At 36.6% G+C, this 144,179-nt stretch overlaps 1 protein-coding gene across 1 annotated transcript in view; it reads left to right on the top strand.

Annotated features, from left to right (window-relative positions):
* Positions 1-143,545: 143,545 nt before the first annotated feature.
* The window catches only part of LOC143631978 (MYB-like transcription factor ODO1), a 2,332-nt gene continuing 1,698 nt past the window's right edge, over positions 143,546-144,179 (top strand). Inside the window, exon 1 of the mRNA XM_077100584.1 lies at positions 143,546-143,950. Within this exon, the coding sequence (XP_076956699.1) occupies positions 143,688-143,950 (263 nt within the window). The 5' untranslated portion in view covers positions 143,546-143,687. The remainder of the gene's footprint in view (positions 143,951-144,179) is intronic.

The following is a 144,179-nucleotide window of genomic DNA, read 5'->3' as shown; positions in this document are numbered from 1 at the left end:
ATCTAGGGTATGACTCAAGAAAACTAGCCGCTCATCTTCATTAATTGATCTTCAATTCTGATTATAAACGCCATTAGGGATGATCCCCCGATAATTGGAATGGTAGAAAATCGCCTCTTGGCTCCTGGAAACTTTTCTGGAATGTGATAGATGTTTTGGGTTAATCAAAAATGATATTATATGCAAAATCCTAATTTCCCTTTTTTTACACTCATCGCGATCGCACTCAACTTCACCAGAGTCCATCGCGTAGTGCGATGGAACAAAAAGTCAACATTTTATATAATTGGCCCGCCACGCTCGTGATGGACCTCTTACAGTCCCGTCGTGACCAGCCAACTTGATTTCTTGTATCGTTTCGCATGCTGGTTATCCCAGGGCTTCATCCATATTCTTTCAGGCCCAAATTAAATGCATTAGCGCTCTGTAACCTGAAACACAATAAACATGTATGAAGTATCGAAGTTCGTGTAATAACCAATAAAAATATACAATTAACGTACTAATATATATACACATAATACGCGACCATCAGGTACCAAATTATAAGTAAACTGATAGTCCACGACATTCGTCTTCTTTGTCCAAACAATATGAACTGTGAAATAAATGATCAAATTTATATTGTAAATCTCTTGAACCTGCTTGGCCGCTACAAATTCGAATTACTTCTAACAAAGGTCAACCTGGAAAAAAGATATATAATTAGGAAATTACCATGTTGAAAAAAAAATAACTTTAAATTAAAGGTCTAACATTTAACTTTAAAAGGTCATATTTTGAGTTCAAAACGTCAATATAATACATGTATTTTTTAAATCCAAAATGTGTCCAACGTCTTTTCTTTTGCTTGAAGCAAACTTAAAATGAGTTGTAGATCCATGACATTTATTTTGATAGTACTTACACTGCTTAAAAATTGGTTGTCTACAAGGCTGAGTTTAAGACAAAGAAATCTCCCTCCGTTTTTTAGTACCCTGATTAAAAGAAAATAACATGAGATTGATTTCTCATGTAAAATTGTAAATATCGATGTCGTGTAAGATATAACTTTAAACCAAAACTTAGTACATAATTTTAATCAAAATACATGTATGCTTCAGCAAAAACTTTTTCAATGTATGTAGTATTTCTAATACCAAGAGAAACAATATAAACATCTATTGAATTATCGTTTAAAATTTTTTAAAAAAAGTATATATATATATATATATATTAACTATTAAAAGTTTTTTTTCTCGTTTTATTAACTATTAAAAATTTTGAAATATAATTTATTATTATGGAAAAACTTTTGTAATCATAATTTGTGAATGGAAATCTTAAATCTTAAAATTAAAACTATTTAAATCATGTTAATGTATTTCCAGTAAGTTAGATATTTTTTGAATAATTTAACAAAGTATTTTTTAGGTATTTCAAAATATATAATATAGAAGTTATCCTAAACCACAGATAAAAATATGTAACGATTGATGGATTTTTAACGGAATACTTTATTTGAATTTTGGCAAGTATTTAGAGTTTTAAAGTTCATAAATTATGCATAGATTAAGGGCTAGTTAAAATTACACAAATATTATTTGAAGCACTAACAATAACATATTAATGGATTGTAATAGAATATTGAATTGCAATTAGTCAAAATATGTAGGTTACATTTGTATCGTCATAATTTTTTAAGAAAAATCTTAAAACTAAAAGTATTTAAATCATGCTGATACTAAAATAGAATTTTACTATATTTTAATATTCAATGTATTTTCTTTAGGTTGCCTAAGTGAAGACTTCCCAGGAGGTCACCCGAAGGACCAAATACAACCCTCAATTTAAGTGGTTCTCGCTTCACCAAGGTTTTCAGTAAGCGTTACTTCTATAAGAAGTAATGTTATACAAAATTATATTTTGACAGGCATGTAGTAACCGGCAGGGGGACATCACTAGCAATGAGTTTCTTGCCTAAGGAAAGTAATTCGTACAATCCCAATCAACCGTGGGACCCGTTTACTTACCTGAAGAAACTCACCAACGTGATAGAACCTATTAGGCCAAAGCATGCTATATCAAACATCACACAAAAACATATGTGATTTCAAATGCAAACATTCAGAAACCTAATCTAGGTTAAAACCAGACTTAAGGTCTGCAGTCTAATCAAAAAAATACCATCAAGGTAATCATACAATAGCTGTTTTTACATGATATTGATTCCTCCACACAACAATTTGCTTCTCGTATTGACGAATTATAAGAGATGTCAACTAGCAACCGTATCTGGAAACAATGATTAATGGATATTGGTACTGTCACTACACATCAAGCAAAGGATTGGGGATTCAGTGGCGTCATGTTAAGAGGTCGTGCGGCATGAAGACATGGATAGCAATATGGGGGAAGTTCCCATCAAGCAACAACGGTTCTGCTTATCTGTCAGTCACATTCAAGATGGTTTATCAACAAACACACGACGGTACAGGTTAATACGTTAAACCTTTACAAACAGTCTAAACAAATTTATACTTTATAAGATAAATGATGTGTGTCTAATAACCCTATAATAATGACCCTCACAACTAAGCTTTAATATTAAAACGAAAATCCTAAAACCACACACAACCGGCAAGTGTACCGATCGCAAGTAGTATAGACTTAGGAAGTCCGAGTATCGAAAACGTGGACACGTAAGAACGCTATAGATCACTAACCCTAGACAAGACCTACCTTAGAATAATATTTAATTAATTTTTGATTTTTAAATACTTAACTGAATTACTTAACTGACTGACAAAACTTACCAAAAATAGAAAACTTAACGGAAAACTAACTGAACTGACTTTGGATGGAGAAAAACGTCTACCTAGGTCTGAATCAAATTGTAGGCCTAACAAGCTAATGGATTGAATAACTTCAAGACACCGGTCCCTAAAGATGACACGACTAAGGATCGCTCGGGCTCACTGGATCACCTCTCGGTCTCACTCAACAAGCCTAAACTACTCAAAATCGCCTAAAACAACCAAACCGGGAAATAATTGCTAACGTGTTCTAATGAAGGATCACCTCTCGGTCTCACCAACACTCGACCCTAATGGTAATGAATACTACACAACCAAGGATAGAGGAAAAATTCAACTTAAACCAAAATAGATCAACTAGTCGCTCAAATACCTAAACCTGACAAGAAACGAACTCGCTCTCGCGCAATCCCTATTCTAGCATGCAAAGGCAATGAGACGACCCTACTTTCTATCACCTCTCGGTCTCAAAAAAGATGTTTAACCGCTGTACTTTAATCACAAATTCACGCAACAAAACCCTACGGTGATACCTACCGCAAACAAACCCTAAACACAAAGTCTAGAATCAAACAATGCACCGATCAATCAATACAAAACTAATCAATCAACACACGGGGTTTATGCAATGAATCACTAAAATTTCCAGCCACTAAACACAACCTATTTCATGTCTAAATCAAACTTTACAATAGCAATCCAAGTCCATTAATCAAACAATCCATTAAACTCATCAAAACTCAACAATTTTCATCTTCCATAGGTAGAACTAACAAGTTTAGCCGAACATAGTTTTTGGACAACAGCTAATGATCAAATAAAACATCATAAAACTCCTACTAATCATCTCAAATATCATTCAACAATCAACAATACTCATAAACAATTCAATCTATCAATCAATTGCAAAAACTAGTAAACAATTGAACAAGATAATCAAAGTAATGAACAATGTGAAAAAATGAAGGATATATGATGAATTCTTGGCCGTTCCTTGCTGTGTAAACTGATGTCGAACCTTCCCGAGGCTAGATTCTTGTGTATTCTTCCTTCCCTAGCCGTCACACGATCAAACCCTAGCCGGACAACACTTTTTTTTCTTTTCTTTTCTTCCTGCTGCTGTTGGTTGCTGCTGTTGCTGCTGCTGTTGTTGCTGCTGTGCTGCTGTTGTGCTGCTGTTGTGCTGCTGTTGGCTGCTGTTGTGCTGCTAAATCCGATCAGCAGCTCTCTAGGCTGATTAGGGTTTTATTTTTTTTATATAATATAATATAATATGGTCTTGGGCCTCCATGATGCATACGGGTCGGGCCTTGAGCTTTGTCTTGAACTTGTATGCGTAAAAGGCTCGTAAAAAGCTCAAAAAGTCCCGGTTTCTTCCTTTCTTTTACCCAAAACCTACAAGGTTATTAATCTTACGTAAAACCTAAATAAATCAAGTAAAAACACACAAAATATAATATATTACGTAGATAAAAGGTACGGAAAATACGAGTGTTTTACAACACATCAATAAACGGCTTGTTTTGTCTTATAAAGTCATTCAAATGTTTACATGAGATTACGTGATCTCTAAAACTTTATAATACAAGTTAGAGAATAAAAGCAACTCAGACCGATTACACATGTGTATGGATCCAGACATAACTGTTTAACCTAACAATCAAAGGCTATGTGGCTACAGGTTGATAGTCATAACTAGTTCTTCAGTATGGGCTACGTGGCTCGGAGAAACTTTTGTGTGTGTAGGGCAGTGTTACAAATACCTGGAATAGAAATATTTCTACTGAGCTTGTCAAGAAAACAATATTTGTATTATGATTGTCGTTTAAATGCTTTTAGAGTCAACGTTTCACCAGCATATAGCTGGCTAATTTTTTACTCCATTGCAGATAACTACGTTCAAGTAGCATAACAAGGATTTGAGTCATCAAAGGAAATAGAAGCTCGTATACAAGTTGGCTTAGTTTGGATGAATGAAATCCTTGTAACATGAAACAATATTTTGTAAACTAATACTTGGGTATTTAAATTCCCAAGTAAATTTTCAATGTAAATTAATATTATATTAACTTAAAGTCTTTCGCTAAAATTAATCCATAATTCTGATATATTTACAAAATAGGTACCAACTGAGAGTCACACGCCTAGGCCCTAAGACGGGGTATGACAGGTTGGTATCAGAGCCTTCAGTTTCAGTGAACTAGGTATTAAGACATTAGTACCTAAGCTTTAACCTTAAGATTATTATTATTTTTTTCTCTAGGGATAAGACAGGATTGGTAATCTTCCTATCCCTAAATCTAATTAAGTGCAGATGTCTTATATAAATTTCCTTGGTCATAAACATCGAGTAGCTAGGCGATCTAATCCAACATCTATCCCTGATATGCCAGACATGGCTAGTAGCAACAGTTATTACATGAACTTTTTCGATCGGGAGCAACCGACAGTTCCAAATTTACCATATGGAACCCAACTGGTGTATTTACCGGGCATTTAGCAGATGCCAATCGAGATATCAGATGATACAACCGAAAACATTCCGCAATATCACCCATCGGAGATTCCACAATATCATCATTTGGAAGAGATTGAGGTTCAACGTAAGTTCAAACAGGAAATTAGTACAGATTCGTCCAGTTGGATGAACTATAATTCACACCAAAGCAAATGGCATTTTAGATCACCACCTCCGAATTATCAAAACCAAGCTTGACAAACAATAGTAGGACCCAGTCACCCTGGAACAACAGAGTATCATATGCTAATCGATGATTCTTCTGACCCTGAGAAGGAAGATATGAATGAAGAATTTACTCCACACTTTCCTCCGTATGTGGGTCCAATACCGACAATCTCCGAACAAGCCAATGAAATTCCAGAAGAGGGTCGGTTGATAGAAGAATTTTACACTAATAATATTCCTGACGAGGAGATACAAGCATATGTTGCCAACCCACATCTATATCCAAGGGAAACAACATATCTTTTCCCAGCCGCATCCGCACCTACTGGATATCAAAACCAATAGTAGGATCCAGTCACCTCCGAATTATCAAAACCAAGCTTGACAAACAATAGTAGGACCCAGTCACCCTGAAACAACAGAGTATCAGATGCTAATCGATGATTCTTCTGACCCTGAGAATGAAGATATGAATGAAGAATTTACTCCACACTTTCCTCCGTATGTGGGTCCAATACCGACAATCTCCGAACAAGCCAATGAAATTCAAGAAGAGGGTCGGTTGATAGAAGAATTTTACACTAATAATATTCATGAAGAGGAGATACAAGCATATGTTGCCAACCCACATCTATATCCAAGGGAAACAACATATCTTTTCCCAGCCGCATCCGCACCTACTGGATATCCAAATCCGCAAAATGTGGTGATGGACGAGCTTAGAAGTGAAAGGGTTGAAAAGAAGAAATAGGAAAGAAAATCATTAAGAAATGTGACAAAATAAAAAACCTTGTTAAAAAGTGGACTAAGGATTAGGACAAAGCTTTTAAGGAACATTACTTGTTGTACTTTCCTTTTCTTGTACTATAAATAATGTAAATATAAATAAAATATTTTTGCTTTCTAACTTCTTGCTGTACTTATTTATGTATGTATGGAAAAGAGAAAGCCAACAACTGTCCTATCATTCAATAAAATAACAAAGTTGAAAAGAGATTCAACTTATTTATGTATGTATGTAACGAATTCGAAAATTTAGCAACTGTATCTCTTTCGTGTGAGTTTTAAACGAATAACCGGTTTAAGTTAACGAATGGGGTCATTCGTTAATTCAAAATTTACGAATCACCTCGATTCGCGTGACATTATTGAAGGGGTTTATAATCCCCAGGTGACGAATGGAAACCTCATTCGTCCATTAACTATTTCATTGATATACAAATAGAACTCTTGCCAATTTTTCTTAGAATTCCTATACTCAATATTAATCAAATTGACTGATCGATTGTTATTATGTAACGTCCGTAATTTTCCGATAAAAAGGTTTAACCTTGTAGTGTTGTGTACACCTTTCGGGCTTGACCCGGCATTCTTCCGAGAGCTCCTTGCCACCCTCGTAAACGTGTTTTACTTAACTTTTCTTACAAGTTTAACCATTTGTAAAGTGGAGGGGCTAGGATGTATTATTATTATAATATTATCCAAAAAAAAATGTAAAACCCTAAACCTAGTTGGTCCGATCGGCGCCCCCCCCCCCCCCCCTCTCATCTCGATTTTCGTGCAAGACAAGCCCATTCCGGCCATCCAAAGTTCAATTCCAGGTCGGTATTAAGTGTCTACAACTCTTTTTCACTTTAATTCATCCATATGGCGCGTTTATTCGTCGAAATTCGGTTGTTTTTAGGCTTGTCGGGTGGCTGTCCAATTGGGCTGTTTCGGCTAAGGTTTTTGCACCACAAACTTCCTAGGTATGTCACTTACAACATACTAAAATTTCATGGTCATTGGAATTGGTTAGGTCGGCCAATTGTTAATAGTTTGAAAACTAGGATTCGGTTGACTAGTTTGTGAGTTGTTGTGTTTTACGCGTTGTTTGATGGAATTGACAACCAATTCGAACGTTGTAGACTCGGCATGATATGTTGGCTGTGAAAAACTAATTTTTTTTAGTATTTGGGGTGCATTGGTTGTCGGTTACTTGAACAGGTCGGTACGGCGCAAATTCGCGTTCATTGGTGATTTGTGCATCGTGCTTTCGAATTACCGACCCATTCAACTCGTGTAGCGTCGTGTGGACTTGTTGGCTGGGACTTTACTAAATTTGGTCCACACGGGGCTGAGTCGGTATCTAAGTGCATAAATAACCCGTTAACGCGCCTATTCGATAAAGTCACCAACTTTCGGGGGTAAATTGGGAACCCTTTGTCCCCGGGATTAACTAAGGGTGGTTTTGGTAAATACATGGCCTCGGGGGCCGATGTAATTGAATTTGGTAATGTCAAAGCTTTAGGTCAATCAAGTCATGTTAGAATGTCTCCTAGGATAAACGAGTCGGTACGTTTACCTAGTAATCTTTGTGTGCAATCCGACAGGCTTGTAAACTGTGGACTTGGCTTTGAGGTTCTCAAACCCTTTGGTATTTGATTGGCTCGTTTCAGGTGAGTTCATGATGCCCCTTTTTAACCTTTTTACGTTTTGGGCTAGCATACACACCTTATTATGATTTTAACCGATTTTATTCGTTTAAACTATTGGGTTGGTATTGTATGATATTGTTTGTGGTTGTGCCTTTATGAAGACATGTGTAAATTATATTTTATGCCTTAGGATATTTTAGACTCGTTATAGGGTCATATATCCATTAAGGTTATACATATTAAGGTTATAGGGTCATATATCCATTAAGGTTGCTATTAGGATTAGTATTGAATGCCTAGATTATCCATTATTTATGGATTGTATGTGGTGATATTATTGGTTGGATGTTTGAATTAGATGTTTGTATGTGTGTATGTGAATGTGTATGTGATGGTAAACTGTGACCGGGTCAAATATATTACTCGGGGAAGACCCGGGGTGAGGAGGCCCGTGTTGCATATTTATAACGCGGCTGGGTCAAATATATTACTCGGGGAAGACCCGGGGTGAGGAGGCCTGCCGTTCTATAAACCGTGGTCGGGTCAAATATATTACTTGGGGAAGACCCGGGGTGAGGAGGCCCGTATCACGTGTTTGGTATGTTAAACCGCGACCGAGTCAAATATATTACTTGGGGATGACCCGGGATAAGGAGGCTCGTGTTGCGTGATTTTGTTTTATTAAACTGTGACCGAATCAAATAAATTACTTGGGGATGACCGGGGTGAGGAGGCTCGTGTTGCATGATTTTAACGGTTTTGTTAAACGGCGGCTGGGTCAAATATATTACTCGGGGAAGACCCGGGGTGAGGAGGCCCGTGCTGCGTGAGAAGATGTTTAATGTTTTATTTACTTATGATTTGATTAAGAAAAGCTATTTATGATTTTATGGACTCTTGATTTTCCCCTACATTCCATACTCATGGAATTTAAATTGTTTAATGAATGTAATTTATGAAAACTTGAACTCACTCAGCTCTAGCTGACTTCGTGTGTATGTTAGATTGATTTTCAGGTTAAGGATTGGAGGTTATCCCTTGGACGTGCTGGGGACTACTCGGAAGGTTGAAGGCATTTCTGGTCGAGGATTTCCAATAAAATGGATTTTATATTTATATTTGATTTTTGGACACTTGTACCCATGTTTGGGATTTTCTTTAAATAATTACACTTTTTCCGCTGTTATTTACTCTGAATTTGTTTTAAATAAAAACAAATCGTTTGGTTTTAAATTTTTGTGAAATTGTGGATGTGATTACCAACTATAGAATTCCCGGGATTCGGGGTCTTACATATTTGTAAGGCCCCATTCCCGGTAACCCTACTTTGGTGTTGGATTTACTCATAAACAAAGTTCTAAAATCAGAGTTAATTAAAACTTTCGCATAAATAATTTAAAACTTCATACATCACATTACAAAACATTCATTCTTGTCTTAACATATAAATCGTATTAATTAAAACAATCTTGACACTTCTTCGTAGATGCCAATCTCTTCTGTCCATGCCATGTGTCCCTCCTCAAGCCAGCTGCCTCAATCTATTTGCCTGCGTGCGTACAAAAAGTCAGCTACGCCGAGTGAGTTCTAGTTAATCATTTAACATACAATACATTCATATCCTTACTCATACGCATCTGAAGATACGTATTCATACCTTATTTACTCTTACTTCTTTCATACAAACTTTATATACATGCACACATGCTTACATACTGTAGGCTCTGGTCCTTGGCCTAGTCTGCTCAGCATGTAGGCTCTGGTCCTTGGCCTAGTCTGCTCAGCATCCTTCTTACCGCTTCCCCCAGCTTCACCTTCATTACACTCTCTTGCCATATGACCCGTCTTGCCACACTTGTAGCAAGTGTGGGAAATTCCATGGCGGTGAGTGTAGGTTGGGATCGAATGCGTGTTACAGATGTGGGAAGGTGGGGCATGGAATTTCAGTACACTCTCACCGCCATGGAATTTCCCACACTTGCGACAACGTCGGCACCCTTCCCCCACTTGCAATCATCACCGTGCATCTTCCCACAAATATTGCATGGCTTCTTCTCCCACACCTTCTGTTTCTTATCCTTGGGGTTCCACATTCGAGTACCAGGATGCTTGGCAGGAGCGACCCACTTCTTCTCCTTCTGCTCCTCCACCACCACATCATCCACAACCAGGTCATCATAAACCGTATCTGCAAGTTCTACAACATAATCAAAAGTAGCGGGTTTACTAGCCCGGACAAAGGTGCGGACAGTTTGTGGTAGTCCCCTCAAATAGCACTTGATCTTTTCGTCTCAGTGTTCACCATGTCAGGGACAAGTCGGGACATGCGATTGAACTCAGTGGTGTACTCACGGTGTGTCATCTTTCCTGCCTTCAGATTCGGAAACTTCATCTCCGTCCGCTCAACCTCAGCATCCGCTGAGAACTTCTTCATGACCATTTCCTTCAGGTCCTCCCACTTCAAGGCCTTAATCTCAGTAACGGTCTTCCTTTGCTCAACCGTCTCCCACCAAAACATAGCTTCTTCCCCAAATGACTGGGTAGAAAAACCCACTGCTTGGTCGGGGCTACACTCGCTAATTCGGATAACCTTGTCCATTGCGGTTATCTATTGGAGGGTAGCGATTGCATCCCCTGTACCAGAAAACTTTGGTGGGTCACAACCCTTAAACAACCTGTAGCTGCACCCACCTCAGCCTTTCCTACCATCATTGGCCTTCACAGACCCACCTTCACTTGATCCCTCTTTCTCAGCCTCTTCGTCCTTTTTACTACCCTCACCAATCTCCTCAACAGTTCCCGCACAACTCCCAGTTGGCTTTTCCTGTTGGAGATGCTGCAGTGCAGCAGCTACTACTTGAGTAATAGCAGCTTGAATCGCCGGGTCAAGCTGATTCCCTTCGTCTCGCACCGTCACGCTTCTGTCTTCGTCAGACTCGATAATCGGTTGCTCGGGGGCTACTTGGGTAGCACGTGGCCTACCACGTCGTCTCAAACTTTCTCCTTGCCCAACATTCTTCTTAGTACCAGCCATTCGTATTCTATAGGAAAACACAAACGTCGTCACTACAGGAAATATTTAGTACAAGGATAGTAGGGCTAACAGGTAATAACAGTGGCCAGTTGTGATTAGCTGATCACGTTACTCTCCATGTCCTTTACACTTCCCATTGTGAGTCCACTTGTGCTAGGTTCTACTTATAACAATTAGACAATCGTACATTTCACATCTTCGTATAACAAGCATTTTTATATCTAGTTATTTAGTTAGCTTTTCTTACTCATTCTTTACCGTACACAAAATCATGATCAACTAACACAAGATGATTACTTTCTAAGCTTTCTTGGTAGACACATGTCACACCCCGTAACCGCAGCGGAAACGTACACGGGATGCAACAGACACATCTGATATCAACAGCATTGCTTATAAAGAAAATACCACTACATTAATTTATAACATATTACATTGTTGCGAGTTGCGTTACTGTCTAGGTGTCACACACATATATTACCAATAAGACATTAATATATATTCATTACAAAACATAGAGCAGCAAGCTTCCAACAGGTAGCACAGATAGTTAAGCACATATCAATCATTCCAACTTGGGCATACCTAGAAAACATGTAAAGAAAACGGGTCAACTACGAATAGTTGGTGAGTTTCACTAATTTAAATAAACACTGACAAATCATTTTAATAATCATTTATTAACAATATAATCATGCTGGGAACTATGTTACCCCAGGACATTTCCATTAACTTTCTGGGAACTATGTTACCCCAGAACAATAATAACCCCTGGGAACTATGTTACCCCAGAACAATAATAACCCCTGGGAACTATGTTACCCCAGAACAATAATAACCCCTGGGAACTATGTTACCCCGGAACAATAATAACCCCTGGGAACTATGTTACCCCGGAACAATAATAACCCCTGGGAACTATGTTACCCCAGAACAATAATAACCCCTGGGAACTATGTTACCCCAGAACAATAACACATGATAAACATTATATATATTCTGTGCATCAGACCATATATATATAAATGTACAAGTATTTCCATACGATCGGTATGTACTTAAATACTTTAAATAAGACATGTTTTCCGCCCCGGGAAAATATAATTAAAACAATTCATTAAAAGGGGCTCGTGAAAACTCACCTTTTTGTGAGTCGGTGAGTAATATAAGGAACAGCTACGTGCCTGGATCTGTAATATAATATCTAGTCGTTACTATATAATTCCCATAACTTAAATACGTATCAATCGGTACATCTGGGAACATTGTTAACCCAGTACTGTACTCGATTCGGGGACAATGTTAACCCCGTGACACTTCTAAGGACTCAGATTGACATTGCTTAGAGTTTGACAGTCAATTTAGTTAAGGTGATGAAATTATAGCTCGGTTTGACACCCCGTTTGGCCGTGGGGCCCGTTTCCGGTATTTCGGTGCCGGAAACGGTAAAATCGGGTAAAATTACCCAAATCATCCGAATTATCTTCGGATGATTTATTTTTACTTAATTTACTTAGATTTATGAAATAGTCCATTTTTAGAGTTTTCATGTACCAGTCAGCTCGCTTATGCGAACTTTGCCGGTTTACACGTTTTAAGCTTTAAAAACTTGTTTTTATGTTCTTTTTAGCACAAATAATTACCCGATTAGTCTCGGGTCTTGAAATTTTGCACAAGACTTAATTTGACAGTAAGGAATTTTTGTAAAAATTTTCCAGATTTATTTTCTTATATTTACATTTATTTATCTATTTTTAAATCTTATTAAAATACTAAATATATCAAAAATACCAAAACACTTTAGAAAAATCCCAAATTTTTCTGGGATGATCTCTATCATCCTCATAACTTTCTGGAATTTTTCCAGATTTATTTTCCTATATTTACATTTATTTATCTATTTTTGAATCTCATTAAAATACTAAATATATCAAAAATACCAAAACACTTTAGAAAAATCCCAAATTTTTCTGGGATGATCTCTATCATCCTCATAACTTCCTGGAATTTTTCCAGAATTAAAAACTTATTTTTCAAGCCATTTTCACCCAAAACCGAGCTAGAAAGCCCTAGAACTCGTTTCACCGAAAAGCCTACTTAGGCTTTTCCAACTGAGCTCAAATTTTGTGGGTGACTTTTATATGTTATAAAGAGCTTATCTTAAATTTTCCGGAATTTTTCATCATGTTTTGCTATTTTTCACTATTTTTGGCCAAAACCGAGCATTAAATTCACCAAATATTCATCTTTTATCCAAAAATTACCAAAAATTCACAGATCTCATATTTTCATGTGTAGATCATCTCTGTGAAATTTCGTGACCCGACTCTAAGCACACGAAAATCTGTCCAAATTTCATAAACACCCGAAAACCGAACTATCTTGTGTTTTCTAGCTTTAGATCGCAAGGATCTCGGTTTCTAGCCTTTGCTAGCCGCTAGATACAACACTTACTAGCACCATAACACTATACCAAGCAAACTATACCAACAATCAAACCATTTCTTTCAAAGTGTCGTTTTTAAGTAAAAACAAAGGTTTTAACCGTAAAAATCCGTTCTCGACTCTTTTTACTCATTTCTTGGACCAAGATCCCTTGTATAACATGTATACATCTCTTGATTATGCAAGAGTCGGTTTCATCTCGGACTTTTACCCGTCTTTCACATGGAAAACTCATTTTACACGATTTCAACCGTAAAACTTCGTTCTAAACACTTTTAACTCAACACTTGGATCAAGATCCTTTGTATAACTTGTATACATCCCTTGATCACACGAGAACCGGTTCCATCTCGGGTTTTCACCCATATTTCACTTGGAACCTCTTGTTCTTGCAAAACAACCCAATATAAAGGAATCAATACTATGATTTAACTAACTAAACCATGTTTTTACCTTCAAAATCTTGTTAGAAATCAAGGAATTGGATGGATGTTTGAAGATTTGAGAGAGTTTGAGAGAGTTTTGTTGTTAGAAAAAGAAAAATGGAATGATAATAATAATAATAATATGGTCCGATCGGTCCATTAAGGTGGATGGGGGTGGGCCCCACAAATCCATTCTAAGCCACATATTCGGATTACGCAATCCGGATAATGTTGTGGATAATCTGGCTCAGTTCGTTTCTCGTTTAAACTCGTAATTCGGCTTAAAACGAGCATAAAATGGTTGTTTTTCGGGTGAAAATAAAATTTACATAAAACTGATTTAAAAACTTTAAAAACTTAACCCATGACATTAAAACATCATATTATCGGTATTTGTGCATCTTTTTCGGTTTGATTGATCGTCTCTTGCTTGGTTTGGTGTTAAAGGTTTCGTTTAGCGTACCGACGTACCATTAAATCGAAATCCTTTTTCTGTGCTATAATTCACCTATCCCGAAGCATTAATACTTCGTAAATATCACTAAACATTATATACTTCGTCTATAATGTAATTCCCGATTCGTTCGGGTTTCAATAATCGTTCATTGGTTAATTGTAATTCCAATACGATTCACTATATAATCGAGTATGATTCATACTATGAATCATATATACTCGTATATACGTACTATAACTCATATAATCAATATTTAAATGACACGTAAATAGTATATACCGGCTAGGGTATACCTGAATTTGCCGGAATCGTTACATTCTCCCCCCGTTATAAAAATTTCGTCCTCGAAATTTTATGCGTCAACTACTTCCTTTTGAGGAAATAGGTGGGGGTATTTCTTCCGAAATTCATCCTTTCGTTCCCAAGTAAATTCTGGGCCTCGTTGCGAACTCCATCTAACTTTGACCAACGAGATCTTATTGTGTCTAAGTTGCTTGATTTTACCGTCCACTATTTCGACGGGCTCCTCTACGAAGTTGAGCCTATCACTTATTTGAACACCCTCTAAGGGTAACACCGATGTCTCATCCGCCAGACATCTTTTTAAATTCGACACATGAAACACGTTATGAACTGCACTTAATTCATCAGGCAGTTCTAATCGGTAAGCTACAGGACCGATTTTTGCAATAATATCGAATGGTCCGATATATCTCGGGGCTAACTTCCCCGCCTTGCCAAATCTAACCACACCCTTCCACGGTGATACTTTTAAATATACCTTTTCGCCCTTCTCAAACGACAACGGTTTTCGACGGGTATCGGCATAACTCTTCTGCCGGTCCCGCGCGGCTTTTAGGTTGTTCTTAATTTCAAGAATCTTGCTGGTCGTCTCCTGGACCAGATCCGATCTAATGACCTGCGAGTCACCCACTTCAGACCAGCAAAGTGGTGATCGGCACTTCCGTCCATACAATGCTTCATAAGGTGCTGCCTTTATACTGCTATGGTAACTGTTATTACAGGAAAATTTAACGAGTGGGAGATGTTGATCCCAATTTCCCTTAAAGTCCAGTACGCAGGCACGAAGTAAATCCTCCAAAGTTTGAATGGTCCTCTCAGACTGACCATCGGTCTGAGGGTGGTAAGCCGTGCTTAGGTCAATACGTGTTCCCAATGTTTCTTGAACAGCTTGCCAAAGTTTGGAGGTGAAATGGCTATCCCTATCGGAGATGATCGAGATGGGGATGCCATGACGAGACACTATTTCATTTATATAAATTTGCGCGAGTCTCTCGGTGTTATAATTGTTTCTAATTGGAATAAAATGTGCCGATTTGGTTAATCTATCCACGATTACCCAAATTGCATCATTTCCCCGGGATGTCTTAGGGAGGTGTGTCACGAAATCCATTGTGATTTGCTCCCATTTCCATTCGGGAATCTCCGGTTGTTGTAACATCCCCGAGGGTTTCTGGTGTTCCGCCTTAACCCTCGCACACGTCGTACACTTGCCGACGTAGGTGGCTATATCCTTTTTCATACCTGGCCACCAGTAAAATTCTTTCACATCCTTGTACATTTTATCCGATCCCGGATGTATGGAATATTTCGATTTATGCGCTTCGTCCATGATTAATTCACGAAGGTCATGGAGGGTCGGAATCCAAATCCGACTTTTGAAATAGAGAATTTCGTCCACACGCTGTTCGAACTTCTTCTCGTTCCCGAAAAGTCCTTCTTTATCCAATTGGTCCTCTTTCAACGCCTCGCGTTGAGCGACTCGAATCAAATCCGAAAGGCTCGATTGGACTACTATTCCCAACGCTCGCACGCGTAGCGGCTTAACTCGATCTTTCCTACTCAAGGCATCGGCTACAACGTTAGCCTTGCCGGGGTGATATCGGATGTCACAGTCATAGTCACTTAGTAACTCGACCCATCTTCGTTGCCTCATATTCAGTTCTTTTTGATCGAATATGTGTTGCAAACTTTTATGATCAGTGAAGATGGTGCACTTTGTACCGTAGAGATAATGTCTCCAGATTTTAAGTGCAAAGATGACTGCTCCCAGTTCCAAGTCATGAGTAGTGTAGTTTTTCTCATGAACTTTCAACTGTCGAGACGCATAGGCTATGACCTTTTTATTTTGCATCAACACACATCCTAACCCTTTACGGGATGCGTCACAATATACAACAAATCCATCGTCTCCGTCGGGGAGACTTAAGATTGGCGCTTGGCACAATCTTTGTTTTAACGTTTGAAACGCCGTTTCCTGCTCTTCACCCCATTCATACTTCCGATCCTTTTGAGTCAGCAGGGTTAAAGGTTGGGCGATGCTGGAAAAGTTCTCAATAAATCGACGATAGTACCCAGCTAAGCCTAAGAATTGGCGGATTTCCTTTGGAGATTTAGGCGCTTGCCAATTCTTAATAGCTTCAACCTTACTCGGATCAACGTGTATTCCTTGGTGGTTTATAACATGACCGAGGAATTGCACCTCTTGTAACCAGAAGTTACACTTGGAGAATTTTGCATATAACTTCTCCTGATCCAGGAGCTCTAAAACTAACTTTAAGTGTTGCTCGTGCTCTTCTTTACTCTTCGAGTATATCAAAATATCGTCAATAAATACAATGACGAATTTGTCGAGATAGGGTTTACAGACTCGGTTCATGAGATCCATGAACACCGCTGGCGCATTTGTTAGTCCAAAAGGCATAACTAAAAATTCATAGTGGCCGTAGCGAGTCCGAAACGCGGTTTTTGGGATATCCTCCTCTTGAATTCTAACTTGGTGGTATCCCGATCTAAGATCAATTTTTGAGAAATAGCTCGCACCTTGTAGTTGGTCGAACAAATCATCGATTCGGGGAAGAGGATACCTATTTTTGATGGTTAACTTATTCAATTCCCTGTAGTCAATGCACATTCGAAGGCTTCCGTCCTTCTTTTTCACAAATAGTACAGGTGCACCCCACGGGGAATAACTGGGACGTATAAACCCCTTATCCAACAATTCCTGCAACTGGTTGGATAGTTCTTGCATCTCGGACGGTGCAAGTCTGTAAGGGGCCTTAGCAACAGGGCCAGCTTGTGGTAACAGATCGATTCTGAATTCGACCTGTCGGGTTGGCGGTAATCCAGGGAGTTCCTCTGGAAAAACTTGTGGGAATTCGCGTACCACGGGAATATCGTCCACCCGTTTTTCCTCAGAATCAGCGGCCGTCAGGCTCGCTAGATACGCCACACATCCCTGACGTATATATTTCAACACCTTGAGGTGGGATATAAATGGTATCATGGTGCCGGATTTTTCTCCCTGCACTAATACCTCCTCGTCATCCGACACCCGGATCTTGACGGTTTTCTTTTCACAGTTTATTTCTACCCTATTACGTGCCAACCAATCCATTCCCACTATCACGTCAAAACTACCCAATTCTACCGGTAACAAGTCAATCAGGAAGGATTGTTCGCTTAGAATAAGAGGGCAATTCCGAACAATCCGATTAACTATCATGGTCTTACCGTTAGCGACCTCTACGGTGTAGGGTTCTATGGTTTCACCAATAGGAAGGTTTGCTATCGAAAGGAATCTAACGGAGACAAAACTTCTATCGGCGCCTGTATCAAATAATACAGAAGCGTAATGATCAGAGACGAGGAAGGTACCTGTCACTACGCTGGGGTCCTGGCGCGCCTCGTTCGCTCCCATCACAAATGCTCGGCCTCGCGCCGGATTGGACGACGATGGCTGACCCGCGAGTTGTCTCCCGTTTCCTCCCTGATTCAGTTTCGGGCAGTTCCTCTTGAAGTGATCCGTGCTGCCGCATTCGTAGCAAGCACGGCTAGTGGTCACCATCTGGTTTCCTTGCGGGTTCTGCTGTCGGGCTGGTTGAGTTCTAAATGGTTGCGCACGAATAGGTTGCGGTTGACGGTTCAGGTTGTTCAGATTTGTCTTACAATTTGGTGCGTAGTGTCCAACCCTGCCACACCGGTGGCACACCACCTCCTTGCACACGCCACTATGGTGGTAACCACATTTCCCACATTTAGGAAACGTTCCCCTCTGCGGTTCTTGCCTTCCGCCCGAACTAGTCATGGCATAGCTCTGGGCAGCGGGCCTAGCTCGTTTACCTTGCTGTTTCTCTCGGACCCTATTGTCATACGTACCTCGCTTTCCCCCAGCCGACTCCCCCGTTGTCTTTATCGATCCGCTCCTTAAGAAATCATACGTGACAATACCAGCCTGTATCACTGCACCCTCATACGTCTGGTGCCCTCCCGCGTTAACTATACTCCTCACTACTGGAGTAAGTCCCCAAATATAACGTTCTACCCTCTTTGACTCTGGGGTGACCAACCACGGCACTAATCGTGACAGTTCATTAAACCGGTTGGTATATCCCAAGTGGTCCGCCCCATGCATCTCTAGGTTCCACAACTCATGTTCCAGTTTCTGCAATTCATTCTTTGGGCAGAAATGTTTCAAAACAAGATCCTTAAGCTCTGCCCAGGTCATGCGGTTTGTCGCCGCCTGACCTCGAGTCTGTACTATGGTGTTCCACCATGTCAAGGCATGGTCTGTGAACGTACAGGTGGCGTACTTAACGACACAATCCTCGGGACAGTTGCTGATATTCACCACTGACTCTATTTTCTCTAACCATTTCACTAACCCATTCGGTCCTTCCGACCCGTTAAACTCTAAAGGCTTGCATAACATAAAGTCCTTGATTGAACAACCCCTGGATGGTCCAGTGCGGTTGGTTTCTACAGTAGGTATAGGACCATTACTGTCGGTAGCGACCACCGTAGGCGGTGCGTCATTACTCGGAATCGTGTTATCGGTAGGTGGAGGATTAGCATTATGTTCCCCGCCATTATTTATGGGCGTTTGATTGCTCGGAGGGGTTGGATTAGATGAATTATTAATACTGGCGGCGATGCGTGATACTATATCCGGTATCGCCGCCTCCAACTGTTGAGCAATCAAACGGCTCACATCTACTTCCGATACTTTCGTTGATCGTTTCGGTGCCATTCTACACAATCATCAAAGAAATATATATAATTAATACCATCTCAAAATATAAAACACAATACATACTTCATTCATTAGTAAACATTGATTCATATTACACAAACATCAATTTACATACTTTCAGTCAACATTACATAACTAGTTTCATTACAAGGGCCCTATGTCGGTATCATCTCGACATAACCCGTAAAGGGGTCAGTGCTTGAATGATACCCAAAAGTATCTATAGTGATATGCCCTACAAGAGACCCACCCTAGGGGCCAGTGGTTGTACTATAACTAAACAAGATTCACTCCGTGTTAGTATCACCACTAACTACTTACACGGAGTATCAAAAAGCGGTTCAAGATTCTACCATCTAACACATCTACACATGGTGGTAAACCAACCCCACCAACACCGCCACCAGCACCACCAACACCGCCACCATAACCCGCATTCGGGTTTCCATCTGGTCGATCAACCAGTGGGAGTATGAGCACTCCCTCTTTAACTGGTTAATAGCATACTGGTGGTCCTGTATGCTGTCCCCGAGGTACGCTCGCCTCTGTACCCCCACGACCAGGGCGGCAGAGTGCTCGTTCACCTGTTCGGTGAGAACACGTAGCCAAGCCGCCAAGTCCCGTTCCTGCCTCGGAAGACCCCACACAGGTAGGGTCGCAGGCTCGGGTTGGGGGCGGGAAGACTCGCCCCGGTGGTATGTGGATCTGGGTGGGGTAACGGTGGGCGGAACATACGGGGCACTGATCCGCGCAGTGAGGCGGGGACCGTGTCTGGGGGGAATCGGGGCGGTCTGTGGTGCGGGCGGGGTAGGAGACCTGGTAACCCTAGCAGGGGAGGGTAAACTAGCACTCCTAGCTGGGGTGGTCTGTCTAGAAGTACTATGACTAGCCTCCGAAGGCTCGGAGCTGGGTGCTACACTTGGGCTTCCAGAGGCCCCGGAACTGACCTTTTCCGGGTCCTCTTCCGTCGACACACTAGGTGTTCTTGCCATTTTTACCTGCACACAAGTTAAAAAACATATAGTCCCTTTCCGTAGTGTAATTCATAATTAAATTAATCATTTAATTTCATGCACTTACTTATACAATTTTGCCACATAGTAATATTATTATACATTTACACATATGTTGCCAATTTTTACCTATTTAAGTCCCCCGTGACTTCCCCTGAATTCCCTCGTGCAGACAAGCCTGTTATTATGTTCCGGACCATAATAACCCACTTGTCCATCCAAGTTCATCCCGATCTCGTCACAATATATTATTTGTTGATATCAGATCCTATAATACTTGAGCTACTGGTTATATTTTAGGTATCTCTTTCAGACATCCTAATTCTTTATAACCAATGCCTCTGATACCAAGTTCTGTCACACCCCGTAACCGCAGCGGAAACGTACACGGGATGCAACAGACACATCTGATATCAACAGCATTGCTTATAAAGAAAATACCACTACATTAATTTATAACATATTACATTGTTGCGAGTTGCGTTACTGTCTAGGTGTCACACACATATATTACCAATAAGACATTAATATATATTCATTACAAAACATAGAGCAGCAAGCTTCCAACAGGTAGCACAGATAGTTAAGCACATATCAATCATTCCAACTTGGGCATACCTAGAAAACATGTAAAGAAAACGGGTCAACTACGAATAGTTGGTGAGTTTCACTAATTTAAATAAACACTGACAAATCATTTTAATAATCATTTATTAACAATATAATCATGCTGGGAACTATGTTACCCCAGGACATTTCCATTAACTTTCTGGGAACTATGTTACCCCAGAACAATAATAACCCCTGGGAACTATGTTACCCCAGAACAATAATAACCCCTGGGAACTATGTTACCCCAGAACAATAATAACCCCTGGGAACTATGTTACCCCGGAACAATAATAACCCCTGGGAACTATGTTACCCCGGAACAATAATAACCCCTGGGAACTATGTTACCCCAGAACAATAATAACCCCTGGGAACTATGTTACCCCAGAACAATAACACATGATAAACATTATATATATTCTGTGCATCAGACCATATATATATAAATGTACAAGTATTTCCATACGATCGGTATGTACTTAAATACTTTAAATAAGACATGTTTTCCGCCCCGGGAAAATATAATTAAAACAATTCATTAAAAGGGGCTCGTGAAAACTCACCTTTTTGTGAGTCGGTGAGTAATATAAGGAACAGCTACGTGCCTGGATCTGTAATATAATATCTAGTCGTTACTATATAATTCCCATAACTTAAATACGTATCAATCGGTACATCTGGGAACATTGTTAACCCAGTACTGTACTCGATTCGGGGACAATGTTAACCCCGTGACACTTCTAAGGACTCAGATTGACATTGCTTAGAGTTTGACAGTCAATTTAGTTAAGGTGATGAAATTATAGCTCGGTTTGACACCCCGTTTGGCCGTGGGGCCCGTTTCCGGTATTTCGGTGCCGGAAACGGTAAAATCGGGTAAAATTACCCAAATCATCCGAATTATCTTCGGATGATTTATTTTTACTTAATTTACTTAGATTTATGAAATAGTCCATTTTTAGAGTTTTCATGTACCAGTCAGCTCGCTTATGCGAACTTTGCCGGTTTACACGTTTTAAGCTTTAAAAACTTGTTTTTATGTTCTTTTTAGCACAAATAATTACCCGATTAGTCTCGGGTCTTGAAATTTTGCACAAGACTTAATTTGACAGTAAGGAATTTTTGTAAAAATTTTCCAGATTTATTTTCTTATATTTACATTTATTTATCTATTTTTAAATCTCATTAAAATACTAAATATATCAAAAATACCAAAACACTTTAGAAAAATCCCAAATTTTTCTGGGATGATCTCTATCATCCTCATAACTTTCTGGAATTTTTCCAGATTTATTTTCCTATATTTACATTTATTTATCTATTTTTGAATCTCATTAAAATACTAAATATATCAAAAATACCAAAACACTTTAGAAAAATCCCAAATTTTTCTGGGATGATCTCTATCATCCTCATAACTTCCTGGAATTTTTCCAGAATTAAAAACTTATTTTTCAAGCCATTTTCACCCAAAACCGAGCTAGAAAGCCCTAGAACTCGTTTCACCGAAAAGCCTACTTAGGCTTTTCCAACTGAGCTCAAATTTTGTGGGTGACTTTTATATGTTATAAAGAGCTTATCTTAAATTTTACGGAATTTTTCATCATGTTTTGCTATTTTTCACTATTTTTGGCCAAAACCGAGCATTAAATTCACCAAATATTCATCTTTTATCCAAAAATTACCAAAAATTCACAGATCTCATATTTTCATGTGTAGATCATCTCTGTGAAATTTCGTGTCCCGACTCTAAGCACACGAAAATCTGTCCAAATTTCATAAACACCCGAAAACCGAACTATCTTGTGTTTTCTAGCTTTAGATCGCAAGGATCTCGGTTTCTAGCCTTTGCTAGCCGCTAGATACAACACTTACTAGCACCATAACACTATACCAAGCAAACTATACCAACAATCAAACCATTTCTTTCAAAGTGTCGGTTTTTAAGTAAAAACAAAGGTTTTAACCGTAAAAATCCGTTCTCGACTCTTTTTACTCATTTCTTGGACCAAGATCCCTTGTATAACATGTATACATCTCTTGATTATGCAAGAGTCGGTTTCATCTCGGACCTTTACCCGTCTTTCACATGGAAAACTCATTTTACACGATTTCAACCGTAAAACTTCGTTCTAAACACTTTTAACTCAACACTTGGATCAAGATCCTTTGTATAACTTGTATACATCCCTTGATCACACGAGAACCGGTTCCATCTCGGGTTTTCACCCATATTTCACTTGGAACCTCTTGTTCTTGCAAAACAACCCAATATAAAGGAATCAATACTATGATTTAACAAACTAAACCATGTTTTTACCTTCAAAATCTTGTTAGAAATCAAGGAATTGGATGGATGTTTGAAGATTTGAGAGAGTTTGAGAGAGTTTTGTTGTTAGAAAAAGAAAAATGGAATGATAATAATAATAATATGGTCCGATCGGTCCATTAAGGTGGATGGGGGTGGGCCCCACAAATCCATTCTAAGCCACATATTCGGATTACGCAATCCGGATAATGTTGTGGATAATCTGGCTCAGTTCGTTTCTCGTTTAAACTCGTAATTCGGCTTAAAACGAGCATAAAATGGTTGTTTTTCGGGTGAAAATAAAATTTACATAAAACTGATTTAAAAACTTTAAAAACTTAACCCATGACATTAAAACATCATATTATCGGTATTTGTGCATCTTTTTCGGTTTGATTGATCGTCTCTTGCTTGGTTTGGTGTTAAAGGTTTCGTTTAGCGTACCGACGTACCATTAAATCGAAATCCTTTTTCTGTGCTATAATTCACCTATCCCGAAGCATTAATACTTCGTAAATATCACTAAACATTATATACTTCGTCTATAATGTAATTCCCGATTCGTTCGGGTTTCAATAATCGTTCATTGGTTAATTGTAATTCCAATACGATTCACTATATAATCGAGTATGATTCGTACTATGAATCATATATACTCGTATATACGTACTATAACTCATATAATCAATATTTAAATGACACGTAAATAGTATATACCGGCTAGGGTATACCTGAATTTGCCGGAATCGTTACAACACATGGCATTCTAGGACTGGCATCTTCTTTCTTTTCTTCCTTAAGTCCCATTCTCTGTTCGAGTCTAAGCATGTAGGATGCTTATTCTCTCGAATTTATGCTCTGATACCAACTTGTAAGGCCTCGTTCCCGGTAACCCTAATTTGGTGTTGGATTTACTCATAAACACAGTTCTAAAATCAGAGTTCATTAAAACTTTCGCGAAATAATTTAAAACTTCATACATCACATTACAAAACATTCATTCTTGTCTTAACATAGAAATCGTGATTAATTAAAACAATATTGACACTTCTTCGTAGATGCCAATTACTTCTGTCCATGCCATATGTCCCTCCTCAAGCCAGCTGCCTCAATCAATTTGCATGCGTGCATACTAAAAGTCAGCTACGCTGAGTGAGTTCTAGTTAATCATTTAACATACAATACATTCATATCCTTACTCATACGCATCCGAAGATACGTATTCATACCTTATTTACTCTTACTTCTTTCATACAAACTTTATATACATGCACACGCGCTTACATTCTTTCTTTCATAAGGCCTTGTAATTTACCATAGGCTATTCTATTTCTACCATCACAGATATTATTAGGGTCTGGTCCCTTCTATCTCAGATATTATTAGGGTCTGGTCCCTTCTGTCTCAGATATTATCTTGTCTCCAATAACCATACCTGTCACGTCACTCGATCATACATTCATTTTCATTCATGCATACTTTACATATCTTCTGGCCATGTATATGCGTATATGTACATATTCATTCATTTAAACATTCCATAATAACATTCAATACTTAGTCATACATATAACATACACATATCATACACTTACCACTTAAGTTAAGTGTATTAACATCTATCACAAAGGAGTATGCACACAGCCTCAAAAACATAATGGATAAAGGGGCTAGAAACTCACCTGAAGTCGGTTTCTCTCGCCGTTAATAGTAATGCCCTTCTTTAGCTGTGCACGGCTAATTGTATTACAAGTGTCAAATATCCATTACTACTACTTTTTATATCTAAGTCAATGACACCCTCAACTAACAGGGGTCCGGGGGCAGCGCCCCTGGTAGCGGGGTCTAGGGGCGGCAGCCCCTAGCAGAGTCCAAGGGGCAGCGCCCCTGACTGGGGTCCAAGTCAATGACACCCTCAATAGTCCTTTAACAAAAAATGTATCAGAAAATGAATTTTATAAAATTTCGCATGGAAGAATTTCGCTTCGCATGCATGGAATTTCGCTTCGCATGAAACTGTTTCGCTTCGCAGGATTGTGCGATGCGAAATTACCTTTTTCGCTTCGCATGGTCATGCGATGCAAAATAGCCTTTTTTGCTTCGCATGGCTTATGCGATGCCAAATTCTTCTCTTTCTTCGTTTTTACCATTTAATGGCCATTTTACTTCGTGGCTCTTCCTCAGGACCTGATTTTTACTCTTTCCCAACTTTTGACACATTCTGACCCTATGCACCTGATCCTAAACCCATCTCTCAATGTCCAAACACCACCTTTTTATCAGAAAGTGCACCCGAGAGGTTATAACTTATCAAGTTTATATCTTTCTTACATTTCATAACCCGATCTATCATTATATCTGTTTGCATGCCCATTATAACCATAAAACTAAACCATTTAAACCTACCTTTGCTGGGGTTCGAGTTCAGATCGGGACAACACGCAGGATCTTCCAAGCGTTTCTTGTTGCTCGATGACGTTGAACACGAGATTCACCTTTCTTTTGCTCGGATTTGGATCCGGGTGTTTGAGAGAAGAAGTGTGTGTGTGTTTCTAGTGTGTGGGGAGGGAGACAAAATGGTGAAATGGTGGGTGGGTTAGGTTTATATAGTGCGGTATCGGTCCCACCACCCACTCTCCATTCCCATTTCAAACATTTAACACACGACTAACTTAACGACACACGGTTAATAACAAAACTTTCCGTCATTTATTATTTAACAAAAAGTTGGATGTTATAAGTCTACCCTCCTTAAAAGAGGTTTCGAGAAAACCATTACTACTAAACGAAAGCGGGTAAAACTTGCGCATCTCTTCTTCAACTTCCCAAATGGCATCCGATCCCTTACGGTGCTTACATATCACTTTCACAAGGGGAATAATCTTACGACGGAGCTGCTTCTCCTTGCGGTCGACTATCTCAATGGGTTGCTCGACATAATTCAATTGCTTGTCCACTTCGATGTCCAGCAGTGGCACATGGGATGTGTCGTCAGCTAGACATTTTCTCAAGTGAGAAACATGAAAGGTAGAGTGGATTCCATCCAGCTCATCGGGTATATCAAGCTTGTAAGCCACTTCACTCACACGGGCCACGATCTTGAACGGTCCTATGTACCTTGGACTCAGCTTTCCTCTTTTTCTAAAAAGAATTATCCCGTTCCAAGGTGAGACTTTAAGCATCACGTGGTCTCCAACATCAAACTCAATGGGCTGTTTCCGCTTATCTGCATATGACTTTTGACGGTCTTGAGCAGCTTTCGTTCTTGCTTTGATCTGATCGAATCTTGAGGAGGTTTCTTGCACAACTTCCAGACTACCAATCTCCTTCTGACCAATTTCCTCCCAACAAACAGGAGTTCTACAACGTCTACCATACAACATCTTGAAAGAAGGCATACCGATACTTGAATGATAGTTGTTGTTGTAAGAAAATACAACATCTGGAACTTTTTCGCTTCGCATGAAACTGTTTCGCTTCGCATGTGACATTTGAGCCAAAACAAGGTACACCTCAGCATGTATTTACCGATTAAACAAATAAACGCCTTTTGCATAACAAACGAATGATTAACCGATCGGGTCGGGTTATGACCCAGATATCTCGGGGGGCCATCTATAAGTGATATACAATCTATACAAACTAAAATATTAGAAATATGGTCTTAGTTGGATAGCAAACAAGTTAAACGAAAACATGCTCGTTTAACTACCCGCTATAGATTTAAACGCAAAAGATAGTTACAACCCAACCATTGTATCATCCGTTAAGCCGAAAAAGACTTACCAAACACTTATTTGAAATGTTTTAAGCGATCCATGAAAATATTTTTGATTTTTACAAATATAGTATAGTATGTTTTTATAATTTTACACAATACTAGCCGAAAAACACTCGTTTTCGCGCTGTTTAACGCACCCGATAAGTTTTTCGCGCCAAAAACCGAACCCGAACTAAATTTGGACCTGGGCTTTCGCATTTGGACCTTTAGAATCAGATTAATGGGCCAAATTGGGCCCAAGGCAGCCCAACAAAACTCCCGGCCGCAATAGTTGAATGACACCCCTATTTATATATATTTTTTTCTAACTTAATTCACAAGTTTTCTATTACAAAAGATCTGGCCATTTTCAGCTGCTTGCTTGCTTCTTCAAGTGATTTAACAAAAACCCTAGGTAAGTAGCTTATTTAATCAATTCTTCATATGTTTAATTAAGTTTAATATTATATAAACAAAGTTTGATTACTAAAAATCATTCCTAACCGTGTAAAAATCCTAAAAATGGTCCATAAACATTTTTTGATCATACACATGGTAAGGAACCTGTTTTGATAGTTTTTTTGGCCATAAACACGGATTAAAGGGTTGAAACGACGTTTTTACGGTTCAAAAGTTCGTTTTCGTGGACTAGCCGAAACCCTAACTTAAGGGCTGTTATGTTGATGAAATATTGCTTGGTTTGTGATATAGGACTTGTACCTAGCTTTCTTAGAAGCACAAGAACCAGAAAACTTGATTAAAAAGTCGGAAACGAGCCAAACCCGCTAAGGTAATGCCGAAACACTCACTTACGGGCTATTTAGGTTAAGGTTGTTATGTGCATATTTTTAGGACTTGAAATTTTGCAAAGACATCAGGGACCATGTCAATGAGTCCCTGTTCAAATTTGGTAATTTTTTGACTATCCTAGAATATTTGGCGAATTTATTACCGAATTGGGACGTTTATTTGGGAAAAATAGTTAAAGTACTTCAAAAATTTTGAAATTTTTCTGGGAACTCAGATTTTATGTATTTTGATCACATATGAATTTTCGGATCATTTGGAGAAGTTTAAAGGTGTTTTGTTTATTTGCGTTCGTGTGAATTTTTATGGCCGAATTTGGCCGAAAAGAATATCGCACGAGCTTTTTAAATTCTAGAATTGATACAGGTTAATTTGGGACATGATTTGAGCATTGAGGAATTTTTTTGGAATTTTTGGAAATTTTTTGGGGTAAACAGACGATTTTCAGGCGAAATTTAGCTGATAAAATGAATTTTTATAAATTAATAAATCAGTAAATAAATTCCAGAAATATTTTTATAAAAATCTACATATTTTAATTGATAAGTGGTTAAATTTTCATAATTTAACGATTAACGGTTACTTAATTATGCTAATCTAAATATTAAACAAATTCAGTTTTTATAAAAACCGGCAAGTTCGCGACTAGTGAATCTGCGGGAATATCAAAACACCAAGAGTGATCAAAAATCATATTTTTGGACTAATTAACTAAAAATGAACTTTTCTATGAGAAACCTGGACAATCCGGGTGGATTGTGCGCGTTTCTTCTTAAAACAAACTGAATAAACGGAAACGGGCCCCGTGGCTAATCCGGGACCCCAGTATGTGATCCTTCTTTATAACTTAATCATTTTATTAACCAATACATTTACCCAAGCTTATTTTCCCATAACTGTTTTCTGAACGCCTAAACGAACAACTTGGCCCAGCTGGGAAAACGGGAATCTGAGCCAAGTTCAGTTCTAAGTATTAGACATTGAACAACATCACAACCTAAGCCTATTGCCACTTTCTGGGCGTTCCAGCTATACCCAGATTAGTTATACAGCCTAGCTTAGTATTAAGATTATAATAGTATTAAAATATTAATATTATTATAATATTTATTATATGAACTACTGATAGCGGACCGAACAAACCACGAGCTGATACAGTACCGAATATCTACTAAACCGTGAGTTTCATGACCCCACTTTTAAACTGTTTTACGAACTTTTGGGGTGAAAAGCATGTTTGATTACATATACATACCTGAAACATGTACTGATGTGAATTATCTAAGTGCTAACACACGAAAGTCCCCACGATCACAGTGATTAACTTCGAGCCGGTGGCTTGTGAATAGTACTATTGGTTTGATAAACCCAAACGGAATCGGCCTAGCTGCCGTGTCACATAGCGCCGTTTGCACATGACCATATTTATACAAACAGGCTATGTAGTGTTAGACATAGCTACTGGGGTATGTTGTGGGCGGAAATGGGCCAGAGTGGTTGATTGAGCGTGGGAAATGGAGGCACACAGCACGAACAGTCCAGGCTTCACTGTAACTTAGCATAATTACATCACATACATCATTTACATACATACATACTTATATCATGATTACAAGTGCTGACTTGTGAATACTCATTACTGTTTTCTTGAAACACGTGAAACTCACCAACTCTAGTAGTTGACCCGTTTTAAACTGCTTTTCAGGTGTACCTAAATCGGAATGATTGGGTGATATGTCACTTGCCTGAAGTGTGTGGTTGATGCTATGTGAATAGAAGTAAAGGCGTTAGTAGTAAGAACGTTTAGTTAACGAACTAGTTTTGTTTGTACCACCTAGACTGTAAAACAATGATAGAACGAAGAATGTAGTATAATGTAAATTAGTTGGTAATGTTTCTTTATAAACAATGTGTTGATACCAGAGGTGTCTGTTACATTCTCGTTTTACGCTTCCGCATCGTGCTAGTCGGGGTGTGACATCGCATGACTGTGCGACGCAAAATTACCTTTTTCGCTTCGCATAGTCATGCGATGCGAAATAGCCTTTTTGCCTCGCATGGCTTATGCGATGCGAAATTCTTCTTTTTCTTTGTTTTTACCATTTAATGGCCATTTTACTTCGTGGCTCTTCCTCAGGACCTGATTTTTACTCTTTCCCAACTTTCGACACATTCTGACCCCATGCACCTGATCCTAAACCCATCTCTCAAAGTCCAAACACCACCCTTTTATCACAAAGTGCGCCCGAGAGGTTATAACTTATCATGTTTATATTTTTCTTACATTTCACAACCCGATCTATTATTATATCTGTTTACATGCCGATTCTAACCATAAAACTTAACCATTTAAACCAAAACCTACCTTTGCTTCGGGTTCGAGTTCAGATCGGGACAACATGCAGGATCTTCCAAGCGTTTCTTGTTGCTCGATGACGTTGAACACAAGATTCACCTTTCTTTTGCTCGGATTTGGATCTGGGTGTTTGAGAGAAGAAGTGTGTGTGTGTTTTTAGTGTGTGGGGAAGGAGAAAAAATGGTGAAATGGTGGGTGGGTTGGGTTTATATAGTGGGGTAATGGGTCCCACCACCCTCTCTTCTTTCCCATTTCAAATCCTTATCCAAACATTTAACACACGACTAACTTAATGACACACAGTTAATAACAAAACTTTCCGTCATTTATTATTTAACAAAAAGTTGGATGTTACAATATTATACAGGTAATGGCGAGTTCGGGGATACCAAATTTAAGACATGTAAACATAGTTTTAGGGTTTACTTAATTATTAATCAAACGGCTATGAACTGCATATAAAATGGATCAATTACTTGAAATTCTTGATAGTTTAAGGATGTTTATTCATTCATTGATGCATTAAGATCATTTATGACATGAATGATTAGGGTTAATTGAAATATAAAACTCAGAATCAATGAAGTTTAGATAATTTTTAATCGTCTTTGACTTTTGAGTTTCTGGTTAATTTTGATTTTGACTCTTGATAGTCAATTAACTTGTCCAAGTCATATTCTTTATTACATAATGAATAACCAGGTCATTCGCTAGTTAAGCGAATTTGGTTATTTGTTTGGGTAACGAATGAATCATCTTTCATTAATTGTAACGAATAAGGGTGGTGATTTGTTAAAATTAATGAAACAATTAAGTATATAACGAATAGGCTCATTCGTTAGGATAACGAATAGGATTGTTATTCGTTAAAGTATTGTCATACGAATGTGTTCATTCAGGTAGTTAATTCTAACGAATGAGAGTACATTCGTTAATCAAAAAATATTATTTTTGATTATTTTAATACTAATGTATTTCTTTTTAACAGTATGGATGACGAGAAAGTAACTAATCCCGTTCCTGAACTACAACCCGAATCTGAAGTTCAAGATCAAGTTGAACAAGCCGAACAAGAAGAATAAGCACCTATACTTTTCCCGTGGGACAAGAAGCACAACATTTGTGCATTCTTACATGATAACTTCTTTGGCACTCCTATGTTCGGTGGCATGATCAACTTCTTGATATGATCATGGATTTACATGGCGATATCCAAAGATACTTTGATTTACCAGAGTATTATCCGGGTGTTCTGGGAAACTGCTCGATATGATGAGAGGGAAAACCAGATCGAGGCTATTATTCAGGACAAGAGAGTTGTTGTGGATGTTGGAGTCATTAGAGATGTTTTGGGGTTTAGAGACACTATTGATGACAGAAGTGAATTTAATCGTGGGTTGATACGTGGTTTGTTTAGACGAATCAGGTATAAGGGGGATTTAGATCGTTCCATGTATAACAAGGCAAACTTGTGCGAGTAGTACAAGTATGATGTGTTGTAAAACACACGTATTTTCCGCACCTTTTATCTACGTAATTTATTGTATTTTATGTGTTTTAACTCGTTTTATATAGGTTTTACATAAGTTTAATAACCTTGTAGGTTTTAGGTGAAAGAAAGAAGAAAAACCGAGCTTTTCGAGCATTCTACGAGCATTTTACGCATACAAGTTCAAGACAAAGCTCAAGGCCCGGCCCGTATGCATCATGGAGGCCCAAATCTTACATTATAACATAATATATAAAAAATTAAAGGACCCTAGCTGCTGGGACAGCAGCCGACAGCAGCGAACAGCAGCAGCAGCAGGGGAGAAAAAAAAGAAAAAAAGTTTTTTCGGCTAGGGTTTGAAGATTGTGGCGGCTACGGAAGGAAGAAGACACAAGAACCAAGCCTCGGGATTGAATCCCCATCGTTTTTGACAGCAAGAACTGCCCCGGAAACATCCATATCCTTACATCTTTTTCATTGTTCAAACACTTTGATTTTATTGTTTAATTGTTGATTTGTTTTGCAATTGATTGAGTGATTGAATTTTTGTTGATTATTGTTGATCATTGGATGATTTTTAAGATGTTTGGTATGGGATTAATGATGTGTTTTATTAATTGTTTGCTGCTGTCCAAAAATGATTTTCGGCTAATCTTGTTAGTTCTACCTAGGAATGATGAAAATTGTTAGTGTTTGATAGGTTTCATGGATTGTTTGATTAATAGACCTTAATTGTTATTGTAAAGTTTTATTTAGACATGAAATAGGTTGTGTTTAAGGGCTGGAAATTTTGGTGAATTATTGCATAAACCCCGTGTGTTGATTGATTAGTTTTGTATTGATTGATCGGTGCATTGTTTGATTCTAGACTTTGTGTTTAGGGTTTGTTTGAGGTAGGTACCACCGTAGGGTTTTGTTGCATGATTTATTGGATTAAGTACAGCGGTTAGACACCTTCTTTGAGACCGAGAGGTGATAGGAAGTTAGGGTTGTCTCATTACCTTTGCATGCTTGAATAAGGATTGCGCGAGAGCGAGTTCGTTTCTTGTCAGGTTTAGGTGTTTTGAGCGACTAGTTGATCTATTTTGGTTTAAGTTGAATCGTTCCTCTATCCTTGGTTGTGTAGTATTCATTGCCATTAGGGTCGAGTGTTAGTGAGACCGAGAGGTGATCCTTCATTAGAACACGTTAGCAATTGTTTCCCGGTTTGGTCGTTTTAGGCGATTTTGAGTATTTTAGGCTTGTTGAGTGAGACCGAGAGGTGATCTAGTGAGCCCGAGCGATCCTTAGTCGTGTCATCTTTAGGGACCGGTGTCTTGAAGTCATTCAATCCATTAGCTTGTTAGGCCTACAATTTGATTCAGACCTAGGTAGACGTTTTTCTCCATCCTAAGTTAACAGTTAGTTCCCCGTTAAGTTTTCTATTTTTGGTAAGTTTTGTTAGTTAGTCCAGTTAGTTCAGTTAAGTTAAAAGAAATCAAAAATCAACATAATATTATTCTAAGGTAGGTCTTGTTTAGGGTTAGTGATCGTTAACGTCTTACGTGTCCACGTGTTCAATACTCGGACTTCCTAGGTCTATAGTGCTTACGATCGGTACACTTACCGGTTGTGTGTGGTTTTAGGATTTTCGTTTTAATATTAAAGCTTAGTTTTGAGGGTCATTATTATAGGGTTATTAGACACACATCAAAGTACTTATTACATGATCTTATTCATTGCCTTGGAGGACGAAAGGGAGGATATGACAAATGCCGTGTGATGCTGCAATCGGCTTTCATTGCTTTGGTGTTGAATAAACCATTCAACTTCTCTGAATTGGTTTTCTATCACTTGAAGGAGAATTGTGCCAGCCAGCATAAATTCTTAATGTATCCGAGGTTCCTTCAATTGATTATTAATGATTTGCATCCTAACTTATTCAAGGATCCAACGAATCTTCCCGATTTGATGAAGTTGGAACATATGAATCTGGATACTATGAGGCGTTTACGTACGTACCGGAACCAGAGTTTACAAGATCGGCCGAGGTACACTTCCCATAGATCATTATGGGAAGTGTTTACGACCAGCCAATACTATAATATGTAATTTTTGCAAGAAGAATGGTCACATTGAAGTAGATTACAAGAGAAATACAATAGTTTGTTTTGATTATGGAGAGAAGGGGCACTTTAGTACTGAATGCCCAAAAAGAAAACCAATGGTCACAACAGCAGGTGCAAGTGGAAGTGGTGCAAAGGCAGATTCCAAAAAAGGAAGTGCCTGCGTCTTTTTACTCGACACTCAGAAGGCTGAGGAGATACCGAACGTGATTGCCGATACGTTTCCTATCAATAATGTTTATGCTTGAGTTTTGTTAGACTCAGGTACCAACCAGAGTTTTATAGATTATAAATTTTGTAGTCTATTAAATGAACCTCTAGTTAAATTAGATAATCATAATGAAGTTGAAATTTCTAATGGTGATTTGATTAGAAAAACCGAGGCCTAAGACAATGCGACAATTTCCTTAGCTGATCACGTCATACCTGTTCGATTGTTACCCATGACCTTAGCAGGATTTGATGTAGTCCTAGGTATGAATTGGTTATCAAATAATCAAGCCCATATCTTATGTGATGATAAAGCGATTGAAATCCGAACACCAAATAATAAAATTGTTCGTATAACCGGAGATAAGGAAGCAGGAAAGGTTGGAATAATTTCAAAGATAATAGCCATCCGATGCATAGGTAAGGGATGCCTTGAATTCATGGTCTACGTAACCAAAGAATCTGAACCAAAGAAAATGAAAGAGGTGCTAGTTGTTTCTGAATTTAAGGATGCATTTCCTGTGAGTTACCAGGAATTCCACCAGATAGAGAAGTAGAATTTAGGATTGATCTAATACCGATAACCTCACCGATAGCTAAATCTCCTTATAGATTATCACCCATCGAGATGAAAGAATTAAACAAACAGTTGGAAGATTTGTTAGAAAAAGGATTTATACGACCAAGTTCTTCACCATGAGGAGCTCCAATATTGTTTGTTAAAAAGAAGGATGGTTCGATGAGGATGTGTATATGATATTATGAGCAGAACAAGGTTACAATTAAAAACAGATATCCGCTTCCAATAATCGAGATCAATTCGATCAACTTCAAGAAGCAAGTCATTTTGCCAAAATTGATCTTAGATTCGGATATCATCAAGTGAAGGTACAAGAAGAAGATATACCAAAAACAACATTTACAACAAGGTACGGACATTATGAGTTCACTGTTATGCCTTTTGGACTTACTAATGCTCCGGCAGATTTTATGGATATGATGAACCGAATCTATAAACCCTATCTAGATAAATTTGTTATTGTATTCATCGATGATATTCTCATATATTATAAATCTAAAGAATATCATCAGGTTCCTCTAAAGGTTATGCTAGAAACCTTAAATGAAAGAAAAGTTATATGCAAAATTATCTAAATGTGAATTTTGGTTATTAGAAGTTCAATTTCTCGGTCACATTGTAAATGCAACAGGGATTCAAGTTGATATAACTAAGATAGAAGCCATTACCAAATGGGAGAAACCCAAGACACCTACACCAGTAAGAAGTTTTCTAGGTTAAGCTGGGTACTACCGATGATTTATTAAAAATTTCTCCAGAATAGTTGTCCCTTTAACTTCACTCACTCGAAAATATGTTAAATTTGAATGGGGACCAAATCAAGAGGAAGCATTTGAAACACTAAACCAAAAATTAACAAATGCATCGATCTTGGCTTTACAAGAAGGCCAGGATAACTTAACCATATACTGTGATGCTTTGCACATGGGTATGGGTTGTGTGTTAATGCAAGGAAAAAAAGTCATTGCATATGATTCTAGACAATTAAAAGTCCATGAGAAGAATTACACCACACATAATCTTGAATTAGGCGCTATAATCTTCGCATTAAAGTTATGGCGACACTATTTTTATGGTGTTAAATTTACAATATATACCGATCACAAGAGTCTGAAGCATACTTTTGATCAAAAAGAATTAAACATGAGACAAAGGCATTGGATGGAGACTCTCAATGATTATGACTGTGAAATAGTCTACCATGAAGGAAAAGCCAATGTTGTTGCAGATGCCTTAAGTAGGAAAGAGCATGATAAACCCAAAAGAGTTCGAGCTCTTAGATTAGAGCTTAAAGTAGAATTGATCAATCAAATTAAAAAAGCTCAGAAGTTGACACTAGAAGCAGGAAATGTTAAAGCTGAAAAGAAAATGGAACCATAGATCAATTAGTTAAGGGCGACGATGAAATATTCAGGTTAGGAAAAAGAATCTGGGTACAAATGTTTGGAGAATTAAGAGCTAAAACTCTTGAAGAAGCTCACAAATCAAAATACATGATGCATCCAGGAAGTGATAAGATGCATCATAATTTGAAAAACGATTATTGGTGGATTGGTATGAAAAAGGACATTGCCATATATGTTGCTAAATGCCTGACGTGTTCCAAAGTCAAATCCGAACACCAAAAGCCGTTAGGATTATTACAACAACCAGAAATCCCAATATGGAAATGGGATATGATAACCACGGATTTTATTATGAAGTTACCAAAGACTTCTTGCCAAAATGATACAATCTGGGTTATTGTAGATAGATTGACTAAATATGCCCATTTCATTCCAATGCAAGAATCATTCAGCATGGATAAGTTAACACAACCATATATCGAAAACATTGTATCTTTGCACGGTGTGCCATTGTCTATCATTTCGGATAGAGATAGTCGTTTCACTTCAATTTTTTTAGGCACGTTTTCATAAAGCAATGGGAATGCGATTGAATTTAAATACTGCGTATCACCTCAAACTAATGGACAAAATGAACGTACTATCCAAATGTTGGAGGTATGCTTTATACCTGTGTAATTAGTTGGGATACTCATTTATCTCTAATGGAATTCTCATATAACAATAGTTATCATACGAGTATTCAAATGGCACCATTTGAGGCATTATATGGATGGAAATGTAGAACGCCCATATGTTGGTTAGAGACTGGAAACAGTCAATTATCAGGACCTAAAATCGTTTAGAGAACCACTTATTAAATAATGCAAATTAGAGAACGGTTGAAGACGGCAAAAGATAGACAGAAAAGTTATGCGGATGTTCGCCGCAAACCATTAGAATTTCATGAAGGAGATAAAGTACTACTTAAAGTATCACCTTGGAAATGAGTAGTACGATTTGAAAAGAAAGAAAAATTGAGTCCACGATTTGTAGGACCATTCAAAAAACTTTAAAGAATTGGACCAATTGCATATCGACTAGAGCTGCCTGAGGAAATGAAAGGCATACATGATGTTTTTCATGTATTAATTTTTCACAAGTGTTTAGCAGATGAAACTCTTGCAATGACGTTAAATGATGTTGAATTCAACCAAAAGCCTAGGTTTGTGGAACAACCAATTCAAATCGAAGATAGTATGATCAAGTTCCTCAAACGCAAACGACTCAAGTTAATAAAGGTCCGTCGGGATTCGAGGAGTGGACCTGAATATACATGGAAACTCGAGTAAGAAATGAAAAGAAAATACCCACATTTATTTTAGTAAATCTCAAGGACGAGATTATTCTAAAGGTGGGGAGGATGTAACAACACGAAAATTTCCAACATAAGTTTTAGCCAAAAATGCCAATATTCAGAAGTTTGGGGACTTAGAACCAAAATTTTGATTTTTCATGTCTTCACGCGATGCGAAGTATTAGCTAAGTATCCTTCGCGCGACGCAAAGTTATCAATCACAAAACCCAAGACAAAGCTAGTTCGAGCTATGCGAAGTAGTTCTTCACACTACGCGAAACCATGCTAAGTAATCGGGTACACATGTCCAACCATGTGTCAACATGTGGCACGATTGTACATGCCACGTGGCAAAAGGCGGCTAAGAGTCGGTTCACGCGAAACGAACAAACATGAACTTCGTCCTTCGCCCTATGCAAAGTAGCCTAATTTTAGCTATAAAAGGGGAGTGACAGGTTTGAACCATTTCATCCCATATTTCACTTCCATTTTCACACACTTAGCATAGGGAAGAGTGCCTGATCGCTGTGACGTGCCGATACCCTATTTTCTCGAGATTCATCCAAGTATAAAGTTCTGGCGCATTGTTGATCAGTTAAGCGAGCTAGAAACGAGACCCTGCCAAAAAAGCTATCACTCTTTTCTTGTTATTAGCATTCCTGAGTGTCCGCTAACGTAGGATCTAAGTTTAAGTTATTTCAATTGTATTATGAATAGCTTAGACTCAGTTAAGTCAATGGCTCTTCTTGAAAATATTTTTAAAAGCATTCACCAAGGTTTTCAATAAGCGTTACATCTATAAGAAGTAATGTTATACAAAATTATATTTTGACGGGCATGTAGTAACCGGAAGGGGGACATCACTAGTAGTGAGTTTCATGCCTAAGGAAAGTAATTCGTACAAATCCCAATCAACCACAGGGCCCGTTTACTTACCTGGAGAAACTCACCAATGTGAAAGAACCTATTAGCGCAAAGCATGCTATATCAAATGTCACACGACAACAGATATGATTTCAAATGCAAACATTCACAAACCTAATCAAGATTAAAACCAGACTTAGGGTCTGTAGTCTAATCAAGGTAATAATACAAATCTATTTATTTATAGGTTAACATCAATTCACATTCAAGAAGGTTTATCAACAAATACACCGATGTTACTGGTGAATACATTAAACCTTTACAAACAGCCGAAACAAATTTATACTTTATAAGATAAACGGTTTGTTTTGTGTCAGGGCCGGATCTAGTGCAAAACTAATAGTAGTCGACAAGAGCACACTAGATCTAATTAACTAAAGACCTTCTGATTACCGAATTAGTATAAACAGAAGATGGGAATAAAGATTAGAATAAAAACAGTAAGCAACAGAAGTAGACAAAGATTCACTATATTAGTATATCATTAATGAACAGTGACAAGGTTGCATGGAATGTCTAAGGTTTCGTGAAGGCGATACGAGGTATCATAAATGAGGAATAATCGCTCTGACTGTTATGCGCTCGTATTCCATATATTCTCATCCTTTTGTGTGTGAAACCTAGGATTCTATTTATAGGCCTAGACATTCCTTCTAGAAACCCTAATGATTACATAATGAATGACAAAATAAATACTAGTGTAAAACAGGTCTTCAAGTATGATAAATCCTTGTCGAGCAGACCTTGTAATGCATAGTATGCTCGAACATGTCTTCGAGCAGACTTTACTTAGAATATTTTCACAAGAAAATATTCTTCTCCAGCAGACTTCAATCTTCACAACTTATTCTCGCTTTGCTCGAATAGGTTCCACGAGCAAGCATGCTCTCCTTAATCTCTTCAATCTTTCCTTAGAATTTATTGTGAACAATTCCAGCATGCTTGAGTACTAAACCTTGCTCAATATTGAACCATGCTCGAAGGTTATACTTAGAAAATTTGAGATTTTATTTTATTTTATACATGCTCGATCCACCAAGATGCTCGAAAGGCTTGGTTTAAGATGGATAGATCAAGTTGTTTGCTCGAATAGCAATCCATACTCTATGAAGAACATCCTTGCTTGACAAAATGTAGCTTGCTCGAAGCTTTCAACACTTAGAAGAAATTCCAGAAGATAGTCTTATGAGCATAAGACATCATGCTCGAGGTAGTAAATCCATGCTCGAAGGTCCAAGCTTGCTCGAAGTCCATACTTAACCATTTCTTTGAGGAGGTTGAGAAGATTCCAATCTTCCTTGTAGATTTCTGACTCAACAATCTCCCCCTAAATTGAAACAAGCTCAAATGAACCAAAACATATCTGCATTAAGTTACACACGTGTCAAAATATAATCATAATCCTAAGAAGGAAATAGTCATTACATTACATAATCAAATTCTGCCATTTAGGCATTACACGTCAAATTACAAGCATTATCAAAATACAAATTCAAACAAAAGTACATAAGAAAATAAAACCACAAAAATTCATAAGATTTCCTGTAAAAACAAATCCTTGTAATTCTTTTCATTTTAGCCTCTGAGCCCTAATTAATTTACCCTGCCTAACCGCAGCTGCTCTTTGTTTTGAACATATCAAGTTCAACATCGTCCATTGAGTCTATTGGAACTTCCACTTCCATAATATCTGGTAGGTCCTGGACGTGTTTGAACTGCAACTCAGAATCATTTTCTACTATTGCAATTACTTTTCCCTTAGAGTTTCTGAGTGAGACAGTTTCACTCTTCTTGTTGAAGGTGATGTATACAATTTTTCCATCTTCCTGAACTTGTGAATTTGGCACCAGCATCTCAGTTCTCATGGCTAGGCTCTATCTTAGTGTTCGTCTTGTTGAGCTTGAGCCACTTGTTCTTTGTTAGGTTTGTGAGCTTGAAGGCCTCCTTTTCTTTGATTCAGGGAAGGAGAACTCTGACCATCTGACATCTCTTAAGCGTTTTTCCATTCTGGTCTTTTCTACTTCAGTATATGTCTCCTTTCTCTTTTTGTTGTCTATTTAAATATGAGATGACATGTCTTGTTTGGAGAAAGTAATTTCTTTTAGATTCTCTCTTTCTCCACTCATCAGCTGCCTCCATGATCACTTCTCTGGTCATTTTGTTGATATGTCTCTGCTCATAATCAAGACTCAAGAGATAGTTTTTGTCATCTTCTAACTTATGTTCTCTCTTTTCTCATTCTTTTCCTTGGTTTTCTGTTCAGCCGTTTGATCAATATATGTTTCAGACATCTTCTTGATTATTTCAAAATCAATTCCATACTTCATTAAAAATATGATTCTCGAATCAGTTTTCATCTATTCTTCTTCCTCTTCAATCACAAATTCATCATCAATCCCTTCAAGGGCTTCAATCACAGATTCATCAACTTCAATAATCTTCAACTTTTCTCTTCTTTTATAGACTTTCTTCACTATTGGTCTTTCAAGTTTTTGTCTCTTGGCTTCAGGAATTTCAATATTAATTGTATCATTTCTTTCTTCTGATTCCTTGACTGCTGGTTCTTCTGAGTCTGTGGGTTCTGTAATGATTGGTTCAGTTTCAATCTCCCTGTCTGCTTGATCAGACACCTCTTCAATTATTGGCTCTAAGACATTTTCAATTAGTAGTTGACTCGCCAGTCTTGCCTTCTTTCTATCTTATTCTTGAATTTTCATGGATTCCTCCACCATTTCCTTGGCATATTCATTTGGATTTAATAGTATGTCAATGTAGGTTCTGAGCCATGTCAAATTTGAGGCTAATTTCACATGCTTCTCATAAGTCCATTCTTCTTCCTTATGTTCTGTTTCAGCTTGTGCTCCCAAACTAGATTCACCTTCAGATTTTACATTGAATGCTTTTAGCACAACAACTAAGCTTTCATCAGCTTCCTTCCTCAGTCTTTCCTTCCCATCTTCTTATTTCTTTAAATTTATCAGGGTCTCTAAGACTTCCTGTGGAATGTTATCTTCTTCCTCTTCAAAATCAGGGTTCCTTAGCTCAATGACTTTCTTTACAGACTCAACTTCAATTATATCCGGGTCCACACACACATTCTTATCTAAAATCTTATCACTTGAAACAATTTTTTGGAGTAGCTTTAGGCTGTATGTCTTCTTCAGTGAATGCTATGCCATTCCCTTTGATTTGCTCAGGGGTCTCTTCTTGTTAATCTTCCTTTTCATCCCCCCCCCCCTCAATCTCAACATGTCCCTCTATTTCAGTAGTCTTTTTAGCTTCATCTTCATCATATTCCATACTTATCAGCTTCAAGGCATTTGATGTCTCATCTTCAGTTTTTTCACTACTCTCATCATCATATAACTTTCCAATCATTTCCAAGCCATCTTCATCATTATTATCCCCTTTTTTTGGTACATCTGAGGTCTTCTCAACTTCAGCTTGCTCCAGGGTTTGAATTCTCTTTAGAGCCCTTAGCAATGCCTCTTCTAAGGCTGCATTTTTCTCTTTAAGCAAAATGTTCTCAAATTCAAACTCCATATTCTTTATCAATAAGTCCTCATTTATCTTGGTGGGTGAGGATGACGGTTTATCTTGATTAGGAAAGAGTTCTATCTTAGATTCAGGCTGGTTTGAGAATGATTCAGGTGAGGGTGGTAGATCTGATTGAATTATGGGATGCGTTTCTTGGTTAGCCGGGAGTCAGGACTAATGACCACTTTCCGACAAAGAATCTAATGTTTGTTTCAGCTCAGGATGAGGGTTTTCCATGGTTCGCCGACTTCGCGAACTATTTTGCGAGCGGGTACTACCCGAAGATGCCTTACCAGCAAAAGAAGAAATTCTTTGCTGATGTCAAGTTTTAGCTTTGGGACGACCCGTATCTCTTTCGTACAGGTGCTGACCAGTTGATCAGGAGGTGCGTTGACTTTAAGGAGGGATGGCAAATTCTGAGCCATTGCCATGTTGGACCGAAAGGAGGTCACCATGGTGCGAGTTTGATAGCGAAGAAGGTCTTTGATTGTAGTTTTTATTTGGTCTTTGAGTTTTAAGGATGTGCACGCGTTTGTTAGGAGTTGTGATCGTTACCAACGTGTCGGCAATATTTTGTCATGAAATGAAATTCCCCAGAATGCTATTCTGGTTTGTGAGGTTTTTGATGTATGGGGCATTGATTTCATGGGACCGTTTCCATCTTCGCGTGGGAACAAGTGCATACTCGTGGCTGTGGATTATGTTTCGAAATGGGTTGAGGCCAAGGTCTTACCCACGAATGATGCCCGAGTTGTAATCCGTTTTCTCAAGAGCCTTTTTGCTCGTTTTGGTGTCCCGAAGGCGTTGATAAGTGATAGAGGTACTCACTTCTGCGATGTGCAGATGGAGAAGGCGTTGCGACGCTATGGGGTCACCTATCGGCTTGCGACCGCCTACCACCCACAGACTAGTGGGCAGGTGGAGGTGAGTAATTGGGGGATCAAACGTATTCTTGAGAAAACGGTTGGTTCGAATCGTTGGGATTGGTCTGACAAGTTGGATGATGTGTTGTGGGCCTTCCGTACAGCCTACAAAACTCCGACCGGTTCCACACCGTTTCGGATGATTTATGGGAAGGCCTATGTAACATACAACTTTTTGTTAAATAATAAATGACGGAAAGTTTTGTTATTTAACTGTGTGTCGTTAAGTAGTCTTGTGTTAAGTGTTTGGGAAGTAGGAATTGGGAATGGGTGGTGGGACCCATGAAACCCCCTCTATATATAACCCAACCATTTCTTCCTTTAATTTTCCTTTCTCATCCAAACACACACACACATACTTTCTCTCTAGCACTCGGATTTAAAATCCAAGCCAAAGAAGGGTGGAATCTCATGTTTAACATCGTCAAGCAACAAGAATCACGTCCAAATCTACGTATTGTCCAGATCTGAACTCGAACCCGAAGCAAAAGGTGGGTTTTGGTTTAAATAGTTAAGTTTTATGGTTAGAATCGTCATGCAAACAGATATAATGATAGATTGGGTTGTAAAATGTAAGAAAAATTTAAACTTGGTAAGTTATAACCTCTCGGGTGCACTTTGTGATAAAAAGGTGGTGTTTGGACTTTAAGAGATGGGTTCAGGATCAGGTGCATGGGGTCAGAATGTGCCAAATGTTGGGAAAGAGTAAAAAAAATCAGGTCCTGATGAAGAGCCACGAAGTAAAATGGCTTAAAAATGGTAAAAGCGAAGAAGGCAGGCATTTCGCTTCGCTCAGTGATGAGAAGCGAAACAGGCATTTCGCTTCGCTCAGCCATGAGAAGCGAAACAGGCATTTTGCTTCGCTCAGCGATGAGAAGCGAAACAGTCCTTTCGCTTCGCTCAACGATGAGAAGCGAAACAATCATTTCGCTTCGCTCAGCCATGAGAAGCGAAACAGGCATTTCGCTTCGCTCAGTCATGCGAAGCGAAACAGTTCTATGCGAAGAGAAATTCCATGCATGCGAAGCGAAATTCATCCATGTGAAACTTTTTAAAATTCATTTTCTGATGCCAGGGGCGCTGCCCCTTGGACCCTGCTAGGGGCTGCCGCCCCTAGATCCCGCCACCAAGGGCGCTGCCCCCAGACCCCCGTTAGTTGAGGGTGTCATTAACTTAGATATAAGAAGTAGTAGTAATGGATATTTGACACTCATAATGCGTTATACAGTTAGCCTTGCACAGCTAAAGAAGGGCATTACTTTTAACGGCGAGAAAACCGACTTCAGGTGAGTTTCTAGCCCCTTTATCCATTATGTTTTTGGGGTTGTGTGCATACTCCTTTGTGATAGTTGTTAATACACTTAACTTAAATGGTAAGTGTATGACATGTGTATGTTATATGTACGACTAAGTATTGAATGTTATTATGGAATGTTTATACGAATGAATATGTACATATACGTATATCCATGACCAGAAGATATGTAACGTATGCATGAATGAAAATAAATGTATGAACGAGTGACGTGACAGGTATGAGACAAAGGGACCAGACCCTAAAAATATCTGAGACAGAAGGGACCACACCCTGATAATATCTGAGACAGAAGGGACCAGACCCTGATAATATTTGAGACAGAAGGGACCAGACCCTAATAATATCTGAGACAGAAGGGACCAAACCCTAATAATATCTGTGATGGTAGAGATAGAATAGCCTATGGTAAATTACAATGCTTTATGAAAGAAAGTAGGTAAGCGTGTGTGCATGTATATAAAGTTTGTATGAAAGAAGTAAGAGTAAATAAGGTATGAATACGTATCTTCGGATGCGTATGAGTAAGGATATGAATGTATTGTATGTTAAATGATTAATTAGAACTCACTCAGCGTAGCTGACTTTTAGTATGCACACAGGCAAATAGATTGAGGCAGCTGGCTTGATGAGGGACACATGGCGTGGACGGAAGAGATTGGCATCTACGAAGAAGTGTCAAGACTATTTTAATTAATTATTTTTTGAAAAGACAATTTGTATGTCAAGATAAGAATGAATCTTTTGTAATGTGATGTATGAAGTTTTAAATTATTCCGGGAAAGTTTTAATTAACTCTGATTTTATGACTGTGTTTATAAGTAAATCCAACACCAAAGTAGGGTTACCGGGAACGGGGCCTTACAGCCTGCCACCTGCCTGTTGAGATGGAGCACCGTGCGTCGTGGGCCCTACAAAGGGTCAATTTTGATATGTCCGCCGCGGAGAGCACACGTTTCCCCCAGTTGCACGAGTTAGAGGAGCTGAGGTATCCCGCCTACGCACAGTCGTTTAGGTACAAGGAGCGGACGAAGGAACTGCATGATAGAAAGTTGAAGGGGAACAAGCAGTTCAAGTGTGGGGATTAGGTTTTACTGTATAATTCCCGGTTGAGGTTATTCCCAGGAAAGTTGAAATCCCGATGGTCGGGACCGTTCACGGTCACTGAGGTTTTCCCGTATGGTACTATTGAGATAGAGGATAAAAGTGGAAAATTTAAGGTGAACGGTCATAGACTGAAGCACTACATTGGCGAGCCGATGGCTGATCAGACTGTCGAGGTATTCTACCTTGACTCGCTCTCCGAGACGTAGATGTGCTAGATGCATCACTCTGGAGACTTCCCAAGTTGTAGAGTATGTATCTCTATTATTTGTTTGTGCTATTTGTTTTATATGTGTTTTGTCTATTTCAGGATGTTCCAAAATAAAACCGCTCGTACTCAATCTCCATTCGAGTCGGTCGATTTAAGGGGTGTTCTAGTATTATACAAAAAAAAATCATAAAAACCAAAAACACAAAAATACGTTTATTTCATTATGTTTTTGTTTTTTGTTTTGTACGCCGCTACATGCGAGCGAGTTTGAGTTTTTGCAGGTTATATTATGCGCATGGTAGCTACGATGGCGTTTTGGAACAGGTTCTCCCGAGTTTGCGGCTGCGAATGAAATGCTATACGGTCGGATGGTTGCTACTCAGCTATTGAAGATTCTGCACACAAACCAGGGGAGTAACCCGTTCTTTGTTTTATTCTTGTATATTATATTTTTTTTATTTTTGTTTTATTTTTATTTTATTTTATTTCTTTTCCTTGTTCTCATCGAGGATGATTTTGTTCTAAGTGTGGAGATGAGATTTATTTTACTTAGTTGTAGAAATATTTTGAAAAAAAAAAACAAAACAAAAAAATTTAAAAATTTGAAAAAAATTGTCCCTTGAAATTTGTTTTCTCTACGTTAAACAGGAAATGATATTATTACCGAGTAATATTTGTTTCATAACTTCTTGGTGTTCTCAAAATATATATATAATAAATAAAAACAGTGCTGATGTGTTGTAAAACACACGTATTCTCCGCACCCTTTATCTTCGTATTATATTATATTTCATGTATTTTTACTTGTTTTATATAGGTTTTACATAGTTTTGTTAATCTTGTAGGTTTTTGGTGAAAGAAACTGGACTTTTCAAGCAGTTTACGAGCTTTTAACGCATGCGTTTTCAAGTAACACTCAAAGCCCGGCCCATATGCATCATGGACAAGCCCATTCTCTACATAATATTATCACATAAAAAATAAAAAAAAAAACCTAAGGGCTGGTAGCTAGAGGCCGATCGCAACAGCAGTAGGGAAAGCAAGGAAGAAAAGTCTTTTCGTGCTAGGGTTCGGGTCTTGTGGCGGCTAAGGAAGGAAGAAGGAATCAAGGACAAGCCTCGGGGTCGTTCTCCATCAGTTTTTACAGCCAAGGTGCAGCCCGGAATACCTCATATCCTTATATCTTTTTCATTGTTCATCAAACTTTATTTACCTGTTCAATTGATTACATAGTTTTGCAATTGTGTTAGAGATTGACTTGTTTATGATTGCTATTGATTGTTGGATGATTGTTAAGATGTTTGAGATAAGTTTAATGATGTTTTTAATGAGTATTCATGGCTGTCCAAATATGATTAGAAGCTAAACTTGTTAGTTCTACCTAGGAATGATGATAATTGTTAGTGTTTGATGAGTTTTATGGATTGTTTGATTGATAGACTTTAATTGTTATTGTAAAGTTTGATTTAGACATGAAATAGGTTGTATTTAAGGTATGGAAATTTTGGTCATTCTTTGCTTAAACCACGTGTGTCGGTTAATTAGTTTTGTGTTGATTGATCGGTGCATTGTTTGATTCTAGACATTGTGTTTAGGGTTTGTTTGCGGTAGGAACAACCGTAGGATTTTGTTGCATGATTTATTGAATTAAGTACAGCGGCTAGGTACCTTCTTAGAGACCAAGAGGTGATAAGAAATTAGGGTTGTCTCATTGCCTTTGCATGCTATAATAAGGATTGCGCGAGAGCGAGTTTGTTTCTTGTCAGGTTTAGGTGTTTTGAGTGACTAGTTGATCTATTTTGATTTAAGTTGAATTGTTCCTCTATCCTTGGTTGTGTAGTATTCATTGCCATTAGGGTCGAGTGTTGGTGAGACCGAGAGGTGAGTCAACATTAGAACACGTTAACAATTGTTTCCCGGTTTGGTCGTTTTAGTCGATTTTGAGTAGTTTAGGCTTGTTGAGTGAGACCGAGTGGTAATCCAGTGAGCCTGAGCGATCCTTAGTCGTATCCTCTTTAGGGACCAGTGTCTTGAATTCATTCAATCCATTAGCTTGTTAGGCCTACAGTTTGATTCAAACCTAGGTAGACGTTTTTCTCCATCCGAAGTTAACACAGTTAGTTGTCGTTAAGTTTTCTATTTTTGGTAAGTTTTGTAAGTCAGTTAGGTTAGTTCAGTTAAGTTAAAAGAATTAAAAAATCAATTAAATATTATTCTTAGGTAGGTTTTGTCTAGGGTTTGTGATCGTTAGCGTTTTACGTGTTCACGTGTTCGATACTCGGACTTCCTAGGTCTATACTACTTGCGATCGGTACACTTGCCAGTTCTGTGTGGTTTTAGGATTTTCGTTTTAATATTAAAGTTTAGTTGTGAGGGTTTCTCCGACGCACATCAAGTTTTTGGCGCCGTTGCCGGGGACACGGTTTTAGGCATTTGGAGAGCGACTCGAGTTAGGACTTACCTTGTGTGCTACTTGTAATTATTTTTGTTTTGTTTTGCTTATTTGTTAGAATAGTTTAGTTAAATTTATTTCTAATTATAGTTTTATGCGACAGACTCGATCTCTAGGATCACCCGACACGGAAGCATTTCCCGAGCTAGAGAGAGTTTCGTGAGAGACGTCGCGCCATTTCACCTTCATCCACTTCTTCATCCGTTGACTCCGACGATAGAGATAGGATCATGGGCGACATTCCACCACCGAGGAGGACAGTTGCAGACCGGGCCCGACCGGCTAATGCTGGCGCGAGATCCAGCATCGCACCATCCGCCATTGGAGTTAACGCGAACTGGCAGATTCCTTCGAATATTCTGAACACCATTTCTCATTCTTCTAAGTTCCACGGGTTACTTCACGAAAACCTGCATCATCATCTCACTCGTATCGCGCGTATCTGCGACACTTTCTATCTTGTCGGCGTATCCGAAGACGCCGTGAAACTCCGCGTTTTTCCGTTCTCGCTCATCGATAAAGCGAGTCTGTGGCTCGAGTCCCTCCCATAAGGCTCCATAGCTACTTGGGCTACCATGTAGACCCTCTTTCTTGAAAAATACGATCCTCCGGCTAAGGCCGCTCGTTTGCGTAACCAGATTCATTCTTTTCAGATGGAGGACACCGAGAGTTTCTACGAGGCATGGGAGCGTTTCAAAAATCTTTTAGCGTTGTGCCCGAACCATGGCTTGCAAGATTGGGCGGTTGTCGAGAAGTTTTATAATGGAGTGACGTACGTGACGCAGAACATGCTCGACGCAGCTGCGGGAGGAAATCTGCTGAAGGCAAAGGACCCGGATAAGTGCATTGCTTTGTTTAACGCTTTTGCTATAAGTGGATACTAGAGACCGCCCGCCAGAGGAGGCAAGACCGTCGATTCTATTTCACGCGGCATGCATTCGGTGGACACGACCACCGCACTCATGGCACAGGTAGAGGCGTTAGCGCAGATTGTGAAGGACTTGCAGACGAAGAGCAAGCTATGCGAGACTCGCAGGATGAGGCCGTAGACTTTATAGGAAATCCAAACCGAAATCCTAATTCTTTCAATTCTTATAATTCGGGATGGAGAGGCAACTAGAATTCCAACTAGAGGGGCGGTAATCAGTCCGGTTTTTAGCAGCGTCAGAGTTTATTCCAGGATGCCGGTGAGGGAGCGAGCAGTGGGGAGAAGAAGCCCACTTTGGAGGAGATGATGGCGCATCAGACGCAGATGTTGTCACAGCTTATGACACGAGAAGATTCCCGACATAAGGAGACTCAGGAGAAGTTTCGGGAGCACGAGCAGTTCATGAGGAATCAGGGAGCGTCGATTCAGAATCTCGAGCGGCAGATGGGAGAGATAGCTAGTCGATTGAACTAGAGGCCGTAGGGTACGCTACAGAGTAATACCGAGCAGAACCCGAGAGGATTCGTGCAGGATGTGACGACGAGGAGCAGTGCAGGGGCATGAGATGAGCCCATGATTCAGGTGACGTCTAGAGGGAGAGTCGTCGAGGAGCCTGCAGTAGTTGTAGAGGAGCAAGTGGATGAGGAGATTCAGTAAGAGTCTCCGCCGGCCCAGGTGCATCAAAGGAGCAGCCTAGGGAGTTCAGCACAGGCCGAGAGACAGCAGTTACCGAGTGAGCCACCGAGAGTCTACAAACCTATATTGCCATACCCCGGGAGACTCCGTAGAGATAGAGATGAGGAGCAGAACTCCAAATTCCTTGATCTTTTGAAGCAGCTTTATCTTAATATTCCATTACTTGAGGCACTGAATCAGATGCCTAAACATGCGAAGTTCCTAAAGGATATTCTCTCGAATAAGGAGAAGTTAGTTGAGGTCGCTTCCATCCCTTTGAGTGCTAGTTGTTCTGCTGTCTTACAGAGGAAGTTACCAGAAAAGATGGCGGATCCAGGGAGTTTCACAATTCCTTACATCTTGAGTGATGATACGGTGATTCATGCGCTGGCCGACCTTGGGGCCAGTATTAATCTTATGCTGTATTCTGTGTACAGCAAGCTGGGCTTAGGTGAACCGAGGCCTACCAGGATAAGTATCCAGCTTGCTGATCATTCTGTGAAGTATCCGCGTGGGATTGTTGAGAACATGCTCGTTCGCATTGGTAAGTTCATCTTCCCGGTGGACTTCGTTATTCTTGATATGAACGAGGATGATAATGTTCCACTCATTCTGCGCAGACCTTTTCTAGCCACCGCGCATGCGTTGATCGAGTTTGCGATGGCAAACTGATTCTTCGATTCGGGGATGAGAACGTCACGTTTGATATTCGACAGTCACCTAAGCATCCCAAATCGGCTGATGACTCCCTATACTTCATTGATACGATCATGACTCATGTGGGGGAGTTTTCCAGTAACCTTTGTGGAGGCTCCGCCTCAGACACACAGATTTTAGAGAGGGAGACTCCAGAGGTTGAGATGGTCGCCCTGACTGAAAAACCCCCTGATGTTGACACTAAGTCGTCCTCCCTTGATTCTGAGTTACCTAACGGAGATTATCGTTTTCATCAGTTGTTTGAGTTGGAGGAGTTATGGGACCATACTTAAGCAGCGGGCGAAGGAACTGCAGAATCGTAAGTTGAAGGGGAATAAGCAGTTTAAGTGTGGGGATTCGGTCTTATTGTATAATTCCCAGTCGAGGTTATTCCCGGGAAAGTGGAGATCTCGTTGGTCAGGTCCGTTTACGATTACAGAGGTTTTCCCGTATTGCACTGTTGAGATAAAAGATAAAGGCGGGAAGTTTAAGGTGAACGGTCATAGACTGAAGCACCACATTGGCGAACCGATGACTGATCTGACAGTCGAGGTATTCTACCTTGACTCGCTCTCTGAGACGTAGACGTGTGGATGCATCACTCGGAGACTGTCCGAGTTGTAGAGTTTGTATTTCTGTATGTGTGTGTGATATCTGTTTTATTTGTTTTGTCTATTTCAGGATGTTCCAAGATAAAACCGCTTGTACTCAATCTCCATTCGAGTCGGTCGATTTAAGGGGTGTTCTTTTATTAAAAAAAAAATATAAAAACCAAAACCACAAAAATATGTTTATTTGTTTATGTTTTTGCTTTCCGTGTTGTACGCCGCTACATGCGAGCGAGCTTGAGTTTTGCAGGTTATATTATGCGCATGGTAGCTACGATGGCATCTTGGAACAGGTTCTCCCAAGGTTGCGGCCGCGAATGAAATGCTATACGGTCGTTTGGGTACTACACAGCTGTTGATGATTCTGCACACAAACCTAGGGAGTAACCCGTTCTTTGTTTTAGTCTTGTATATTATCTTTTTAATTTTTGTGTTATTTTTATTTTTATTTTATTTCTTTTCTTTGTTCTCATCGTGGACGATTTCGTTCTAAGTGTTAGAATGGGGTTTATTTCACTTAGTTGTAAAAAAAAATAAAAAATTAAAAAATAATAAAAAATTAAAAATAAAAAATAACATTAATAATAAAATTTAAAAAAATACAAAAAAAAAATTTTGAAAATTTTTGAAAAAAATAGTCCCTTGAAATATGTTTTCTCTACATTAAACAGAAAATGATATTATTACTGAGTAGTGATTATTTTATAATTTCTTGGTGTTTTCAAATATATATATATATATATATATATATAATAAATAAGAACAGTGCCCGTTAGACCCGCACGAAATGTATGGTAACCGAACGGTTTAGACTCAGTAATCGATGTGTCGGTAGGCTCAGCCTTTGAGAATGAAATGGCGGTTTGGTTGTTGACCTAATTGAACCTTTTAAATGGCCTGACTTTAGTGGGAAACATCTTAGGGGTTTTGTTTGTTTAACTAAACTCGTGACAGGACTGGAATGAAAAGCCGGGTCATACTCAAGCCTCTAGTCACATGATCGTCTGTAGATTGGTTGTTTTATCTTTTGTATTTGTTTCTATTCATGCAAAGCTATGTACTATGAGTATCAAAAAAAAATGCGAAAAGCCAAAAGTCAGAAAAAAAAAAAGAAAATGCATTTGTAATTGCGTGCACTTGAAAAAAACTAGAGTTTATAGTTTGTATATGAGTCGAAATGTTTTAATCATGTGGCAATAGGTTTAAGCCAAGTTGGGGTTACTCGGCCCGATAAAACCATAATGGAATTGGTGAAGTGGCAGCAAGGCCTTTAGGTGTGGATTCCACTTAGTCATACAAACTAATAGAATTGTCACGCCTTATTTGCCTCGGTAAGTATTAGGGGCATTTAAAGTGGACAGCAATACCGGCAATCGACCTGATCTAGCTTATTAGGTGAAAGTTGGAAGAAATATTTGGGTAACGTGTCACTTTTTCTAATACTTTAAAAAGAAAATAATAATAATAATAATAATAATAATAATAATAAATAAATAAATAAATAAAACCAAAAGTTGTCGGTTGAACTCGGATATGATCCTGTGTAGTATTCTTTATCAGGGACGAAAAAGTCTTAAGTGTGGGGATATTTGATGTGTTGTAAAACACAGGTATTCTCCGCACCCTTTATCTACGTATTATATTATATTTTATGTATTTTTATTTGTTTTATATAGGTTTTACATAATTTTAATAATCTTGTAAGTTTTTGGTGAAAAAAGAAAGAAACTGGACTTTTCGAGCAGTTTACGAGCTTTTTACGCATACGTTTTCAAGTAACACTCAAAGCCCGGCCCATATGCATCATGGACAAGCCCATTCTCTACATAATATTATCACATAAAAAATTAAAAAAAAAAACCCAAGGGCTGGCAGCTAGAGGCCGATCGCAACAGCGGCAGGGAAAGCAAGGGAGAAAAGTTTTTCGTGCTAGGGTTCGGGTCTTGTGGCGGCTAAGGAAGGAAGAAGGAATCAAGGACAAGCCTCGGGGTCGTTCTCCGTCAGTTTTTACAGCCAAGGAGCAGCCCGGAATACCTCATATCCTTATATCTTTTTCATTGTTCATCAAACTTTATTTACTTGTTCAATTGATTACATAGTTTTGCAATTGTGTTAGAGATTGACTTGTTTATGATTGCTATTGATTGTTGGATGATTGTTAAGATGTTTGAGATGAGTTTAATGATGTTTTTAATGAGTATTCATGGCTGTCCAAATATGATTAGAGGCCAAACTTGTTAGTTCTACCTAGGAATGATGATAATTGTTAGTGTTTGATGAGTTTTATGGATTGTTTGATTGATAGACTTGAATTGTTATTGTAAAGTTTGATTTAGACATGAAATAGGTTGTGTTTAAGGGCTGGAAATTTTGGTCATTCTTTGCTTACACCCTGTGTGTCGGTTAATTAGTTTTGTGTTGATTGATCGGTGCATTGTTTGATTCTAGACTTTGTGTTTAGGGTTTGTTTGCGGTAGGAACAACCGTAGGGTATTGTTGCATGATTTATTGGATTAAGTACAGCGGCTAGGTACCTTCTTAGAGACCAAGAGGTGATAAGAAATTAGGGTTGTCTCATTGCCTTTGCATGCTAGAATAAGGATTGCGCGAGAGCAAGTTCGTTTCTTGTCAGGTTTAGGTGTTTTGAGTGACTAGTTGTTCTATTTTGATTTAAGTTGAATTATACCTCTATCCTTGGTTATGTAGTATTCATTGCCATTAGGGTCGAGTGTTGGTGAGACCGAGAGGTGATTCAACATTAGAACACGTTAACAAATTGTTTCCCGGTTTGGTCGTTTTAGTCGATTTTCAGTAGTTTAGGCTTGTTGAGTGAGACCGAGAGGTAATCCAGTGAGCCTGAACGATCCTTAGTCGTATCCTCTTTAGGGACCGGTGTCTTGAAGTCATTCAATCCATTAGCTTGTTAGGCCTACAGTTTGATTCAAACCTAGGAAGATGTTTTTCTCCATCCAACGTTAACACGGTTAGTTTGTCGTTAAGTTTTCTATTTTTGGTAAGTTTTGTCAGTCAGTTAGGTTAGTTCAGTTAAGTTAAAAGAATTAAAAAAAAATCAATTAAATATTATTCTTAGGTAGGTTTTGTCTAGGGTTTGTGATCGTTAGCGTTTTACGTGTTCGATACTCGGACTTTCTAGGTCTATACTACTTATGATCGGTACACTTGCCGGTTGTGCGTGGTTTTAGGATTTTCGTTTTAATATTAAAGCTTAGTTGTGAGGGTTATCCGACGCACATCAAGTGCCCATTAGACCCACACGTAGTGTATTGTAACCGAACGGTTTAGACTCATTGTTCGATGTGCTGGTAGGCTCAGCCTCCAAGAATGAAATGGCGGTTTAGTTGTTGACTTGACTATAGAAATGGGATGAAAAGTTGGGTCATACTCAAGCCTTATGTTTAGTTTGATCGTAAAAATTTAAATTTTTATAGAAATTGGAATAGACTAATCATACGATGCTTGTGTAGCTTTAACATTAAGGTATGCCAAAGTAGCCTATGATATAAACATAGATTTCATGCTTCTAGTTTTAGTGGTTAACACTTCATAGGCGTATGGTTTTATAACCTTAAATCCTGTATTGATGGGATGCTCCGAGTGACGGACACCATGGGTCTTTATGCGATATATCATCTGGGTATTCAGATCTCCTAAGTGGATTTATGAATATTAAAAGAGCTCAAAGAGCGAACCCGCAGTTTATCTGCCAAACATAAGTCAATAAACATGATCACCTTGTACTTCAAAGTACAAATACACTACTGACTTGATCATCCACGCTGTTAGTCATATGGGGTCCCCTTGCTCGCGCCCTATTACCATTAAGAAACGGGCCTCAAGGGACACGCCATATGTAAGCCCTACAGATGAATTTGTGCATACTCACCCTTGGAGATGGACTTTGGGGTATTGCTTGATAACGGGGGTATGTCATGTAGTGGAGAACAGTTACTAGTTAGCTACTTAAACATACATTAATCAAATCTAATAGCTGCTAGGTAGACCTTAATGCTTAAGCTTAGGTGGACAAACAATACCATTGATTGTCTTTAGCTATTCTTAAATGGTACATCATGTTTTGATCAACGAGATATAAGGTTTAAGTAAAATTGGGGTGGCTCGGGTCCGGTATGGTTCTTAATTATGGGTCCCACTTAGTCATTCAAACTGATAAAATTGTCGCTCCTTATTTTCCTCAGTAAGTATTGGGGGCATGGGTTTAAGTGGGCAGCAATACCGGCAATCGACCTAATCTAGCTTATAAGGTGAAAGTTGGAAGAAATATTTAGGTAACGGGTCACTTGTTCTAATAATTTAAAAAGAAAATAATAATAATAATAATAATAATAACAATAATAATAATAAATAAATAAATAAATTAATAAAACCAAGAGTTGTCGGTTAAACTCGGTTATGATCCTGTGTAGAACTCTTTTTCAGGGATGAAAAAGTCTTAAGTGTGGGGATGTTTGATTTGTTGTAAAACACACTTGTTTTCCGCACCTTTTATCTAAGTTATTATATTATATTTTATGTATTTTGACTTGTTTAATATTGGTTTTACATAATAATGTTTGTTTGGTAGGCTACGGATTAAAGAATGAAGTAACCGGACTTTTTGAGGAGCTTACGGGCCTTTTACGCATACGATTTCAAGACAAAGCTCAAAGCCCGGCCCATTTACATCATGGACAAGCCCAAGTCTTACACTAATAATAATATAAAAAAAATAAAACCCTGGCAGCCCATAACCTTGGCCGATCGGAATTCAGCAGCAAAAAGGAAAAGAAGAAAAAGTTTTGTGCAAGGTAGGTTTGATCTTGTGGCGTTTAAGGAAGAAGAAGAAGGAGGCAAGAACAAAGGCACGGGACGGTTTTTCATTATTCATTACAGCCAAGAGCAGCCCGCAATTCATCACATATCCTTTCTTCTATAACATTGTTCATCATATTTATTATACTTGTTCAATTGATTAGTAGTTTTGCAATTGCTTGAAAGATTGACTAGTTTATGATTAGTATTGATTGTTGAATGATTGAATTGATGATTGAGATGAGTAATATGATGTTTTTATTGAGTATTCATGGCTGTCCAAAAATTATGTTAGGCTAAACTTGTCGGTTCTACCTAGGAATGATGATTATTGTTAGTGTTTGATGAGTTTTTTTGATTGTTTGATTGATAGACTTGAAATAGGTTGTGTTTGATGGCTGGAAATTTTGTTAATTCATTGCTTAAACCCCCTTGCGTTGGTTAATTAGTTTTGTATTGATTGATCGGTGCTTGTTTGATTCTAGACTTTGCGTTTAGGGTTTGTTTGCGGTAGGTACAACCGTAGGGTTTTGTTGCGTGATTTATTGGTTAAAGTACAGCGGTTAAACACCTTCTGAGAGACCGAGAGGTGATAAGAAGTAGGGTTGTCTCATTACCTTTGCATGCTAGAATAAGGATTGCGCGAGAGCGAGTTCGTTTCTTGTCCGGTTTAAGTGTTTTGAGCTACTAGTTGATCTATTTTGGTTTAAGTTAAATTGTTCCTCTATCCTTGGTTGTGTAGTATTCATTACCATTAGGGTTGAGTGTTGGTGAGACCGAGAGGTGGTCAACATTAGAACACGTTAAAAATTGTTTTCCGGTTTGGTCGTTTTAGCCGATTAAGAGTAGTTAAGGTTTGTTGAGTGAGACGAGAGGTAATCCAGTGAGCCTGAGCGATCCTTAGTCGTGTCATCTTTCGGAAACGGTGTCTTTATATCATTCAATCCAGTTACTTGTTAGACCGACAGTTTGATTCAAACCTAGGTAGACGTTTTTCTCCATCCAAAGTCAACACAGTTAGTTCTCCGTTAAGTTTTCTATTTTTGGTAACTTTTGTCAGTTAGTCCAGTTAAATTATTAAAAATCAAAATCAATTAAATATTATTCTTGGGTAGGTCTTGTCTAGGGTTAGTTATCATTAGCGTTTATACGTGTCCTCGTGTTCGATACTCGAACTTCCTAGGTCTATACTACTTGCGACCGGTAGACTTGCCGGTTGTGTGTAGTTAGGATTTTCGTTTTAAATTTAAAGCTTAGTTGTGAGGGTCATTTATAGATACATCGTCTGATGCACATCAGCATTACTCACCAACCCATTAAAAATCATCCTTGAAAAATTGAATGGCTAGTTGTATAAAATAGCCACAGTGGCAGTGGCCAGCTCTCTCCTCAGAAGTGCCCAAGTTCCCCTCCTAAAAGATAAACTCCGTATCACATGATGAATTAGGAACCTGTATATCAACGGGAACATTCCTTTTTGAAATTGTCCTTCATGAATTACTCCTTGATAACCCATTGTTTCTTGAAAGATTCTAAGGAGCCTCTGTGTTGAATAAGACAGTTGCAAATGATGATTGTCATTTAGCTGAAGTGCATCTCTTATTGATTGCTTGGTTATCTCCATCTCTTGGCCAAGAACAATGGCCTCAATCCTTTATTCTTATATCATCGGCATATTCTGTTGAACCCCAGAAGTCTGTGATATGGTTCTTGTATATAATGGGGTTCTCTGTCAATGCCACTCGAAGATTGGAGTTGTTTAGTAAGTTTATCATGAACTCTAACTCCTGGTTTTCTTCGTCTACTATCAGACGAGCACACATATTGTGTTTCTTCTCGAATTTTAACGCCATCAGATCTGCAAAACAAAATAAATTGTCAGTAAAGTGAAAATAGTATATAATAGCAATAGTAGTTAGAGAAGAAGGTCGTCTTCAATAACCTGTTTCTTAACAATTTGCGAACCTGCACAATCAAGATAATCAGTTAGTAAGATAGTCAATAGAAACCCTAATTCCAATGGTCGAAAAATTGAGAGTCAGTAATCGATTTCTTACCAAATCAGAATCAGAGCTAATGGCTAAATCCGTAAGTAATTGAAAGTAGTGTCAAGCAATTGATCGAGCAGGAGGCACGAGCAGAGGTTATTTTGCAAGAGAGGGAAAAAGTGTTTGGAAAAATTTCTAAGTCCCCCTTTTATACCTAACACTTGGGGTGTAAAACCCTAGTTTGTCGTTTAGCGCAAGTAAGGTATATTTTGAATTTGAAATCACGTATGTACTCTACTCGAGCAAACTTCCAAAAACAGCTATCTTTTTGCATGCTTGAAAGCATTTTCAAAATGTGCTCGATAATACTTTGTTGAAAAATGGTTTTATTTAAAAAAATTTTCATTTAGAAGTATGCTCGAATCGAAGTATACTCGAAAGAAAACTTAAGCAAATTAAGTTTATGGCATTTCAAACGTGTACTCGAGACTAACCCGTGCTCGAGTCCTTATCTTAACCAAATTTTCAGTACAAATATCATACAGGCATTCACTCATGCTCGTTTATAAAATCAAACTCTTAAATGTTCCCAGTCAACACTTAACATACAACCAGTGCATCTAAAATAATTAGTATGCTCGAAAACACTTAGACATATTTCAATACCACAACTTGTTATCATTATTCTCGATGCTTTTGTCTTACAAGAGATGTACTCGAAATACTTAGAAAAATGTATCAAGCAATCAAACATACTCAAACACACTCACAGATGCCACACTACTCGAAAACACTTAGAAATTTTTTCATTCACAACATTGTGCTCGTAGAACCAAAATCACATTACAGACATAGATTCATGCTCAAAACACTTAGAAAATTTTCATTCCACAACTTTGTGCTCGTAGAGTAAAAATCTCAGTTCTAACATAGATTTATGCTCGAAACACTTAGAAAACAATTCTTGCATGAGAACATGCTCGAAACACTTAGAAAAATTTTCATTCCACAACTTTGTGCTCGTAGAGCAAAAATCTCAGTTCAAGCATAGATTTATGCTCGAAACGCTTAGAAAACTATTCTAGCATGAGAACATGCTTGAATATACTTGTATCTTTTCAAAACACATTGCTGGAACAAAATACTCAAATGCCTAACAGTTTAGGCATATCAACTCTCAAACTTTTACTCAAATCATCAAAACTGAATCATTTGGACACTAAACTAACTTAAGCATAAGTTTAAGGTGAATAATAGATCAAATTTCAGTTCATTGCGATTCAAAAAGGGGTAGCGGCGCAGCTTGTTGCCCGCTTGCCTTTTGTTTCGATGTAATCCAATAAACAATCAAATGTATTGCTTTATTATAATTAAAGATGGTTGTCATTTCAAAACAATTTTATAGAAAGATCTCAACATGGGATCATATTGATTAATCACTTCACAACACTTCATGGTCAGCATTATCATGACTTATGTCAGGTTGATAGCAGGTATTTGAACTAGCATGATTATCACAGCTTTCTATGACATATTTAAGGTTCAATTATTGCAAAAGAATTGAATGGTTCACACTGTGGATTTAGATTATCTCTTGTCTCTTCTCAAAGCTTATTTGACTTTTCCAAGTCAACCCAACTTGACTTCAACCCCTGATGCATGGTAAAAAATATTTTTGGCAATTTGAACAGTATGAAAAGACAGACTTTAAGGTTGAACGTTAGACTTACATGCCATCCGGGCTTACTTGCCTTACATTCAAGGTGTTTAGGACTTATTTGTGTGCCCCACCTCTATAGTTCTTTAAAGCCCCTTTAAGTCTATTTATTTTGCAAAATATAATAGTTTTAACCTTTTTTTAATATTATTATATACATCTATAGCTATTATTTAACTGTTCAGATAACTTGAAAAGCATAATTTTGGGTTGACCATAACATCAACAGGCTTGTGTGTGACTGGATAATTGCCTTTCTACCTACCATTTGGAGAGATGTGTAAGGAAACATACCTTAATCTTCAAATGTATCATCACATCAAGCTTAGCATGATCATTATGTTTACATCACTTAGGCACCTACACATCATGGAAAGCTACCATACAATATCAATGACTGTACTTAAAGCCTTTTAAGCCTATAATTCATGTGTTAGATATGACTTAACCAATTTTCTATCATTTCCCAAAAGGTTGGATACACTTTCTATTTAAAAACCTTTTAAGCTTCTATAAAGCTTTGAACTGAATAATCTTATCATATCTCTTAGAAGATCACCAAAAATAGATTGCTTTTGTCAAAAATCATTAATTTGTTTTTAAAACACAATTCTTGAATACTCATTTCATATCATATTTTAAAAACAAACTTGTCTTTTGAAAATGATCTATTTTGACTCACAAACCTTTTCAAGCACATACAATGTTTCATTTAAAACGGGTACATTCACACTGAGTGAATAATTTTCACTTAAGCACACACGCAACGGAAAGTTAAATCAGTTTTCACAAACAAAGTTCTTTTCAAAATAGTTGGTTCATACTCAGTTTCTAAGCAGCAAATTTTTCATAATGCAAACAGTCATGCATAATCACACACATATGATAATTTTATCACAAACAAAGCATAGTCAATCAAGCACACATAACAAGTTCTCACAGTCAAAACATTAAACCTCTAACAGATAGTCAAGCAAGCATTTCAAACAAATATCATTAATCAAACTTCATCTGCATTTATCATTCCTAGGGACTTTAATAGAAAATTGAATATGGTTTTATCTAAAGGTTTGGTGAACAAGTCAGCCAAATTATCAGTTGTTTCAACCTTTTTTTATTTATATTAGTCCCTTTTCATTAAAGTCTCTAATAAAATGATGTCTGATTTCAATGTGTTTAGTTTTGGAATGATGAACTGGATTTTTAACTATGAACATTGCAGTAGTGTTATCAATAAAAATAGGAGTGATTAGAAAGTTCAGACCTTAATCCAGCAGTTGGTTTTGAATCCATAGAACCTCTGCACAGAAAGCAGATGTAGCAATGTATTCAGCTTCAGCAGTTGAAATGGACACTGTAGTTTGCTTCTTGCACTGCCAAGACACTAGCCTATTTCCCAGAAATTGACATCCACCAGAAGTTGACTTTCTGCTCATGTTGCAACCATCATAGTCATTGTCTGTAAAAGCCATTAAGTCAAATGATCTGTTCTTTGGATACCATATTCCAAGATCTGGTTTTCCTTTGAGGTATATAAATATTCTTTTCACAGCTAACATGTGGGAAACCTTGGATTGGTTTGAAACCTTGCACAAACACAAACTGCAAACATGATGTCTGGCCTTGATGCTGTCAAGTACATGAGGGATCCAATCTTGGCTCTATATTCATGTTGATCCACTGGCTCCCCCTTTTCATCATCCATCATTTTCTCATGTATGTCCAAAGGTGTAGACACTGTCTTTAAGTCATGGCACTTGAACTTGATGAGAATCTCTTGAACATACTTCGACTAGTTGATAAATATTCCTTCATCATTTTGTTGCACTTGCAATCCAAGAAAGAAATTCATTTCACCTATGGAACTCATTTTGTATTTTGACTTCATTATAGCTTCAAAATCTTTACATATCTTCTCATTGGTTGATCCAAAGATTATGTGATGATGTGTTATAAAACACACGTATTTTCCGCACGTTTTATCTACGTATTATATTATATTTTATATGTTTTAACTAGTTTTAGATATTTTTACATACATTTATTAATCTTGTAGGTTTTGGGTAAAAGAAAGGAAGAAACCGGGACTTTTCAAGCATTTTACGAGCCTTTTACGCATACAAGTTCAAGACAAAGCTCAAGGCCTGGCCCGTATGCATCATGGAGGCCCAAATCTTACATTATAATATAATATATAAAAAAATAAAAAACCCTAGGGCTGGAACAGAAGTTCCGATCAGCAGGCAGCAGCAAAGGGAACCAAGAGAAAAACTATTTTCGGCTTAGGGTTTGAAGGTTTTGTCGGCTAGGGAAGGAAGAAGGAAGCAAGTGAAAGCTTCGGGAAGGTTATACATCAGTTTTTACAGCCAAGAGCAGCCCCGGAATCATCCATATCCTTACATCTTTTTCATTGTTCTTATACTTTGATTTACTTGTTCAATTGTTGATTGTTTTTGCAAATGTTTGAGAGATGGAATTGTTAGTGGTTATTGTTGATCGTTGAATGCTTACTAAGGTGACTGGTATGAGTTATATGATGATTTTATTGAGCATTAGTTGCTGTCCAAAAATGATTATTGGCTAAACTTGCTAGTTCTACCTAGGAATGATGAAAATTGTTAATGTTTGATGAGCTTGTTGGATTGTTTGATAGCTAGACGTATTTTGCTATTGTAAAGTTTGATTTAGACTTTAAATAGGTTGTGTTTAAGGGCTGGAATTATTGGTTAATTGAATGCATAAACCCCGTGTGTTGGTTGATTAGTTTTGTGTTAATTGATTGATGCATTGTTTGATTCTAGACTTGGTGTTTAGGGTTTGTTTGCGGTAAGAACAACCGTAGGGTTTTCTTGCATGATTAATTGATTAAAGTACAGCGGTTAGACACCTTCTTTGAGACCGAGAGGTGATAGGAAGTTAGGGTCATCTCATTGCCTTTACATGCTAGAATAAGGATTGCGCGAGAGCGAGTTTGTTTCTTGTCAGGTTTAGGTGTTTTGAGTGACTAGTTGATCTATTTTAGTTTAAGTTGAATTGTTCCTCTATCCTTGGTTGTGTAGTATTCATTGCCTTTAGGGTCTAGTGTTGGTGAGACCGAGAGGTGATCTAGCATTAGAACATGTTAGCAATTATTTCCCGGTTTGGTCGTTTTAGCCGATTTTGAGTAGTTAGGGTTTATTGAGTGAGACCGAGAGGTAATCCAGTGAGCCCGAGCGATCCTTAGTCGTGTCATCTTTAGGGACCAGTGTCTTGAAGTCATCGAATCCATTAGCTTGTTAGGCCTACAATTTGATTCAAACCTAGGTAAACGTTTTTCTCCATCCGAAGTCAACTCAGTTAGTTTGTCGTTAAGTTTACTATTTTAGGTAACTTTTGTCAGTCAGTCTAGTTAGTTCAGTTAAGTAATTAAAAATCAAAAAATCAATTAATTATTATTCTAAGGTAGGTCTCGTCAAGGGTTAGTAATCGTTAGCGTCTTACGTGTCCACATGTTCGATACTCGGACTTCCTAGGTCTATACTACTTGCGATCGGTACACTTGCCGGTTGTGTGTGGTTTTAGGATTTTCGTTTTAATATTAAAGTTTAGTTGTGAGGGTCGTTATTATAGAGTTATTAGACACACATCATGTGATCAACATATACTTGTACGAATAGCAGATCTTTCTACAGTCTCTTATAGAACAAGGTTTTGTCTATTGCACCTCTACAAGAACCATTATCCAACAGATAATTTGGAAGCTCATCATACCAAGCCCTTGGAGCTTGATGTAGTCCATACAGTGCTTTGCTCTGCTTGTATACTCTGTTAGGATAGATTGGATCTTCAAATCCAGGAGGTTGTGCAACATACACTTCTTCATTTATCTTTCCACTTAGAAATGCATATGTCACATCTAATTGATAGACTTCTCTATTCATGGATGTTGCATATGCCAGAAAGATCTGATTGTTTCTAGTCTAGCTACTGGTGCAAATAGCTTTTCAAAATCTATTCCTTCTTCTTGTGGGCATCCCAGAGCCACTAGTCTTGCTTTGTTCTTGATTTCTATTCCCCTTTCATCATTTTTGTTTCTGAACACCCATTTAGTGCTTATTGCATATTTCCCTCTGGGCTTATCCACTAAGTCCCATGCATGTAAGTCTCTGAACTAAGTCAACTCCTCCTGCATAGCTTCTGCCCAACTGTTGTCCTTCAAAGCTTGATCTATATTCTTTGGTTCATATGGGATTGGAAAAAAGCATAGAGACATATGTTTGCCCTTTCAGATGAACTTCTTGTCACTCTTTCATACAAATCACCAATGATGTTATCTATAGGATGGTTTCAGGACCGGACCTGGTGCAAACATTTGTAAGTTAACAAGAACACACCAGATCTAATAAATCCAAAGGCCTCTTGAATATCCCGATGGAATCAGTATATTCAAGGGAGGGGAATGAAGGTTTGGGCAATAATAGATAATTAGTAATAACAATTAAAGACAAAGATTCACTCTAATTAATATATCATTAATGGAACAGTGATTTGATTGCAAGGAATGTCTAGGGTTTCGTGAAGGCGGCGGCGATAGGAGAATACACAAAAGGAATATTTTTTCAAGTGTTTGTGCTCTCGTATTCTGTGCCTTATCCACGCTTGTAATAAATTGGAAACCTAGGACACTATTTATAGGCCCTGACATTCCTTCTAGAATACCCTAATGATTACACAATGAATGACAAAATAAATACAAGTGTAGACAAGTCTTCGAGTATGATGTTTCCTTGTCGAGCAGACTTGATATGCACAGCATGCTCGATGAAAGTCTTCGAGCAGACTTTAATTAGAATATTTTTAGACAGAAAATATTCTCCTCTAACACGCTTCAATCTTCTTGACTAATCCTTGCTTTGCTTGAATAAGTCCCTCGAGCAAGCATGTTCTTCTAGATATCTTCATTTCTTCCTTAGTGACTTATTGAGAACAACCTTCAGCATACTCGAATGTAAAGCTTGCTCGGAACTGAGTCATGCTCGACGTCTATACTTAGAACATTTGATATCATTCTTTATTGAATCCATGCTCGACCCACCACTGTGCTCGGAACACTTTGTTTAAGTTGTATTAATCAAGTTGTTTGGTCAATTGTCAATCCATACTCGATGAAGAACACCCTTGCTTGATGAATTGTAGCTTGCTCGAAGCCTTCAACACTTAGAAGAATTCATTGAAGTAAGTCTAATATCCATAAGACACCATGCTCGAGGTAGTGAAATCATGCTCGAATGTCCAAGCTTGCTCGTAGTCCATACTTAGCCATTTCTTTGGGGAGGTTGAAAAGATTCCAATCCTCCTTTGCAAATATCCGACTCAACAATCTCCCCCTAGATTGGAACAAGCTCAGATGCACCAAAACATACCTGCATATAGTTATAAATGTATCAATTTTCTAAGGATAGTCAATTTAAGCAAAAGTCATTACATTACATTACATAACGGGAATTCTGCTACTTAGGCATTACACATCAAATTTACAATTCATTCAAATTACAAATCAAACTCAAAATACACAAAACATAAAATGCAAAAGATAAACAAGAGTAATCAGATCATCCTTTGGCTCCCTTCCCTGCAATCTTCTGCCTTGGCTCCTTTCAGCTTCTTTTATCTTGTCTAATCTTACTGCTGCAGCCCTTTGTTTAAACATCTCCAATTCTACACCATCCTCAGAATCTATAGGAACATCTACATTCCTAATGTCTTGAAGATCCTGGATGTGTATGAATTCCAATTCCGCATCATGCTCAACAACAGCTATGGTCCTTCCATGAGATTTTCTAAGAGTTACAGAGTCACTTTACCTATTATAAGTGAGATGAACAATTCGCCCATCTTGTTGCACTTCAGAATTTGGCACCTCCATCTCTCTTCTCATAGCCAAGCTTTCTCTTAATGTTCTTCTTTTAGAGCTTAAGCTGTTGGCTTTGTGTGTCCCCCTTTTCTTGGATTCCCACAAAGAGAGATCTGATATTCTTACATCACTTAGTCTCTTCTTCCTCTTCTATCTCTCAGCTGCTGTGAATGATTCTTTTCTTTTTTGGTCAAGCAGTGGGAATCCTTTTTCAGATTGCTCTTTTAAGTACTTAGAGAGATCATTATTTTGTTTGCCAGCCATTTTGATTTTGAATTTGTTATCATATAGATCCAGCTGAGCCTTTTTCTCCAATTGTTCCCTTGAAAAATTCCTGAAGTCACTCCTGAATATTATGTGAGTCTCCTGAGCATCTTCAGTTATGACTCTCAAGGTTCTAGATCTCATGTCAAAGTACAAATGTGTAGGCAGGTTCAGATTCCTTTGTGGAGCTTCCGGCCTTACAATTTCAGATCTGCCAACAGGTCCACTAGACCCTCTTGTAGATGTCTTCTTCCCAAACCTTCTTTCAGATTCATTACACAATCTTCTTATCACTTCTTCATTTTGCAATATTATGTCTCCCATTTGTGCACCTCTTCTACACAGTTCACTTATCATTTCAGCCTTTTCTATTTCTTCACTTCTCCTCCTTTCTTCCAACATTTTTCTTTCAACCTCCAGATACAGCCTCTGCTCTCTATGATAAATATCCAGTAGTTGTTCATGAGGTAGGCTGTCCAATTCATTTTCTGTCATCCCATTCTTTAATAGTATATCTTTCAAAGTCTTCACTCTATCAGGATCATTGAACCATTCCACTGCCTCTGCTTTCCTCTTCTCAGCCTCTGCTTTCTCCTTATCTTGTTTCTCTTTTTCTTTCATTTTTCTTTTGCAATCCGTTTCACCTTTTTCATCTTTGTGTGACTCCTTCATCATCTTTACCTTTCTCTTCAATTCATCAATGGTTAAGTCTTTTACAGAGTCATACTTATATCCATGCATTTCTAAGAATTTGATATCTTTATGTTTCCTTTTCAAATCTTCATATTCTTTCTTTCCTTGTTCATCTTTTCTTCTTACTTCCTGTACAAATTTTGCAGTATCATCAACAATAGCATTCCTGTACATTCTATCAAAAACTTCAAACGGTTGACGATTTAGGTAAGAAGGAGGATGTCCAGCATTTAGAAGGAAGGCTCTTTGTGTGTCTTCTCCATCCCTTCGCAGCCTCTATAATACTTTCCCTGGTCATCCTTTCTACATGTCTCTTTTCATAATCAAGACTTAACAGATAGGCTTTATCTTCTTTTTCTCTTTTCTCTCCCCTTTCTAGCCTTTCTTTCTTTTCATTGGCCTTCAATTCTGCCATCTGCTTAATTTCATTTTCAGTCAACTTCTTCAGATCTTCAAACCTCAATCCACATTGCATCAGAATATGATTTTAGGATCAGTTTTTAGTCTGTCCTCGTCTGTTTCAACTTCTGCATGTTCATCTAAGTCTTGTAAAGCCCCAATCATAGGTTCTTCAATCTGAATAACCTGAGGCTCATTAATCACTTTTGGTTTTTCTTTCCTTGTGTACACCTTCTTGACTGTTTTCTGCCTTTTGACCCTAGGAGTCTCTTTCTCTAAAGTTTCTTTTCTTTTAACCGACTCTCTAGCGTCAGGCTCAGGTTCTTGATTCACAACTGGTTCAGTGACAGTTGGTTCAGTGACATCTTCAGCGGGCTCATCATCAACTATTTCTTCAATCTTTGGTTCTGATATGTTTTTAGCTAGAGGCTCACTGCTTCTAGTTTGCATTTCTTTCTGTGTCTTCCTTGCAACAGGCACAAGTTCAGGAGCATGTCTCTCTGGATTCCTCAGAATGCTGTTGTATATGTTCAAGACAGACAATTTTGTGAGTAATCCAAAGCTAAGTCCTTCAGATGTTCTTGCACTTTGTTCTGGAAATGTTGGACTTGTTTCAAGCTCGTGGAGTTCTGTTTGTGCTATCTCGGGCTCATGCTAAGGTTGTGCAGTCTCAGGCTTATATTCAGTTTGTGCAATTGGAGTTGAGTCTCCAGTTTGAAGCTGTTCAGCTTGACTCTTTTTTAACTCCTCCATTGCTGCCCTTATGTTGTCATCAGCCATTCTTCTTAATCTTTCATCCTCTTCTTCTTTCCTCTTCAAGTTGATCAATATTTTAAGTACTTCTTGTGCTATTTCTTCTTCATCTTCAGCTGTAGCCATTGTAGCCATCTCCTCATTTATAATCCCCATCACAGTCTTAACAGACTCCACTTCAGCTACATCTGGGTCATTAACTTCATATGTCTCTAATATTTCATCACCAGAAGTTATCTTGTGAGCTGCTTTGGGGTGTAAATCTTCTTCTGTGTGAGCAACCCCTTTTCCCTTTTGTTTTCTTTTTGCAATTTGTTCTGGGGTCTCAACATCTATTTCTATCTCCCCCTCTTCAAATGCTTGTCTTCTGTTCACATTTTCATTCATATCTTCATCATATTCTTGATTGATTAAATTAAAAGCATTTGATGTTCCAACTCCTGCACTTTCATCACTTACTTCATCATAGGTTTCATTGATTAGCATAAGAGCATCTGCTTCTTCATTATTCTCCCCCTGTTTTGGTGCATCTGATACCACTTGTCAGGACCGGACCTAGTGCAAACCTTTGTAGGTTGACAAAAACACACCAGATCTATTAAACCCAAAGGCCTCTTGAATATCCCGGCGGAATCAGTATATTCAATGGATGGGAATGAATGTTTGGACAATAATAGATAATCAGTAAGAAAAATTAAAGACAAAGATTCACTCTATTTAATATATCATTAATGGAACAGTGATTTGATTGCAAGGAATGTCTAAGGTTTCGTGAAGGCGACGGCGGTACGAGAATACACAAAAGGAATATTCTTTCAGGTGTTTGTGCTCTCGTATTTTGTGCCTTATCCACGCTTGTAATAAATTGGAAACCTAGGACACTATTTATAGGCCCTGACATTCCTTCAAGAATACCCTGATGATTACACAATGAATGACAAAATAAATACAAGTGTAGACAAGTCTTCGAGTATGATGTTTCCTTGTCGAGCAGACTTGATATGCACAGCATGCTCGATGAAAGTGTTCGAGCAGACTTTAATTAGAATATTTTTAGACAGAAAATATTCTCCTCCAACACGCTTCAATCTTCTTGACTAATCCTTGCTTTGCTAGAATAAGTCCCTCGAGCAAGCATGTTCTTCTAGATATCTTCATTTCTTCCTTAGTGACTTATTGAGAACAACCTTCAGCATACTCGAATGTAAAGCTTGCTCAGAACTGAGTCATGCTCAACGTCTATACTTAGAACATTTGATTTCATTCTTTATTGAATCCATGCTCGACCCACCACTGTGCTCGGAACACTTTGTTTAAGCTGGATTGATCAAGTTGTTTGCTCGATTGTCAATCCACACTCGATGAAGAACACCGTTGCTTGATGAAGTGTAGCTTGCTCGAAGCCTTCAACATTTAGAAGAATTCACTGAAATAAGTCTTATATCCATAAGACACCATGCTCGAGGTAGTGAAATCACGCTCGAATGTCCAACCTTGCTCGTAATCCATTCTTAGCCATTTATTTGGGGAGGTTGAGAAGATTCCAATCTTCCTTTGCAGATATCCGACTCAACAGATGGTTTCTCTGAGTTGATGTTGTCTGAACTATAGGATCTGCCACAATCTTTGCATCCAAATTAGAGATATTCAAATCAGGCTCTTCAACTTGGTCATCATTTACACCAGGTTTTGACATGTTGACTTGAGCTGATGTTGAGGCTTCATTGCTTCCAATTTGTAAGGAATCAAACAAAGATTGGAACATGTCTTCATTTGCAGCAGCTCCTCCATTCTCTTGCACTGTGTCAATTACAACCCCATAAGTTTCAACATTTTGACTTTAAGTTTGAAATCTGGTACACAGTTCCATCTTCATCTAATTCATTCCTTTTCTTCTCAAAATCAAACTCTCCTTCAATGTAAGCTACTTTTGACCATAACCTGTCCAAATGTATCTTTTACTGTTTTACTTGTTTAGGAACACTAGTATTGAACAATCCTTCATCAAAATCTTCATTGTAAATCTTGAAGGACTTAATCAGTTTCTCTAAGTCAAATAGCCAACTTGGACCACCTACATTGTTGAAATGATTTTCATTGAAGACAATGTCAGATGACTCAATAACACACATGTGCTCTTTCACATATACTCTATAAGCCTTAGACTGTGAAGAATAGCCAACAAAGAAGCATTTCCAATGATTTGGATTGGAATTTGTTCAAGTAGTCCTTGGTATTCAACGGTGAACAATTACATCCAAAAGGTTCACATGTGGCTTCCTTTTGAATAGAATTTCATAAGGTGTTTTGTTGTGAGTCTTTTTCAACAAAATTCTATTTTGAACATAACATGCAGTGTTGATTGCTTCTGCCCAAAATGTAACAGGCAAATAAACATCAGCAATCATTATCCTTGTAGCTTCTGTCATTGTCACACCATTTTGTTCAGGTGTTCATGGAGCACTGAATTGTTGAAATATTCCCTTTGAAGTGCAAAATTCATCCATTAATCCATTCTTGAACTCTGAGCCACTATCATTTCTAATTACTTTTACTTTCTTTTCCAATTGACTTTCCATTCTTACTATATAGGCTTTGATCAGTTCAGCAGTCTCATCTTTAGTTCCAAGAAAGAATACCCATGTAAACTGTAACGCCCGTCACTTTCGGTTTATCGAATTAAATCTTGTAAAGTATGTACAATTCTTGGGAGTTATCCGGCATTTCTCGATGACCTTCTCATCCTTCTGGTACGTTAAATTATTTAACTTTTCAACCAAGTTGTTACTTCTTTAAAATTGGAGGGGCTTGAGTGTAAAATTTTTATAACATAATAAACAAATCCTAACCCCCCCCCCCCCCCCCGCCCCCATTCCTCCTTGTCCGATTGGCAGAAGGCAGCTCCCCCCACCCTTCAATTTTCTTTTTTGCAGCCATGGTTTGAGCATAAAACTTCAATTGAAGGTTAGTACTATGCCCCTACAAGTCTTTTACACCTTAATTGGTCGTTATAACACGCGTATTGATCGATAAATCGCTTGTTTTAGGCTAACCGGGTGGCTGTCTAGTTGAGCGGTTTCGAGACTGTTTTGGTTGAGGTTTTTGCACCAAAATCTTCCTAGGTATGTCTAGTATAACATACTTTAAAATTATTTCCATTGGTGTCCGTTTGATTGGTCAACTAGTTGTAGATTGAAAGCTAGTTTTCGGTTGTCTAGAATGGTGATTTGTTGCGTTTAACGCGAGGGAAGAAGTAAGTGATGACCAATTCGGTTCGGATAACTTCGGTTTAATGTACGGGCTGTTGGGAAAATGATTTTTATAAGTATTGGGGCTGAATTGGTTGTCGGTTACTCAAACGGGTCGGTACAACGCGCATTCGCGTTTATTGAGTAGTTGGGGCGTTGTACTTACGAGTTACCGACCCATTTGACTCGTGTAGCGTCGTGTGGACTTGTTGGCTGTAAATTTATCATATTGCGTCCACACGGGGCTGATTTAGATGTTAATTGCCTAAACAACTCTTAAACGCGCGTGTTAGTATCACCTAGTGCTTCCGGGGGTAATTTGGGAATTCTTTATTCCCAGAAGTATCTATGGGTCGTGTCGGTAAATGTAAGGACCCGGGGGCTGTTATGATTGAGTTTTATGAGGTCGAGGCTTTAGGTTACTCGAACCATGTTAGAACGTCTCGTAAGATAAACGAGTCCTTTCGGTGTCGTTAGTAATGATTGTATGTAAATCGACAGGCGTTTGAGTTGTGGGGATACTTAGGGGTTCTCTAGCTCATGGTGAATTCGTGCCTTGTTTTAGGTGAGTTCATGATGCCCCTTTTACTCTTTTTAAGTTTTCGGGCTAGCATGCACACCTAAGCGACTTTGCTTGATGAACCGTTTAAATTATTTTGTATGGGCTTCCTTTTATAGGGTAGGCCTTGGGATGATATTATTGTATGTTTGTACAATAATATATGTTTTTACATATATTATTGTATGGCCAATAATTGGCGATGTTATTTAGTCGTTATCGACTAAGGATGTTTACGTATGCCTACTTTGTGTTTGCATACGGTGGATCAGATGTTACGTGTTTGGGTTGTACGTGTGCTCGACCCTGATGTTATTACTTGGATGATATCTATAGGGATATAATTATATGGATGTTTATATATATAAATATATAAGTATGGTTACTTATTGTTGATGATGGCCTAACTGTTGTATCCCATTTTATTTTAAAACTCTTGGAATGATTATCATTATTATTATTTTAGATGTCAATTATTATAACTTGAACTCACTCAGCTCAAGCTGACTTTGTGTGTATGTTAGTGTGAGTTTTAGGTTAGGAGGAGGATGCATTACCGTTTGGACGTGCATGAGGCTACTTTGACGGTGGAGGGCATACTTAGTCGGAAATTTTAATAATGAACATTGTCTTTTAAAATTTTTGCTGAATACATTGAAATTTGGTTTTGGGCATAATTCCCGCGTTTTGGGAACTTGTTTTAATAATTATGATTTTCCGCTGATTTATACTCTGAATTGTTTATTTTAATGGAATGAGCTGTTTTTGAGTTTAAGTATTTTGTATGAAAACCAACTATAGGATTCCCGGGATTCGGGGGTCTTACATAAATCTTGAGTAATCATCAGTGATTACAATACAAAATTTCTTCTTCTCTATACTAGGAACACTCACAGGACCAAAAATATCCATATGAAGCAATTCCAGCAATTCTTCTATTGAGTTTACCAATTTAGTCTTATGTGATGACTTATGTTGTTTACTTTTGATGCAAGATGAGCATTTTTCATCTAATTTGTTCTCCTTTGTGGGAAGTCCAATTACATGCTCTCCCTTTACCAATATGTTCTTGTTCAGATTCACATAACACATCTTTTTATGCCACATTCTTGTCTCATTTTTAGTTGCTTTTAACACAAAGCATGATTCACCTCTTGAAATTGCGTTCTTCATTCTTAGCTCATAAAGATTTACATTTCTAGGTACCATCATCATGATCATGTCAAGAGGAATCACAAACTCAGGTTTCAAGATGAAATAGTGTGCATCATCAAATCCAACTTTATATCCTTTGTCACACACCTGAGAAATGCTTAGGAAGTTGTATTACAATCCCTCTACATGCAACACATTCTCAAAAGACACCTTGCCATTGGTAAGTGTTCCTCTTCCAACAATTTTCCCTCCATTTTTATCACTACCAAAGACAACTGGTCCTTCAAACTTCTGCTCATAATTGACAAGTGATCCTTTATAACATGTTATGTGCCTGGAACATCCAATGTCCATGTACCATATATCATTCACATCAATGGACTGTCCCTACACACATAAACACAACATGATCAGTTATTGTCTGAAATACAAACTTCAACAGTTTGTACATCAGTGACATTAGAATCATTCAAAACAATTGGAACTGGATCCTCATGAACAACTTCACAAGACTCATCTGAGTCATAACCAAACTCAACATTGTTCAACTTCATCCTTTGCTTCACACTGTTCAATCACTGGTTCTTTCTTTTGAACCACAACTTCCTTGGTCTTCCACTGAAATCATCTAGGTTCATAACCTTGTTGTACTCGGAAGTTCTCATTGACATTTACGACTCCAAGTCTTCCGTTGCCTTTTCCTTTTGAGGGAAACCTCTTTCCTTTGTCTGATTTGTTTGTTTCACTTGATGAGTCACTTAACTTCAGAACAGCCTTCAATCTCTTCTCTAGTTTTATTCTATCTGCGTCCGTGTCATCTTCAACCTTTTCATTTCTTAAGTATTTTACATACTTCTTCTTGTACAATGCCATATCCTGACCACAATACTTGTCTGGTATCACATATTCTTCTTCATCTACAATCCAGCAGGAATCAGTATGGTGTCCACAGGAATCACATTTCTTAAACCAAACTTTTGCAAAGCTTCCAAGTTCTTCTAAATCTTTTTCATTTGTACCTTTATCACTTGGTCTTGGGAAGTCAAATCCCAATGAAGTTTTTGCATAAGAACATTTGCTGAAGTTTACTTGTGTAGGACCACAAACATCTAGCTTGTGTACCTCTTTGGGGTTTGACAAACTTTACTTCCTTCAGTTTCAGGTAGGTGCATGCAGATCTTTCTTTCTTTTCTATCACTCTCCTTCTTCTTGGTGCATATTCAATCTCTCCAATGTCAAACAACTCATGGTTTGAAAAGACAGGATATATGGGTGGACTTAAGTATGATTTTATTGAACATTCACCCTTGTCATTCTTGGATCCTCTTCTTCCACACAAGTCAAACACCTAATGTTCCCTTCTCATTCTTTCATAGTGTTGTTTCAACTTAGGGTTCTATCTTGGTACTTTTGGTAGTCTTTCAATAACTTTCTTCTTAGTTGGTTCTTTGACTTTTCTTTCAACATTGGATCTCCTGCTCTTGCAGCTACAAGAGCTACACTCACTTGAGGATTCACTTCTTTTCTCTTCTTTCTTTTCTACCTCAACCTTCTTTTGAACATCATCAACAAGAGCAGCTTTCTCAATTACTTCAAATTCTCCATTTTTGCTAACAAGCACATTCTCATACAATTCCACAAACTCTTTTTTCTATTCAAACACACTTTTGAATTGCTTCAGATATTCTTCTCTCTGTTCTTTATCCACCTTTAATGTATACTTTTCACAAAATGGTGGTGGTACTTTCTTATATTTGTCCTCAGGATTCATTTTCTCTTTGTGTTCCAAAATACTTCCTGTGGATACAAGATTCTTCAGAAAGTCTGCCTGAATCTGCAATTAAGTATTTTTTTTTTTTACTTCCTCATCAGTATACATCTTCTTCAACCCGTCAATTTCTAGATTTAACTTGGACTGAACCTTGTAGGCTTGCATACAGTCTTCCTCTAAACTTTTGATTTGGTTGTCATATGTAGTTTCACTTGAACCATAGACATTCAGAAGTACATCTTTCTACCACATTCACTCTTCCATTTTCCAATCTCTCTATTCAGATCATCAATAACAAGAAAAGATCAGAAATAGATAGTTCAGTAGGTACCTTAGAGTTTGAGGATTGCCTAACTTCATTAGTGTTAGCCATGTAGGCAACATTTGCCTTTTCCATTTCAGCAGCATGATTACTCTTGTCAAAGTCCCCATCTTGTGGAATAATGTCACAGCAACATTACCTTGATCCCTGTTCTGATTAGTAGCATTAATAGTTCCCCTGTTCTGATTTCCTTGAATATGCAATTGATTATTTCTTTGTTGTTGTTGGGACTATTTTTGTTTCCTATTCTGTTGGTAGGGATTTTGATTTATAGGTTGATTCCTTTGTTGATAGTGCTGCTGGTTTTGATTTTGATTCTGATAAAACTGGGCTTGATTTACTTGTTTCCAAATTGTCTGGGAAGATTGCATTCTCTGGCAAAGTGTTCTGGCTGTTGATAGTTGTAGCATATAGCTTTTGACTTGTCAAAACCAATTCTGTCATTAGGTCCAGAGAAGGTTGATCTTCCTGTCCTATTGTACAGCCTCTTACTTCTCACAGCCAACATAGCAGCCTGCCACTTGAGATCCATGTCTTCCAAGTCATTTGCATCAATTTGTTCTAAATCTTCTTGCACAACACTTGTATGAATCAGGTTTTTTCCACAAAAGTATTGTAATAGTCAGTGAACATGGAGAACAAAGCCTGATAATTAGTTCCTTGGCCTGAACTCTGAACATACGGAGGATGTCCACTGGCTGTTAATACACTGTCATAGTCTTCAATCATTTGAATGTTGAATCTCTGCTAACTGGTACCACACCCTGAATTTGTGCCTGATGGTTCTTCAATGATTGGGTGTACTTGTTGAGATCTTGTTGATAGATTTCCCATAGGAACAACTAATTCATTTGTTAGTGGAAAGATAGGCTTCTCCTCTTTTATCATGTGATTCTCTATCATCTCATGTTCTGCTGCTTGCAGAAAAGAAATCCCATCATCCAACTTAAAGTTGGAAAAGTTTGCTTTCTCTTTGATGAACTTACTTGCAGTGTACTATTCACCTAATAAAGATGTGTGCAACTTTTTGTTCAAGTCAAAATCAGAGATCTGTAGATCTGTTGTTCTGATTTCATTTGCAATTGCCATAAATCTCTATAAAACTAATTTCAGTCTCTCGCCCTATTTGTACTTGAATCTGTCAAGCTACTGTTTCAATCTATCTTTCTTAATGTCTCTCAGCTCAACATTTCCTTCAAACATTTCCACTACTGCATCATACATGGCCTTGGCATTAGTGTGATGATTCACACTGGTCAGAATTTCCCAAGATAATCCTAACTTCAACATGGCCAGGACTTTGTCATCTCTTTTCTTCCTTTGTCTTTCCAGCACTTGATTATTTCCTATTGTGTCATTTGCAACGTAAGGACCATCTCTAATGGAGTTCCATAACTCTGTATCATTGTAGTTCACTGCAGCTTCAAACAGAACTTTCCAGTTGATGTAGTTTTCTTCTCCCAAAAGCCTTGGTATCTTGTTGTTAGATACTTCTTGTTCATCCATAGCTTCAACTTCTTCAGATCTGGAAGTAGACACACTTAAAACCCTTAAAGCTTCAAACTTTAACACCCTAACTTCAAACTCGTGGCCTTCAGAGAGCATACAAAGCTTTGATACCACTTGTCAGGACCAGATCTAGTGCAAAACTAATAGTAGTCGACAAGAGCACACTAGATCTAATTAACTGAAGACCTTCTAATTATACCGGCGGAATCAGTATAAACAGAGGATGGGAATAAAGAATAGAATGAGAACAGTAAGCAACAGAAGTAGACAAAGATTCACTATATTAATATATTATTTATGAACAGTAACAAGGTTGCATGGAATGTCTAGGGTTTAATGACGGCGGTACGAGGTAGCATAAATGAGGAATAATCGCTCCGATAGTTATTCTTTCGTATTCCGTATATTCTCATCCTTTTGTGTGTGAAACCTAGGATTCTATTCATAGGCCCAGACATTCCTTCTAGAAACCCTAATGATTACATAATGAATGACAAAATAAATACAAGTGTAAAGCAGGTCTTCGAGTATGATAAATCCTTGTCGAGCAGACCTTGTAATGCAAAGTATGCTCGTACATGTCTTCGAGCAGATTTTACTTAGATTATTTTCACAAGAAAATATTCTTCTACAGCAGACTTCAATCTTCACAACTTATTCTCGCTTTGCTCGAATAGGTTCCACGAGCAAGCATGTTCTCATTAATCTCTTCAATCTTTCCTTAGGATTTATTGTGAACAATTCCAGCACGCTTGAGTACTAAACCTTGCTCGAGATTGAACAATGCTCAAAGGTTATACTTAGAACATTTGAGATCTTCTTTTCTTGTATCCATGCTCGATCCACCAAGATGCTCGAAAGACTTGGTTTAATCTAGATAGATCAAGTTGTTTGCTCGAATAGCAATCAATACTCGATAAAGAACATCCTTGCTTGACGAAGTGTAGCTTGCTCGAAGCTTCCAACACTTCGAAGAAATTCTAGAAGATAGTCTTATGAGCATAAGACATCATGCTCGAAGTAGTAAATCCATGCTCGAATTCCATACTTAGCCATTTCTTGGAGGAGGTTGAGAAGATTCCAATCTTCCTTGTAGATTTCCAACTCAAAATTTTGTCTTATAGAGTCAGTCAAATGTTTACATGAGATTACGTGATCTCTAAAACTTTATAATACAAGTTAGAGAATAAAAGAAACTCAGACCGATTACACATGTGTATGGATCCAGATATAACTATTTAACCTAACATTCAAAGGCTACGTGGTTGCAGGTTGACAGTCCTATCTAGTTCTCCGGTATGGGCTACGTGGCTCGGAGAAACTTGTGTGTGTGTAGGGCAGTGTTACAAATACCAAGAATAGAAATATTTATGCTGAGCTTGTCAAGAAAACTATATTTGTATTATGATTATCGTTTAAATGCTTTTGGAGTCAACGCTTCACCAGCACATAGCTGACGTATTTTATTCCCACATTACAGGTAACTAAGTTCAAGTAGCATAACAAGGATTAGAGTCATCAAAGGAAATAGAAGCTCGCATACAAGCTCGCTATATTTGTATTATGATTCTCGTTTAAATGCTTTTGTAAACTAATACTTGGGTATTGAAATTCCCAAGTAAATTTTCAATGTAAATTAATATTATATTAACTAAAGTCTTCTGCTAAAATTAATCCACAACTCTAATATATTTACAAAACAGGTACCAACTGAGAGTCACACGCCTAGGCCCTAAGTCTGGGTGTGACAGCATGATTAGAAATTATGTGGGCTCTATGTAATTGTTCATGTAACGTCCGTTAATTTCCGATAAAAAGGTTTAACCTTGTAGTGTTTGTGTACACCTTCCGGGCTTGACCCGGAAATCTCCTGAGAGCTCCTTGCCACCCTCGTAAACGTATCTTACTTAACTTTCTTACAAGTTCACCCATTCTTAAAGTAGAGGGACTAGGATGTATTATCGTTATTATATTATACAAAAATAAATAAATAAATAAACCTAAACCCTAACCCAACCCCTTACACCGATCAGCACCCCCCTCCCCCTCTCTTCTCGATTTCCGTGCAAGACCAGCCCGTTTCCGGCCATCCAAACTTCAATTCCAGGTCGGTTCTATCTTATTATAACTCTTTTTCACCATTAAACTTTTTTTTGAACACGTTAGGGTTGAGTTTTGATTATAACAATTTCTGACAGATTCGTACTCGTTTATTGCTTGGTCTGTAACTCGATGAAAATATATTGTTTTTCATCGATTCTTGTTTCTATGATATTCTACTTTGAGTCTAGTTTCCAGAAAGGTATAATACATAATTTTTGAACGAGATTTGAATACTTTTTATGATTTTATAAGATCGAGTATCAAAGCTGATGCGGGATGACGGATTCTAGTCTGTCTTCCCGACATCATAACCCTTTTTCGACAAGTCTAAATTGGTTGGTTCAACTTCTGAAAGTTAATATTTTGAGTTAGGAACCAAACCCAATTGGAATCGTTTAATTTATCTAGGTAATGATTTTTATAAAAATAAAACCATTTTGTTGCGCACTGAAATAGCTGGACATACCTTTCTGTGTTGGAGGAATTTTTATGATTTTTGTGTCCACTAGAAAAATATAATAAAAATATTTTTATAAACTTAAGATATTTAAGAAACTCTGGTAAAAATTTATAATTTAATTCCACGGTTTTCCTATGTAATAAAATGCATCTTTTCATGCTAAAATCTGCATGTTATATTCGTTATTGATCGATAAGTTCGTTTTAGGCTTTAACCGGTGGCTGCCCTTTCTCGCATCTTTCGGGGCTGTTATAATTGAAGTTCGTGCTCCGTCATCTTCTTAGGTATGTCTAGTGTAATATACTTTAGTATCATGAGTTTTGGCATTCGTTAGATTGGTCAACTGTTGATGAAGTGAAAACTAGGTTTCGGTTGTCTAGTTTGTCAATTGTTGCGTCTAGCACGTTGTTTGAGGGAATTAACAACCAATTCGGATGTTGTAGCCTCGGTATGATTTTTTGGCTGTGAAAAACTATATTTTTATGTTATTGGGGCTGAATTGGTTGTCGGTTACTCAAACGGGTCGGTACAGCGCAAATTCGCGTTTATTGGTAGTTTGTGCATCGTGCTTGCGAATTACCGACCCATCCAACTCGTGTAGCGTTGTGTGGACTTGTTGGATGTGATTTTACTAAATTTGGTCCACACGGGGCTGAGTCGGTATCTAAGTGCATAAACAACCCGTTAACGCGCGTATTCGATAAAGTCAACAACTTTCGGGTGTAGTTTGGAAACCCTTTGTCCCCGGGATTAACTAAGGGTGGTTTTGGTAAATACATGGCCTCGGGGGCTGATGTAATTGAATTTGTTAATGTCAAGGCTTTAGGTCAATCAAATCATGTTAGAACGTCTCGTAGGATAAACGAGTCGGTACGTTTAGTTAGTAATCTTTGTGTGCAATCCGACAGGCTTGTAAACTGTGGATTGGCTTTGAAGTTCTCAAACTCTTTGGTGTTTGTGTGGCTCGTTTCATGTGAGTTCATGATGCCCCTTTTTACTCTTTTTACGTTTTGGGCTAGCATACACACCGTAATACAATTTTACACGATTATACTCGTTACAACTATTTGGATGGTATTACATAGCTTTACTTGTATTTGTGCATTTATAAAACTATGAGTGGACTATATACTATGCCCATTAGGATATTTTAGACTCGTTATGGTCATATATTCCTTAAGGTTATATACCTGATTATGGTCTAGACTCGATGATGTTAATAGGCTTGGTAGTAATTGAATGCTAGTAGACCTATTTACTTAATTCATGTATTGGACTGATTATTATATATTACCTTATGGCCCGTAGGCTTACTTGTAATTTTTTAAGGTCTTGGGATGATATATATATGTATGTATGTATGTATGTATGTATGTATGTATGTATGTATGTATGTATGTATGTATATATGTATGTATGTATGTATGTATGTATGTATGTATGTATGTATGTAGTATGTGTTACCTTATAGCCTACGGTTGTGTGATGATATTTAGTTCCTCGTGACTAAGAATGATGTGAGTAGGCTTATTGATGTGTGTGTGCATGGTGATCACGGTCGGGTCAAATATATTACTCGGGTTTTCAAATCCAGTGGTGGAGAGGCCCGTGTGGCGTGATCATCATTTTGGCGGGTCAAATATATTACTCGGGTTTTAAAATCCCGTGGTGAAGAGGCCCGTTGTATGTTGAGCCATGATCGGGTTAAATATATTACTCGGGTTGTACCTGTGGTGGAGAGGCCCGTATCACGTGCTTGGATGTGTAAGCTGTGACCGAGTCACATATATTACTCGGGTTTGACTCGTGGTGGAGAGGCTCGTGTCATATGCTTAGGTCTTACCGCATCCGGGTCAAATATATTACTCGAGTCTTGACTCGTGGTGGAGAGGCCCGTGTACGTGTGTTCGACGATGAATGTATTATTTGGTGAATTGTATTAAACATTTTATTATTATCCTCTCTATTGTTTAGAAACTATAACTTTGAAATAAAGTATGAAATATTATTTATGAAAACTTGAACTCACTCAGCTCTAGCTGACTTTGTGTGTATGTTAGTTTGATTTTCAGGTTAAGGATTGGAGGTTACCGCTTGGACGTGCTGGAGACTACTTGGAAGGTTGAAGGCATTTCTGGTCAAGGATTTCAAATATAACGGATATTTTATTTACATTCGATTTTGGACACTTGTACCCGAGTTTGGGACTTTTAATACTTAAACTTTTTCCGCTGTTATTTACTCTGAACTGGTTTTAAATTCAAAGAATCGTTTGGTTTTAAATTTTTGTGAAATTATGGAAGTGATTACCAACTGTAGGATTCCCGGGATTCAGGGTCTTACGGTTCAATGCACATGTTATATTACTTTATTGTTGCTGATTTCATTACGCCTCATTTACACAACTACACACACAAGTCCAAGGCTTATGCCTAAAACGAAGATTTTCAAACATCTGCAATAATTTATTTTCAGTTTACGATAATTTTTCCTTCTTAAAGATGGTTCTACATGGCGGGTATGTAGTAACGGGAAGGGGACGTGCTTGTTTTCCAAACTCTTGACACCAAGGTTATTAAAACCTAAGGATAAGCAATGTGTACAAATCCCAATCAGAAGCAGGACCCGTTTGCTTACCTGAAGAATTCGGAAAGGGCATGAAATCTATTAGGCCAAAGCGTACCACACCAAATGTCATACGAATCACAACTTTATGCTTTCAAACATTACCATGTTCTCTTTGTGAAAATAATATGGTTACACTCCTAAGGATGTCACACAACTCATGGTGGTTCATGCGACGTGTGGCTCCGACCCTCAATGTTTTACAATGTGTTTTAACTAAAAGTCTGACAAGTCGTGGTGATACACGAATACCCAGCTTTTGGTTCTATTTGTTTACGCATTTTGATTTGTGTGTTTTAAGTGAAAGTCTGTCAAGTCGTGGTGATGCACGAATACCCAACTTTCGGTTCGATTTGATTATGCATTCTTGATTTTTATTTGAACATACACGTTATGATGATTCATACAACGTGTGATTCCGAAAACTCAATTGTTTATATTGCGGTTTTGAAAAGTCATTGGGTTATGTGAATAGTGGAGTTCTAATTTGTTTTCTGTGTTTGTATATTCATAGAAATTTCTATAAGTTGTGCTATTACATGAATTGTCGAGTTTCAACCCGTTATCTTTATTTATAAATTCAATTAATATTATAATTTGAAAATATGAAAAGTCATGGTGATGCATTAATAGTCAATTTTCAATTTGTTTTATTTATTGGTATATATTCATTATTTTTTCTGTTTTGAATTGAAAATTCGAAAAACCATGGTGATACATGAATAGTCGATTTTCAATTCGTTTTCTTTATTGGTATATACTCATTATTTCTTATTTTTTGAATTGAAAATACGAAAAGTCGTGGTGATACATGAATAGTCAATTTTCAATTCGTTTTATTTATATAATTCGTTTATTATTATGGATTCCATTGAAAATTTAAAAAGTTATGGTGATACATAAACAATCAATTTTTAATTCGATTTCACTACTTATATTAAGTTTGCATTATATTCATATTTTTATTTCAAAATGTGATATAATTTCCATATGTTTATTTGAAGATTTACAAGATTATTATTGAAATGCGAAAACTCATGTTGACTCATGAGCATTTCAATTTCAAATTTTGTTTCATGCGATTTTATTTCTTTATTTATTTTATGAATTATTTATATGGATTCCTATTGTAGGAATCTTTCATTGAATGTTTCTTTTGGTTATACGAATTTCATATTTACGTCTCATCCTTCACGATTCGCAACATGCCTTCTCATTTTCCTTGACGTTTCCCTCGAAACTCAACCCACAAAACGACAACCCAGATCATCAAGCAATTAGCCATCGCAATCCCGACCATGATAACCCAAAATTTATCACTAACCACAAGAACACATTCAAACCTCAAAGCTATACCAAAGTCAATCCAAACCCAACAAAACTCTAGGATACTCAAACCTAACCCAACGAAAATACTCACACGGGAACCCCCTTCTTTAACACGTCCAATTCCATCACTCCGCTACCGCAAAGTCGAAATGCTTCACACTGTGATAATTTCGGTCACCTCGTCAACTCTTTCAACGAAAGTATACATCCCAACCCACACATTTATTCCCCATGACCCGTCACACATTTATTCCCCATGACCCGTCATTATTTTTTCTGTTTTGAATTGAAAATTCGAAAAACCATGGTGATACATGAATAGTCGATTTTCAATTCGTTTTCTTTATTGGTATATACTCATTATTTCTTATTTTTTGAATTGAAAATACGAAAAGTCGTGGTGATACATGAATAGTCAATTTTCAATTCGTTTTATTTATATAATTCGTTTATTATTATGGATTCCATTGAAAATTTAAAAAGTTATGGTGATACATAAACAATCAATTTTTAATTCGATTTCACTACTTATATTAAGTTTGCATTATATTCATATTTTTATTTCAAAATGTGATATAATTTCCATATGTTTATTTGAAGATTTACAAGATTATTATTGAAATGCGAAAACTCATGTTGACTCATGAGCATTTCAATTTCAAATTTTGTTTCATGCGATTTTATTTCTTTATTTATTTTATGAATTATTTATATGGATTCCTATTGTAGGAATCTTTCATTGAATGTTTCTTTTGGTTATACGAATTTCATATTTACGTCTCATCCTTCACGATTCGCAACATGCCTTCTCATTTTCCTTGACGTTTCCCTCGAAACTCAACCCACAAAACGACAACCCAGATCATCAAGCAATTAGCCATCGCAATCCCGACCATGATAACCCAAAATTTATCACTAACCACAAGAACACATTCAAACCTCAAAGCTATACCTAAGTCAATCCAAACCCAACAAAACTCTAGGATACTCAAACCTAACCCAACGAAAATACTCACACGGGAACCCCCTTCTTTAACACGTCCAATTCCATCACTCCGCTACCGCAAAGTCGAAATGCTTCACACTGTGATAATTTCGGTCACCTCGTCAACTCTTTCAACGAAAGTATACATACTCAATACCACACATTTATTCCCCATGACCCGTCACCCAACCATTCATCCCAACCCTCTGTCTTACCGCACGCTCGTAGTAACCCGAGCACACCCGCTATATTATGAAAACCTAACTCGTTTCAACCATGCAATACCTTACCTCGCGTTCCTTATCCACCTAAAAGTTTATTCGTTTTCTAGCATCAATGCTTAATCTTTTCAAACTTATCAACCATGACCAAATTTTTAATAAATAAATTTTTCATTCATACTTTTTCACGTTTATTTCTTTTATAAACACATTTTTTACTTGAAACTTCAATCTCGATTATTTTAAAATAGTCAATTAATAAATATATATATATATATATATATATATATATATTCATATATTCACAAAATATGTTGTTATACGAAGTATATTCAAGTTGGTTTTCTCCAAAATAAATTTCAAATGGATTATTAACAGCATTATCATCATTACCACTATTATTACCCTTATTATTATTATTATTCAAATAAAATATTTTACTTTAAACAATTCCTAAGCCTGTGAGGCTATTATATTAACATAAGAATTTTATTATCAACGAGGCATTTTATTCGGCGACTCTCTATTTTCTAGGTGCCGACTAACAGAAAACTTTTCGTATTAAAATTTTCAAAACTTTAACGCTAGCTAAGGATTTCTTTGCAAATTATTATTGTTTTTACTTTAACCATCACGTTTTGCAATCAATTTTTCACAAACTTAAACGAATCTCAAAAGGCACTTTTATTCCTCTCTTTGTCAACGCCAACGAGTTTCAGATTAATAAATCATGGACCGCCCCACAGCAACTTTCATGCCTCAACCCATCTTTGAGAAGACAAGCATCGCAAGTTACCTTTTGTTTCCCTTTCTTTCTTCTTCATGACTATATATTGTTATATATATTATTCTGTTTGGACATTATCGAAATAACTTTATGTATCGATTTCTTTCAAAGATTGTTTACGAAGTTAATATTGAGTTTGGTTATTCATTAATTAGTGAACTATTTTCATTCATAGATGCATTTTGAATCGGTTTACTTTGTTATTTCAATCTCTCGTTCTATAACCGATTTCCCATAAACGTAATAATGTATTTAGTGGAAGTTGGGACTATGAACATGTCTATATACATGTTGAGTTTATTATTGTTACACGAATCATTTTGATTGTTTGATTAGATCTATTTCCGCTCAAGGTTTTATTTGAATTATTTTGTTATTCTTGATTTCAATGTTTTATCAATGTGAGACCAATGTCTTATTTTGATACTAAAGTTTCAATTATTTTGTCCTCGATATTTTATCAATTTGAGACCAATGTTATACTTTGGTCTCGGGGTTCCAAATTTTTACTTTGATTTTCTCAATCTCAATGTTGCCTATTCACATTGATATTTTATTTGACATTTTCATTTGTTTTACGTGTCAAATTGGCTGCTAGAACTTAGTCTATGTTAATATTAAAGTTTCGTTTACTATCCTCGAACCCAATAGTTTACCGACTTACACGTTTATATTTTGCTGGCTCAATGCCACATTTATTTACTTTGTCATTCTCGACTTCAATGTTTCGTTTAATTATGTTGATGTTCATAATTGTAACGTTTTCATTCATTCATTCATTCATTCATTCATTCATTATTATTATTATTATTATTATTATTATTATTACTATAGGTTACTCTAGAATCTCACTTATTTTATTAAAACTTCAATAACATCGTTTATTTCATTTAAACTTCAACGATTTCATTTATTTTAACATAATGTTTCGCTTATCCTTGACCTTAAGGACTTAGTTATATATTCTCGTTATTTTCAATCCTTATAGTTTATTATTCTTTATTTAAAAGCTTTCTTATAAGAATTTATTTTATCTTAAAACCCACATAATGGAACGGATTATGTGGACCATTCGACGATAAGATAGTTATGGGTCGACACGTAATTATCCAAGTCCTCGCATGAAAGACATAATAAATACGTTGTGTGCAATAACTCGAAACCCAGAACGGTTTTGAAAGATTAGACTAATGCAGTATGATAAGGGAAGAGTGTATTCGCCGCTGGTACCGACGTTATTGTTTCAGGCCATTAAAAGATTGGAATATATATAAGTGTCCTTGCCATATTCCCATTGGCATCTTTCGGGCCATTAAAAGATCGATGTTATTGTTTTTATTTAATTATGTATATATAAAATTGTTAAACCTTTAAACAACTTCTTGTATTAATTTTCTTTTAAAATTGTATTTTTATTCTTATTTCGGGACAAAATTTCTAATAGTTGTGAATCCACTAACATTCGTTACTTTTCAAACCCGAAAACCCGACCCATTTTAAATTTTTGGGTTTGTTATAAAGATATATATATATATATATATATATATATATATATATCTTTATAACAAACCCAAAAAATTATTATTCATCGAGAAATCGACCCATTCTATTGAATTCGTTAAATCGACCTGATTTATCATTTACGCGTATTCTTGTTTATTATTCATCGAGAATATTTTATTCACGATGAGTTACGTTTATCGTTCGTTCGTTTTCTTTTTATATTTTTCAATAAACGAAACCCCGGGATTTAAAGTTTAAAGCTTTAAACAAATTGCAAACTATTCGGGTATAATACAAACATTATCCAAGTATATTAATTTCTTATTTCATTTCAAAGTTCATATTCAATTCGTAAATTACCTTTTAATTTTTTGTCTTAAAACGATATCAAAGTTCAAGGTCTAGGTTATAGTTATAGATTAAATTCTGATTTAATAGAATATGAATGTTGAGGGGATAATAGTAAAAATTGGATTTAAAATATAATATATTATTATTTTAACCCAAACCCGCCGTTCCCCTGCCCCCTTGATCCTGTTTTTCCGACGAGGTCCCTCTGGCAATCGCCACCAACTTCCGGTGAATCCAAAGCGTAACCAAACCGCGATTTAAAGTTCAAATAAAATCCATAACGGCTTTTGACCATAGCGGCGACTATCAGCAATGTTTACTACGCGTTATATCAATCTAGTAACGAGCAATTAATCCCATAATCCCCGTAACCGCGGCCGTATTTTTATTATAACACAATAACATCTATAAATAGCTTCTAAAACTTCGTCTAAACTCATTCACAATAACTAATTATACTAAAACACTCTTTGAATCACATAATCGGTCTTCAAGTTCGTTTTTCCGGCGAGTCATAGTTCTCCGTCAAAACATAGCAATACAAGTAAGTATACATGTTTATGAATCAATTTTCAGTAATAAACAAAAGCCCCAACCTAATTTGAGCATACATGGAACCAATTAATAGATTAGAATTTTAGGGTTGTTAATGAAGAAGATGAACATGTATTATATTTTATATATTTCAATTTTTTTTGTTATAAACTCAACAAACAAGCTGGTCCAGTTGGTTAGTGCACTTGAGTATGAACAGAAGGACCCGGGTTCAAATCAGGGTCAGGCTGTTTCTGTTTATATCTTTTTAAAACCTTTTTCTTATATTATATTAATCAAATTAAATTATTAAAAATTATAATAAATCAAATAAAATTATTTTTAAACTAAATGAAATTCTATAAATTAAGTATAAATTATATCTTATCTTTTTCTATCTAAAAACCAAACTTTCGTATTCGTTAATCCGTTGATATTAATTCGTTTGTTAACTTTAAGACGTTACACTTTAACTCATTTGCTTTAATTCGTTAAACATTAATTCTTTAGCCTTTTAAATCGTTAAAGTTAGTTTTATAATTCATGAATTTCAATTCGTTAGCTTATAATTCGTAACTTTAAATTCATTAGCTTTTGAATTGTTAAACTTTAATTCATTAACTATAATTCATTAGATTTATAATTCGTTAGTTTTTAGTTATTTAGCCTTACTTCGTTAACATAGTTATAGTTTGTTCAAGAAAAAGTTTCCATGTAAAATTTGTGCCATGTAATTAACGTAACTTTCATATTAGCATTAAAGTTATAATATTAACTAATACAAATCGTTAAAATTCCATTAAGCTTGAAAATAATATTAAAATAATCTATGCCTTTAAATAGTAAAAGTTAAATAAATTTATATATATACATATATATATATATATATATATATTCCCAATAAAAATTAGACATAATTAACTTTAATAATCCCGTTATTTTAGTTTTTGAGTTTTTCATATTTTTTTTTTATAGTTCTTTTCGGTTCCTTTGGCGCATTCGGTTTTATCTTTATTTTCCTGCTTCAATTTCTAAGGTGAGTTTATGGCACCCCCTTTTTAAACGTTTTTATATTTTGGGGGTAGCATGTATATTCTACTCAAATGATTACTTAGTAAGCTTTATTCAAACGAAAATTCGCATTATGGACTTTGTGTGTTTATTTGCTTACTTGTGTTGTGCGATTATCCGAATACGTTGGTTGTTACCAACTGGAAAAGACCTTGTGGGCGTTGTGCAATTATCCGAGTACGTTGGTTGTCCCCAACTAGAAAAGACCTTGCTTGCGCTGTGTGATTATCCGAGGATGTTAGTTTTTACCAACCGGAAAGGACCTTGCTTGCGTTGTTACACATGTTCATAGAATTGTATGGTTTTTATGTATGTATATCAAAACTGTATGGTTCTCAACAACTACGTGTAGTTGACTTTTATTTTATATATATGCTACAGGTGGAATCATTAGAGATTGAAATGATGAATATACTAGTTCTACGTTATCAACAAGTTAATATAGTTGTTTTCCTTTATTTGAATGTATTTAATTGCTTAAACTTGTGTACTTGAGATTTTAAATGATTAATGATATTATGATCGCTAAATAGTGTCACTTGTGTTTGAACATTTTGTACGTCACACTCGGGCGTTAACGCTTAATTCGTGGTGTTACAGTATGTATGTACGTGCATACGTATATGTATGTATGTATATATGTATGTATGTATGTGTGTGTGTGTGTATGTATGTATGTATGTATGTATGTATGTATGTATGTATGTATGTATGTATGTATGTATGTATGTATGTGTATGTATGCGTGTACGTATGTATATGTATGTATGTATGTATGTTTTTATGTATGTATGTATGTGTGTGTATGTATTTATGTTTGTGGTATGTTGATTAATTGCATTTATCTATGTATGTGTAGTATCTCTATGTATGTATGTATGTATATGTGTGTGTGTGTGTCTATCTATCTATCTATATATATATATATATATATATATATATATATATATATATATGTACAGAGGCGGATTCAGAATATTTTGCTACGGGAGGCACAAAATGGATCAAGTGAAAAAATGGGTATGATCAATGAGAACTAGGCCTGCCAACCATTATGGAAGTCTAAAGCGGAATGAACTTTCGGGGTGAGAATGGGCAAAATCTGTACCATTAACGATTCGATACCAATGTCAAATTGATACCAGTACCAAACCAGTATTTCCCAAGTTTTTTCTTCAAAACCGGTACCCAACCGAAAATTTCGATAACGGCATTTTCTAGTACCCGCTCATCCCTATTTCGAATTACATGAGACAGTAAAATTGGTTTTTACACGTCACTGTTTAAAAGTTAAAATGCATATTAATATAAAATAGATTAAATAATTTAACAAATAAAATTTAATTCAAAGCTATATTTTTTCAACAGATTAAATTCCAATAGTGCTTCGCATACTATATATTTAGGAATATAATAGTTTAGACTTTTAGGAATAACATTTAGAGTTAAAAGACTTTTAGTTGTCTGTGTGAATTGTGGCAATGCCAAATTAATTATGGTTTCTTTTTTTATTTTTACTTTGACCAATAAACCGTACCCTTTTAATCTTGGCAACATAATGGGCCGTAAATTAGGAAAGACCCAACTCATATTTATTAAATTTAGGTCATCTTCTTCATATACTTTTTTAACTATAACAATGAGCACACCACCGGAATATTCCTGAATAGTTTTCACTCTTCTGTTTTTACATTTGAGATTCTCTCTATCTCTATTGGGAGTAATTTGCGAGGGTTGGCTCTGTCCCTGGACGGTGGGCACTTACTAACTGGTTGACCAGTTGTATACTAATGCGTAACTGTAAATACGAAACTCCGGCAGGCGGACAGTGGGCACCGGCCCACCCTCTCCAAGCCTTAGATCCGCCCCTATATATATGTATGTATGCTTATACTAGTTTGTAAACAAACCAGTTAATAGACTTGTGTAATTGGTGACAAAAAGAACGGTTACCCAGTGTATTATTTACAATATAGAACGGTTTTATAGACCGTCTACAAATAAATAACAGGTTTTTGTCAATCGTTTTAAATTCACTACACTTCACTAGTTCATTTTTTCTCTTTTGTTAAACTAAAGCACCAATTCGTCTACCATAAATTGTTTATCCAACTTCACTCACTTATCATCGCCTGTTTAACATACCCCTGTTTCAAGAAGATGGCTTACGACGGCTCCCGGCACACTTTTCCGTTAAGTCATAATTTGCAAATGAGAACGAAAGTCAAGGGAGAATTCGAGACTTCAAAAATATGATTAAGTTGCTGATATTGAGTCCTATCGCATACGCCCTAAATGATCAAGTCGACGTATATCGACAATCGATACAACAATTTTGGGATTCTACTGTTATTCAAACCTATACAATAAATGGGCATTTAGAACGAGAAATTCATGGTGTGGTAAATGGGTCAGAAATCGTTGTCGGTTAAGCAAAAATTCGTGTTTCTCTACGAATAGATGATGCTCAAGCCAGTGAGTTCTTCTCTCATGATGATGTACACGAGACTTTTTGGGAGATGGGGCATACAGGAACATATTGCCATAACAAAGTGAACAATAAAAACCTCTCTAAAGAATGACAATTTTTTTTACACAACTTTGTTTGGGTTTTTCACACAAGTTAGTGAATAGTGCAACAAATAGTTCATGCTATTGTGAAACAACCCCTCTAAAACTACTCCAAGTATCTACTACGAGATATGTGTGACAACAGTGAACACGAATGAGGGATACTTCTATATCCTAGATTCATCATGAGAATCATTTTGTCACAAGTGCCATAACCAAGATTGCCAGATAATCAAAGAAGAATTGAAATGATTAATCAAAATCGTGGTTTTCTGCCAAGTGCTCTTCCTATCAAACCTGCCTTAGGTTTAGATACACTTTTCTCCATCACTCTACTAAGTGCTCTTCCTAAAGTCAAACCTTCGAGCACCATTGAAAGCATAAATCTCCAGATCTACAAGAGATCCAGGAGAACGTGGCAAGCCAACACATTGCATCCGTAGATCCAATGTGTATAGCCTTCCAATTCTCATTGCCTGAATCGATCTAAATCGAATAAGCCAAGAAGCCGTTAAAAAGGTATTATATTCCAAGAACACCAATTCTACCAAAAGTTCAAGAACCTATAGCGAGGTGGTTTTGGAAGAGGACGTAGCATAATGTTATACACAATTTTGTGTAGGGAAATTTTGAAGGAGGAAATTATTGGAGAATTTTGAAAGTGATCGAGTAGTTTGGAGGAGGTTTGCAAGTTAAAATTTACAAAGTGATCGATCTTATATTTATTGATATGATTTTGTTATGGTTGCACATAACTCATTTAATTGATATTAATTCGTATTAGTTGACAGATGGACCACCTACCTTATTAAAAATTATTTATTATAAATGCGTTTCTTTTCTATTTATTGATATGATTTTGTTATGATTACACTTAACTTATTAAAAACCATTCAACTGATAATGAGCTATTACTATTTTAAACTTATAAAACAGTTTACATTATAACCAGTGTAAAATTACGTAATTTTTAGAAAAGGTTTCCAATGGTTTAGTATTATAATCGTTCTAATATGCAAAACGTTTTAAGTTTTTGGAATGGGTCTTCGTGGAACCGTTGCAAGTAATGAATATATTGTTAAGATGTTAACCGTTTTAAAATAATCGTTAAAACTTGTTGTTAAAGGTTTTGTCTATAAAACAACACTAGTTTCCTTCATATTTACAACGGGTTTAGATAATTGTTTAAAATAAAATGGTGCTCTATATTATATTCAACGGTGGGATCTCGCACCGTCGTAAATCATTTTTAGACCATGGCAAGTAATGAATATATTAACGGAATCTAACGTGAAGATACTAACCGTCTAAAAAAATGGTTATAGCCCGTTGTTAAAGGTTTTGTCTATAAAACAACGCTAGTTTCCTTCTTATTTTGGGATAATTGTTCAGAATAAAACGTTGCTCTGTATTATATTCAACGGTTGGACCTCACACCGTTGAAATCATTGTTTTATACCGGTATTAATAGACGTTTTTGTAGTAGTGACCCTTTTAGTCATTTCACCAAACAATTCATTTTGTAGTATTTTTGATCCATGTGTGTATGTGTTTGTGTATAAACACACTAAAACCATGGGTAATTAATTTTTGGACACGGAAACCTAAACTATTCTTTTAATATGTATAATAATATATGAGTTGAACCCGAAGCCAACTTGTGAAACTATTCACTAGTCGAACTCAAACCTTAGATGTAGAGATTTAAACACACCAAACTTGAACTCTTAGTAGTTAAATAAGTCAAGCATAAACTTGAGGTTTCTTATGTTTTAGTAGCCTCATCGAGCCACACTTAAAGGTAGAACTCTTAGGTAGCGTTTGGTATGCATGAATGATAGGGGGAATCATTACGTAGGAATGAAAAAAGTGGTATTTGGTTGCTCAATGGAATGGAATCATCTATTACACATGGAATCATATTCCATCAAAACCATTCATTCCTACCCCCCTTCTTTTTTTTCATTCCATTCCTCCTTCACCCTACTTTCTCAACAACACCATCACCACCTAACAACAACAACTACCACTACCATCGCCATCACCGACACCTTACCGCCACCACCGCCTCCGCCACCACCACCAGCGCAACCACCGCCACCGACGTCGCCACCATCGTCGCTGTAACCACCGAAAACATTGTCACCGCCGCCGCCTGACCATCACTGCCACCCTACCATCGCCATCACTACCAATGATACCACCGGTTGACCACCGCCACCCCCATTTCCACCGTCGCCACTGCCACCACCACTTTCGTCGCCGGAGCTAACACCACCACCATCGCCATTAGGATTTTTTTTTTTTTTTTTTGTAAAAAAAATTATTTTGAGATATAAGTGTTTTTATTATTTTTATTTCAATCATACATTTTTTTTAGGAAACCAAACAACATAAAGTAATAATTTATTTCATTCCCATAGATGAACCAAACAAGACAAAGGAATAGAATAATCAATTTCATTCCATTGTCCATTCCATTCCTTCTTCCATTTCATTCCCCCTTCATTCCATTACCTCCAACCAAACATACCCTTAGGTAGTGTTTGTTATGGAGGAATGGAAGGTGGAATATAATAGACCATTCCAAATAAATGAAAAAAAACATGTTTGGTTACCATGTATGAATGGAATGGATCATTCCACATGGAATGAAACTCCCTCCATATTTAAAATTTTCATTCCTTTGGGTATATGTGTTTTTTTTTCATTCCTTCAAGGAATGAAAAAGTCAAAAGAGTCAACAATCATCATTACAATTATATTATAATAATAATTATTGCTATTTTTCAATTATAGTTATTATATTATTATTATAATATAACTATTATTATATTAAAAATATTACTACATTATATATATATATATTAAATTTGATGAGTTTACATTCACAACGTATATACGGTTTAATGATCTTGTTGCAGCACGAGGGTTCTAAAAATATTTATTATGAATACTTATTTATTGTTAATATTATTTATTTTATTTTTATTTATTTATCATTATTATGACTAATAAAAATAATAATAATAATAATAAAGTGATTAATCATTCCATTCTTGCATGGTAACCAAACATGACAACGGAATGGTAATGATTCATTTTATTCCTTTGTCCATTCCATTCCCTCATCTATTCCATTACCCCGTACCAAACATACCTTTGTGGTTAAATAATCCCTTCATTTCCACATTTAATCATGACTTAATTTCAATCGAGAGCATATTATATAATTTTCAATTGTGCCAACATAGTATGCAAAATATTTATTAGTGTAACATGTGCCCCATTGTTTAGGTTATCGGTATATAGGAATTAAGGGTTATGTTCAAATATGAAGTTTGATTTTCCTAAGAAGGCTAGAAAGGAGGGTATTTTAGTATAATATTTTAATATCAAAACCCACTTACTTTAATCTCAAAACCCACTTAAATTAATTTCAAAAACCCAATTACATCTTTACTCATCTCTTACAACCACCACCACTCCACCGCCCACCGTCACCACAACCGTCACCCACCGCCGCCGCCTCGCCGGAAAAATCTGAAAAAACACTATGAAAAACACAATGGAAAAATACACTATGAAAAAAAAAACACAATGATAAAAACACAATAAAAAACACAATTGTATGACACAATATAAATAACACAATGGAAAAAACACAATGAAAAAAAAACACAATGAAAAATACTGTTGTATAACACAATTTTGTAAAACACAATTCGGTAAAACACAATTTGTAAAAAACCCACTAATTTTTTTTTAATTTTTATATTACAATATGGTACTCATATAAAAGATAAAAATACACTCGTTATTATGGTAAATTTGTTTTTCATTAAAAACGTCGTAAAAAAAGTTATGGACGTTTTAAAATGATGGAGGAATTTGGCATGTGCTTGCATGTGGAGAGAGAAAGTCAACAAATGTGTTACTTTTTTTATGCCCTTTATCCTGTGTTCACACTTGATTTCCCCCTAAACTAATCTCAACCCTCCATATTCAAAATCAATGGACAAGATTACTTCTTATCCTTACTACAAAAACTATACTTCCTATTATAACCTAACCCTAGAAATTAATATATTGCATAATTATTTTTTATAATATAATACTAATTAGTAATTACAACACTAGTATTAGAATATATTGAACATTTCAGAGTTCAGACTTTAGACGATGGTTAAGAATGATATTTGTGATTAAGGTATGATAATTTAAGCCTGGATGATTATTGATATTTGATGGTTGTGAAATGATAGTTAATGTATTATGATTAAATATGAAAGTTACATTCTAAATATAGTTCTAGCAAAATCATCATCATTATTAAACGTTAATAATCATCATTGTTGTTCATAAAAAAAAACAAAAAACAAAAGAAAATCAAACCTTCTCCATCCATATATCATCTTCACCACTTTAGGGTACCAACCACCAACTTGCCATCACCCATTGGCCACCACATTGCAATTGCCTACCGACCACCTCCTCGCCACCACCCCCTCATATTGTGTCTTTATGAGTCAACATATACGTCCCACATTAATCGACATGCAAAAGTGTAAACGCCATACAAGCCGTGGGCTAATTCAAACCAAGTCAGCCCTAGGGGTGGGTCCAAGTAGTCAAAAACAAGGGGGTTTTGGGCTTAAGAGGCTATTAGGGTTTTATTTAGTCTTCTTGTTTGCTAAATCGGGTCGACATTATAAAAACATCATCCGAATTGGGTTATGTATGAGAGTTTATTGCATTAAGGTTTTGAATCAGTTTTCTTGATATAATAATACGTGAGTTCTCTAAATATTCGTGTGTTTTGTTTATTTGGTTGTTTGGACTTAACAAACATCCCACAACGTTGCCGTAAGGCTTTGTCCCATATCATTGTAATTCGTGTCGCATCCTCTTTTCTGTTTGTTAATCTTGTAGGTTTGGATAGAGCTTTCTAATATTGATTTAGGTTATTTTGATAGCTGGTTAGAATAGAGAATAGTTCATATGTGGAAATTTGTATATGTGTGTATCAATGGGTGTTTCCTTGCTAGGTTTTTACCCAATATGTAGTTACTTTTTCGTCGTTTATAAGACAAAAAACAATAATTATAAACATAAACAACCAAATAATGAGGTTATAAAAAAAACACAAAGCAAAAAACAATGTCTCCAATATTCTAGATTATCCTCAGACATACTCTTTTAAGATTGGAGTAGGTGACCAGAAAGTAAAAGTTGGTTTTTTCTTAATACCAAACAAGAATTAGACACATTTTATTAGTCCCACAATTGCAATTCTTGAAGTATGGGTGGCCAATAACTTCAAAAGTTCATCCCTTCACCAAACACTCCATTTTCACCATTATTTTTTTATTAAAGTACAAATGTCCCTTTTCTATTATAACTTCTTTATCTTCATGTGACCATAAATCACATAATTGATCAAATGGCTTAATACTTTTGTCAAGAGTACTCAAGCACCCGTTTGAATACCATAACAATGTCAGAGATATTATGATTTTAGAAATAAACTTAAATTATGCAATCATGAAAAAATGAAAAAAGTATGAGTAGCAGCTATCCCCAAGTCACTCATTGTTGAAACCAGCACACATTTGTTTCAATGCTTGATGAATATGATTATGATATGAACAGTTTGTTGGAGTTATGACTTTCTCTAGTTAACCTTCAAATCTTCATTCATTGAAAGGTAGTGTTTACATTGATAAAAAAGACAAGCAGGCAACAAACTGCGTAGCTAGTTCTTTTTGTTAACAAAACTAAGTCATTTAAAAATAATATTCATAGATCGTGGGGTCGTAACATTACTATGTATGACTTACTGTGATGTATTGGATGGAGCCCCTTCAAAGCATTATCTCATTATTATTTTTATATTTAAAAAAAACAAATAAAGAAACCAATCACATTCTTCCTCTTCTCCCCCTTCCTGCGCTTTGTGGGAAGCTCCCCCCACATCGAAACACCCCAGGGCGCCCCGGGGGTGGTGTTCCCGGCGCTTTGGGGGTCGTTTTGGGTGGGGAAAGCGCCTCACTACGCATGGTTTAAGTGGCTCCGTAGCCTCAGGCGCTAGGAAACCAAAGTATCAAATACGAAGAGTATAAACACGTGTCGGTTGCATGAAGCATATTTTAATGCGGCATGGCTCATGTAAAAAACACTACTACCCAAACTTATGAGAGGGGATGCACCTATCAGATATATACATGTGTGTTTCCCTCCTATCCATTATAAGACCAAAATGTCAACTAATTTAAGAGTTAATCTTTCATCCAACGGGTCGGTCAAGAAATTCTTAGGCTTGAATAACTATACAACATCAAGATCTTGATAGTTTGGGATGTTTTGATATAATTCTTAAACCCAATGATTATTATTATTTTTTTTTGCCGACTGTTGTAGTAATACTCACTTATAGCTTTTGAATTAGCTTAAATTAATGGTGGAAATAAGTCTTGTGGTCGTAAGCATCGCATAAACCCGAAAACTCCCTAAAAACCCGCTTGTTTGACACATTAGCCACACCTATCAAAATTCTTTTGAATTTTTCTAAAACAATCCACTTAATCCTACAAACCTTATATTTCCACATCCTCTTTTACTTTTACATTTACTTAACATTTTTATTTATTTTAACATTTGATATTCTTTTTATTATTGTACAAAATATATAATATAACTAAACAAAAATTATTACTTAGTATATTTGAATATTATATAATGCAGTCAAAATTATAAAGGTTAAACATCACATAAGTTTTAGGAAAATATGTTATTAGAAAGTTTAATAAGTTATAAATGTTAAATAAATTTGTATAATTGGAGAGAAATGAAAAGGGTGGGAGTGCGCATAGGCTTATAACTTTTTACATGAACATGTTAACATGACACGAAACGAAACAACACGAAGTTAAACAAGTTTTGGTTTGGCTTTATATGTTTTGTGTGTTAAACAGGTCGACATGTTTATGTTTGTATCTACGCGGGTAAAAGTTATAGTTTGTCTCAAGAAATTCTGTGAATTACATCTATAATAAAAGTTAATTATAAGTTCATAACTTTAAGAGTTATAAAAGCCCTAAAATTTACTTTTCATTTTATCATGAAACGGGTTCTTATAGGCGCTATTGCATAATCTTCTTATTCTACTATACATAGTAGAGCGGGTTATTATGAAAAGGCAATATGGATTTTAATAATCTAAGTTATCACTCATTGATTGAAAATAATCTATACGCACAATTGAATTTTTACTTTAGTTGTCAAGGATAAACATAACCATCATATATTAAAGGGTTGTTTGGTTCATTCATATCTGAATGAGTCAGATTTGAATAAGCCTCTGTCATAGAGATGCTCAATTCAATGTAGAACGCTTGTCATAGAGATGTTGGAACACAACATCATAAGCATCCCAAGATTTGTGTTCAGGCTGTAAGATAAAGAAGGTTGAAATATAGCTTCTTAATAGTTCATTGATAAATTGCAGTGTGGGTGCGAAAATAATGAACTACCTATAAGAATATGAAGTTTAGCTGCTTCAAGAAGCTTTGGACTTGAGTTTTGATATATTTTTTGAAGGATTAGGACGCAGGCTAGTAAAATATTGTGTCGAGTGGAATTTGGATTTGTAAACGTATATGTATTTTACCTTCAAGTAGTCAAATGGATAATAAGGGTTCAATCTATAGGACACCCCGATATTCAAATATTTGGATTGTGCAATTTACTAAGATGAAAATTCAATCCGTAGGACGTTACATTTATGCATGCGTTTGCGTTTCTATGACAATGGTTAAGTTAATCATGAATATCACTAGAATGGGGGAGGATTGTTGGTTACGTTAGTGCTATTGGTTTAACTTGTCTATCGAGGAAATATCGTTAGTGATTAAACGAGTTAGGTGACGCGGGAGTGCGGGCTCGTTTAACAATAATGTTATTTGGCCTTTGTTATTTGGTTTTATACTTGGGTTTAAGTAATTATCTTTTTGGGCTTAAGTGTAATGTAAATGGGCGTTTAGTTAATCTATTTTAGCTCATAAGGGAATTGGATTATATTAATCGATATTTTATTATTCCCTGGATGTTGGGACTTGATCGAACACACGAAACAGAGAGGACGGTTACACATATTCTTCAAAGTCCAATTCCATCTACAGAAATCTCTGTCTTATCAAATAAACCATTGCATGTAACCAGCAAATAGGTTTATCTGAAAGTGATTCACGATTCAAAGATTAATCTAGGCAATTATTCAAGAAACCAAGATTGAAATCAAGACTACATGTTTGCATCATTAATAGAATTCATTATCTAGGCACGCAAATATTATTACAAAAATGTTTCATCCACTCGCAAACTCAGAGAAGTTACAAAGTGTTTCAACTCTTAACAACACAACTTGAGTACATGATGCAAAAATAGTCACGCTTAACACAGTGGATAAAATGGGTCAATCGGAACCAAGACTCATTTAATATATAGGTTGATCTGTTAACCCCTCTAAGCTTAATCGTTTGTAAATTATACAAAAATAGTCACATTTTGTTAGATTAATATATATAACCACAACCACAACTACCACTTGACCATCACCTGACCAACACCGCCATCACTTGGCAATCATTGTCACCATCTGACAATCACCGTCACTGCCATCGCCATCACCACCACCACAACTGCCACCATCTAAGCACCATTGTCACCACAAGCACTTGACTTTCACAACCACCGCCGCCGCCACCTAAATTTGTTAACGAGGAATGCGAGATAAAAATAAAATAATTTAAAAACCTAAATTACAATATATATATATATATATATATATAGTGGATGGTTCATGCGAGAAGTCAAGTTACGGCGAGAAGTGCGAGAAGTAAATCTGGATCACTCATTTAATTTTCAATCTTACATCATTAAAAATATATGAAAAGAATATTAAAGTAATATAAATTTATTCTCTCTCTAATTAATATAATATAATTAAACCATATGAGTTATATTTCTAACTAATATAATTAATCTAATAAAAAATAACTAAAAGTAAATAAATCCATAAAACAATAAATATATCTTTATAATTTTTTACCCTATATCTTGAGTTCACCCTACACAACGATAATTTTTTCTTGAGTTCACCCTACACAACGATAATTTTTTCTTACACCTCTTCAAAATTTTCCTACATATCTTTAATTTTTTTATACACGTCTTAATTTTGTTTTCCTACTTATTTTCAATTATCTTCGTACGTATGATTTTCGTCCTACACATCTTCTTATGTTTCCTACACCTATTCATTTTATTTCTACACATCTTTAATTTCTTCCTACACATCTTTAATTTTCTCATACAAATATTATTTTTTTTTCCTACACATCTTTAATTTTCTCATACACAACATATTTTTTTCCTACACATCTACGTTTTTCGTACACTTTTTTTCGTCCTACATATCTTCAATTTTTTCCTACGCATATTTAATTTCTTCTTACATATCTTCAAATTTTTCCTACACATCTTTAATTTTCTCATACACGTCTAAATTTTTTCCCTACACATCTTTAATTTTCTCATACACATCTTATTTTTTTCCTACACATTTTTAATTTCTTCGTACATATTTTTTTTCATCATACACATCTTCAAACTTTTTTTTTTCAAAAGAGTAATCAAAGATGACGATACTATTTTGTTTAAATCTTATAAAGTAAAAAGCTGTTTATTGATGAAAAAGAACAAATTATATCGCACGCTAACATATAACAAAATAAATAAATTGTAACTTACAAATCATATTATTGGATATTTATGCTTTGGGCTTTTATTTAAGGATAAATCAGATAAACTAAATGATTAATTATTTTATTCTACCTAAAGTACCCTTTTCTTATTTATTTTAATGTCTTTCAAATTGTATTAATTACAATAAATGCAATATTTCAACCATTGATTAATAATCTAATAGTTGAGATTACTTCTCCCTATAAGAATTACTTCTGAAATAATCTTAATCCTCTCTCTCTCTCTCTCTCTCTCTCTATATATATATATATATATATATATATATATATAAACACACACACCCACACACACACACACACACACACACACATATATATATATATATATATATATTTTTGAGACATGAGCAAATTAAATACCCATTTTTTTAAGAGTTTTACAAATTAATCAACACATTGTACAACCTACAATACATCTAGGATAAGAGTAAACTTGTCCAATAAAAAAAAGTCAATAATAGTTAACTTTAGTTCTTAGATGATAGTTACAACATTACCCTCTCAACTTTACTCAACTTTTGTAAATTCTAAAAATATTTAAAGGTTTATCCATTCACCTTTAATCCTCTATTTGACAACTTTATTTTTTATTTTTTAATTTCTTCTATATTTTTAAATATATTATGTTTTAAAAAGCTAAGCATACCGTTGCGGCGTGCTTATTTTTGTCGATGTTTCTATATAAATTGTATTCAATATCGAGATAGGTACATGTTTCTTTATATGTGTTTTGCAAAATATTATTAAAAGAACTTAAATTATATAAATATCACAGTAATCAAGACGAACTCTTGTTTAAGATTTCAGCTATAATTTCGAGCTGAGCTGAGTCAGATAGGTATGAAGTTCTATTCGAGCTCGAGCGGGCATTGGCTCGGCTAGGCCCCGCTAACAACCTTTAAATGTTGTTCCCCGCTACATCGTACGGGTACATGACTAGTGTGTGTGTATATGTATGTGTGTGTGTATATATATGTGTGTGTCACTTGAGCTGGAACTATTAGTTGTTTAAATTATTACGAAATCACCATTTATTCCTTATATTTGTAAATGGATATTAAAAATAGTTAGGCACAAACATCCAATGATTTTAATTGTTTCAGAGTTACGCATTGGAATTTAATCTTGAAATATGTTATTCTGAAATTTGAAGAGGGTAATTCGAAAGAGTTAAGTTACTTGGTATTTCTTAATAGTTTGAATGTTTGATGTTATTGGTTAGAAAGTTTGTTCATTTGCATGTGTATCTTATTAGTTTGAAAGCCTAGAATGTTGGAGTTAAAGCCAAAGTATGTTTACGAAGTTATTTAGTATCAACTAGTTTATTGACCCGTGTGCTACATGGATGGATTATAAAATTCATCAATTAAACACATAAATAAATTCAAATGACAGCATCTTGCAAGTTTTATTCGAACAGAAAAATAATATTGAAAGACATACTTAAAAAAATGGCATTACATAGTAAAATGTTTATAAACAAAATTTTAAGTTGACATTATCTTCATAAACTACTAAATATTTCTTTATAAACCATAATTGTCGTTTTGTTTCTAACTTTACCTCCATCTAAAATAAGCATTCATATCAAAATCCCGGTCAGCTCTTTAGTCTCGAATCTGTCACAAATATTTACTAACAATACCATCAATGTTACAGTTTATGAAAAGATAACCTATCTCATAGACATCAAAGTTAACACAACGATTCCATTAACCAAAATTAACGCAACAATATTTATAAATAAGCACGACATCAAGATAGAACAAAGCAGGTGGTATAAGCCCTTGCGTACTTAATGGTACCAACTCAATAATGTATAACGAAAATATATATTTTTTATGAGAATTAAATTAAGAACCATATTAATCATATAAAGAAAACTAAGTATACATGATTGGGTTTTAAGTTTGTAATATAATACATACTAAATATGATTTTTGAAGTCACGGGTCTGATCTCAAAAGTCAGAAGCCAACTTGTGTTTTCAAGAGATTGGATCGGAGATTTTAGATCTCCGCTATCAGAAAAGAAGAAATAGGGAGCGACGATTGGTGGTTGGATGAGATGTCGGCGTTGTTTTTATTAGGGTTACAAATAGGTTTTATGTACATAAATGAATTATCATTGGTAATGGATAATGAAAGTTAAATTATTGATTTATTTTTGAATTATTAAATTGTAAAGAAATTATAAGAGTGATTGTTATTTTTGGAAATTAGTAAATCAACCGATAGAAATTGACCAAAACTTATTTCTTTAATATATATATAGATAGGTGTTTGTGTTATTGGTATATGTAATTAGTGTGTCAAGGATTATAATAAATATAAAAAGTCTTTCTTAATTGAGATCAAATTTTGTGTTCGTGCTATTACGCCTGAATTTCCAACATTTCTAGCGCGACAATCCGTTAATCGGACATAATTGACACCCTTAGTTACATGAGTATGACAAGCTAGCCCTCCAGGTTTCCTAATATCTAACTTTTATACTTAACATTTGAATCAGTGGCCTTTTCATAGTGACGTTTGTATTACTATTAATAACGTCATTAATATCATTAATTGGATTCAATATTCAGTGGTCAGGTCCAATAAACAGATATGCTTTGTTAAAATCTTATTTTGTTAGTTTAAGTGTCACTTTAAGACATGATTAATGGAAGTTTAAGTCATTAAATCATGTTGTCCTGTCTTTGGATTCTCATCATCTTCACAAGCGGGCGAATGGGACACTTCAGATAGGATTAATTAAATGATTACATTATAACTAGTACTAATACTCTGTTGTGGTGAGGGCGTAAAATCATGAAAAACTTGGGTCGAAATGTTGTTACGAACCCATGAGTTGAAGGGTGTGGGGGCTTAAGAGCATTCTCATCCACCCCACCATCTTTAAATCCAAAATTACATTAAAAACACCACATTTTATCTCTTATTTTTAATTAAATAATACAACTTTATACCTTTATCATTACCTTTTTCTCTATCTTTCACTTACAACCACTTTTCAATAAATTTTTGAGTAGGGTTCAGCGCGTCGTACACGGAACCTCTTTAGCTTCTAGGTCTCAAAGCTTCGTTTTTAGCAGGATTGGCTTTGCTGTTCAAAAGGGGGTTGCGGCGCAGCTTGTTGCCCGTTTGCCTGCCACTTTATTGTAATCGTTTTATAGTAAATTATATAAAACTTCGATAATAAATATTAAAAAATTAAAGAGGGTGAACGGTAAACTTTTTAAATATATAGAAAAATCACTGCGTTTTCTCTCTCATCTAATGAAAACACATTAATTTACTCCCTAAATTATAAAAACACCACTAACAAAATTTAGTGGTTTGAATATGAATGCTCTAAGACCTTGATAAAAACTAGCATCGAAAAGTTGCCGCGAACCAGCGTGTTGGGGTGTTGATAAGATGCATAACCCACAGAAGAAAAATGACGCATTCACTTCGTAGATTACAATAAAAACTTTATATACAAAATGAAACCGTCACAAACCCGTGTATTGCGGCACGTATGTTATATATATATATATATATATATATATATATATATATATATATAACATACGTGCCGCAATACATTCATAAAAATAACCTATTAATGAAATTCATGTTTGATCGTTTGATAATTATTAGCGTGTCGGAACGGCAAAAAACGAAACAATTAAAAAATTAACGTTCATACAAATCGGCATGTTTAAATTTGGTTCATATAAAACATTCTTAAAGTTGTAGGAGGAAGAGAAAATTTAACCGTAAAAGAAATCCAAACCTAATATGAATTTTGACAACTTTATATTCGATGGCTTGTATACTTGACTCTTCATTTTGAATGAAAATTATTATACATAAACGTGTATAAATCAAACTTTTATAAGACATTAAACTTTAAAACTTAAAGAGAAAAAAAATATATATAAAACACGTGAGTTTGAAAAAGAAAAAATGAATAGATAAATGCATGGTATAAAACGTACATATAGCTAAACTTGAAGTGACCAAAAGTTAACTTTTGAGGGGTTAAATTAAAAAATTGCAGAAGTAAGTAACTACATATCATGTGTTACTAACATAATTTCAATACACATTTATACTCATTTTTTATACTTTTGTCGCATTTTCACATAATTAAATCATTAATCATTTTGATTGTGAATTTGTAGGAGTATTCGGCCTATCAGTGATGATCACACAAAAACATAATGAGAAATTAAGAAAATCATCCAAGCATAGTCGTATCTACCAGAGGAACTCATGCCGCTCCAGAACCCATACTCTAACCTTGGTGCACGCACAATACCTCGCTATTTCACGATTAAGACAAAATCCTTAGTTGTGCACTACCGTACACCTACCTCATCTACAAGATAAGTTAACCCACGACCGTGTGTACAAGCATGAGCGCACGTTAGTGCAAAAAGATGAAAATTATACAAGTGCAGATGATGGTATGGGATCGAAAAGAAAATGACATGATCATGCCTCCTCTCTGCACGACCATCCTTGACCAATTTTGGCCTATAAATAAATGTTTCGCACCTCATTTAAAGTATCACTTTCTATAGAAAGATCCTATTGATTCTGCTACGATTTTGCTATTCAAGAAGAAGATCAAAAACCATCGCGGCACAAGAGTATTCAACTCACTTTTCACTTGGTTTGGTTTAATTACTATGTTTATACCAAGTATTATTGTAGTTATTTTATGTCCTTAGAGACTAATCTTCTTATATCACTTTGATGAAGATGATATTTTTCTTTAGTAAAATCTTAAGCCATGATTATTCTTTAAGATTTTGAGTGCTTGACTTCACTTACTAAGTTTTACTCCCAAAAGATCATCAACATTATTTGCTACTTAATTACTAGCAATCACATATGAATTCCGAATAGTGAGCACCATGTGTGCACGGTTAGATGCGCCATTATTCTTCTTTGATATTGAAATATTTTGTGTTACGTAAATTCTTTCACAAAGCGTAGGTACAATTACTAGTTGTAATTAAAATCCAATTAAAATCCAAATCACGTAATACGCAGATGACATAAAAATGCATGCTCATTTTAATTGTCTTAAATTATATAAAACAAGTAAAGGTACAAATGTCATATTTACATGAAAACACTTCTTACTTACAGATACTGATAAACAAATATTCTAATCTCAGCTAACACAACTCACTAAAACACATACTTTATAAACGTGACAGATTTTTCTTGTTTTAACCACAAACTTCTATTGTTTTCATTGTTGGTCGCCAACAATATCTTGGTTTCCTGGCTTGTCTAGTTGGGAGATTATGAACACATGACGTGTGTTATTTATGGAAATATTTGGGGACTTTGAAATATTAAAATAAATGGTACCCAAAGATCCTTGTCACGTAACTTTCCTTAGGGGGAAAGTATACATGCATAGCCTATGCAGCATATAGGTTGATTATTTTCGAATTATGTGGACGATGGAGAACAGGTGTACGAAAATTATTGTATAAGAAATCTCTTAAGATTTGAAAGATTGCCATTTGGCATTAATATTTTATTTTGTTGTCTAGATTCAATGTCTCCTTGTATACAACAAAATGTTTATAATCAAAATATATATAATACTATAATTATAAGAGGTAATATATGTTCCTTTTAGACATCCACGTAATCTAATTTTGATATATTAAACTTTGTAAATTTGTTTCAAGTCATGTACACGTGAAATCAATATATAAATAGTTTGTTACTGTTACTACATATGTGTATGCTATGTTAAATACTTAGGTGTACGAAATTTATTGTATAAGAAATCTGCTTAGATTGTAAGATTGCCATTTGGCAATAGTTTTCATTATTACTGTCTCGATTCAGTGTCCCCTTAGATATAACAAAACATTTATAATAAAAAAAAAGTTGCACTAATACAAAAAAAAAGTATGTTAAAACATTATAAGTTCGTTTATATATACGAGAATTCAGTCGTTTATTTATTTTATAAAGTGGAAGAGAAATATAAATTCTTCATCTAATGTAAAAATATTATAATCAAATCTGACTATTTCAATAAAATTCATGTCACCTTACATGATTGAAAAATATCTACGGTAGCAGTTTTATACCATTAATGCGATTTATCAACATTAATTTGACCATTTTAAGATGAGCAAAGTCTTTTTTTTTAAGTCATAAGTATTTTAAAAATAATCTCAGCACATTTAATAGAGTAAAAATAAAGTTATTTTTTACATATAAAACTAAAAAGAACTTTGCCCTTTTTATGTTATCAAGCAAGAAACATATTGTAAATATATGTAAGAAAAGTTACAGTTATTTTAAGTTGTAGTTTTCTTTTAAACTTTAGAAAAAGAAATATTTAAAACTCATAATTGAATTCGCTATTGGATGTATTATATTGTTTTAGACTTGAGAGTATGTAATATTCTTAGTTTAATGCTTTTGTTTTTTATGAGTCATGCAAGTCAAAGTAAAAGAGAGGGTAGTTGAAAAAAAGGGTCCACCTTTGAACTTAAAATACCAAAAGATTTGATCATTTGATGATCTCTCAAGTCAAATTACAAAATATATAACTTTTGTCATCTCCTTAAGTCTAACTAGCACACCATGATAATAAATGCAACTTGTATGACTTTCTTACACCTTGTATTGATGTTATATAAATCGAAAATGGATTGGTGTTGATATAAATAGCATCTGTGCCCCATTTGATCTCTCATAAATTTTATAAAACGGACTTTCTAGAGACCCCCAACGGCAAATCCTCGCATGAATTGCTAAGGATCCAATAAGTCCAACATTTATTCATTCAGATGTGTCAATTGGGCAAATACGCCAAGTTCAAACCAAACATGCAAGACATCGAAATTTGTATATTGTTACACTTGATTTTAAGTAGAACTTTCAAATAATAAGTTAATGTCGATGTCTCTATTAACCTTATTAGGGTGTAGCATCGTGGTCAAGTTTCCTTGAGTCCAATCATTTATGAAGTTATAATTTGTGATATGGCATTTTAAAACGACATGATTAGACACGAAACTAGAGTTATTTCCGGGTAAACGAGTTCAACTACCTTAAACCACTTATGGTATGCATAGCACGTGTAGCTTATCGTGTAAATAGGTAATAGATCCACATGAAACACATATGTCTCGTTTATCAACACGACATAGTTTTATATATAATTAAGTATGAATTGTGTTATTTTGTAACCTTTATTACATCATGTTAAATTGCTTTCTATTATTTTTAATCACGTGTAGGGAGTCATGTCAATAATCATGATAAATATATCGTGGCATTTATGTTACTAGTTTGTTTTGGCCGTGTTACAATGTTACACATGTTCTATCATTCATCTTATTAAACTACTTATATTTAATTGTGTTAAATAAATCATATCACGTATAGCATGCTATTATGTGTTAGCGTAATATTTTAAATTTACATATTAAATCTCTAATAAAAAGCTACAAATTTTATATCTTGTCATTTTCACATTAAACCTCATCATTTTTAATAAATTTATAATAGTAAAATAATATTTACCATTCTTAAAATTTATGTTTTAAAATTTATTAATATAATATTTACTTAATATTTTTTTTTCAAATATTTGATATTTATAATATCTTTTACTTTAAAAATGTTTTAAAGACTATTATACAATGACTATGCATTAACAGTGTTTAATATGTTTATTATTTCTTGTATATCGATTATTTATTAAATATTGTATTTTTATGAACTACCCGTATAGTAGACGGGTCTCAAACTAGTATTAAATATTGAAATACATATCCTAGTCTCAAAACTCTTAATTTTGAGATTTTAAAAAACTATCCAGATAAAAGAACAACAAATTCAATGATTATATACTAGTATGCTCCATGGAACATACCAATATAGATATATAAAAACTATCCAGATAAAAGGACAACTAATTCAATGATTATATACTATTATGCTCCATGGAACACACCAATATGGAGAAGACAAAATTGTTTCAAGCACCGACAGAACCGGAAGCGCCCCTTCTTTCAAAGAGAAGAGGACGGATTATTCACATTTCATTTGTTGGTCAGAGGCGAATTGAAAGCTAAGCAGTGGTAATTCTAAAGATTCTCCGGGGGAAAAATAGAGATGTCTCCTACGTTACCCATAATATGTGGAAGTATCAACGTAATTTCATAGAGTCATTCGGTCTGAATGCTACATGAAGAACATAAGCCAGATGATGGAACGGGAAGACCTAGGATGTAGAAGATCATAAAATGAGTGATTCGGCAGATTTTGATTCCTATATATCCACCCATGTGGTACTTCATTATACCATATATATAAGATCCATCTGTATATATATCACCATCTACATCCAGAAAGCCGTATGCTTTGGAAGAAGCTTGTACAGTTTGGGAAGGGGTTTTGATTGATAAAAAAGAAGAATCTACTTCAACCGATATGCCCTTAGGCACGGCCATACATAACATAGAAATCACACTTGGAAAGGGTGGACAATTAGCTAGAGCAGCGGGTGCTGTAGCGAAACTGATTGCAAAAGAAGGGAAATCGGCCACATTAAAATTACCTTCTGGGGAGGTCCGTTTGATATCCAAAAACTGCTCAGCAACAGTCGGACAAGTGGGGAATGTTGGGGTGAACCAGAAAAGTTTGGGTAGAGCCGGATCTAAGCGTTGGCTAGGTAAGCGCCATGTAGTAAGAGGAGTAGTTATGAACCCTGTAGACCATCCACATGGGGGTGGTGAAGGGAGGGCCCCAATTGGTAGAAAAAAACCCACAACCCCTTGGGGTTATCCTGCACTTGGAAAAAGAAGTCAAAAAAGGAATAAATATAGTGATAATTTGATTCTTCGTCGCCGTAGTAAATAGGAGAGAAAATAGAATTTCTTTCTTCGTCTTAAAAAAAATAGGAGGATATATAAAAAGGTCAATATTAGTGGAGGATATGATTGGGGACATTGTAGAGGAAGGCAAAGGTGGCAAGACATTAGTTTTGTGGATCATTGAGATGGAGTGACTATGTTAACAATGAACATGTGGCTCATGTTAGGTCTACAAATTTTATTGTAGAAATTGAACTCTACAAAATGTTTGCTACGTTACTATTTCTTATTCTGTTATGGTATTATATAAGTGGGTCAAGTTATTCTATAAAGGGATACAAAAACGAGAATGATGAGAAGGATTTATAATTATATAAAAAAACCTTTGAAAAAATTAAAAATAAATAAATAAAAAATCATAACTCAAAATTTAATAAAAAAACAAAAAAAGTAAAAACACAAAAATGTTTCCACCGTCTTACTCGTTCTAAAAAAAACTCATAAAAGACACAATGTTGAGTAAAAAATACCATTGTGTCTTTTTGTTTACAATTGTGTTTATTTTCGTCATTGATTGTGTATTTTTTCCTTGACATGTGTCTTTTTTTTTATATTGTGTTATATTAGTCAACATTGTGCTATATTTTGTTTGGCATTGTGTTATATTTTGCGATTTATTTGTCTTTTTATAGTTATAATTGTGTCTTTTGTCTCTGCATTGTGTCTTTTCGGGTTTTTTTTTTTGGAACGAAAATGATGAGGGAAACATTTTTTGTTTTTAAATTTTTTATTTATATTTTGAGTTATAATTTTTTTTATTAATTTTTTAAAATTTTTTTGAAGAGGTTTTTGTGTGCCCACAAATCCTTTTCACCATTTTTATTTTTGTCTCCCTTTGTGTTTTAACTTTTCCCTTATATAAGTACCTTCATTTGTTTTGTTTTGTTTTTTGTTAACATTTGTAGTTAAAAAAAAACTATATCTATATCATACTCAAATTTAAAAGAATAAAATACTCGTTTTTATGGTATAATTATTTAAAAATATAATAACATATGAAAAACATAAGCAATTAAAATTCATAAGAAAACGTTGTTTTTAGAATGAAATAAAATAGATAACTTGTAGATGGTACATTAACAAAAGCATGTACCATAATCTTCTTCTATATACAAAGATGTACAACTCAAAACCATAATGTTACCTGATGAGAGAAAGAGAATGAGTGATTCGTATTAATTCTCATGGTTCTTAATTAAACCCAGTTTCATATAATTCTCTGCTCATGTTATAATAATAAATGAGCTTTAACATTCAATTGTTATTTAAATTTCATTTTTTTAATAAGTTGTGTACATTAATTTAAAAAGAATTACACAGAGTCCGTGTTTAATTTTTATTTTCTCTTAACATTCAGGTATAGGTTGCATTTGAAAACCAAGTTTTATTTAGAATAAAGTATGTGTTTGATATCGTAAGTCATATGAGTGTCAGGTCTGTACCAGTACCATGACAAGCCAAATTAATGACAACCGAACATTATCGGTATTGATTAAAGTATCATATGTACTCGTATCGATATTAACATAACAAATTCCGATTGAACAGTTACAATAACAGACTAACAGCATCAATGTTATTTAAACCACCACCGGTAAGTTTTTATGGTTTTTACGTTTGTGTTTATTTTTTTTTCCTTGACATTCCAGTATAAATTTTAAAGTATTTTTGTAATATAAACATCGCGAGTGTCACTACTATGAAGAACCAAACTATTTTTTATCCGAACACCATTGATACTGGTATTAGTATGATCCAGTGGCGGTTGTAGCTAGCAACTAGGGGTAGCATCCGGATGCTACCCCTCAACTTTTCATCGGTAGTGTAAATTTTTTATTTTGGGTCAGCTCTCGTATTTCGTTACCCTTGAAAAATATTTCGTTACTCATATTTGTTTAATGTTCAACTAATTTAAAAGTTCAAATAAAATAAAGTCCAAACAAAGTTTATAGCCCAACGCAAATAAAAAACATTAACTTTTTTTTTCTTTTGTTTGAACGAGAAACATCAAACTAAACAGGCTCAAACAGAAATAGGCTCAACAGAATTTTTAAAGGTTCAAATCATATTGTGCCTAAACAAAGTTTATAGCCCAAAGTAAATAAAAACCATTAACATTTTTTTGTCTTTTTTTTGAACGAGAAACACCAAACAGAAACAGGCTAAACAGAATCATCATTTTGAGGGTGACGTTTTTAATATGGTTTTTGATATGCAAATTCAAGAACTTGGAAATAGTTTCGGTGAGGTCTCAACTAGTTTGTTTGAATATATGTCCGATTTAAATCGGTGAGATACATTTTCCAAGTTTGGCATATCTATGATAGTGACATTTTCAGAGATGTGCTCGAATGATTTTAGTAATGAAAAAAGGGGTGTATTCAGGTGATCGTACGACCTTAATTTTACCACACCATAAAAGAAGTTGATAAATTTGCAAAATTGGGTGGAATATATGACCATGCTCGTATAATGGTGGAATGTATCCGATAAATTTGCACACCACTTTTCCTTTGGCTTATCGGATATTGAAGCTAGCCGCAACCGTTGAAATATGCTCTTTTTTTATAAAATGAAGCTTATCAATACGGGTTTGTGCAAGCGAATGTGTGATGAGTATTTGAACAATGCTTTAATTTGTACGGTATTTGATAAAAGTAAAAGAAGTATGTGTAATGGCTCAATTTCAAGTTTTCAAAAACCGAAGAGGAGAATATTGCACCCATGTGCTTATTTTATTTATTATCGTGTTTCAACTTTTATTTCGTTTACATTGTATAAAATAAGAAAAAAAAAGTTGAACGTTACCCCTAAAATTTATGTCTAGATCCACCACTAGTATGATCGTAACTGACAGTGGTATTCTTTTCATGGTTTCCAACCGAACTTTGTTGCACCACAAGAAGAAATTTCAGTGGTTACTAAAACAAATACACAAAATTAAACGAATTTGTTTTAAATAATTATTTATAATTAACCTTTTGTCGGCAGGTTAATGAAAGTAAAAGTTAATTATTTTGACATGAGTTTGAGGGAAGGTCACACATCAAATAGATTTGGGACCAAATCAATGGGGTTGTAATATGTTGATCGAAAGTGTGAAGCACGATATCATAAGCTTCTATAGCAAGGACACGTAAACTTTGTAATGACGAAAGCGGTGACTTAACAGTGACGTAAGCGTGCATTTACAGAGGCCACACGGAAACATTTCGTTTCAAGTTTTAGAAATTTCGACCCCTACACATTTATTGTTTTACACTTTCTTCCCTAATTGCTATACAAAATGAAAATTTATCATGATTTTAGAAATTTCGACCCCTACACATTTATTGTTTTACACTTTCTTCCCTAATTGCTATACAAAATGAAAATTTATCATGATATAATACATAAAATTTGTCTTAGAAGGATTATATATATATATTATGATCTACACATTTATCATGATCTTTTGTTTTTCACTCAAAAATCCAGTGTTTATAAAGCAAAGCCAAGATCAAACTGACTACCATTAGTTTAGTTGATCAAGCCGATTGATCGGCTCATAAAATCAAATTTTATATTCTATAAAATATACAAAAGAATATCAAAATATAAAGAATACAATACAATTTAATAGTAGTGCTAGTGATAACAAACGAATAAAAACATTGTATAATTAAATATAATTACATAAAGTGAAATAATACTCAATTGATAGGATAAAACTAGATTGACATCTTTATACCTAAATGAGCTTGTACATGTACCTTTTGACTATATAGTTTCACATAGTAAGTTTTCAAACTAGAAATAATTAATCAAACTAGACACGAAAAATAGCTCTTGTTAATTAATGTAGGCATTGAAACAACTAATCACACAATGTCAAATTAATCATGTCAGCTAGGGAGACAAAAAATTAGTAGAGGCTCACTGCACATATTACAACGAATCATATCAATATACATATTGAGTGTTGGCTTAAAATTTATCCGTCAAAGAAGGCTTAGCCCACACTTTTAACCGTCGATAAAACTTAGCCCGCTTTGAACATGTATTATTTTGATTGGTTATTTTCGTAGACCTAATTGTACTTTTAGTCACTGACTAAAATTTATCCGATGCTTTACTAATTAATAATGTCTATTTTGTTTAAGTAACTTGATCATCTTGTCCATCTTGATCATTTTCCCTTTCATTTTTCTGGAGCCCTTTCATTTTTCTGGAGCCCGCTGCTGCAACAATTGACAGAGGCCTTAATTTTTAAGATTATTTTTTTTAAATAACTTTATACTTTTTAGTTTTTGCTGAGTGGGCCCCTTCCCACTAGGGGTGTTCAAAAGAATCCGAATCCGAATCGTATCCGAATTATCCGACTATCCGTATCCGAACTATCCGAAATTTCGGATATCCGAAAACCGGATATCCGAAAATTTGGATTTGGATAGCAATTTTGAGTTTTTTCGGATAGTTCGGATATCCGAACTATCCGTAATATTAAATTTAATATTTTTAATTTATATCTACCATAACCCTAATTTTCTAAACATAACTCCATTGTTTCCAACTCTCCCCCTCTTCCATCCATTCACTCACTTTATCAATCTTGTTTTCCAGACTACCAGCCACCACAATTGATTCGCTCTCTTTATCAATCTTTCTTTCTAGACTCCCGGCCACCACGAGGTCCACGAGCACCGTAGCTAAGACGCCGGTCACCACGAGACACCATAGATGAGACGCCGGCCACCAAGAGACACGCTATCGCTGAGCCACCGACCACCACGAGACACCATAACCGAGACTCCAGCCACCACGAGACGCCATCGTTGGACGCCGACCACAACGAACCAGCTCCAACCCTCGTCTCACATCTCCACGACCGTTGTCCGTCACCACCCCCGTCTGTCCATTCACAATTACGAGATTGTATTTCAGATTGTGTCACTTAGATTTAAAAATTAGATCTAAAACAAGGTTTTTTTTTCTTCCATATTTTCGGATATCCGATTCACTATCCGATCGGATATCCGAAATTTTGAATATCCGAACTTCGGATATCCGAAATTTCGGATACGGATTCGGATAGTGAAATCCACTATCCGAAAGGTCCGGATATCCGATTTTGAACACCACTACTTCCCACCACTAACCACAAGTGCATCAGCCTTTATTTTTATACTATTATGATCCAAAAAACATTAAAAATATGTCTATTAATAGGTTTGTTTTTCAATAAAAACTAAAACTCATAATACCTCTCACTTAATATTCATGTCAAGGTATCTAGTATCACTAGTACTAAGGTTAGATAATTATTTTTTACGTAATAAGAGGTTTATGTTAGTGATACAATTACGAATTTAATTAAGTTACAATTATATTTTTGTAACACGTCCTTAACCTCTTGACAAAACATTTAACGTTTTAGACTGGCTTACGCTAAATTTAAGAGCTCTCGCGTAATCCCAACTGTCTCTCTCAACCGGTATATATGCAAGTTTTATTTGTTGATCAAAACGGTCTAGATCATATATATAAGAATTAAAAGACAATTTTGTGTCTTTTTCTTTTTAACTATTTTACATTTGTTACTTAAGTTGAATATGATTAATTTTGCATTTTTCTTTTAACTATTAATTTTCTTTTAACTATTTTAACTATTAACATGAAATTGTTTACTTCTTAATTTCTTATGATTCTTGCATTTCATGTAGATTTCATCTTAACCTTCTAATATTATATATGTAAATATTAAATATATATATATATATATATATATATATATATATATATATATATATATATATATATATATATATATATATATATATTATTACAAGAGTACCCGTTGTACCTCACAAACCACTGCCATCAACATCATATCAAACTTCATACTTTTATCAAAAACACCACTTTCTTTCAAAACACCAAAAACCTCACTAAATATATATATATATATATATCCCATATATTTATATATATATATGTGGGATATTTCAAATGAGAAGCCCTTTGAGTTTTAAAAACTCGAAAAAACTCAGTGTAACGATTTTTTTTTTGAATTTTTTTTACACATTCGTAATATATATAGGTTACATATACGTAAAAAATTACAGAATTTTTTACGCACCGAGTCGACTTTTTATACATGTGTAACGGACGTAAAAGTTAGTGTAACCACTTACATCTTTATGCTCTATCATACTTTGACTTTTATGTCAGATTTAATCTCAACCACATATTCGAATCCATTTAATTAAATGTGTGGTCTAGAATGGAGTTCTTAAGTTCTTAAAAGTCAACATGGTTCTCAAAAAATCTCTCCCCTATATATATATATATATAGGGTTTAGATCAAATACAAATGAAATTAACGTGCTAAACGTGATTCTCATGTCTAGCACGTAATTACTCTATGATGTAACTGCATAATTACTCTACTTGATTCTCATGTTTAGCACGTTAATTTTATTTGTACGTTAACCCTCCCCTATATATATATATATGTGTACATGTCTGTGTGAGAGGGAGGGGCCCACCTCCTTGTCCGAGAGAAGGAACAACCCTTGCATTGCTAAAGTCCACTGTTTCTTGTCCGCCTTCTTAATTGCCAGTTATATTCGAACCTCGGGTTCCGTATGTATTGTAACTGCTCTAATTAAAGAAAAACATTAAAAATATGTCTATCAACAGGCTTGTTGTTTGAAAAAGAGAGAAAGGTATCTGATCTTCACGCACTAAAGATTATACAAAGTGATCAATACAACTATAAACTTTAAGTTGTTATATTATAGTTCTTGTAACACGTTTTAACCCTCACATTTGATGTTTCAGATTTGTTTACATTAAATATAAGGGTTCTCATGTAGCCTAAACTCTCTGCCTTTATCTTGTTGTGTATGACACATCTACATATACGACCTTAAAGAAAACAAAAGGTTCAAATACATAATTGATCAAAGCGTTCTAAACCATATACGAATTGAAGATGAAATATTAATTTCTCTTTTATCTTACTTACAAACTTACAAGCATTTATTTATTTATTTTCGGTTTATACACTCACATAAATTTGATGGATGATAAATAGTAATATAGGAGCATTCACATTCTATCCACCAAATAATGTGAGTGGAGTTTTTATAATTTAGGGTGTTGTGAGTAAAGAAGAGAGAAAATATAGTGTAGTGATTTTTCTATATATTTGAAAATTTTATATAGCTAGGGGTGTTCAAAAGAATCCGAATCCGTATCCGTATCTGAACTATCCGAAAATCCTAATCCGAACTATCCGGAATTTCGGATATCTGAAAATTCAGTTTCAGATTCAGATTCGGATGGTAATTTTGAGATTTTTCTGATATTTCGGATATCCGAACTATCCGAAACAGTAATTATATTTTATATAGCAAATTAGCAAGTGATAAATAAAGAAGAAATCCTAATTCTTAAAACATATGTTGCACGTTATAACATTCGTCAAACTTGGATTAATGTTTGTATCCGTTTAATGTACCCGTTGTTATCGGATCTTCATATTTAATAAAGATATTAGATTATTATCTATGTTAACCGGTTTTATCTTTATTGTACTTACGTGTGGCTCATATTAATGTATTCAAAAACCAGTTAATGTATCAATTACATGCATTTAAACCCCCTAAACTATATATTTACCCACTCATGATCCTCAAACTAAACCCTAGGGACTAGATTGCAAATATTTCAATTTTTTTCCTCCTTCCTTCCATCCTTACCGTCACCACCGTTAAACCCCATCCTTCTCAATTGTGATCCTCGAATCAAGCCCGAAAATCAGGGAATTGACATAATAGTTGATCCTTAGCTTTCACGCAAACAATTTATATGGTAACAGTGAGTGATTGACAGCTAAAGACAACCAATTTCTCTAACGCATATACGCGGGCTAATTTGATCTTGTAACTCTATAAAATCACAACCAGAATGCAATTAAACGACCACACACAATCCTCTCAACATTCCGAGCCTAAGCCCTAAGGCAATTGCAACTTAAAAACGTTCCAGAATCATTCTTGAGTTTCTGTTCAAGCCGCAAACCCTATCTCTTTGTTCTCCTTCAATTCGTGTTCATTACAGGTAATTAAAACATGTTTCGTGGATCGATTTTTGTGCTTAACAAAAGCCCTATGTCAATTTCGATTGACAGAGGGAATAAACGTTTCAATTTGAGATCTAACGGATTAGGGTTATTTGAATTTAGTTTTTGTTTTGCTTTTTAGTTTAGTTTTATTTTCCCATTTTACGCGGGGTGTGTTATTTGTGCAGGTAACAGGTTTATGCACACCCGTCGTTCAGGAAGAGATTCTCCACTGATTTACGAACCAGAAATCGAACGTATAGCTCGGTAGAACCGAGCTCAGATCAGACACTTAGACATGGAAGGTCAGAACCAAAACCAGAATCAAAACCAAAACCCACCACCCGAGATCAATGTTTTCCAACCAGAGTCTAACCCACCAAATAACAAAAATCCACCAAATAATGACCTACCACCACCAATAAACACCGATCCGCAACCACAAAATTCAGCCCGACAATCCAGAAACCGAAACCGAAACCTTGACAGACCTGGGCCATCAGCCCCGAACAATACCCCTCGTCACCGACAGCCGATTATTCGAGATTTTGATCATGTCAGTATTCATAATTAAGACGAAGAAGATGGAGATGAGGAGGAACGAGAAACAAGGAATGATGATAGTAACAGGGATGACTGGAGGGTTAGAAGGAATGATGGGTTTGAGCCAATAAATGGAGATGAGGTTGTACGGATTAAAGAGGTTGAGGAACTGGTTAGGGTGAGAGGTGGTAGATGGAGGAACAGAAACCGAGACAGAGATGGTATTGGAAGATATCGGGAGGAACGAAGACAGCCAATTCAGGTTAACCGAGGAGGTTTTGAGGAACCGAGGGCCAGACGAAGGAATTATGGGCCTCTGGTTCTTAGTGTAAACGGCCGTTTAAGACCGGCTATTTCAGATGGTGCCTCACCGATTGTACCACAGGTTCACCAGCCGGGACAGCCGACATTTAAATCTCGTCGGTCTTACATTAATATTGTGCCTCATTTTCATGGACTGGGATCTGAGGATCCGTATTCACATTTGTCAGATTTTACAGCTATTTGCGGGTCTATCGGTGATGGTACATACGATCAGGATGAGGTTTGGTTGCGGTTGTTCCATTTTTCATTAAAAGACCAAGCCAAACACTGGTTCAATTCGCTACCGATGCACAATATCGAGAACTGGGGTGAGATGCAACAGGTTTTCCTTAACGAGTATTATTCATAGTCGAAGACCATCGAGGCCCAAATTGAGATTCGACACCCTTCACAATTAATGGGTGAGTTGTTTCATGAGGCATTTACTCTTTTTAAGGAAATGATTAAGAAGTACCCGCACCATCAGATTGAGTTGTGGGAATTGGTGAAGTGTTTTGTTGATGGGTTGTCATATGAGGATGGAAAACATTTGAAAGCTTCTTGTAATGGTCGGTTGTTGAATCAGCCTGAGGAGGATGATTGGGATTTTTTGGAGTTTATGTGTGAAGATTCCAAGTCAAAGGTAGCTGCAGACCGAAGACGAAAAGTTGGGGTCACCCAATCGGTTAAATCAGCCTCGAGCAAGTCAGACAGAATTGCAGAGTTGGAACGAGAACTCGCGGGTTATCGAAAAGAGAAAAAGAAAGAGGTTGGTAAGGTCGGGGGGTGAAATTTCCAGTTTGCGCAGACTGTGGCAAATTATGGCATAAGATAGAAAATTTCCCCGTGTTTGATGAGGATAAAGATCCCGATAAGGAAGAAGTCAGTTACACGTATGGGGATTCCAAGGGCCAAGGGTATAATTCTAACACCTATCACCCGGGCCTAAGGAATCACCCTAATTTTCAGATACGGGAACGAGTCAAGTAAGTTGAATCCGAACTTTCAGGGGTCCAGTCAGAACCGACAGCAGAACAGCTACCGCCAGGGCGGTTATCAGCAGGGTTCGAACAGTTAGAGTAATAGTCGGGGGTATAACAGAGATGGTTACCGGGGTATCAATTCATCGGGTAATCAGAATCAGGACCAGCAGAAAGGTAGTTCAGGTAATTCGGGTAATACAGACGAGTCAGTTCATTCAAAACTCGATGCGTTGTTGAAGCTTGTGTCAGATAATCAGAAGGAAACGCAGAAACAGTTCGAGTTGAGGGATAAGTCTTCAGAGGCTATGGCGAAACAGATCGGTCAGCTTGCAGCGGATGTGGCAAGATTTCAGAAAAACGCGGGTCAGTTACCGAGCGATACCACAGTAAACCCGCAGCATGCCAGTTCAATCTCTAAGAAAGGCAATAGTGTGCACATCAACTCGTAAGTCTTTTACCTCATTTTGAAATTACTTGTGTTGAAGTCGATTCACCGCCACAGTATGTTGAGGCGGTGACAGAAGATGTTAGTGACGAGGACGATTGTGTTGGTCAAAAGGAAACAATTTTCCAAAATGAATTGAAATTAAAAACAAATGAATTGTGTTTTTGTGAAAATTGCACTTGTGAAAAATGTTCAAATAGCAAATTGACCACCACGGGAGATGACGAGGTGGAGGATAATACCACCTCGAGTAAACTTCAAGGCCCAGGAGTGCTATTTTTATCATCAAGTTGGGGAACTGATCGGGCACTTCTAGATCTTGTAGCATGTGTTAGTATCATGCCCGGCAGTTTATATGATCAGTATGAGTTTGGCCCATTAGAAAGTGTTAATACCACTGTGGTGTTGGCGAATCAAACTCATACACTCCCTCGGGGCATGGTTACTAATGTAATGGTTCAGGTGGATGAATTTAGCTACCCAGTTGACTTCCTTGTACTTGATTATGCTAAAGGAAATATTACACAATCTGAAGTCTTACTGGGTAGGCCATTCCTTGCCACAACACATGCGGTAATTGATTATGCTAAGGGAGTTTTAGGAATTAAGTGTGGGAACCGTGATATGCGGTTGTTATTGTTTGAAAATGCTACTAGTCCTCTTGTTGACAAGTGTATATCCATAAGCACAGATCATACAAGAGAGGAATGTTTTGTAACTGACAGGAACGAGCTGAATAGTAGCATGAAGAGAAAAGGGTGGAATGAGAGAGTCATTAAGATGAAAGATGGTGAGAAACCGACAGCATGGAAGGGAAGGAGAGAAAAGGAATCGATGAGTTACATGGTGACCTCATCGGTTTATGAAAATACTTGAAGCATTTGAGGCATTGTCGAGCTGTAGACATGCAATTCCGCGCTGACCGGGAGGCAAACCAGGGTTTGTATGTATGTTCCATTTTATTTTCTTTGTGTTGAGTTATAGTTTGATTTTTGTCTCGATTCTTGTTCAACAAATCCCAAGTGTGGGGAGGTTTTGGTGAAGTGCAAGTCATGGAAGTTCGGTAAGCATTTGGTTAATTTCACATCAATCCATGTACGCATTGCAAATTCCGACTTCGGAAACGTGTTCAGGGTGATGTCGGGATATCGAAAAGTGACAGGGTCGGAAAATGCCCGACTCCAAATCGGCAAAAACTTTCTGTTCACTGGGGGCCATCGTCACCATCGCGCTACGCGATGGGTCCTGGATAATCCGAAAAAAATTATTTTTAAAAATTAATTAATAATAAATAATAAATTATATATATATATATATATATATATATATATATATATATATATATGTCACCACCTTTTCACTTCCTTCACCCTTTATCTCCTCCCTCCTTCTCCACAGACATAACCGTCGGCCACCGTCACACCACTGCTGTCGGACCGGTGCGGGACACGGTTTCCCAACGATTCACGGGGCAACGTGTTAGAGTGCGGAATCCTCTAACACGGCGATTCGGTGGTGATCAACAACGCACGGTTACGATTCCTAAGACGGTTTGACACCTAGGGACGGAGGAAAAGACCGACACGACGAAGATTGGCAGAGAGGATTTTCGGCAGTAGCGGGTTCGTGACTGTGTGTAATGTGTGCTCTCTCTTGTGAAATTTCCTAAGTTTCGTTTATATACCAGGACTGATTCGATCGAATGAGTATCTCATTCGATCGAATGAGTCCTGGTTCGATCGAATGAGTCCTGGTTCGATCGAATCAGTCACTGATTCGATCGAATCAGTTTCTTTTGACATTTTCAGTCCGTTAACTTGGTTTCACGATCGTTATTTTCATATCGAACCATCCTGATAGAACTGGGGACATACACATGACATTTCATGTCCTAACAAACTCCCCCTTGGAGCCAGTTCTATTTACTTATAATCAATCGAGTTCTCTTGCTCGATCGTAACTCCCCCTTGGAGTTATCTCACTCTCTCTTTTCTCAAAGCTAGTGGTGCGCACGTTGCATCCACGAACTCCTTTCTTCATGAAGTTCTCTCAAGATCAAATGGTTCAGTCAGTCAGACTTACCATAGGTTCCGCATATCCTGAGAAGCTTTCAATTGGAATTTTAGATAAACATTTAAGCACAATCTATCACAATGTTCCAAAACAAATTACATTCAACTCAAGAACAATTACAATCAGAAGATTAAACCTTGAATTACAACAAGAAACAAAATAAACATGACAATTAAGCTTCATTTTCTTGTGCATACTTCTTCTGTTGCTCTTTCCAGTTTGATCCTGCATGTATGTCATAGGCAAAGCAAATCCTAATGACATTTCTATACGTTAATGCTTGCTCTCTGTCTTCGGGGGCATAAAGAATCTCTGTCTTGTATAGTGTATAGACATCCTCCCGTGACAAGTTTGTGAGCCACATAGGATCAAATATGCGAATTGTGCTCCAATTTCCATTGTCGTTGAGCACGATAACTGCTTCATGCAGTCTTCCATCATAGTACCAATGCCTGAATGCTTTGTAGAAGTCCTGCTTCATCTTTCTTAGAGGAATCTTCTTCATCGTGAGTGGTGGCATGTACTTCAAGATAATCATTGGCCTGTTGGTGATCGGATCGATCTCCTTTTTACTTGTATATCTCTTTGGCCTCTGTGGAGTGATCATCTTCCATTTTGAGTTGTATTCCTTTCGCAATACACTCTGATAGTACGTGGCAAATGGAGATGAACTGGCGTAAAGCATATCAAGATAGTTCAGACGGTTTAGATCATAAGTAGGAAGAGTCTTCAAGTCAGTGATACGTTGAAAGTACTCAACCCCTTTTTCTCTCTTGATAGCAATGCAATTAAGATCCTTCAGACACGCCCAAGCAATAATCTCTCCTGAAGTTCTACGACCCTTCATCTTATAAGACGTTGTGTGAGGAATGGTCGGCTTTGCTTGTCGTCTGGACCTTATCTTCTCAAGAATAGCGTTGAAAGCTTTCTTGCATTCTTCTGTTTTCTCAACGAATTCGGCTTGATCTGCTTCAGAAGGCTGTTTCATTGTGTTTGACCTTTTGTCAGCCTTCTTCTGTATTTCCTCCTCTGTTACATTTTGGAAGAAACTTGCAGAGTTAGGAAGATTGTCAGTTTGAGACGTGTAGTATTCTGGATATTCTTCCTGTGTCAAGTCTTCCATTTCAACTTCATCAAATTGAGAGGGATCAGCGGCCGTAGATGATGTTGAGTCAGGTGTAGCAGCCGAAGAAGATGTTTGTTCTGTTGAAGGCAAAGCCAGATACTTGCCTGTTTCTTCATTGTATAGCTCAAACATTTGTTCCAGTTCTTCTTCTGTGAAATTGTGTGAAATTTCACCTTCTTCCAAGTCTCCACTTGCGAAGTTTTGCTGCTCATATGGATTGTCCAGTAAAAACGTGAAATATTCCGCTGCTGTTTTTGATTGCAGCGGTTGGACATTAAACGGATCAGCATCACCTGGTTGATTAAAAAACACAATGTAACACAAATTTAAGTAAACATATGTAATATCATAAACATGAAATACAATATCATTACATATGAAACTGAGTCTATACAAAAATCATCATTTAACAAGATTTAACATTTAAATCCTCACTACATTCACTCAATTCACTCTTTAGTACCTTCACCTCCATCATCTGAAGAGTCAAGTTCGTCTGTGTCCACATCAACATTTGTTGGACCTTCCAAACGTAGAACATCTCCTTTCAATTCGGTTACTTTCGCTTCAAGGCTTAGATTTGACTCTCTTAGTTCCTTGATAGAAGAGCCCTGATCAGCGACAGTCGCATTCAGCTGACTGTTTTCAATTCTGAGCATGTCGTTTTCGGCTCGAAGTTGGGCAATCTGCTCATCTTTCAGCCGATTTTGTTCTTCTTGCCGTCTGTTCAGCTCTTCTTGCTCAGTCTTGAACATGAACATCTTCATCATAGCCTTGTGAAGATCAGCCAGTTCTGTTGCAACCTGAGGAGGTATAGACATTTCAGGTTGAGATTGAGTAGTAGGTTGTGGTGCTGACTGCGGTGTTGGTGGCTGTGTTGGTTGAGCAGGAGGGGCAGCAGAAGTCCCAACTGATGGTACCATTGAAGGACGTGGTTGATCGGAAAATAAACTCCGATACTTTCTTGTAACCTTCTTCTTCTGCCTCTTTACAGGCCTTTCTTCAGTCGCATCTATCTCAGCCGGTTGTTTCTCGGCTCTAACTTCTTCACCAGCCTCCAGATCCTCAACATTTAAATACCAATCAGCCTGTTTTTCCTCTTCTGTCCTTGTGTCTTCCGGGACCGCCACCTCCTCAGTGTCAGAATCGTCGCTGGATTCCTGATACGGTAAATTCTCGACGTCTGAATCACTGGCAGCATTTCTCCACTTCCTCTTCGGAGGGGCCCTGTAGGACGGATTGACTATATGCCCGAAGCATCGTTTGAGTGGTGGCCTGGTGGGACGTTCTTTGTAGGATTTGAGACGGTTGAGAGTCTCATTCTTCATGTGGTCCAGTTTCACCACATCACCTTCATTTTCTTTCAGTAGACCCGGTGCTTGAGTATCAACTATCATCTGAACGAACCTCGGGTACTGAAGAAACTTCTCGCTCTTCCCTTGTTTCAACGTGATGTTTTCCACCATATGACCAAACGTCATTTGAGAGAAGTTGTAGGGGCGGTTCATCACCAGAGCAGCTACGGTGAACTGCATGCTTTCCCTCAGCTTGTCAAAGCTGGTTCGTTGAGGCCCCAAGCAATGCATCACCACGTGTGCCAGATACTTGAATTCGGGGCACAGGTTGGCTTTGTGAAGCAGACCGGCATTGAGATCGCCGTCATACTTCATTCTTGCGAAACATCCTCTAGTTGCCGCAGGATGTAATGATGTAGGGTCTGATTCTAAGTCTTCAAAACCGCAGACTTCTCGGATTACCTGGGCAGATATTACGATGGCATGCCCTCTGACCGTGGAGCGAATAACCGACGGCACGACTGTTTTGTCGTGCGTGGCATTCCTCCAGAACTCTTGTTGAATTGACATTATAGGCTCAACGATCCTCGAGATAGGTCCAGAAATCCTCGACCTCTTCAGAAATTTGATAACTGTTGCAAAATCCTTCCCGTGGCTAGACTTTTCGTCCAGGAAAGCCACGATATTGTGCTTGATAGACGTTTTGAATGGAGCAACCACTACTGCAACTTCAGCCATTGAATCTGTAAACTTAAACGTGTTAGAACGAACAGATATCGAAACGACTGAATGCGTTTAAAATTTTCAAATTTTCTGGACTAGTTCGATCGAACGAGCAACACATTCGATCGGTTGAGCTATTCATTCGATCGAATGAGTCCTGGTTCGATAGCATACAATCGAATGAGATAGATCTTATCATTTACTTCTGATTCGATCGAACTACTAATCGAATAAGTCACATTCGATCGAATAAGAAACTCGTTCGATCGAATAGACTGATTCGACTCATTCAAGCAGAAGCCCGGAAATGACGAACACCCGAACCCGGAAAACCAAAACGACCAAAAACCCGATCAAAACACGGTTAAAAACAAGTAAAACTTACATTTTTGTAATCTACGTGAAAAACTGAATAAAGTGATCGGATCAAAAAGAGGGTTTGAGAAAAACAAATTTGAGAGCGAAAATCCGTAATATTTTTCGAATAATTCTGTCCGATCGAATAAGTTTGAATATTTATACTGTTTTTGGACTTATTCGATCGAATGGACTTGTTCGTTTGGATCATTCGATCGAATGAGATTCTATTCGATCGAATGAGTCTCTTCACAACGGTTCGCATTCTCTCACACACTGATTCGATCGAATCTGTTCATTCGATCGAGTTATTCATTCGAATAGCAACCTATTCGATCGAATGAGGGAAAACATTTGAAAAATAATTTTTTTTTTTTTTTTTTTTTTTTTTTTTTTTTTAAATTTCTTATTTCCCGTCCATCGATCGTGATGCCTTTGAACCTGCACGAAAACATAAACTTTTGACACTTGGTTTTTTTTTTTTTTTTTTTTTTTTTTTTTTTTTTTTTTTTTTTTTTAGAGACATTTTCCAATCCTGAGAGCTTCGTTCCTACAGAACATATAGATCATAATACATTAGCAACAAATGGAAAAATATCAGGCTCAAACATCTTTGGGTTTTCTTGTCACTTCATTCTTTCTTTCATGCACAGCCTGTTGCACAGATGAACATTTAGCAACCTGCATGAAGTTTTCTTTCATTCCTACACACTGGATAAACATTTAGTAGGAACAAACAGGGATCAGACTACCTGTCACGATGATTTCTCATCGATTCTCAAACAAACAGAAATAGATAAAATTCTTTTTGGTTTTTATCAAAATATTTACAGGGAGGGACAGGGATCAGACTACCTGTCAAAAATTAATTCAGAATAAAAATCTTTTTGTATGTTTTTTTATAATATTCAAACTGAAATAAACAACTGTACAAAAATTTAAAATACATTATTTTTGGTTGAGAAGGATCTATAATAAGAAATCATACAGACGTATATGACTATCTACTGAGACTTTTTTTTTTTTTTTTTTTTTTTTTTTTTTTTTTTAATGAATATTCTTTTTGTGAGAAAGATCCGAACAGGAATCATACTAATTACGTGACAGTCACACAGATCCGTGTTTAGCTGTATTATGACATAAAGAAACAGGTTGTGAGCATGTAAATAACTTAAAATGGTTTTCATCGTTTCTGTGATACGAGTTAGGTTCAATTATGTCTCAAAATTTAAGTGGGTAACAACTCAGAGATTATGATGCCTCCTATCCATTCTCAAAGCGTATTTGGCTTTCCCCAAGTCACCCCGAATTGACCTTGACCCATAGTGTCTGATTAAGGTTGTAAGTGTCTTCATCTGCTTCCCGTTTTCTTTCTTACTCCATGATTGAGAAGTCTTGACATTGTTAACTCTAGAATGTTTCAATCACTCATAAGGTAATTTTTTTATTTTTTTTATTTTATTTTTTTTTATTTTATTTTTTTTTTTACATAGACTTCAGAGTAGTAAACAATTGCAAGTCCCGAATCTGGATCACTGCAGTTTCTTCACACACTATCTTTACGGGAATCAGAACACTTATGGGCTCGTGTATGACTGGGTAATCGCTTTTCTGCCTATCATTCGGAAAGATATATATGAAGACATACAAAACTCTTAAGGAGTTTCCACTTAAAATCGAGTAGATTTAGTTTGTATCACATCTACTTTTACGCACCATAAAAAGCTACCATGACACACAATGACCGTTCTAAAGCCTTTTAAGCCTAATAACTTCACTAGTTAAGCACACAGAATCAGTGTATCTATCATTTTCCAAGGTTGGATCAATTTCTCATTTTCTGAATATATATGAATGTCTTTTTAAAAAAAATAACGTTTAAATTATTTCGCCCCGATCAAGTCAAAGTCTTCAGGTAAACGGCTATCCTGAAGATCCAATGGATCAACTGGACCGACCACATACGAGTATGTGTCCTTCTAACTAAGTATAACCGACTATTTTTCAGCGAAAGAATAAAAACCCATCAAAACCCGCCCCGATCACTTTCAGTCATCTGGTTAATGGCTATCCTCATAATCTACTAGTAGAAGTAAGGACCAAAACACATCCGAAAATGTGTCCATCAAACTGAGGTAACCGACATAATTTTAAGCGATAGTGATGTATAAAAATTTAATATAAGAAAAATGAAAATAAGCTGTACAGAAATAACAAATCTTTTTGATGTCTCAGTATGATAGCGTCTGTGTACTATCACCTTTCTTGTAACAAGATCAACTTCTCAAAATTTTGAAATTTTTTTTTTTTTTAATGTTTTTGGGTTTTTGTATTTTATATTGTTTTTGGTTTTTCTTGAAACCTTTCTCCCCCTAGAATTTATAAAAAACAAAATCTTTTTGGATTTTTCAAATTTTTAAGAAAAGGAAAAATGAAAACAATTTAAATGATATCTTCAGGAACATCATCTGATATTCGTTTAACGCCGTTGATCTCTAGTAAATATAAAAACCGTGGTTTATCAAATGCTTTAGTGAAGAGATCAGCGCGTTGTTCCTGAGTGGGGATTTTTATCACATCGATTAACTTCTTTTCGTAGCAGTCACGAAGGAAGTGATATCGAATTTCGATGTGCTTCGTTTTGCTAAAATGGACCGGATTTTTGGTAATTGAAATTGCAGCAGAATTATCAATATATATGGGAGTAGTAGAACATTCAATACCGTAGTCACGCATTTGTTGCTGAATCCAAATAACTTGAGAACAGCAACTGGCAGCCGCAATATATTCCGCCTCAGCTGTTGAAGTGGAGACTGACGTCTGCTTTTTGCATTGCCACGTTACTAAACGACTTCCAAAGAACTGACATCCTGCTGTTGTTGATTTGTAATCGAGTTTACAACCACCATAATCCGAATCACTATACGCATGAAGATCGAAGTTGTCATCATAAGGATACCAAAGACCCCAATCTGGAGTACCCTTCAGATAACGCAAAATTCTTTTGACTGCAATCAGATGGGAGACCTTCGGCTTTGACTGGTAACGTGCACAGAGACACGTAGCAAACATTATGTCTGGCCGAGAAGCAGTCAGGTACATTAGAGATCCGATGATCCCTCTATAGTGAGTTGGATTGATCAATTCACCCTTCTCGTCAGGATTAATCCCGTGATTAACCTCTAAAGGAGTTCCCTGTGAAGAAGAACTCAACATCTCAAACCGTTTCAAGATGTCATTGACGTATTTTGTCTGGTGAATGAAGATACCGGAATCTTTTTGATCAACTTGAAGTCCTAAGAAGAACTTCATCTCACCCATGGAGCTCATTTCAAATTTTTCTTTCATCACTTGTTCGAACTCCTTACAAAGTGTTTTATTCGTGGACCCGAAGATGATGTCGTCCACGTACACTTGTACCATAATTAGATCTCCTTCTTTTTCTTTTGAGAATAGCGTGCAGTCAATGGTTCCCCTTCTAAACCCGTTGTTCAGAAGGTGTTTGGATAGTTCTTTATACCAAGCTCTCGGGGCTTGGTGAAGACCGTACAAAGCCTTGTTGAGCAAATAGGCTTTGTCCTTGTGATATGGGTCTTCAAAACCTGGAGGTTGTGCCACATATACGGTCTCTTCGATGTGACCGTACAAAAAGGCACTCTTGACGTCCATCTGATATACTTTGAATTTCTTGAAAGATGCATACGCCAAGAACATCCGGATTGCCTCCAAACGAGCAACCGGAGCATATACCTCATTGTAGTCTAGGCCTTCGATTTGCCTAAACCCTTGGACCACCAGGCGGGCTTTGTTGCGAACAATCACTCCACGATCGTCACGTTTACATTTTAGTACCCACTTAGTGCCAATTTTCTTCTGTCCTTTGGGGAGATCCACCAACTTCCACACACCAAGTCTTTTAAACTGCAATAATTCCTCTTGCATGGCTGAGACCCAGTTGTGATCTTTCAGCGCATCGGTGGTGCTGTGTGGTTCTTCTTGTGCTAAGAAGCATTCATGGGCATTAAGAGCAACTGATCCTGACTCCATCATTTCTGTGTAGAGACCAAAATTCAGCTGTCGACGAGTTTTGACACCCTGTTGAATGTCCCCTATAATGTTGTCTTGTGGATGATCACGTTCAGTCCTAACAACCGGATTGTCAGGAACGACAACATTTTGTTCCAAGTTAGTTAAGTTCGGCTCAGGAACTGGAGCGGATTGTGGTGCCTCTGAAGTAGACGTTAGAGGCTGATCTGCATTCGGCACTTCTTGATTTGACGATGAAGGTTGTGAAGTAACCTGAGTTGGTGCCGATTGTACATCATCTGCTGGAGATTCATCTTCAGATTCAGATTCGGAAGATTCTTGAACTCGATCACTAGACTCTGTGGAGGAAGATGATGACGGACCAGGATGAGTTGAAGATTGCAAAGATTCATCAGGAGGTGCATTTTGCGCCTCATACATCATTTGAATAGCAATCTCATACAGATTGAAAGACTTGAACAATTTGTCATAATCAAACAACCAGTCTTCTCCTGTCCCCTTGGCTGGTTCTGTGTAGCGTTGAACATCGACATGGTACCATTCTTCAACTAATTTTGTTGTTCTGTTGAAGACCCTTTTGAGAGGTACGCTGTAACCCAGAAAATAACCCTTGATAATCTTCTCCTCGAACTTATTATCAACGTGCCTTTTAAGTAACGTGCAAAGAGCTCCGAATGGTTCCAGGTGCTCTAAGTTAGGCCTCCGTCGTTGAAGAAGCTCGAAACTTGTCTTGCCGTGGCGCTTGACAATGCCTACACGATTTAATGTGAAACAGGCGTTGGCAATTGCCTCACTCCAAAACGTAACAGGTAACACTGAGTCGGCTAACATTGTTCTTGCTGTCTCGATTAACGTACGATTTTTCCTTTCAGCAACCCCGTTCATTTGTGGAACATATGGAGCACTGAACTCCTGAACGATCCCTTTTTCTTTGCAGAAATTTTCAACATTCGCATTTTTAAATTCTGTACCGTTATCTGACCGCATTCTTCGAACCTTCAGATTGTATTGAGACTCAATAGTTGTAACCAGCAGTTGTATACATCCAAACGTTTCTGATTTTACTTTCAAGAAAAACACCCAAGAGAATCTAGAATATTCATCAGTAACCACTAGACAGTATGAGTGCCCAGAGATACTTTTGACGCTTATTGGGCCAAAAAGATCCATATGAAGGAGTTCCAACGGAATATCAATCGAGTGGAAACTCTTAGACTTGTGGGACCTTTTTATTTGCTTTCCGGCTTTGCACTGCACACACGAATCAGGGAGACGAAAACTTCTCAGATTAACTCCCTCAACTAGTCTGTTGTGCACAAGCTTGTTCATGTTCCTGACATTTATGTGTCCCATCCGTCTATGCCATAAGACAGTATCACGTTCGGATGCCTTGGACACAAAACATGTCGCCGTTGGAGACGATGACCCTGCCTTAGCCATATCCAGAATGTAGAGATCACTCTGGCGTGCAGCTGACATTAAAACCTTGTCTTCAGGAAAGTTGAAATCCTTAGCCAAGATGTGGCAATCTCGGTCGTCAAACATAACTTTGAAACCTTTGTCGCAGATTTGACTTATCGACAACAGGTTGTTCTCCAACTCTTTGATGAAATTAACTTTCTCAAACGAAATTCGCCCATTAGACACAATTCCTTGGGCCGTGATATAACCTCCTTGATTTCCTGCAAAGGAAACTGCACCTCCTTTTATTTGTCTGACACTTGAAAGGAGATTCATGTTTCCAGTCATGTGCCTGGAAGCTCCTGAGTCTATGATCCACATGTTGAATCTTGGATCATATAGAGCAACCTGCACACAAAAACAAAAGGTTTAAATATCATTGGAAACCCAAGCCCTTACGGTCTTGGGTTTTCCATTTTCATCACGAATGTACAATTCAATCCATTTACCCTCATTAACACTGTTTTCAGATTTGACGTTGTTATCAACAGTGTTAGTTTTCTTTGGTTTCCAAAAGTCAGTCTTCTTCTCAACATGTTTGAGATAGCTGGTTGAAGACTGAGTTTCACTTGTCGAAGTGGAAACCTTTGGATCTGTGGGGTTTGGGGATTGGTGTGGTGAGGTTGGCTGAGGTTTCCGAGGAGAAACCGACCTCGGTGTGTGAAACCGTTCTTGACCTTGAACGTCAATGGTCGGTCGCCTCCTAGGAGGTGACTTGGCATACCTCGGATCCGGAGTCGATATGTACTGTTTAGGATCCGTGTACTTATAGCAAAATCTTGCTATATGCCCTACCTCTCCACACGAAAAACAGTAGTTTCTCCCCCTTTGACTTGGTGGAGAGAAATAACTCTGGTTTTGTCTGTTATCATAGTACCCCCTGGATTTGACATTTTGGGGTGTAGTTTGTCTAGGAGGGTGTTTTGGGAAATTATGTTTTTCATTAACGTTACCCTCCTTTACAAACTGGGTACTATGTTCCACATAGACTTTCTCAGATTTAGGATTAAACTTTTTCTTCTGAGAATTTCTTGTTATTGTTGCCTTTGACTTAGATGGTGGTGGGCCCGATTTAGTTGTGGAACCTAAGTCTGTGGCAACAACATTTTGTTTGGACTCAGGAGCCGGGTCAATGACTTCTTTACCCTTAGACTTAGAAATTTGGTTTGTGTCCTCGGGTATATAATCATTTGATTCATCATCCGGCACAGCTCCTGGTGTGCTTGAAAATTGATTCAGGATCGGGGGTGGGACATTGTTATATCCCACGCCTTTTTCCTTTTTGCCTCGGAACTCGGGAATGATGTGTTCTAATAAATAAGATGAATTTGAGTAACTTTTTAATTTGAAATTCAATGATTCAAAATCAGCTTTCAAGTTTTCCAATTCTTTTTTCAAAACATTATTCTTATTTATGTGAAAATTGATAGAATCTTGTTGATTCAGAACACATATTTCAAGTTCCTTGTTCTGACGCTTAAGGCTATCAATCTTTTCTTTAAAAACAGACTCTTTCTGCTTCCAAGCCTTATTCTGTGCAAGCGCGTCAGTCAGTTCCATTAAAGATCTTGAGGCTGCTTGTTTGTAAGCCTCGAGATCTTCAATTCTCTCTTTTAGAGATTGAATTTCTTGTTCATACAATTCACATTTTAAACATTTAACATTTTCTGGTTTGGGAGTTGATGGGTTAGAACTTACCTTGGCATTTGATGTCTCTGCCATGAATGCAAAGCAAAGATTCCCAGCTTTTTCCAGAAACGATGCAGAAGTTGCTTTAGACTCTACTTCGTTGACTTCTTCAACTTTAGCAGCCTCTGCGGGAATTGTCGAACATGGAGATATTTGAGGAACATTTGACTCTTTATCGTGATCCTCCTTAATCTCCAAAGATACCACTTCAACCTCAGGTTCTTCTTCATGGACTTCAGCAGCTGGTTCATCGACAATATATTCTTCATTGGTCGAGGAAACAACGGACTCGGTTTCAAAGTTTCCATCTACTATTGTGACATCAGCCATGTTGATGCTGAAGTTCCATGTCTCGCCTTCATCCCCTTGAACTGCAAGAGCAGTTTCATTGTTGATGTTGACGTTGTTTGCTGCGGTTTGATTTTGAGGGACCATTTGTCTCTCAAGGTTGACAGTTTCAGCAGCTGCAGCAGGAGTGGATGATGATGAAGTGGTTCGGAAGGGATATTGGTGACCTTCCCTTCTTGGCTTCGAACACTCCTTGGCAAAGTGACCAAGTTCGCCACAGTTGTAGCATTTTACTTTGTTTTTATCAAAGCCGAACTTGGATTTGTTGTTTATTGAGAGGGCCTGACCTGTTTTCTTCGTCCACTTTCTGGCCCTTCGGAACGCACTGCCAAGAGCCCACATAATGTCTATGCGTTCCATATCATCTTCGTCAAGCTGTTCATAGTCATCGCTGTCCAGATGACTATTTCCTAGCTTACCCGCCACCATTAAACTGTAGGACTCAATTATCGTGCCTAGAGTTGCCATGTGTTCTTTGGCAACCTCCACTGTTACTGTTCCCAAGCCTTCAGTATTCAACGTTGCTTTCTCCGTTGACTTGGGTCCGGAGTTAGTACTTGAGTTTCCAGAAGTTGATAGTGGGACGGAAGATCTCGTTTCAGTCCCCTTTGATTGATTTGACGTTGAGGAGACAAAAGCGGTCTTCATCGGAGCATGATCAGTTGAATCTGACATAGGAGGTTTTGACATGTAGAGTGATTTGTCAGAAGTTGATCTCGGTTTTCTGGAGGAGGCTCTTAGTTCAGCCTCTTCTTGTCTGATTTCTTTAATAAAATCAGACAGGAGAATCGTCTCCAGCTGATGACTTCTTCTCATTACTGTCAGGAAGGTGTTCCAGCTGGTTGGAAGTCCTTGAGCAAGACATCTAACCTTTTCAGTCCCTGTTGTTTTGACATTATAGGACTTGAGTTCTGACATTAGATGATAGAATCTTGACAGTAACGATTCAATGTCTTCTCCCGATTCTGGACCAAACAAATCAAATTCACGCTTGAGCTCCCGTGCGTGAATTTCTCTAAGTGAGTCAGATCCTTCACATCGTTCAACCAGTGCGTTCCAAAGAGTTGACGCTGTAGTAAACTGGTTAAACTGATGAAAAAGATCACTGGAGAGTGCTTGTGATAGTAAGGAGAAGGCTTTCTTCTCAGCATCGAAGGCTATTTTTTGTTCTTCAGATAGCCTAAAATAGCTCAACGACTCACCATCATCATTCGTTGGATGCACCCAAGTTGTCTGGACAGCTTCCCAAAGTCCAGGATTTACACCTGTTATATGAATTTGAAATCTTGTCTTCCAGGTTGTAAAATCGTTTAAAGTCATTAGCTTTGGTGGCTTGTTATAGCTTCCCGATTCAGAATCACTTTCGAGAATCGATTGAATCCTCTTGTTGGTACTCGAACTTGTAGCCATCTTTGTTTCTTTGCTTTAACGTTGAACTGTTGATCGAATGGGTTTGATTCGATCGGATGAGTGACCTATTCAATCGAATGTGTTCTGGTTCGATCGAATGTCTCTCTGAAATACTGATCTGATCTTCTGAAAGTTATTCGATCGAATGTGAATCTGGTTCGATCGAATGGGTTGATAGGTTCGATCGAAAGAGTTTCTGGTTCAATCGAACGGGTTCTGACAGTCGAATAAGACAAAGATCGAATCGGCGGATCGAATAAAAGACTTATTCGATCGAATGGTGACTAATTCGATCGAATGAACAAATCTGGTTCGATCGAATGAACTAGGAGTAATTCTCGGCGGGAAAAACTGATTCGGTCAAAGTTCAAACTTGTTCGATCGAATAGGAAGGCTATTCGATCGAATGAGTTCCAAAAATAGACTGGTTCGATCGAAATTTCTGGAAATTCCAAAATTAGAAGATTTTGACGGATTTTCGAATTTTGAATCAAAAACACGAATTTTGAAAGATCAAGAGGCAAATTAAGATCGAAATATGACTTTTAACACAAAAACAACTTAAGACCAACCAAAAAACGGATCAAAACCACCAAAAATACGAAGAACACGAAGAACGCGAAGAACGTTCTTGACGAAACTCGAACTTTTATCACACAATTCTAAGATCAAAACACCAAAATATGACAATTTTAACAGTTTTTGACAAGAACACAACGAACACCAAGATCAAAAACACCAAAAATTCGGAATTTTCCGGCAAAAATTACGATTTTCGCGAGAAAAACACGAATTTCACCACGAATCTAACGTGAATCAAGAACCAATGGCTCTGATACCACTTTGTCGGACCGGTGCGGGACACGGTTTCCCAACGATTCACGGGGCAACGTGTTAGAGTGCGGAATCCTCTAACACGGCGATTCGGTGGTGATCAACAACGCACGGTTACGATTCCTAAGACGGTTTGACACCTAGGGACGGAGGAAAAGACCGACACGACGAAGATTGGCAGAGAGGATTTTCGGCAGTAGCGGGTTCGTGACTGTGTGTAATGTGTGCTCTCTCTTGTGAAATTTCCTAAGTTTCGTTTATATACCAGGACTGATTCGATCGAATGAGTATCTCATTCGATCGAATGAGTCCTGGTTCGATCGAATGAGTCCTGGTTCGATCGAATCAGTCACTGATTCGATCGAATCAGTTTCTTTTGACATTTTCAGTCCGTTAACTTGGTTTCACGATCGTTATTTTCATATCGAACCATCCTGATAGAACTGGGGACATACACATGACATTTCATGTCCTAACAACTGCCACTTATCACCACTGTCTCATCATCATCATCTTCATCCTTCATCCCCATCCATCATATATCATCACCATCTATCCCTTTTCCACCTTCATTCATCTTCACCGTCGCTCCACCACCACAAACCACCATCACCGATCACCGCCATTGTTAACCACACTTCCATCTACACCATCCCATCCCCCTCTCTCTCACTTCATCCTCCCACCGCCGACCACCGTCCCTCACCTTCGTCACCAACTCACCACCGCTTTCCCATCACCACCATCCCCTCGCCGTCATCATCTTCATCCTCCATCGTCTTCTGCCACCATTACCTCACCAACAACCACCGCTACTGTATCACCACCGTCATTGTCGTCCACCACCATCGTCACCCCCTCTGTTGATTTTATTTATTTTCCGTGTCTCGAGGTAAGTATATTCTATTATAAGTGTGTTGATTTTCATTCGGGTTTGCGGATTATTTTGGCTATCGAGAGTCGGTTTATGTCGGGTTACGGCTAAGTTAAGAAGTTAGTGTCGGGACAGTGGCATTAGTTAGCCCACTTTGATTGTTATATGATGTTAGTTGGTTAAACCGAGACTTAGGTTCGAGAAATTTGTATGATTGTTTACGTTGCCGGGTTTTGTGGCGGGATTGATTTTTGTCGGGTTGAGATTTTGAACGTTGGTGTCGGATCGGGCTTTGAATTGAAAATAATAATAATAATAATAATAATAATAATAATAATAATAATAATAATAATAATAATAAAATTAAAAAAATAATAAATAAAAATTAATTTTAATATTTTTATATTTTTATATATATTTTAATATTATAATATTATTTTAATATAAGAATTATAAAAATCAATTCAATATTTTAATATATATATATAATATCATATAATACTATTTTAATATTTTAAATAATACTCATAATAAAATTAATAATATTTTCTAATATATTAATATAATTTAATATTATAATAATACATAATCTAATTTAATTAAAGTTTTAAAAAAAATTTAATTACTATAATACTATTGATAATATCTTTTCATAAAATTTATAATTTAATATATATATATATATAATTTGAATTAATTTATAATTTAATATAACATAATAATATAAGTTAATAATATTATAATAATATAAATGAATTTTGAGGCCTGAACCGCCCGATTTTTGAGTCCCGATGTGTGTTTGTTGTGTTGCACGTTGTTCGAGACAGTAGCCAGTCGTGTGTGTATTCGTGTCAGTTGAGTCTGTTCGAGTCGGTTGGTGTCGTGTCGAGTTTTCGGGAGTTTGAGCATTAATCGTAGTTAGGCTATCCACCTACTCAATCTCCATTCGGGCGGAGACACCTGGATTTATTGTTCTTGTATATAAGTATCCCGATTCTTTCTCGTTTTTCGTGTCATTTGTTAATATGTTATTATTATTGTGTAGTATGTTAGACGCTCCTAGTTCTTCGAGCGCCACCGGGCGCAAGAGGCAGCGGCCAGCAGGCACGGGACGACGTGGTCCCGTTGCACGTCAGAGGGGAGTTCCATATCCCCCGCAGCCCATGGTGCGTCCACCATGGGAGATCAGGTACGACGAGGATGAGATCCCGATCACTCCCGATATGGTTTGAGAGTTGATCATGGGGGACGACCTCCAGATCCCGCATATCATCTTGCGATTCGCTCCTTTTTCAGAGGAGCAGACCTTATATCGCCGTTTCATGGCGATGCAGCTGTTCCGTCATAGGACGATTGACTGAACATTGCTCTCCGCAGTGGGCCGGGAGGAGGACGTCTGGGCTATGTTGAGTGCTCGGTGGGTTCAGGTCCTGTCGTGTGTCTCGGCACAGTACGTCGAGCTCACACATGAGTTCTTCTCTACATTCTGACACGTACCCACCGAATTCTCCGAGCCCTATGCGGTGTTATTTGCCCTTGGCTGGCGGACGTTTGAGATGTTCGTACCGCAATTCGCCGTGGCCACCGGCTACTACACTGCCGAGGAGGTGCTGACCCTGGCGTTCCTTACGAGCGTCTGGGTTATACTCTCCGATCACAGACCGATCGAGAGTTTTGGCTTACAGAGGCCCAGTTGGGCCACGATAGCGGACGGGGCCCATTTGAGCTCCGTTGTCGAGTCGTCCATTCGGGACCCCGTCCACCGATACCTTCACCGCCTTGTTTCCTGCTCGATCGTTGGCCGTCATTCGGGTCATGAGAAGTGCAGCAACATTGATCGTTTCTGTTTGCTATTAATGATTACTGGCCGGGAGGCCAATATAGCGACGCTGCTTCTCGCGTCGTTCTTTCGGAGCCGTGGTTGGCAGGGCCTATCAGCCCAGTTATCTATGGGTCCATATATCATCCTCATTGCAGAGCGCCTGGGGGTGTTCGATCGCTATCCCCGTGACTATTTTACCCAGGGCCTGCCTTGACCCATATGCATTGGACGACACCCGGAAGGCCGGGATCTGTGAGCTTTATGATCCACTCACTCCCGTCCCGGTCCGACGGGGCCCTCAGGCACCTCCGGGGAGAGACGCGGCTGTCACGCTTCAGATGAGCATTCCGACTCATCGACAGCCCGTCTATGTCCCCCATATCATGAGACCGCAGCAGCATCCGCTCCGCCAGGCACAGCAGCCACAGCAGCCGCAACAGCCAGTCAAATTGGAGATCCTTCAACAACAACAGCAGTCTATGCAGACAAAGATGTGGGCCCACATGGCCTGCTAGGATGACTACTTCCGTATTTTATTTACTCATCTGCAGGTACCGATCCCATCATCTTTACAAATACATCAGCAGGCTAGAGATCAGGCAAAGCCATCAGGGTCGGGTCAGGTAGCTGATCAGCCTGACCCAACAAGGGATGTTTAGACGGCAGCAGACTCCGGTTACTATTTTAGGTTGTTTTCCTTTTATTTTGTTTTTATCAGCTATCCTGTATTATATTATATTATATTAGGAAAACATGTATGGGTAACTGGTTGGGTAACACTTGTGTATATATCAAGTGATGTTTGTTTGCTGTGTATGATTTGTATATTTGTATATATTTTTGTGTTGCTTTTGGAACTTTGTGGGTGTGTTCACTATAAACCTTCACGAGACCTCACTCGTCCACCCGGGCTACCGGGGGGGGGGGGGGGGTTTAAAAGGCTTGTTGCATACGCTAAATGCAATCGTGATTCCTATGAAAGTGAGTTAGGTCTTTTATTATTTTTAATTTGTTAACAAATTTTTTTATGAAACTGACTAACTCGGCTTGGTAATGTTTTTATAATATAATATTAATTCTTAAAAGACCTAAGTCTTATACTTGTGAGTGGTTGCTTATACATGTCTCGAGATTTGTGCAGATGTGGTTAGTCGGTATTGGTCAGTAGTGGAGACATGTGTCACGAGTATGTTGAGAGTTGTGGGCCGAGTTTAGTATTGCATTGTCATTATTATCAAGTGATTTCGGTTTCATAAACTATTTTGTTATTTTTATTTAGTTTTTAGAAATGTAATTGTATAATTTGCTTAAACCCATCACATTTGTTCCTCGAGTTTTTAAGTAGTTAAACTGTCAGTTCAACCCCGTCCCTCAAAGTTTCGTTAATTGTTTATTATTTTAACATTGAGGACAATGTCAACATCAAGTGTGGGGATGGGGCAATTTGAAATTTTTAGCCCGATAGTACCTCGAAGAGTATTCAGAAACTTAAGTTATTAACTGTCACTTATTGCTATTAATGCCAAGTTAGAGGTTTTTGGTCATGGTTGGTTTTTCAGCTTCTCGATAGTTTTCCCGACAAATGTTTTTAAAATGAGAAGTTGAAAATAGATTCGTTTAGGCGGGCATAACGAGTCAAGGGGACGGGTAGACATGTTTCATATCGGCAGCCTTTATTTCCAGACATATTGTGAGATTAGCCCCTATACTTAATACACATATTATATAATAGATATAAAGTATGTCTTGACATTGATTGAGGGAAACCGGTATGTTTTACAGAATTAGAACTTGCTTGTCACACGCTTATCGAGATCTTAATACCACCACCTGTGTGGAGATTATGACTTGAGAAAAACCGTTCCGTACATAATTCCCTACTAAATAAATTCCTTACCAGGCATTATCCCTTAGGAGATCGTTCGGACCATATTCCTTTTTCATTTGCTAAACTGAACATTATATACCATTGCAGTCTTGGCCTTTATTGTATTTTTAACCCGTGTGATGAAATTCAGTTCGTTATTGAGTCATATATATATCGAGTTGTACTTAGTCAGACGAGTTGTAAAGTTGTAAAGTTCAGAGTTGTATTTATCAGTTATTATTATTGTCTGAAAAAAAAACTGAAAAATCAGCAAAAAGACAAAGAATTTATCAGTTTAGTATTTCAGTTTTAATTAGCAGTTGAGTATGTAAATAGCAGTTGATTGTGTAATTAGTTCGTTTGTATTCGTTAGTCTGTATATTGGTTTGTTTAACTGGGTTTCATCCACCCGAGTCACTAAATAAGCCTAATCCGCACCCAAACCTAAGCCTCAGCAAAACCCTCAGTCCGAGTCTTTTTGCAACCGATGGTTAATGGGTGGAGATAAGACTGATCTGCAAGCATATTAAGTTGTAACTCATATTAGGTATTTTGAGGGCAGAGACATATACTAGCACATCTTTTGCTAGTCTAGATATTAAACCGAGAGGAGTGTTGATAGTGTGAGGGGTGTGAACATGTATGCCCTAGCCGGAAACAAAGTACACTTGTCTAGATGATTCTAGGGTTTTATTGTAGCATTAATTTTATTTGTGAGTTGTCAATCTAGAAAGTGTCAGTCTGGGAAACTGGGTATGACCTTAAACCTTGCTAGTATTAATGGTGATAATTGATATACCTATGATGGAGGTTGATGTTTGGTTTAGAGTTTTGCTTGAGGGCAAGCAAAAGATAAGTGTGGGGATGTGATGTTCAGGTATTTTGTATATATATATATATTAGTGTGTTAATTATATAGTTTTGTTTAGTATATTGATAGAACTTTGGTACTTCATACGTGATTTTGTATTTCAAGTCATTGATCGTTAAAGATGCTAAATTGGAGACTTGTACGAGCATGGAATGATTTCTTGGGAAGACCAGAGCATAAATTGAAGTCTTAGGAAGTGTTAGAAGGATTCGGGAAGAGTTTGGATGAGAAACCTAAAGCCGATGCTAAAACTAAACAAGATGGGGTTCATAAAAAGCGACCACGAAGTAAAACGAGCATATCCCTGGCTAGAAAATGAGTTACGGGACCCATAATTTATGAATGTTGGGTTTCTCAATGAGAGGAATCCAAATATGAAGTCATCTAGGACCATGGCATAACGCGATAGGCAAAGGAGGAGGGCCATCGTACTACGCGATGGTCCCCACTGACGGGAAGTTAGGGTTTTTGTTTAGAATATGTTTTGAGACGACCCTAAACGCTATCATTCAGTTTTCAGATCATTTTTGGAGAGGAATAGCAGCCTACCATCACTTCCAATCATCTCAAGGCCATAGATATGATCCAAATCATCATAATCGAAGACCGAGAGATGCCGAAACGCTGCTAGACCCTTCGAGTCATACCCGGGATGTATAGTTTGTAATCTTTCAGTTTATTTCTCATGTACTAGAACAACTAATTGTAATTGTTTTGATGTTAATCTATGAGTATTGATGTTTAGTATGTCCGTCCGTCCATTCAGTCGGTTTAGGTTTTTTATCGATCAGAACAATTAGTTTGTCGGTTTCTATAATAATTGCTCGTAAGATTGTTTTGACCTGTTAATTACAAGAAAGCATACGTTTGCCCTTAGTTGAGTCACACTCGCAGGGACCGTTTGATAAATAGTGCCGTGTGTTAGCGATTGTGGATGCCTAAGGTTTAACCGGTTAGTCAGTCTGTAGTTGACACAAGATAGTTTATCTGTTAAGTTGCATGAGATTACTGCTAGTTTGTTTACTTGAATTCCCGGGTGTGATTTGCTTTGTTTTATTGATTGAATCTTTGATTACTTGCTTGTTTATTATAAAACCAAAATCAATTGCTAGTGTGATCATCACTTTTAAATAGTTCATTTCATAATGTTAGGAATCGATTTCACTCTACACTGACCACATACTTCTCGTGGTTCGACACCCTACTTACCCTAGCTTGTTTAGGTGATTAGGACACTGATTTATTTGTTTTTGACTAGATAGCAACAGTCTAGCATCAAGATGTTGTAACTTCATCTTTTTTAACACACACACACACACACACACACATATATATATATATGTATATATATATATATATGTGTGTGTGTGTGTTTGTGTGTTTTCATATTTTTGAATATCCGTTTCACTATTCGAACGGACATCAGAAATTTCGGATACGTATTCGAATGGTGAAATCCCATATCTGAAATGTTCGGATATCCGACTTTGAATACCCCTACCTGTAGCATTCTATAAATTTTTTAATATTATCTTAAAGTGGTTGTGAATGAAAGAGAGAAAAATTGTAATGATAAAGGTATAAAAAAATACTATTTAATTAAAAAGAAAAAAGAAAATATAGTGTTTTTAGTGTAATTAAAACATTCCCATCTAATTCCCAACAATATATCCATATATATAATGTAACTATACTAAAATCACTGTATTTTCTCTCTCATGTTCAATTACATAATACTTTTTATATCTTTATCATTATATTTTTTTCCTTCACTCACAACCACTTTCAGAGAATATTAAAATATTAATATACTAGATTTTATCCCGCGTATTACGGTGGTTGTTTTACATTATTCGTTTTTAATATTTATATATATTTGGATTTTAATTTTATTTATTGTAAGAAAGTTAATAATTAATATACTTGAGGTTTGATGATAAAATAGTTTCACCAATAAATGATACGTTATAACCCGGTTTAAAAGCTATCTGGGTTTGGTGATACCCATTACCTGTTTATTTTCTTTATTATAAAATTGTTTATTAGTTATAAATAATATATTTTTTTAAATAAAATAGTATATTAAATTTTAGTATATCCCTATTTTATAGGTTTTTCATATCAAATATTTTATGAGATTAATTTTTAATACAATGAGATGTTAAAACCCATTTAAAAGCTATCTGAGTTTGGTGAGACCTTTACCCGTGAATTCGGGTCAAATGCGTGAGAAACTTTTATTTACAAATAAAGCAATCTGATGGCTTGAGAGAATGACTGTTTTACATTTTTGTTTATTAATATTTATTTTTTGGATTTTAATTTTCTTTATTGTAAGACAGTTAATAATATCCTTAGGGTTTGATGATGAAAGAGTGTTATAAATAAAGGATATGTTATAAGCCGTTTAAAAGCTATCTGGATTTGGTGACCCTTGACCCACTTATGTTTTTTACTATAAAATTGTTTATTAATTATAAATAATATCTTTTTCTTTTTAAATTGGATATTAAATTTTAGTATATCCCTATTTTATAGGATTTTTATGTCAAATAATTGATAAGATTAATTTTTAATTTAATTAGATGTTATAATCGTTTAAGAGCTATCTAGTTTTGGTAAGACCCATACCCATGAATTTGGGTTAAATCAATGAGAGACCTGCATTTAAAAATCAAGCAATCTGATGGCTTCCATAAAGGGGGGAGCGACCACATCACGACACGTAGGATTTTAGGGGTTTCGTTTTTATATATATATATATATATAATATTATAGATGGTATGAACAGTGAAACCCCAAATTTAACTTACACATATAACACTATCTCTATGCTCTTCTGACAACCACTTATAACCATAGTATATAATTTACGAAACTCTCTCACACCAATATAGGAAATTGACTAAGAATACTCTTATAGAGATTGAGATGGTGGAAGGGATGAGAATGCTCTAGTCTAGTATAGCTTTATATATGAAAAACTACTATAGCAACTTTCTATAATTTAGAGTTAAAAGGATTGAAATTGTGGAACGGATGGAATGCGTTTTTAAAAGAAAATTTTATATTTTGAAGATGAGGGAGTGTTTGATGGGCATGTTGTGATTTGTGAATACTCTTAAATAGGGCTAAAATTTCTCTCACAAATATAAACCCGGTTTAGTATTGAACTTAACATTTTGCTAAATTCAGGGGCGAAAAAAGAAACTTATTTTTTAATACCTCATAAGTGGCTTTTTGTGTACGTGTGACAACCATCATTCCTTTTCACCTCATCAGTCATGACCCCGAACCAAGTTGCAGTTCACCTATACCTTTCATGGATCAAATGGTGGACCCCATAAACTCTCTCTCTAGCTTTCTCTCTCTCTACAAGTTTCACTTTGGTAGCTATATATGTAGGTTGGTGGTGGCGTAGGTAAGTGTGTTGTTTTGATTGATTTATACATTATAAATATTTTAGGTAACATTAAAGTTATAGTTTTCTTGTGTTTTAATTTGCTGGCGGTTAATAACGATGGGAAGACAACCGTGCTGTGACAAACTCGGGGTGAAGAAAGGGCCGTGGACGGCCGAGGAAGATAATAAACTTATCAACTTTATTCTGACTAGCGGCCAATGTTGTTGGCGGGCTGTCCCGAAGCTCGCGGGACTCCGCCGCTGTGGGAAGAGTTGTCGGCTACGGTGGACCAACTACCTTCGACCCGACTTGAAGCGTGGTCTTCTCACTGAGTCTGAAGAACAACTCGTTATTGATCTCCATGCTAGACTCGGCAATAGGTAAATTTGATGTCACTCTCTCACGCCAACTATAAGATATTTTTCAAAATTTCCAAAGCTCATTAATCTTGTATCTTTCATGATTCAATATACAATATTAAACATCAGGTTTTATAAGTTATTGAGGGCTTTCATAATATTTGGATTTTAATAATCCAACTCTGTAATTGTAAGTAAAATGATAATAATTTATACAAACAATCTGATCAATGATAGTTATTAAAACTTT

The sequence above is a fragment of the Bidens hawaiensis genome, unplaced genomic scaffold, assembly GCF_021521415.1.
Source record: "Bidens hawaiensis isolate Kalapana, Puna unplaced genomic scaffold, B.hawaiensis_p1.1 tig00006302_1, whole genome shotgun sequence".
Lineage (NCBI taxonomy): Eukaryota > Viridiplantae > Streptophyta > Magnoliopsida > Asterales > Asteraceae > Bidens > Bidens hawaiensis.
This window is presented reverse-complemented; position numbering and strand designations above follow the sequence as displayed.